The sequence below is a fragment of the Tachyglossus aculeatus genome, chromosome 21 (genome assembly GCF_015852505.1).
Source record: "Tachyglossus aculeatus isolate mTacAcu1 chromosome 21, mTacAcu1.pri, whole genome shotgun sequence".
NCBI lineage: Eukaryota > Metazoa > Chordata > Mammalia > Monotremata > Tachyglossidae > Tachyglossus > Tachyglossus aculeatus.
The window spans coordinates 62,745,145-62,870,204 of NC_052086.1; the positions used below are offsets into that span (position 1 = coordinate 62,745,145).

Sequence of the window (125,060 nt, forward strand, 5' to 3'; positions counted from 1 at the left end):
CATTGCCTCCTCAGATCTTCAGTGAACTGATGTCTTCCATTTGAGTGATGTTGCTGTTGGTTGAGTGGATCAGAAGATGCTCATATCCAACCTGCTCGCCTTGTCATGCAGGAAATGACCATATGGTGTGCGAGGGTGAGTTCTTTGGGCAGGCTGCCTGGCGGGCATCTGGTTTTAGCAGACTTTAAATTCAGCAGGGCAACAGATTTTTTTTTTCTTAACCATTTGTGGGAAAAATTATGAGGTCATTTACCTGTCAACTTGAATGTGTTCACCCCACTTGCTTTTCCATTTCTGGTGTTCTGTGCTGACTACAATAAGAAAAACAATGCCTCCTTCATCCTGTCATTCCTTCCCTTACCTCTTCTTCTAAGATCACAGTCTGTCTCTCCTGCAACCACCCAGCCCCTGCTACCATTCACACACTTTTTGAAATCCCACCTCCTCCAGGAAGATTTCCTTGCCTAATTGGAGGAGTAATGGTGAGCCCTCCCTCTGTACCAACCCTACCGCTCTTTTTTTTTTCAGTTAAGTATTTACTATGTGCCAGGCACTGTACTAAGCACTGAGGTAGATACAAGATAAACAGTTTGGACACAGTCCACGTCCTGCAGTACTAATCCCCATTTTTACAGATGAGGGAACTGAGGCACAGAGAATTTAGATGGCTTTCCCAAGGTCACATAACAGACTCGTGTCCAACTCAATTTGCTTGTATCCACCCCGGCACTTAGTACAGTGCCTGGCACATAGCGCTTAACAAATGCCATTATTATTATTATTATTGTTCTGGCGGAGCTGGGATTAGAACCCAGATAGTCTGACTCCAAGGACCAGACTCTTTCCACTAGGCCATGCTGCTCCTTCCCTTCTCAGCTTCCACAAAATGCACTTACACACCTATCCTTAAACTTCATTGCTTCCCCTTTCTGTAATTTATTTTGAAGGTCTCCCCATGATAGATTGCTTGCTCCTTGAGGGCAAGGATCACATCAACCAACTCTATCATATCCTCTTAAATGCTTAGTGTGGTGCTCTGCACTCAGTAGGGCTCAATAAATATCATTGATCATTGGTACATATTTGTAATATCATTATATATCAATATATATTATATCACATATAATAAGAAATAATAGTGATGGCACTTATTAAGTGCTTACTATGAGCAGAGCACTATTCTAAATGCTGGGGAGGTTACAAGGTGATCAGGTTGTCCCATGGGGGGCTCACAGTCTTAATCCCCATTTTACAGATGAGGGAACTGAGGCACAGAGAAGTTAAGTGACTTGCTCAAAGTAGCACAGCAGACAAGTAGCGGAGCGGGATTAGAACCCGTGACCTCTGACTCCCAAGCCCATGCTTTTTCCACTGAGCCATGAATATACATAATATATCGTTACATATCATAATATCATTAGTACAGTTATTTTGGTTTGGTAAATATGTTGCTTCATTTATATATGGTGTAGTTGTCCAGCTCACATTGCAAAGGGAAGGAGACTTGTCTACTGAATTCATATGGTACAATGCAAAGCACACCTCCACATGCAGGTAAACATACTAAATAGGTCATGGGTTCTAATCCCGGCTCTGCCACTTGTCTGCTGTGTAACTTTGGGCAAGTCACTTAACTTCTCTGGGCCTCAGTTACCTCTGTAAAATGAGGATTAAGACTGTGAGCCCCACGTGAGACAACCTGATGACCTTGTATCTTCCCCAGTGCTTAGAACAATGCTTGACACATAGTAAGCACTTAACAAATACCAACATTGTTATTACTATTATTATTATTATTAATAATAAAAGTTCAAGGATGATGCTACACAGACAGCATGAGATACAGCCTTCCTTTTTGTCTGTCTCGCCTCATGAATTAGAGGCTTTAAAATATCCCCTTCCTTACCCTACTCTTTCCCCTTTCCAGGCCTCACTTCTCTCTTTCACTCCTCCATTATTCCTCCCCAGAATCCTTCCGCACGATCCCTAGACACCTGTCCAGCGTGGTGGGCTGACAAAATAAAATGTTTCAGTGGCCGAGGCCCAGGGAGCAAAGAGACAGCCAAGGGGTCTGATCCTCCCTGGTTAGGGAACAAAGGGAAAGAAAGTGGGGTTTATCCTCCATGTATTACCTTCCAGTGGTAGCACCAAACAACCAGTTTCTGCTTGAACAGGTGATTTAATTCGAGATACCATCTGACAAGGGCAACCTCTAATTTACGTAAATGGTGCCTGCCAAGTTTGGGAATGCTGTTGGAATGCCAACCCACCAGGATGCTTGCTGAAAGTCTTTTATCTTGAAGCAATAGTTCGGAGCCAGTCCTGATACAGAGGGGCCCGCGATCCAGGGGAAGGAAACCTGGGCTTCTCTCCAGAACACTGCAAAGGCTTAGTAAATAATCAGCAAAAATGCCTTCAAGAGGGAAAACTGCACAGCTTGTACATTGAAAAGGAGGACATTTTTGCCTTCTCAAACCTTCCCCACATCAGCTGTGCACTTTCACAGCCAGAAATGAGACCACCCAAGAAGTTGCCCTGCCAGGCATATTGAGGCATAACTACCAAACAGGTCTTTCCAAGCTGTGCACCTGTAAATCCCGGTATTTACAGCTGTGTCCGTATCTTAAGTACACTGTTTCATCCACCTGTCTGTAGCTTATTTAATCATCTTTCTCATCAATGGTATTTATTGCATGCTTACTCTATGCAGAGCACTTATCTAAACACTTGGGAGAGTACAATACAACAGAGTCCGGAGACACTCTCCTGCTCATAATGAGCTTACAGTCTGGAAAAATATTGGAGTATTTACTAAGCACTTACAGTGTGCCAAGCACTGTGGCAGATACAAGATAATCAGGTCTTCATGGGGCTCAAGTCTAGGAGGGATAAAGGTATTGATTCCCCATTTTGCAGATGAAGGGAGCTGACGTGCAGAGAAGTTAAGTGACTTACCCAGGGTCACCGAGCAGTCAAGAAGTGGAGCCCAGGACTAAAACCCAGGTCTTCTGACTTCAAGGTTCATGCCCTTTACTCTAGGCCACAGTGCTTCTCCACTACTATTTTGTAAGCTCCTTGAAGGCCTATAGACTAATGTCTATTGTACTGACCCAGAGGCTGAGTATAGTGCTCTCTTCATAATAGGCACCCAATAAATTCCACTGGTAGATTAAGTAATCCATCGATTCTGCCCTCCAGTTTGTGGCTGCAGTCACTCCTTCCAGCCCCTGATATTCCTTTCATCTGTCTCTGTGACTCAGTGTCCTTAGTCATTGCTCAAGAAAAACCTATCTGTTCCCCATTACTTCACTTCAGGCTCATCTATCTAATGTCCAATCTTTATCACAGTTTTTTAGGATATCTTTTATTAGGTCTTGAAACATTACTTCTCCCCATTTGCCTTACAGTGGCTTGAGGATCTTACCTGTCATTCATTCTCCATACCTGCCCTGTCCTGCAAAGGTGTTTTGCAAAAAGTAGCACTTCCATGTTGAATGAGTTGCTTCATTCCAGGGCTTAGCTTATGGCTAGGGTCAATAGAATGCATAATTACTCTAATAAAGCAACATATTGTAGGTCTTATCTCATTTTGGATGCTTTAAATGACAAAGGAGTTTCTAAATGTTGGGATGGGAGGGCGATTTCCTGGTTAAAATTCCAAGCCCCAGCATTGTGAGAGAAGCAGCATCGCTCAGTGGAAAGAGCCCGGGCTTTGGAGTCAGAGGTCATGGTTTCAAATCCCAGCTCTGCCAATTGTCAGCTGTGTGACTTTGGGCAAGTCAATTAACTTCTCTATGCCTCAGTTCCCTCATCTGTGAAGTGGGGATTAAGACTGTGAGCCCCACGTGGGACAACCTGATCAACTTGTAAGCTCTCCAGTGCTTAGAACAGTGCTTTGCACATAGTAAGCACTTAATAAATGCTATCATTATTATTATTATTATTAATGCCAGCCTGCTACTTATAGGGGCAGCATGATGTGAGACTGGTCTCTTAACTTCTCTGGACCTTATTTTCCTCCCATGTAAAAGTGAACACAGTGATAGTCTGCTCTGAGGGCTTTAAAAAGAACCAAATTTATGTTCAATATTTTGTGATTAGACGGTTAGAAAAACCACAGTGTTTTCTGTTGAAGGCATCCTCCTGGGAGGTTTACGGTTTGGTGTATTTGTCTTGTCTTTTGAATCTGGGTACCAGTAATTTGCACAGTTAAATTTAAAATCATGGAAGACAGAATGAGTTTCTGAACATCCTTTTTAATGGGTAGGCGATAAAAGGGAGCTATTAGTAGCTCCGGAAGTTTGTATTTTTTACTTGAATCACCTAAAATCTTCCCCAGTTTTATTACAGGAATGGCTCAGCAAATCTGTAGCCATGAATCAACCAAATCACATGTCTGCCTGCATTGAAATCAGCCAATTGTTTTGTATTTGTTAATAAAAAATCAAGCCCAGTGCTAGAAGTAACACTTTGTTTGTTCAGCCTGACAAATTACAGCTTCATCTTCCTGCAGTAATTGTCTTCCAGCTGAGTTAATCTGTTGAGTAGCTCTGACTGGGAGACTTTCGTATCCTCAGAGAATGCTGAAGTCAGGGATTTCATGTAAAAAAAAAAATACAAAAGTATTAATTACTTAGAATTGCTTAAAGCTGGAGATCTGCTTTTAATGATGATACTAATTACTAAAACTAAGACATGAGCAGAGGCCCTTTCAGCACTGACGTTCTTTGCTAGATACAGTTGATTTCCTCTCTGCTTTCTCCCCCACACCACCACCTTTCTCTAAGTGTCAGAATTGGTAAAGCACTAAGGAGGTGAAGTATTTCCACCTTTTTGTGGGAACTATGCGTGGCCTAGTGGATAGAGCATAAGCCTGGGAGTCAGAAGGACCTGAGTTCTTATTCCAGCTCTGCACTTGTCTGCTGTGTGACCTTGGGCAAGTCGCTTAATTTCTCTGTGCCTCAGTTCCCTCATATGTTAAGCAGGGATTAGGACTGTAAGCCCCATGTGGGACATGGACTGTATCTGACCTGATTATTTTGTATCTACCCAAGTGCCTAGAACAGTGTCTGGCTCATAGAAAGTGTTTAACAAATACCATGAAAAATAGTAAGTCGGACACTTATATTTCAGGAAAGTTCAGTGGTTGCTGTCCTTTTTCTCTGAAGATATTCCTGTACTAGTGTTTCAGTAGTCCTCCATTAACACTACTCTTCTGAAATTGTTTTCTTAACAGGGAACTTCATCATTACTTTGGGAAAAAAATTAACAAAATATTGCTGCAATATTTATCCAACGTTAAAATGTCCTTGGATTCATATTGAGTGTTCTGGTTTTCTCTTTCTTCTTTCTTCTGTCTTCGGGAACAACTTCTACCTCCTCTTCACTTTCCTCTTCCTGGGTTTCATTGTAAACTAGGTGAAATTGGCACCCCTTTTCCCATTCCTAACGTTTCCTTCACTCTCTACCTACTTGGTGTCAGCTTTTCCCAGGGAATTTTGCCTGATCACTTTTCTACCCTTGGCTCAACCCTCCCCTCAATCAATCAGTGGCATTCATTGAACACTTACTGTGTGCAGAGCCAGTATTAAGCACTGGAGAGAGTACCAAGACAGTAGAATTATCTCTACTTTGCAACAGCCCTGCAGGTCCCCTCTCTTTACAGGAAGAGGTGCCTGTGGAAGGTGCAATCTTGCCATACCCCCTGCTTGCTTTCAGACCTATCAATTCATCATATTTATTGAGCACTTACTATATGCAGAGTGCTGTAATAAGCACTTGGGAGAGTACAATTTAACAGTTAGTACACATGTTCCCTGCCCACAATGAGTTTACAGTCTAGAGGGAAAACTTTTGGTCTTTCCACCCAGCTATGAAACGGTGACCTTGTTTGTGTCAGGCAGACATTGATATCACTTTGTTGCCACTTTCCTTCCCAACAAGAGGGTAGGAGGCTTCCTTGGGTGACCCAGCACTATCCTGGGCCCATTTAGGATTTACGTGGTGGAGGAAGAAAATTTAGATCATAACTCCCAAGAGCTGGCAACCTCGGGGTAACCAAAATGGATCACACAACTTAACCTAAGTACAAGCTTGAGGCTGTCTCCCCCGCTTTCTTCATAGGTAACCTCTTCCTTTCCAACCTACAGTCATCTTGGTAAAATCTAACTACTTCTCCCTTGGTGCATCCCAGTTGGAATGGGATGGATGCCCATTTGGGTTTGCTTGGGAGGCCCAGGCTGGGATGCTTCTCTCTCCTCTTCTTTTGGTGCCTTTCTGAAAGTATACAATATATATACTGAAAAGGATAAACCTGAATATGGAACAACAGTAACCCAAGTACAAGACCTCCTTTCCCTGTACTCCTGCTTTTGCCAGAGTTTAATACTTGAACTGGTCTCTTCATTACCCTGAGTTCATTTCTGTGGGAACTCACTCCCTCTTGTTTTATGATATTTGTTAAGTGCTTATTAAGTGCCAGACACTGTACTAAGCAGTGGTAAATACAAGTTCATCAGGTTGGACACAGTTCCAACCTTCCCAGGCCTTCCCAGACTGAGCCCCTTCCTTCCTCTCCCCTTCGCCCCCCTCTCCATCCCCCCCATCTTACCTCCTTCCCTTCCCCACAGCACCTGTATATATGTTTGTACAAATTTGTTTGTACATATTTATTACTCTATTTTACTTGTACATATCTATTCTATTTATTTTATTTTGTTAGTATGTTTGGTTTGGTTTTCTGTCTCCCCTTTCTAGACTGTGAGCCCACTGTTGGGTAGGGACTGTCTCTATATGTTGCCAACTTGTACTTCCCAAGCTCTTAGTACAGTGCTCTGCACACAGTAAGTGCTCAATAAATACGATTGATTGATTGATTGATTGATTCCTGTCCCACATGGAGCTCACAGTCTTAATCCCCATTTTACAGATGAGGAACTGAGGCATAGAGAAGTTAAGTGATTTGCTCAAGGGCTCACAGCAGACAAGGGACAGAGCTGGGATTAAAGCCCAGATCCTTCTGATTCCCAAACCCATGCTCTTTCCACTAGGCCACACTACTTCTCACACTTCTTTAGAAGAGTAACTGAAAGCAACCGTCATCTCCAGGCTCATTGGTGGAGCAGAGGGAGACGGTGTTTTTGTTTTATAAAGATATTTGTTAAGCACTTACTATATGCCAGTCACTCTATTAAGCGCTGGAGTAGATGTAAGCTAACCAGTTTGGACATGGTCCATGTCCCACATGGGGCTCACAGTCTTAATCCCCTTTTGTGCAGATGAGGTATTGAGGCACAGAGAAGTAAAGTGACTTGCCCAAGGTCACACAGCAGACAAGGGGCAGAGCTGGGATTAGAGCCCAGGTCATTCCGACTCCCGTACCCATGCTCTAACCACTAGACCATGCTACTCCTCATAACTCAAATTTAATCCCTTGAGTTTAAAACCAGGACCGGTGGGGGAGGGCAGAGAGGCAGGTTGGAGGTACAAGAAAATTCTCTGTAGACAGTGATCCAACTGGGTTTGGGGTGGAAGGCCAGCAGCTAAGGGGTTGCCTGTGGGGAAAAAGTAAGGATATGATGAAACCAGAAACTGAGGTCACTTTACAAGAGAAACTTTACATTAAAAAAGAGCTTTCATCTTTTTCCCTAGATTTTTGTCATATGAAAATTGGGGAGGAAAGTGCTTTAGATTTTAACATGCAGGGAGTTCTAGACTTGGGATGTATTCTTGAAGAAACTCAAGTTTTGGGAAAATTGCTTTACAATAACCATTGATTCTATACAAATTAATGGGATAGGGAAGGCAATAAGGTACCACCAGGACTGATATTTTTCAATACATATTTTTCTATTTTCACGTCCACCATCATCAGAAGGCTTGGCACCTTTGTCACTCATTATTATAATAATAATGGTATTTGTTAAGTGCTCACTATGTGCCAAGTACTGTTCTAAACGCTGGGGTAGATACAAGGTAATCAGATTTTCCCACATGGGACTCACAGTCTTAATCCCCGTTTTACAGATGAGGTAACTGAGGCACATAGAAGTTAAGTGGCTTGCCCAAGATCACCCAGCAGACAAGTGGTGGAGCTGGGTTTAGAACCCATGTCTTCTGACTCCCAAACCAGCGCTCTTTCCACTAAGCCAGGCTGCTGCTTTATTTTGCTGTGTTAAATCCTGTAAACTTGCAAGGACACCAAGAACTATAAGGTTGAGTACAAGAGGCAAAGGCAGAGTCTGTGCACTTTTCTCACTTGATGGCATCCTTGGTGATTATTTACTGAGCAAAGACAGGGCTTCATCACTCCCTGACTTACCCCACGTACATTCACCCAACACTTTCTTCCATCCCTGGATCTGCTTGCAGCAACTCAGTGATCATGTGATACCAGAACAGGCTCATACTGGGAAACGAATGTTTCTTAATTCCCTATTCTGCCATCATGCTATATCCAAATTGTAAAATGAAAACAGAGAAGTAGTGTGTCCTAGTGGAAAGATTCGGAGAGTCAGAGGACCTGGGTTCTAATCCTACCACCACCATTTGTTTCCTGTGTGACATTGGGCAGGTCACTTAGCTTCTCTGTGCCTCAGTTTCCTCATCTGTAAAATGGGGATTATGACTGTGAGCCCCATGTGGGACATGGACTGTGTCCAACCTGATTAGCTTGTATCTACCCCAGAGCTTAATACAGTGCCTGGCACATGGTATTTAAGAAATATTATTAAAAAAAACACATAGTATAGCAGGACTGGGTATACTTCCATACCTCCTGGTTATTACTGCCATTTTTAAAGAGTCATATTGTACCTCCAGTTGAAGCTCCGGAACATCTTCATTTTTAAAGGATGTTTCAAAATCCTTTCAACAGCACATACAGTCTTTTCATCATATGATCCTTTTGGGGAGCTTTTTGAGTCTGTTATGGTAGGTACTCTATGCTCTGTGCAGAAGTACATTTTGGTAGAGATCTATGCTCATATCTATGACCTATGTCCAAATACAATTGTTTGGGATAACTCCTCATTTTCGGTTTGAAGAAGAATGTTTTTTAGTAAATTGTCTAATCTAGCCTTGGAGCTGTGTGTAAGACAGTTGTATGTTGTTAGGCCGTTCTGGGAAATTTACTCTTGGTTTAGAGACTGTGTGTGGTTTTGTTTTTGATTTACTTGGGAGAATAATGCAAGGCACATGCAGAGTGTCTGAAAGCCAACATTGAAATCAATTTGCTGCCAATGAGAGAAGACACTCTGTAATTCTGACCTACTCAAGAAAAACATTCCTCATGTATAACTCAGAGAAATTCATTCTTTTCCCCCTTGGCTTTTGGTGGTGTTGGTGGTGGTTGCTTTTTATCAGCAGCCGAGTTTATTGAGTGCCTACTGTGTAAGCAGAGCTCCAGATTAGGCACATGGAAACATGCACTAGTAGTATAATGTCTCTGCCCACAAGGAGCTCCCATTCCCCATAACAAGAAGACAGTGTAACTTAGTGGAAAGAGCTCAGGACTGAGGGTGAAGAGACCCAGGTTCTAGCCCCAGTTCTGCCTCTGGTGTGCTGTGGGACATTGGGCAAGCCATTGAAATTGGGACCTACCTTCCTTCCCTCTTAGACTGTGAACCCCTAGGGGACAGGGATAGTGTCTGATCTGATTGTCCTGTATCTCTCCCAGCACTCAACACAGTGCTTAGCACTGATGAAATGCTGAAAAATTCCATTAAAATTCAGAAGTAAAAAAAAGCAAATAATAATTGTGGCATTATTATTAAGCATATAGTCTAGAGTCCGGGTCTGGGAGCCAGAAGGTCATGGGTTCTCATCTTGGCTCTGCCACTTGCCTGTTGTGTGACCTTGGGACACAAGGTCCCAAGAAGTGAAGTGACTTCCCTGTGCCTCAGTTCCCTCATATGTAAAATGGGGATGGAGACTGATCCCCACATGGGACAGGGACTGTGTCCAACTTGATTTGCTTATATCCACCCCAGTGCTTAGTACAGTGTCTGCTACATAGTAAGCACTTAACAAATACCACAATTATTATTATTATATTTGTTTAACACTATGTGCCAATCAATCAATCGTATTTATTGAGTGCTTACTGTGTGCAGAGCACTGTACTAAGCGCTTGGGAAGTACAAGTTGGCAACATATAGAGACAGTCCCTACCCAACAGTGGGCTCACAGTCTAAAAGGGGGAGACAGAGAACAAAACCAAAAATACTAACAAAATAAAATAAATAGAATAGATATGTACAAGTAAATAGTGCTGGATTAAATAAAAGATAATCAGGTCAGACGTAGTCTCTGTCCCACATGGGGCTGATAGTCCGAGTAGAAGTGAAGAAAGGTATTGGATCCCCATTTTATAGATGATGAACCTGAGACACAGAGAAGATAAGGGACTTGACCAAGGTGAAACAGCAGGCATGTTACATACAGAAGCTAAAGCCCAATTTGAGGTCATCATATCTTATGCCACAGAGGACCCAGGGAATAATGTCCAAGTGACAGCTGCCTGCTAAGCCAAAACATCAGGTTGAAAGTCAGCATTCAGTCACAGAGAAGCCAAATGATTTCCCAAGCACTTGGAATGGTGCTCTGTGGACAGTGATATTTTAGTTCAGCTTTCAGGTAGGCAAAACGCCCTTTGCATCTGTTCCAGTGATATAACGATGAGACATCTGCCCAGGGTTTAATCTAGAGAACAGGAGGCCGGTGGGGGCTAGACAGCTCTCTTTAAATATCGGCAGGATCTTCACCAGGAAGACACTCACCATATGTTCTCCTTATTCCCCCAAGTTGACGCAGATTCAAGCAGGAAAGATTTTGGTCAGAAATGAGGGTGATTCTCCTTGACTATCAGTGTAATAAAACGCTGAAGAGAAAGTCAAGGAAGGTTTTGGAGCTGTCAGTTGGTCTTTCTTGTCTGGAGCAGTTGTTGATCTGAGGTTCAGCTTATCTGCCCTGGATCCTCTCAATTCTTTAGATGTTCAGACCAGTCTGGGAATCCACAGCAGAATCTGAGTCTGGCTTAGTGGATAGAGCACAGCTCTGGGACCCAGAAGGTCATGGGTTTTCTTCCTGGCTCTGTCACTTGTCTGCTGTGTGACCTTTGGTAAAGTCGCTTTACTTTCCTGGACCTCTGTTCCCTCATCTGTAAAATGGGGATTGAGACTCTGAGCCCCATGTAGAACAGGGACTTTGTCCAACCTGATTAACTTGTATCTACCCCAGCGCTTAGAACAGTGTTTTGCACATAGTAAATGCTTAACAAGTACCGTAATTTTTATTATTTGGGGACAACTTACCGTCATCATGATCATCTGCTCCAGGTCTCCCTGTTTCCTGGAACTCGCACCAAGGCAGCTGAGGCTCCTTTTGAAACTTTGCTGCCTGGGCTTATTTCTGTCACAGCACAAGAGGGAACTGATTATTTACAGGGATTCTACACATCCAATGGACTCAAGCCCAGGTGCTGGTTTTTGTTGATGTGGTCACTTGTCTGCAATTCCTTTTGAACTCAGATGGTCTCCCAGATGTCTTCAAACAAGAACTCGGCTGGGGATGATAACCTCTAGGAATATAAACTCTTTATAGACAACAAGCTGTTAGCAAGTACTCCATCAAACCTGGGGTCTCCAGTAGGAGTAGTGGTAGTATCTCTAGACTGTAAGCTTGTTACAGACAAGGACTGCGTCTGCTAATTCTGTTGGATTGTACTCTACCAAGACCTTAGTACAGTGCTCTGCATTTAGCAAGCGTTCAATAAACGCCATTGATTGTTTGACTTTTTTAAATGAATTTTAAAAACAAGACTATTTTGGAGGCTTCTACCATCATCCTCAACATCATTTATTATGCACCTATAAGTAGAGTATTATACTAGTGGGAGTGGTGTTTATTGGTCATGGGTTCAAATCCCGGCTCCCCAGCTGTGTGACTCTGGGCAAGTCACTTAACTTCTCTGTGCTTCAGTTACCTCATCTGTAAAATGGGGATTAAGACTGTGAGCTCCACGTGGAACAACCTGATCACCTTGTATCCTCCCCAGTGCTTAGAACAGTGCTTTGCACATAGTGCTTAACAAATGCCATTGTTATTATTATTATTATTTGTATGCTTTCTGTGTGAAAAGCATCATACTAAGTTCTGGATAAGTATATTGAGATGGGAAATAGACTCGGCTCCTGGCCCTCGAGTGGTTTACAATCTGAAAATATAAGAGAGGAGCGGGAACTGATGACAGATACATCCAGAGCAATTAAACAATAAAAAAGCTAAATAAAATTTAAGACAAAGACAAATATACACTCAAAAAACCCCATATCAGTAGGGTGCTTTAGCTAGAGGAGAATCCCTTGGAGAATAGAAAAAATGCTGCCCCTGCCCTCAAGGAATTTATAACCTAAAGGAAAAGTTGTAGGTGATGAATTAAAATTAAATTCAAGCAGGCACCATGGGAGTGCTTTCACCAGGAGAACTGGAGAGAAGCTTGCAGCCGCAGGGAGATTTCTTGCCACAGAAAAAGGAAAAGTCATCTAGTTGTTCTAGTGGAAAGAGCACGGGCCTCAGAGTCAGGGAACCTGAGTTCTACTTCTGGATTTGCTGCTTGTCTGCTGTATGACCTTGGCCAAGTCACTTAATTTATCTGTGCCTCAGTTTCTTCATCTGTACAATGGGGATTCAATACCTGCTCTCCTTTCTACTAAGATTGTGAGCCCCATGTGAGACAGGGACTGTGTCTTGCCTGATGATCTTGTACCTTCTCCAGGGCTTAACATAGTGCTTGTTACATAGTAAGTGCTTATCCGATTCCATCATCAGTCATCATCAATCATATTTATTGAGCGCTTACTGTGTGCAGAGCACTGTACTAAGCACTTGGGAAGTACAAGTTGGCAACATATAGAGACAATCCCTACCCAACAGTGGGTTCCACAATTATTATATTATTAGTAGTACTACTAGAGAGTCTGTAATGTAACCCAACAGGCTCTCTGAGGGCAGGAAGGCACTGGGGGAAATTAGAGGCTCCCAGGCTGCCGAGGTGCTAGCAGAGGCATACCACCTGTAATCCTGCTCTCGATGGAAGCCAGAACTTCTAAAAATAAACAGCTTTTGGCTGTGTGGAGATGGAAGTCAATGTGGTGTCAGAAAAGACAAAAACAACTGAGCGAGTATTTTGGATTCCTCCCCAAAGCTCCCTTTGAGCAACGTTTAGAAGGCAAACAAGGAGTCAGTAACCAGAGTGGGTTTTCCCTGAGTTGCCCTGGGGCATTGACCAGCTGGCCTTTGAGGGATCTAGGACTATGCCAGGGATGTGAAGGGAAGACAGGGAGAGGGAGGCAATGCAGCAGCCCATCCCCCTCATCTTACCTCCTTCCCTTCCCCACAACACCTGTATATTTGTATATATGTTTGTACATACTTATTACTCTATTTATTTATTTTACTTGTACTTATCTATTCTATTTATTTTATTTTGTTAGTATGGTTGGTTTTGTTCTCTGTCTCCCCCTTTTAGACTGTGAGCCCACTGTTGCGTAGGGACTGTCTCTATATGTTGCCAGCTTGTACTTCCCAAGCGCTTAGTACAGTGCTCTGCACACAGTAAGCTCTAAATAAATACGATTGATTGATTGATTGATTGAGCAGCAGCTAATGGTCAAACGACCTCTTTTCTGCCCTTCACCCTGCTCCCCAGAGAGGCGACCTGGGGGGCAACCCTTGCCCAGAAGCCTTGCCCTTTGAAGCCCCATTAACTGGCCTGGCTCCAGGGCTCAGGTGCACCCTCTTTCAGTTGTTTCCCAACTACTTTCTATCAGTCAATCAACCAATCGTTCAATCGTATTCATTGAGAACTTACTATGTGCAGAACACTGTATCAAGCAGTTGGGAGAGTACGATATAACAGAGTTGATACATTCCTTGTCCACAATGAGCACCCCCAATTATCTCATTCTCCTAGCTCCTTCTCAACGCTCTCACATTCACCCTAAGTGCTTCTAAACTGCTCTGCTCCAGGTAGCATTCTTCATTGGTTCCATAAAAATAGGGTATTAAGCAAAAAGGTGGTAAACAAACTATAAACTAAGCTCCTTGTGGGCAGGGAACATGTCTACCAACTCTGCTGTGTTGTACTCTCCCAAGTACTTAGAACAGTGCTCTGCACACAGTAAGTGCCCAATAAATACCACTGATAGGTGGTTTCTCACAGAAAATAATGTAAAGCACATAAATGCATTTCCAAGATCCAAAAGATTGACCAACATAATATAAATATATTAACCCATTTATAAAACAAGAAATATAGCTATATGGTCAAATAGGAATGTAACTCTGTACCGATAATAGTTGTTTACTTAGATGCTTTATTATGCCTATAGATGTAAATATGTAATCTTCAGAGTTATTTTTCAACATCCCATTCAGCAAAAAGGCATACTGTACTTACATGCTGGAGTACTGCCATTGTCTAATCTATGTAGAAGTGGGTTTTAGTCACTTCAGTCAAGACATTCACAATACTTCAAAGATTGAGAAGGAGTGAAAGAGAAGCTAAGACAAGCTAAATTTTGTGGTATTATCTCAAAGTGAGAATCACAGAAAATACCAGCATTAAAATTCAATGCCACCATATCATCATTTTCATCAACAGTGGTATTTATTCAGTGCTTATTTTGTGCAGAGCACTGTACTAAGCACTTGGGAGAGTATAATACAGCAGAGTAGGCACAAAGAGCCCTCAAACAAGAACATCAAAAAGTGGGACACAGACACCTTCAGCACTTTAAAGCATATTGATATGCATACTTAAATTAGTTATTTATTTACATTTTCCATAATCAACCAGTAGTACTTATTGACTAGTTACTGTGTGCAGAGCACTGTAGTAAGTGTTCGGACAAGTGCAATGTAATAGAATTGGTAGTTTCAAAACCTGCCCTCAAGGAGCTGACAGTTTAGTGTAAGCTTACAATCCCATGACCAGTTATATCTATCTTCCTGCTCCCTCTGTATGTATACAATTTGTATCTTTCTCATTGGATCGTAAGTTCCTTTGAGAGAATGTAAGATGGCTAGATGAAACTTATGACATTCATTAAGCACTTACTGTGTGCTCAGTGCTGAAGTATTTTCAAATTTATCAGTTCCTGTCCCACATGGGGCTCACAATCTATCTTATAATCCTTTTACAGATGAGAGGACTGAAGTCCTGAGAGGCCAAGTCAAAGTCACACAGCATACCAGGGTCAGAGCTGAGACTAGAACCTAAGGCTCCCAATCTCAGACCCATGGTCTAATCAATCAATCAATCAATCAATCAATCAATCATGTTTATTGAGCTCTTACTGTGTGCAGAGCACTGTACTAAGCACTTGGGAAGTACAAGTTGGCAACATACAGAGACAGTCCCTACCCAACAGTGGGCTCACAGTCTAAAAGGGGGAGACAGAGAACAAAACCAAACATACTAACAAAATTAAATAAGTAGAATAGATATGTACAAGTAAAATAAATAGAGTAATAAATATGTACAAACATATATACATATATACAGGTGCTGTGGGGAAGGGAAGGAGGTAAGATGGGGGGATGGAGAGGGGGACTAGGGGGAGAGGAAGGAAGGGGCTCAGTCTGGGAAGGCCTCCTGGAGGAGGTGAGCTCTCAGTAGGGCCTTGAAGGGAGGAAGAGAGCTAGCTTGGCGGATGGGCAGAGGGAGGGCATTCCAGGCCCGGGGGATGACGTGGGCACTATGCACTAAACTGTGCTGCCACTTCACACAGCCCCAATGATGTGCCGTAAAAACCCTCCAGACTGGTTTGGATGAAAATTGGCAAAAAAATCACCAAAGTGCAAAGGGGCTGGTGGTGGTGGTGGTGATGGTATTTGTTAAGCGCTTACTATGTGCCAGGCACTGTACTAAGCCCTGAGGTGGATACAAGCAAATCAAGTTGGACACAGTCCCTGTCCCACAAGGGGCTCACAATCTTAACCCCATTTTGCAGATGAGGGAACTGAAGCCCAGAGAAATGAAGTGACTTGTTCAAGGTTGTACAGCAGGGAAGTGGCAGAGCCCGGATTAGAACTCATGTCCTCTGACTCCCAGGCCTGTCGTGATTTGCCTACAACTTACTGAAGGCAACGGAACATTATGGGAGCCTGTTTCCATGCTGTGTTTGACCTCAGCTGGCTGCACTCTTGCCTCCTAATCCCTGGCCTATCCCTGCCTCAATGGGACCCTATAAGCAGAAGCTTTCCATGAGGCAAGGCTGTTTTCTCTCGGCTTAACTGATAATGGGCAAAGTAATAGAACTAATACTAGTAGCACTTATTAAACACCCATTTGGTGCAGTGCACTACACTGTTTGGGAAATGTGGAATAATGAAGTGTCACATTCCCTGCTTACACAGAATTTTCACTCTAATGAGGGAGACAAACATAAAACACTTACAACACTGTCAGAATGAGTAAATGGAGTGGACAAATGAAGCTGAGCAGCTAAGGCGGGTGTTGATAAATTTGTAAGTGCTAGAGATGGCTGAAGAGATGAAATGGGTGCTGGGAAATGAATCCGGGAAAACTTGTTGGAGGAGGTAGTACTCTAGGAGGGATTTGGATGGTGGGAGAGCTGTGGTCTGTCTGATGTACAGAAAGAGGAAATTCCTGGGAAAATGCCAGGACAAGGGGATGGAGGCAGAAGAGATGAGAGTGACTTAGAAGATTGGTTTGGGAGGAATGGAGACAGTGAGTTGGGGACTAACAGGAAAAAGAGCATGTAGGTAAGATAAGGCTACATAGTGGAAAGCCTTGAAGCTGACTGTGAGGAGTTTTTGTTTGGTGCAAAGAGACAGAGGGAGTCTGTGGAGGGTTTTGAGGAGAGGAATGATGTGAGTTGAACAATGTTTAGGAAGATGATCTGTGCAGCAGAATGTGCTATTTACTGGAGTGTGTTTTAAGGAGAGGAATGATGTGAGCTGAACAATGTTTAGGAAGATGATCTGTGCAGCAGCACGTGCTATTTACTGGAGTATATACTGTACCTCAAACTCTGTACCTTGATCTCGACTATCTTGCAGCTGACCTCTCGCCCCCATCCTACCTCTGTCCTGGAATACCCTCCCTCCTCATTTATTCATTCATTCAATCGTATTTATTGAGCGCTTACTGTGTGCAGAGCACTATACTAAGCGCTTCCTCATATCAGACAGATAATTGTTCTCCCCGACTTCAAAGCCTTATTGAAGGTACATCATCATCATCAATCGTATTTATTGAGTGCTTACTATGTGCAGAGCACTGTACTAAGCGCTTAGGAAGTACAAACTGGCAACATATAGAGACAGTCACTACCCAACAGTGGGCTCACAGTCTAAAAGGGGGAGACAGAGAACAGAACCAAAAGGTACATCTCCTCTAAGAAGCATTTCCTGACTAAACCTTCCTCTCCTCTTCTCCCACTCCCTTCTGTGCCATTCTTACTTGCTCCTTCATTCATCTTCCCTCCCATCCCCATAGCACATAAGTATATATCTGTAATTCATTTATTTATTTATATTATGTTTGTCTCCCCCTCTAGACTCTGAGCTTGTTGTGGGCAGGAATGTGTCTGTTGCTATAATGTACTCTCCCAACTGCTTAGTACAGTGCTTTGCACACAGTAAGCACTCAATAAATACAATTGAATGAATGAATGAGTATGCAGAGACTGGAGACAGGGAAACCAACTAGGAGGCTGGTAAATAAATCGAATGTATTTATTGAGTGCTTACTGTATTCACAGAACTGTACTAAGCACTTGGGAGAGTACAATACAACAAAGTCAGTAGACACACTCAGCGCATGTGGAATACCGAGTCTAGAGGGGAAGACATGCCTACACAGATTAATGCGAAGCTTAGCTGAGGAAAGCCCCAAGCCCCAGCCGGGGTGGTAGCAGTGTGCGTGGAGAGGAAGAGATGGATCCAAGAGATGTTGGGCAAGAAAGCCAGCAGGATTTGGCAGGAAAGGAGCCTAGGGTGATCTAATTTGGGGTATTTCCATTTAAAGCCACGCTGAAAAATTTGGCCTGTTCTGACCAGAGAATCTTTGCCCAGAACCACCCAGGGAGGGAAGGTCTCCCCTATGGGTTAGTGGGAAGGAAGGGAACTGCCCCCAACCCTGGAAGCTTCTATGCCTTCGGGGTAGATTTCCCTCCAGGTTTTATTGCTGCCTCTTCCACCCCTCTCCTACCCACACCCCCCAGACATTCCTCTCCCCTCCTTCCCCCTCTGCTACCCAGGTTTGAAAAGCTGCCAAGCCATGAGGGAAGGAGGCAGGAGCAGGCTGCATTTAGCCACCCCTGATCTTCCTCCTGTACTGCCTGGACCCCGGGGGCTGATTCAGAGAAAACCTTCTGCCCCCTCTTAAATGCCAGCAGAAGTCGGGCAGGGAGGGGGCAGGGGGAATTGGTAGGAATGGTGTTGGTCCTATGTAGCTAATGAAGTGGGGAATGTGGAAGAAAGAGAGAGAACAAGAATTGAACTTTCATCTGTTTTCCTTACTCCTCCTCTTCCATAGCACAAACACTGATGCTGTCACCAACTTGTACTTCCCAAGCACTTAGTACAGTGCTCTGCACACAGTAAGTGCTCAATAAATACAATTGAATGAATGAATGAATGTCACTCAATGCAGCTGCACCTGGGTGTGCCCCACATAGGGGCCTGTGAATAGTGCTTAGGGCACCCAGGCCAGCGATACAAATAGGCCCCACCACACCCTTTGGCTGCCTTCTGTGGCTGCAATCAACCGATGGTCACGGGGACTGGCCCAGTGGCTGAACTAGCCCCCTCCCTCATCCTTAAGCCTCCCTCCATGTCTGCAATCAGTCCTCCTGGCTCCCAGCGCCTGGCATAAGGGCTACTCTCAACTCCTGCTTCTTTGTAGGGAGAAGCAGCATGGTCCAGTGGAGAGAGAATGGGCCTGGGTGTCAGAAGGACCTGGGTTCTAATCCTGGCTCCATCACTTATCTGTTGTGTGAACTTGGGCAAGTCACTTAACTTTTCTGTGCCTCAGTTTCCTCATCTGTGAAACAGGAATAAGAATTTTGAGCCCCATGTGGGACATGGACTGTGTCTAAACTGATTCCTTGTATCTACCCCAGTGCTTGGTAAAGTGCCTGGCATGTAGTAAGTGCTTAACAAATGAGAGAGAGAGAGAGAGAGAGAGAGAGAGAGAGAGGGAGGGAGGGAGGGAAAGGAAAGGAAAGGAAAGGAGGAAGGAAGGAAGGAAGGAAGGAAGGAAGGAAGGAAGGAAGGAAGGAAAAAAACAGTTTCTTTCCCAGGACCACCTCAACACTGTTGCTGCTTGCCATGGAAGGGGATCACCTGGGAAGGGACCAGGAAACACCAGAGCATCTTGAAGTCTCCCTGCCATCTGATGAGGCATCTTGGCTCTTCCTCAACCCCTTTCTCACTTAAATGGGTGGGACAGTCAGTTAATTCCTGACCAGCTTCCTGTGCCATCTTATGCTGTGGAGACAAGCTAATGACTTTACCTTCACAATGCTGAGTCCATGAGGGGACACCCATGCTCCAGAGCCACATTGTCGTCAAGCGGAGCCACAAGTGGCTTGTGAGTCATAACAATAATAACTGTGGTATTTGTTAAGCATTTCCTAGGGGCCAAGCACTGTCCTAAGCACTGGGATAAATACAAGAGCATCAGGTCAGACACAGTCCCTGGCCCACATAGGGTTCACAGTCTAAAGGGAGATCCAGGGGAAAGCATCAGAAGAGTTAAATTCAGAAGTTGGTCTCTGCTTCAGCCTGTCCTGAAAGCGTGTTTGGATTTCAAATCTTTGTGGTATTTAAATCAAAAATTGCAGCAAAAAAATAACCATCTGTGCAACAATTTGGCATGAGGCAGCCCTTCACATTTCATTGTATCATATTACCCGATTTGAAAAAGAGAACAGACAGCTCTCGTGGAATGAAAACTTCACAATTGTTTCCAGAACTGTGCTGAGCTGGGTGAAATATGAATGGTCTTGTGTTGTTTGGGTCTCTAATCCATCCCAATCCATTCTCAGCAGGGAAAAAATGAGGCAAAAATGAAGAGGAGAGGCCAAGGCAGTGGAATCCACCACTGGTCGTGCTGGGGGAGCCCAGGCCTGGCAGCAAGCGAGCTGTGGAACCAAACAAGGGAGAAAGTTCCCCTGGAGTCCTAGGGGCCTGAGCAGAAGGCCGCCATGTCTGAGGGAAGGGGCTGAGCTGCATCGGGGCCACCAGGGATGTGCCTGTGGAACTGAGTGAGGGAGAAGGTTCTCCTGGTGTCCTAGGGGCCTGAGCGGAAGGCTGCCATGTCTGAGGGAGGGGGCTGAGTCCTGCGGCATTGGCGCTACCGGGGGTGTGGCTGGAAGGCAAATGGAAGCAGGGCCTGGATGAGATGGGTGGCTCTGTCCCCGGCTCTGGGCTCGGTGCCTGCCCCTCTGTGGTACATCTGCACTGGAGAGGGCAAGAGGGCTCTGGCATGGGCTGAGCCTTGTTGTGGCCCAGGCGGGGAACCCAGAGGTCTGAGCACAGGATCCCCGCATGGTGTGATCTCGCTTCATGAAGGCTCCATACAGTGGGTTGCTGCTGCCGAAGACAGTGTGGCCAGCTTACGATAGAGAGGAAAGGGGGTAGACGATGGGAGATGTGTGATCATTTTAGAAATACTCCATCTCCAGAATTGTTTTCATCTGCAGGGTTAGTGTAGAGGCTTTTTTCCCTTCTCTCTGTCACTCCCTCTCTCCATCTCTTGCTTTTTCTTTCTCCCTTTCTTCCTCTCTCCCTCTCTCCCCCCTCCACCCCCATAACTCTCTCTTCCTCCCTGTCTCTCACCACACTCTAATGCAGGCAAGAAGTACTATCTCTCAGCCTTTATTGGCCTCATTGCCTTGGCAGTAATCTCATAGAACTCGTAAAATCACTTAATAGGCAAATTAAACTTTTGACCTTCCACGAATCCTGTTGCTTTTCCTGAAGAGGGATGCACTGTGGCTTGTCGGGGTAGGGGAGGAGGGCAGAAAGCCCAGGAGCCTGACCTTCCGGGAGTGCTGAGTAGGGGTCTCTAGGCATAGCTTCAGCTCCCAGCCACCTGCAGAACAGATAGAGTCCTGGTTCTGGTGTGTGGCACCGTCAGGGGCTGGAGATGCCAACTCTGAGCATGGCTGTCTCCATTCTGGAAGGGGCAGGGGGTGGGTGGGAGCACAGGGACATTCCAGCAGTCAGCACCCAGTTGAATTTTTCCCTGAGGCTTTCTGCTTCCAGCCACCGCAGATTGAACTGCCTCCTGCTGATCGTATTTTCCCCATGGAGAACAGGCCTTTCTCCATCTCCCTGCAGGTAAATTACAATCTATTCTCCGGGGCGGCGGGGGAGGGGTAGAACTAGAACAGGTAATTGAGACAACAGATTTCATTCATTCCCTACTCTTGTCGCCTCCTTAGGGAAGTAAAGGCAGACTTTTCACACGTGTGTCAGGGCTGGAAGAGGGCTCTGTGAATTTGCAGAGCTGCAATAGGTCTACAAGGAGAAAATGCAACTTCTAGGTTATTGTTGGAGACTAAACATGCAGGGGAGAGGTGCAACCCATGCAGGGTGTGGTAACAATATGAAGAAGGAGGAGGAGAAGAAGAATTGAGGTACTTTTTAAGCGCCTAATCTTTAACCTGGTTATTTTGTATCTAACTCAGTGCTTAGAAAAGTGCCTGGCTCATAGTAAGTGCTTAAAAATACCATAAAAAAGTGCTTGCTACGTGCCAGGAACTGTACTAAATGCTAGAGTAGATACAAACTCATCGCGGTGGACACAGTCCATGTGCTACATGGGACTCAGAGTCTTAAAACCTCATATAGTAGATGAGGTAACTGAGGCACAGAGAAGTGAAGTGACTTGCTCGTGGTCACATAGCAGACAAGTGGTAGAGCAGGGATTAGAACTCAGGTCCTTCTGACTCTCAGGAATGTGCTCTATCGACTAGGGAACACTGCTCCAAGATCAATAAAAATCTAAAGTTATGGCAATAACACAATACAATACCGCATCAATTTTATTATGTATGTATTTAATAATTATTGGGGTAATTGTTAAGCGCACACTATGTGTCAAGCACTGTACTAAGTGCTGGGGTAGATAGAAGATAATCATATCAAACACAATCCCTGTCCCATATGGAGCTGTCTAAATAAGAAAGAAAACAGGTATTTTACCCCCATTTTAGAAATGAGGAATCTGAGGCAAAGAAAAGTTGTGCCCTGCCTTTAGTCAAAGCAGATGGCAAAGTGGGAATTAGAACCCAATTCCATAGACTCCCCACCCCTTCTCTTTCTATTAGCTTTCACATTGTACCATATTTAAAGATTTCATTATATAGTACACTGCATGCACTCCATTCGTTTTTTATGTATATATGTCTGGTAAAGGCAGTTGTTATTTTATTGAAAGAATCTCCACTTCGTATACTATATCACTTCACCTGCTATGCCCTGCCTTGTATTCCTTATCCCTTCCCAACTCACTTCCAACTGTATCCTGTTCTTGGCTCTCCCGCCTCTGACCCCTTGTTCCTACAGTGTCACCTTCCTGGAGTTCCATCCCCCTTTGCAATTGCCATCTTCAAATCAATCAAATGTATTTATTGAGTGCTTACTGTGTGCAGAGCACTGTACTAAGCTTTTGGAAAGTACAATTTAGCAACAAATAAACAATTCCTACCCAACAACGGGCTCCCATCTCTCAAGGCTGTAGCCTTGGCATTATCCTTGACTCAGTCAAATTGTATTTATTGAGAGCTACTGTGTGCAGAGTACTGTGCTAAGTGGGAGAGTACAATACAACAATAAACAGATCCATTCCCTGCCCACAGACAACCCCCATATTTAGCATCCCTTACCCATGCTGCCAACAGGGAAGCAGCATGGGCCTGGGAATCAGAAGGACCTGAGTTCTAATCCTGGCTCCGCCACTTGTCTGCTGTGTGATCTTGGGTAAGTCACAACTTCTCTGGGCCTCAGAGAAGATAGGTTGGACACAGTTCCTGTCCCACACAGGGTTCCTAGACTCAACCCCCATTTTGCAGATGGTGTAACTGAGGTACAGAGAATCGTGCTGTCTGTTAAGCGCTTACAATGTGCCAGGCACTGTACTAAGCAAATTGGGTTGGACATAGTCCCTGTCCCACATGGGGATCATAGCCTCAATCCTCATTTTACAGGTACAGTAACTGAGGCCCAGATAAGTGAAGTAACTTTCCCAAGGTCACACAGCAGACAAATGGTGGAGCCGGGATTAGAACCCATGTCCTTTTCACTCCAAGGTCCACAGTCTATCCACTAGGCCATGCTGCTTCTCTACTGTTGTTGTCCCATTTTTTTGTTCTTCTCTAAAAGATGTTACAGGAAAGCCAGTAAGATCCCTGAGTAGGCTACATGTTTTTTGGATTTTGGTGGGGTTTTTTGAGATATGTTTCATCCTTATGTTGCTTTCTCCTGTGTGAATGGCAGCTCCTAGACTGTGAACTTGTTGTGGGAAGGAAACGTGTCTACTGATTTTATTGTATTGTATTTTCCCAAGCTCTTAGTACAGAGCTCTGCACACAGTAAGTGCTCAGTAAATATCACTGACGATGACCTACTTTAAGCTGCCCCCACACCAGTGAGTTAAAGGCCAAGTGAGTAGCTCTGTCGAGGGACCTCCTGAGACTGGGGAAGAAAGCAACGTACTTCCAAGATGAGGAAGTTCACATGTGATCCGGGACACTCTTTTGCAACAAATTGAACTTTGTATCTCCTTCATGTCGCAATGTTCTCCCCGCCAAGGAGACGGTCTGCAGATCTAGAGCAAGCCTGGATTTGCGTGTTTGTGAAAATCCTGGCACTGTGACATTGCTCCTTAACATTAACCTTTGCTAAGTACCAAGCTCAGTTCTACAGGACTGCCTCCTGACCCAAACTTTGACTCCCTCCTCAACATGGGGTATTTGTGGGGGGAGGAGTGAGAAGGCCACAAGTTGGAGAATACTCTCTAGACTGTAAGATCATTGTGTGCAGGGAACATGTCTACTACCTCTTTGTACTGTCCTCTCTCGATCACTCAGTACAGTGCTCTGCACAAAGAAAGCGTTCAATAAATACCACCGATTGATTGATTGCTGGGGCTCTGCTACCAGTGGTCAAGGTTTCTCACTAAAGAACCATCTAGGGCATTTCACATGGTAGACCAACTCAGCCAAGTTCCCAAAAATATCAGGCTACCATGGGTGACAAAAATCCCAGTGGCTACACAGTAGACTGTAAGCTCTTTGTTGGTAGGAATCACATCTGCTAATTCTATTATATTGTACTCTCCCAAGCATTTTGTACAGTGCTCTGTACACAATAACCACTCAGTAAAATGTGGATTGAGCCTGTGAGCATCATGTGGGACTGGGACTGTGTTCAACCCTATTTGCTTGTATCCACCCCGGTGCTTAGTACCGTGCCTGGCATATAGTAAGCACTTAGCAAATACCACAATTGTTACTATTAGTGTTGCCCTCAGTCACTTTGGCTGCAAAAGGAATGTCGGGAGCAACAGACCGAGGATGGTAGTTTGCAAACCACTAGCTCTAAAATCAATCCCTTCTTTCAGGTTCTTGGTCCCAAACTCTACATGACTAGGTGAAAGCTCATTCATCATTTATGACAAGGGATTCCATCCCTTTATCTAGAGGACTACCCGATTCCTGGATGGGTACTGCAAATTATATCTCTGAGACTTCGACTCTGCAGTTCAATCCTACTTTCCCTTATTAATCCAACAATTAATGGTATGTATTGAGTGCTTACTACATGCAGAGCACTGTACTAAGCACTTGGGAGAGTAAATACAACCAAATTAGCAGACGTATCCCTTATATTTTCCATATTTGCCAAATTCACTGTACAGTTGGCATCCTCCCATTCTGTTTGGGGCAGCAAGCACCCAGCACCAGTTTCCCCAAGCCTTGTCCACCTGTAGCCCTCGGGGCCCATGGTGACAGGACTTGAATCTTGAAGGAGACTCCGAGAAGTAGGGAGATAGCATTATGCTTGACTTGCAGTCAAGGAAACCGAATGTGGAGCAGAGGAGGGGCTGGAGTGATGTATCACCAGGAGTCAGTAGCCAAACCCTCCATAGAATGGAGGGGGGTCTTGGCTCCCAGATCCCTTCCCAAACCATCAGTTCCTCCCTCTCCTATGCTTCTCCCAGTTGCTTGGGTTGAGACCCTAAGTGGTCCTTCCCCACACATCTGCAATGACCACCAGGTTCCAAGAGATAGCAGTCCCTGCTCCTACCAACTGCCACTGTCCACAGGTAACTGAGGGAAGGCCGGCTCCACATCAGATGTGTAAATGCCAACCAGTGTCACACCCGCAAAATGCATCCATCAGAGCAGATCTGCTGGACTCCAAGCACAGGCAAAGAATTATTCCCGAAGGAAGCAAATGGAGATGTGAGGGAAGGTTCTGGGCTCGAGGGGGTGGGAGAGTGGGTTGGTGCCAGCAGGGATTGTTCCAAGCCTGCAGGGAGATCGCGTCAGAAAACCACAGTTAACTAACAGCCAAACAACGGGCCCATCCTCTCTGCCCTCTTTGTCCTATTATCTGGCATTTTACATGGACACTGGTGGGCAATGGCAAGTTTGGGGATAGACCCAAAATCTTGAGTGAGATTTGGATGGGCAGACCTCTCTCTCCTGCACAAACGTTGACTTTGGTCCACTCCTTTATCAGGGCTCTCATTCCCGATGGGCTCCGCGCCTGAAGGGCTATGAGCTATTTAAGTTACAGCAGCAGGGCCCAGCTCTAAATTTTACAATCTGGGGAAGCTTTGGTTGTGACTGGATCCTCTATATCCTGGAGGCCTGAATCCTGAGGCCTTAACAGGTCTCCTCTTCCACCGGATTTGTTGGACTCTAAACTTTGTCTTTTATGTTGTTTTCAAATTTATGTTCTTTCATCTTTCCTACTGTGTCTGTCGCCAGACTCCTCCTCACCTTATTCTTAGATTGTGAGGGCCAGAGACCATGTTTAATTCACCTCTGCATATTTTTCCTAGTGCTTAGTACAGTGCTCTGCATACACGAAGACCTTAGTAACTACTCTTCTTCTACTACTACTGGTAATAATTGTATTTGTTAAGCACTTACTACATACCAGGCACTGTCCTAAGCACTAGGGTGGATACAAGCAAGTAGAGTTGGACACAGTCCCTGTCCAAGTGGGGCTCACATTCTCAATCCCCATTTTACAAGGTCAAACAACAGACAAGTGGTGGAGCTGGAATTAGAACCCATGACTTTCTAATTCCCAGGCCCATGCTCAATCCACTATGCCATGCTGCTACTACCATTTTTGGGCAGTCTGCACTAGTCTCATTTCAGATAACCAGTCCATTCAGATAAGAGTTTTATAGTGCTTCCCTTTAAAGCATTTCAAGTTCTTCTTAACAATCACACTAGCAGTTATGAATAAATAGCAAACCCTCCTGATACTGTCCTCTGTATCCTTACCCCTAGTAGCCTATGACAAACTGCTCTTCCATGAATGTAGCCAAATCCATGCAGATGATATGTCTGGCCTGCAGAACTTCTTGTGGTAATGAACTCTATGTCAAGTGGTGTTCCCTTTTGTTTGATTTGAACCCAACTCCATTTCTAGTTTCAAATGGGTTGGAATTTGATGAATGACAATCTTGTCCTCACGCTGAATGAGCCCTCCTGTGATTTTGTAAATTCTTTTCTTAATGGTATTTGTAAAGTGCTTACTATATGTCAAACACTGTTCTAAGCACTGGGGTAGATACAAATTAATTAGGTTGGATGCAGTCCAAAATTCAATCACGTTCCCGCTCAGTCTTCATGCTTTTGAACTGGAGAGTTTCCAGTCTTTTGGGTGTCTGCCCATTCAGAAACAACTTCAAGCCTTAGTCAACTTGGTTGCCCTGCTGGGTACCTTTTCCAGCTCTCTTGTGTCTTTTTTATGGTATTTAGTTAAGCACTTACTATATGCCAAACATTGTTCTACATGCTGAAGTAGGTACTAGTTAATTGTTGGATATAGTCCCTGTCCCACATGAGGTTCACAGTCTAAGTAGGAGGGAGAATGGGTATTTAATCTCTATTTTACATTTGAAGGAACCAAAGCACAAAGAAGTGAAGTGACTTGCTCAAGGTCACCCAGCTAGCATTGGCAGAACCAGGATTAGCACCCAGGTCCTCTGACCCCAAGCCCTATGTTTTTTCCAGTAGGCCATGCTGCTTCTCTAAGATGCTCCATGCTCTCCATGCTTTTTCCTAGGATTCAGTGGCCAGGCAGCTCTGAGTCCAGCTTGCATAGTGTGTCAGTGGCACAGCCCACAGCGAGAATCTCGGCCTCCTAACGTGGGGTGGTTCCCAGCAGTCTACCCAGCTCTTGAGTCATTTCTTTCTCCATTCAGTCCAGATTGGGAAATTCTCCCCAGGGGCCCTTCAGAATCTTCTGCAGGACAAATCCTGGCACAATCTGCTGGGCTGTTCTTTTTAAATGAGAAGAAAAACCAGCCCAAGAAGGCAGTTGGCAATTGAGAAGCAGTGTGGCCTAGTGGGAAAAGCACAGGCCTAGGCATCAGGAGACCAGGGTTCTAATTGCAGCTCTGTCACTTGCCTGCTGTGTGACCTTGGGCAAGCTATTTGACTTCTCTGTGCCTTGGTTTCCTCATCCATTAAGTAGGGATGAAATGCCTATTCTTCGTCCTTTATGGACTATGAGTCCCATGTGGGACAGGAACTGTATCCAACCCAATTGTTGTCTATCTACTTAGGTGCTTAGTACAATGCTTGGCTCACTTAATAAACACCACAATTATTACTATTATATAATTATTATTATTATATTTTATTATTTTATATTTTATATATCTTATAATTATAAAAATTAGTTGTGCATGAGGCAAAGTTCTTTTGCAGCTGTAGTGAGGTGGAGCCCCCTGACTCTACCTCCAGGAGGGCAGGCTGTTTTTCCAGTGTCAATAAGGAATCCAATGAGCTGGTGGCTCACTTTTCCAACATAGCAAATTGTCCCTCAAGGAGTCTGTGATCTAGGCCGGGATTATTCCAAACAGTTTCCTGGATTGAAAGGCTTCAAAACTGCCCACCAGAGCATTTTTTAAAACCCACACCCAATTGTTCCTCATCAAAACAAAAAGAATCAACAAGGGCAATCCTGGTTTTCTTGAGAAGCAGCGTGGCTCAGTGGAAAGAGCATGGGCTTGGGAGTCAGAGGTTGTGGGTTCTAATCCTGGCTCTGCCACTTATCAGCTGTGTGACTTCGGGCAAGTCACTTAACCTCTCTGTGCCTCAGTCACCTCATCTGGAAAATGGGGATTAAGACTGTGAGCCCCATGTGGGACTGCCTGTTTACCTTGTTTCTACCCAGTGCTTAGAACAGTGCTTGGCACATAGTAAGCACTTATCAAATACCAAAATTATCATTATTATTATTATTTCCCTCAGCCAATGGTGCCATCAATTCTCATCCTTCACCAGATAATTCTCTATTTCCCCAGACCACCAGCCCAACCCCAATCAAAGCCAGAGTACCCAGAAATGCAGCGCTGCCCTAGAATTACAGGGAAGGGGCCCAAAAAGTCCCACTGACCTCAGGGTGCCAGTGAGACTCTTGCTTGGGTGGAAGAAAACCACTTCTATTTTGACAGCATCGGACCCAGGAGCCTCGATTCCAAAGACCGGATGACAATCACTGCTCGGGACAAGGGCAGACTCGTCCCAAGGGCAACTACCAAACCAAAGTTTACGAGACTCTGTGCCCTAGATGGTATAATTTACAATAATTGACCCCAAGTTTAAAAATAGAGATGAAAAGAGGTCACCCCATATGGGTTTTTTAACTCGACTGCATCAAAACTAAACGCGTTGCAGCCTCCTGGGGTGCTTGTAGAAGTCCTTCTTCTGTCGGCAAATCTTCCCAAAGACAGCACAGGTCCAAGTTACTGGGCTTTTGGACGGCCTCTGAGGGGCCCTTTGGCCTATGACCAAAAGCCATCCACCCAGATTGGATTGTGGGAAAACTAGACAGTAGGGACCTCCTACATTCTATAATCAATCAATCAATCAATCAATCATATTTATTGAGCACTTACTGTGTGCAGAGCACTGTACTAAGCACTTAGGAAGTACAAGTTGGCAACATATAGAGACAGTCCCTACCCAACAGTGGGCTCACAGTCTAAAAAGTGGGCTCACAGTCTAAAAGCATCTATAGCAGCTTGGCCCCAGGCTATTGGAATAGTTGCCTGGTAAGATGAGCCATAAACACTTTTCCCTACTATATGGGATATGGAGGTGGTACAGGCAGCTGTTTGACCCCCACTTACCTGGGCCAATGCCATTCCCAGCCCTCCAGCTTGGTTAGAAGGGAGGGAGAGTCTTTGTTCATTCCCAGAATGAGGGGCTAAGAGTGACAGAGTGACAAAAGCAGCATGGCCTAGTGGATAGAGCATGGGCCTGGGAATCAGAAGTACCTGGGTCCTAGTCCCAGCTCCACCACTTGTCTGCTGTGTGACCTTGGGCAAATCACTTAACTTCTCCTTGCCTCGGTTACCTCAGCTGGAAAATGGGGATTAAGACCATGAGCCCTGTATGTGACAGGGACTGTGACCAACCTGATTAAGTTCTATCTACTCCAGAGCTTAGAAAAGTGCCTGGCACATAGTAAGAGCTTCACAAATACCTTTAAAAAAATCAGCACAGTGTTGTTGGCAGGGAGCATCCCCTCTCCCTGTGGGACTGTCCCAGTTTTGAAATCACTCTGGCAAATATTTTCTCCAAGTTCAAAACAGACCCACATCCAAGGATCCAAATGAAGCCAAAGCCATTTTCAAGAAACTCAATATTGCAAGAAATCAAAAGGAAGCCTAGAACAGAAAAGCATGTTGATGGAAACCCAAAGGTATTTAGTTGCAAATGACATTCAGTCTGTTCTTTTAGCATTCACAGATAGCAATTAGGAAGCCATTGGTCTTTTGGGGAGGTTATGTAGGCTAAACAAACCCTCTCTTGTGGCTGACAAGGAACCCATAATCACCGCAACTAATACCACACACCGTATATAGATTCCTGCTGCCTTTAGGCTTCCCAGGAGGTGGTTTCTTCAGAGTGAGCTCAATAACACAGTACTCTCATAGGAATGAAAAAGGGACTATATCTCCTTCCACCTACCCACAAGCCTCTTAGCCTGGAGTCAGATTGAAGCTCCTATCTTAAAAAAAAAGGATTATGCTTTATTCTCTCCAAATTTGCAATATTTCATTTCATTTTAAAGAAACAACTAAAATGCCTAGCAGTATGGGAGAGTAAGTCAGAAGTGGAAAATTTGGTGACCAAATTGAGAATTAATATTTGAAATCAGTTCAACCCCTAGGAAATTGGGAATAACTGTTTGAATGTCACACTTATGAATCATTCTCTTTGTACTACAACTAAAGGTGACTTTATTTGTAAAGCAACCTACTTGAAAGTTTAGTGCCTATGTCTACTCCATTGAACTTTCTCAAGAGCTTAGTGCAGTGCTCAGCCCACAGAAAGTTCCCAATTATTCATTCATTCATTCAATCGTATTTATTGAGCGCTTACTGTGTTGACTGCAATTTTGATAGGGAAAAAAAGATTTTACAAATGATTGAATATAGAGCTAAAATATACATGTAATCCTAAATGCAGACCTTCTTATGAAAACCAGAGATAAATTCTGAAAGTAGATTTTATGCAGAATTATCCTGAATGAACGTATCTGGGTTACAGTTTTAGAGCCATAAGCTACTTTTGAATAATCCTGTGGAATGACAGGTCGTCACATAGCACTTTCCTTAGCCAAAACATTGACGTCTCAACCAAATCTGAGTAAAGTATGAGAAACTGGAGCTTGTGGTTTGGATCAGACCCTTTAGATTTACAGTGTCTGACCCCTGCTACTGATTTTTTTTTTCTCCTGTGGCTGGGATTTTATAAAAGAAAAAAAAAGAAACCTTATTCTTGAAAAGTCCTTTGAGATTTTTGTTGAAAGGACTAAGTCTAATTCCCCCAAGCAAGGTGTGTGTGTGGTGGGGGGAGGGGGGGGGGAAGAGAGAGAGAGAGAGAGAGAGAAGAGAGAGAGATATATTGTGTGTGACTTGTGGAAAGAGGCTGGGCAGCGGGGGCCACAAATTCCTTTACTTGAGACAGGCCATTCAGGTGCCAGTCAATCTGTGGAATGTGAGTGACACCTAGTGGAACTCATTTTTGAAGTCTAGTTCAGACCTCAAAAAAGAAACAGAGCAAGAGAAAGACAGAGCAGGTCTGACCTTCAGGTCGTGGCCACAGAAGGTAAAGGATGTTTTTCTTGGGCTACGCAGTCCTGGCAAAGTACCTATAATTCATTCGAGCTTGAGGTCAGAGTGCTATACCATGATCTGGATGCCATTTAGCCCTCTGTTACGCAAAGATGGAGGCTTTCCAGATGATTCTCAGCTCCCCCAGTCACCTCTCTCATCCTCAAGTTAGCCCCGACCCCATCTCCATCCAAAGAAGGTGTTCAGACAGCCATCTCTGGTACCACTAAGGGGCAGAATAGATTCACTGAGGACAGCAGTCCGTATGAGGCTTTCAATGCTTGGAACCACAGTGGCCTTGTTGGAGGTGTTACCAACTTTCAGAATGACTTTGGGAAAGTCTCGGCGTTTGTGAAAAGCAATCAGCCTCTTCAAAATCAAAGGAAGTGAAAGATCATGTTTCATTTGCCTCAAGTTTTAGTTATGACTTCCAGTAAGCTGGAAAATAAACTGTCTTCTCCAGGCCTCTTTGGTGTCACCTCATGCACATCTACCCCCACATTGATCAAAGACTGGTTGCCTCAAGCGTTTCTGGCTTGTCTTGAACTAGGTATATAAATGGTGATTGATTTCCCCCGGTGGCCATCATCCCACCTCTAACTAGAGAATTATTCTCTCTGTTTTTCCTTCCTCATTCTCCCACCCTTTCCCCCAGTTTTTCTCCTCTACCTCCCTCAATCCCCTGTACTCCCATCCTGTTGAAATAGAAATTTAGTGTGGTTTAAGGCAGCCAGCAAGACTCTAGAAGCTAGAATCTGAATTAGAGAATGCTAAAGCATTAGCAGGTATAGATTTTTCTCAGCTCCACTTCCTTTTCTCTCTGCAGCTGGGAGATTGGGATGGGAGTGGGAGAGAAGGAAACAGGCACTTTCCCCTAGCTGGCTTCTACGCAACCCATTCCAAGCACTTCCAGACTATCAGAGATAAGGCTTATAGGCAGAGCTGCTCTGATTCTCTCCTAGGAAGAGGAAAGCTGTGGGAGACAGAGCCAGGGCTAAGTGGTCCCAGCAATCCATCAGTAAATCAATCAGTGGTATTTACTGAGCACTTACACTGTACTAAGCACTTGGGAGACTACAGTGCAACAGAATTAACAGTCCTCTCCCAAGCAATGAAGGAAACACTGGGATGTTGGAGCTAAGACTAGGAAGGGAAGAGAGTCCCTTCAGGCCAGATCTGCCTCACCTGGACTCCATCACTTGGACAGGTTTTAAAGCCATGGATCGAGGTGAGCTGTTGGTACATCCCTTCCCTTAAACCTTCTGTCTGGGTCCAATAAAACACAATTTCCTCCTGAAAGTGTATGATTTTAGAGTCTGTATCCTCCTGCTCCTTCATCCCTGTTAGGGTGGGGATTGTAGAATATTGAATGTGTGACCTAATGGAAAAAGCATGGGCCTGGGAATCAGAGAACATGTGTTCTAATTCTGGCTCTTCCACTTGACTGCTGTGTTACCTTGGACAAGTCAATTAACTTCTCTGGGCCTCAGTTACCTTAACTGTAAAATGATGATAAATCCTGCCCCCTCCAATTTAGACTGTGAGTCCATATGAGGCAGGACTGTATCCAACTTGATTATCTTGTGACTATCCCAAAGCTTAGTACAGTGCCTGGCACATAGTGCTTAACAAGTGCCAAAATAAATATATTTTTCTTGGTTTTCACAACACAATAAAGCATGGCAATTAGCAATAGCTTACATGCAAGCTCTCAGCGTTTTTTTAGAAACTAGCCCATAAGTCTTGAAGTTTCATTCAAGCCTGTCTCCCAAGCCTATCACTTTAGCTTTAATCAACCAATCACTCAGTTGCATTTATTGAGTACTCACTGTGTGCAGAGCACTGTACTAAGTGCTTGACTATGCTTATCCATAACCCTTGACTCCTCCTTCTCTTTCAACCTCCATATTTATTCATCACCAAATCCTGTCAGTTATCTCTTTACAAATCTAGAATCCACCCCTTCCTCTTCATCCAGGCACTTGTCATATCAAACCTGACTATAGCATCCATCTCCTCATTGGCCTCCCTGCCTCCAGCCTCTCCCTTCTCCTGTCCATACTTCACTCCACTGCCCAGATCATTCTTCTAAAAAATAAAACAAGAAAACCCACTGTCCGTATCCCTCCACTCCTTAGAAACCTCCATTGGTTGCCCATACCTCACTGCACCAAGCAGAAACTCTTCACCATTGGCTTTAAGACACTCAAACAATTTATGTTTCCCTTACTTACCCTCACTACTTATCCTCTACTCCAACTCACCTGCTTCTCTCCTCTCTGACCAACCTACTCACTGTACCTCATTGTCAACTCTCTCACCGCCAACTTATTGCTCAGGCCCTCTGTTTTGCCAAGACTTTTCTCCCCTTTATATTTGACAAAGCACTGCTCGCCCCCTCTTTAAGTCTCTTCTGAAATCGCATCTTCACCAGGAGGATTTCCCTGATTAATTGGTCATCTCCTCACCCTATATCCCCACTACTGCTACTTCAGCACTTCTGTGCCACCTTAATACACGAATGCTCACCCGAACCCAACCCTGACTACCACTTATGTGCATTCTTCCTACCTGTAATTTATTTTAGTGTCTATCTCCCACTATAGATTGTAAGTTGTAATGCCTACTAACTCTGCTGTGTCCTTCCAGGTGCTTAGCACACTGTTCTGCATAGTGTAAGAGCTCAGCCAATACCATTGCTTGATGTATTTTTTATGGTGCCAGACACTGTACTAAACATTAGGATGGGTACAAGATCCTCAGGTTGGGCACAGTCCCTGTCTTACACAGGGCCCATAGTCTTAATCCCCATTTTACAAATGAAGTAACAGAGGCAAAGAGAAGTTAAGTTACTTTTCCAAGGTCACACAGCAGACAAATGGCAGAATGGGGATTAGAATCCAGTCCTTGGAGTCCCAGGCCCATGCTCTTTCCACTAGTCCACGCTGCTTCTCTATTCAAGGGAAGGGCCCTCCCAGGTACATATTTCAGCTCCCACCTTCCCATCACATACTCCTCCACTCTTACCCACCCAGGGAAGAGCTGCTGGTCTCCTCACTTAGGCTTGGCCTCAGTTATTTTGCTGTTTCATTGCCGATGTTACAGTACTTGCCAGGGCAGAGGCCGGTGAGATTGTCTGTGGGCCTCAGAGATGTTTGGCATAGACTCCCATTGGAGATCCTGAAAGGACTGCCTCAGGGACCTTCAGAGTTTGCTCTTCTGCCAAAGTGATTAGCAACCAATGCTCTTCAGCCCAAAGCCTAATTTTTCCTGAAGAGGTGGCAGGCTCTACAAGCCAGGATTGCTTTCCTTGTCTCCATGGTGGAATGGGGAGGGTGGACTGAGGCTCCCACTTGTGTTCAAAGGCTAAAAGGACCCTGGCTCCAGAGTTCCTGGGCCGAGATGCTCTATGGACTCTCCTGGCAACACTTCTTCCAGTCACAACTTCAGTGCCAGGGCTTCAGGCAAGGTCAGGCACCTGGGTGGCTGAGGATTAAAAGCCTCCGCTAAACCCAACTCCTGTCCCTTAAGATTAATTGCTTATTCATAGTGTGGCCTAGTGGAAAGAAGTGACTTGCCTAAGGTCACACAGCTGACAAGTGGCGGAGTCAAGATTAGAACCCAGGTCCTTCTGACTCTCGGGTCCGTACTCTATCCAGTAGGCCACACTGCTTCTCATTTGACTCCCTCCTGTCCCTTATCCCTCATGTCCCCATGATTTGTGGAATGGAAAATGAGAATGGAATCCAGCCATCAGCCCTCGTGAATACTAGACTTTAGATGCTTTTCTTCCTATTGAATGTGTCTCTGGATTGCTAAGGCTTTGGCCATCTTGGAGGTGGCTTGCAGGATGTGTTTGCTACAGAATGGAAAGTAATGCTTTCCCCCCAAACTTGGACTGTCCACCTGCACTGATGAGGCCTGCTTTCGTGCAATGGTGCGGTCATCTAATATACTTAGGAAGCTGAAGACTCCCCCTGCTTCTTTAATCGGCTACAACAGCCAGCCTGACAACTGTGATATATTGGGAGGGGGTGGAATGGAAAACAACACGAACTCATGTTTTCTGCTTAGGACGTGTAGTTTTATCTGCTGAGACTGATTGTGTTTCCATTTCCACCTTAATTATTTCTGACCTGTTTTGCGCCCGGTGTTTTCCCCACCATGGGCACCGACAGACGTCAGACGATGTGGTTTGAGGAGAAAAGAGTTGGACTACGAGAATCATGAGGCAGCCTGCCTCTGTTGTTAAGTTCTGAGCTTCCTGACAGTCTCAGGGAAATGGGATGAGAACTGAGACCAGTGGAAATTGCATATTTCGCTGCTTCAGTCATTCAGATGTGTCTGCTTTGGTCCTGAAAGCAGTCAGACAGCAGGTGAAACTTTGAATCAGTTCTGATCCTCCTTTAATAATAATAAGGACAATACTAAGGATGCTATTTGTTCAGCATTTTCTATTTGCCAACCATTCTACTAAGTGCTGGAGTTGATACCAGATAATCAGATGGGACTGACCAACATGGGGTTCACAGTCTAAGAAAAATGTAGAACAGATATTTCAATCAATCCATCAGTCAATCAATAGTATTTATTGAATGCTTACTGTGTGCAGAACATTGTACTAAACACTTGGGTGAGTACAACAGAGTTAGTTATTATGCTCCCTGCCCACAAGGAGCCTCCGGTCTCTATTTCACAGTTGAGGAAACTGAGGCACAGAGAAGAGATTTTTCCCAAAGTCACCCAGTGGGCGTGACAAAGCTAGGACTCACCCCCAACCAGCTCTGTTGCTTCCCAGTCCTGTGCTGCCAGTTTGGTAGGGATTTCCTTGGCATTAGAATTCATGAGGGAGCTGAGGGTTTTTGGAGCAGTCAGTCCCTTATGTTCTCTTACCCTAATGCGTTGGAGAGGTGGAGGGGTGATAGTGGTGGTGGGGACAATTCAGGGATGGGCCAGTGAAAATTTGGCTGCTCAGTGAATTGGAGATGGTGTGGGTGTCTCTTGGGCTGCCTCTACCACCCAGGTGCAGTAAGACCAACCCGTCAAGACAAAAAGTCTAAGTGAGCAGTCCCCAAAGGAAGTCCCCAGAGAAGGGAGGCCAGGGGGTGAATCCCTGGAAAACTTTGCCTCATCCCCTGACCACCTGGTCCTGGATCATCCCCCCAGACTCCTCCCCAGTCCTGAGAACCCCACAAAGACCAAGATGGTTAGCTCAGAGGCTGAGGTCAGTTCTAAGCAGACCCGAGGGTCCGAGGCAGGAAGGAGTTCAGGGGACTGCCCCAGGCCCTCCCTCAGGGGAACCCCAAATTCCAGATTGGATTTAGGCCTGGATCTGGACCCGCATCCCTGGAAGGGGCTGAAATTGACCCTGCCTCTAGGGCACTGGGTGAGGGCAAAGACGCCAGGTCAGCTCCTAGGCAGGAGAGGACAGTCCGTTCCCTGACCAGCTTCTGCTCAGACCCGTGGGACAGCTTGTGCTAACTGAGGCTGAGGCCTCTGCGTGAAAGTAGTTTCTGGGGTGATGTCCAAGTCAGAGTGATTGGTGCCAGGTGGAGGCTGGAAGGTGAACCTCTGAAGAAGACTGGTGAAGAACAGGAACAGCTCCATCTTGGCCAAGCTCTCCCCGACACAAACCCGGCGTCCTGCGGGGTGAGACAAGTAAACTGAGCTTGTTCTTGAGCTGATGTATCAGGCTACATTATCAGTAGCTCTGGAAATGATACGTAAATGCATTACACAATAATAATTAGGGTATTTATTAAATGTTTACAGTGTGCCAGGCACTGTACTAAGTGCTGGGATGGATGCAAGGAAATTGGATTGAACACAGTCCCTGTCCCATGTAGGACTCAGTCTCGTTCCCCATTTTACAGATGAGGTGACTGAGGCACAGAGAAGTGAAGTTCATTCATTCAATCACATTTATTGAATACTTACTGGGTGCAAAGTACTGTACTAAGCTCTTGGTAAACTGAAGTGACTTGCTTAAGGTCACACAGCAAACAAGTGGCGAAGCCAGGGTTAGAACCCATGACCTTATGACTCCCAGCCCCATGGTCTATCCACTACACCATGCTGCTTCTAATGCTTACACGTGTTCTAAAGCACACAGCACCTAAGGAGATCAACTAAACATGACCCATTCAGATCTAAAATTCATTGGCTGCTGACAGCCTGCTAACACCCAAAACCAGTTTTCTCTACTTTTGTCTCCTTGTACAAGCTCGCAGCTGAGCAGTATCCTGTGGCCTGGACATGAATCTACCAAGAAGGGCTTATATTAGGGGCTAGGAGTGACCAGTGGATCCCGTGATAAGGTTGCCTGGCTCATTACCTATGGAGAAGGGCAAAAAAGCCGCCTTCTTAACAAAGTTCCCTTCAGCATCCAGGAAGTGGTTCGGGTTAAACTCATTTGGTGTCTCCCACTGGGACTTGTCGAGCAGCACGGAGGTGAGCAGAGGGATGACTGGAGTGCCCTAGAGAGAGGAAAATGTTGTTACTGGACAAGGTCTTGTCTTATGCTGTTGAGTCATCTCTGACCCAAACTGACTCCGTGGGCACACCTCTCCCAAAACACCCAGTCTCCATCTGCAATTGCTCTGGTAGTGTAGCCATAGAGTTTTCTTGGTAAAAATGCAGAATTGGTTTACCACTGCCTTCTTCTGCACAATAAACTTGAGTCTCTGCCCTCGACTCTCTCCCAGGCTGCTGCTGCCCAGTTCAGCTGAGTTTTGACTCATAGCAGATCACCTTCCACTTGGTAGCCACTGGCTATGCTAGGAATGGAATGGGTATGCCTCTGCTTGACTCTCCCTCCCATAGTTGAGACTGGTAGAGTACTGGAAACTCTCCAGGTGCCATCCTGAGAGGAGATCAAACAAGGTGCTGTACCAGATATACACATGGTGAGGGCCTGCCTTCCAGGAGCTCACGTAAAGGCATATTTTGTGGGGAAGACATATCCGTAAGGGGGCTCTGATGGCCTTCTTCTTTTCATCTACTCCTTAACAATAATTACAGTATTCATTAAGTATTTCTTATTAGGTGCTAAACACTGGGCTAAGCCCTGATCCTCCCTCCCTCCCAAGCTGCCCATGCAGACTCCGACACTCCTCCTTAGGTCACAAACAATCCAGGGCCCTTTCTCAGCACCAGCTTCCTGAACAACTGCATGGAAAGCTCATGGGCCTGGGAATCAGAGGACCTGGGCTCTTATCCTAACTCCATCACTTGCCTGCTGAGTGATCCTGGGCAAGTCACTTAACTTCTCTCTGCCTCAGTTCCTTCATGGTTAAATGGGGATTCAATACCTGTTCCCTCTCCTACTTAGGCTGTGAGTCCTATATGAGACAGGAACTGTGTCTGACATGATTAAGCATTTAGTACAGTGCTCTGCACACAGTAAGCGCTCAATAAATACGATTGATTGATTGATGATTGATCTGTGTCTTTGCTAGTGCTTAGGACAGTACTTGACATATAGTAAGTGCTTAACAAGTACCATGAAAAAACACACACAGAAAAGCTCTTCTTGGTCCCCTGCCTGTCATCCACAGTCCTGAGTGTGAAGACCAGATGAGGCATGAACTAGATTGAACTAAAGTGACTTTGAAGGAGTTATTGAAGAAAAAGACATCTACTAGAACGAGCCATGTAGTGAGCATGACCAGACATCCCAGTGTGGATGGGACAGACACACCAGGCTCCTATCTTGATGTCCTAGAAGGTCTCTTTGTCCAGGTCCTGCTTTCAGCTGAGCTGTCAAGATGGGGCACGAGACCGTGGGAGATACCATGACTGGATCAGATCATGGGAAGCAGCATGGCCTAGTGGCAAGAGCACAGGCTTGGGAGTCAGAGGACATGGGTTCTAATCCCAGCTCTACCTCTTGTCTGCTGTGTGACCTTGGGCAAGTCTCTTAACTTCTCTGTGCCTCAGTTACCTCACCTGTAAAATGGGGATTGAGACTGTGAGCCCCAGGTGGGACAGGAACTGTGTCCAACCTGATTACCTTGTATCTACCCCAGTGCTTAGAATAGTGCTTGACACATAGTAAGTGCTTAACAAATACTATTATTATTGTTGTTGTTGTTATTATTATCATTGATCTCTCTAGCCCAGAATTCTCTCTCTGACATTGGCCACAGGTTGCTTGCAGGAGAATATGATAGTTGCCCTCCTAATATGGGGTGGACCACTTAACAGAATGGCATGTTTCCGGTTGCACAAGAACTCCATGGAAAAGCCCGAGAAGCACCAGTTCTATTGTGATGACAGAAGACAGCAGCTTGGTGAGTTACCCCTTTTCTTCCTCTGCTATATCTCCTCTCCTCCTCTCTCTCCTTCTTTCCCCTTCCACCTCTCACCCTCTCTTTTCTCTCCCTCTCTGATGTTTCTGCACTTCACCATTTTCAGCTCCACCTTGGACTGTTACAAATCCAATGTATTGGGGATCAACTCATTTCTTTTGAAAATATGAAGCCCTAAAACCCAAGTCGAGCCTGAGAGGTCACTACTCCTGGCCTATCTGAATCTCCTGGCCAAGCCCCAGACCCACCAGTCCTCTCTGAGAGGGGTTACCTTAGGGAGGAAGAAATCTCGGAAATGGGTATCGACGGACAGGCAGTGTGGGACGTGGGGAAGGAGGGTGACAAATCTCTGGATTTCATGGATCACGGCGTTGGTGAACGGAAGGTCTTTATGATCTTCATACCTGGGCGGGCAGCCCAATGAGAGAACTTGACCAATCTCCTCCTGAACTTTTGCTAAAGGAAAGAAAAGTGAGTGTTTTTTACCCATTTACTCTGCTTGCCTCGTTCTGCCCAATGCTGACAAATGGATTTTATGCAAACTAAAACATGGTGTGTGTGTGTGTGTGTGTGTTGTGTGTATGTGTGTGCGTGCACATGCATATGTTTGTGCATGTGTGTGTGTATGTGTGTGTCCATCCAATCCATCTTCTGCCCCTCCGTATGAGAAATAAACCCTGTTCCTACCCTTGACACAGTTCAGAAGAGTTGGCTAATCTCAAAAGGAAATTCCTTCATACACTGCAAGACCGAGTTAGGTTAGTCCCTGAAATTAGAAAGAGTGGAAACCCCATCCCTGGGAAGATTCTTTCTAATCTGGAATGGGTTAGAGGCTTTCCCACCTGAAAATAGGATCACAGACCTGATGACCTGGAAAGAGCCATTCCGATCATGGAGTCTTAGGCATCTGTGAATGGAAGCTCTAGGAACTGGGTGTACAGCTTCATTTTCCTGACCAAGGAAATGCCACTCAGAGCAAGATTGAGAAGCAGTCATGATCTAGTGTAAACAGCATGGGGCTGGGAGTCAGAGAACCTGGGTTCTAATACTGACCCCACCCATCTGCTGTGTAACCTTGGGCTAGTCACTTAACTTCTCTATGCTTCAATTACCTCATATGTAAATTGGGGATTAAGACTGTGGTCCCCACGTAGGACATGGACTGTGTCCAACCCAATTATCTTGTATTTATTCAATTGTATTTATTGAGCGCTTATATAATAATAATGATGATGATGGCATTTATTAAGCGCTTACTATGTTCAAAGCACTGTTCTAAGCGCTGGGGAGGTTACAAGGTGATCAGGTTCCCCCACGGGGGGCTCACAGTCTTAATCCCCATTTTACAGATGAGGGAACTGAGGCACAGAGAAGTTAAGTGACCTGCCCAAAGTCACACAGCTGACAATTGGCGGAGTGGGGATTTGAACCCATGACCTTTGACTCCAAAGCCTGTGCTCTTTCCACTGAGCCACGCTGCTTCTCTGGTTATATCTACCCCAGCGCTCAGCAAAGGGCCCGGCACTAAGCAAGCACTTAAAAAATATAATTTTAAAAAATGGAGATTTACCCTGAATCTTGGGATATTTCATCATGAGCAGGATGGCCCACTGCAAGGTGGTGGATGTTGTCTCTGTCCCGGCCATCACCAGATCGAGGATGGAGGCCACTATATTTGCATCATGAAATAGAGTCTCTTTGTTCGTCTCCTTCAAATGCACAGAGTGTAGATTAGGGTTATCAGGAGGAAACAGGTAAGATAGACGTCTCCAAACTGTGGCCTGAGGATGGTTGGTGGTCCCCAGGTTCCTGGTGGTCCTCATGCACCTTTCTCTGCATCCCTCTCCCCTCCCTGGCCTATGTTTTGAGTTACTGTGCCCTTCAGGGAAAGCCTAGTGGGAACCCCAGCTGTTCATAGCTCACAAAGGAGAGGGTGTGTACAGTCGTAGACACAAGAAGCCCCTCAAAACTGATTAGGAAATGCTACCCTGACTAGGGACAAAAGAGAATTTTAACACCAAGTTCACAAATCCAGGGTCTAGAAAATGAAAACATATATTTCTTAAATAGATTCCAGATTAGTAAAACTATTCCTGGGACTGAGAGTGAAATGCAGACAAAAATAGATGCACAGCATGTTTTTTTTTAAAAGAAAAATTGAGCTGGGTGCAGTATATTATTTACTTATGAATCATTATCAATTTTAAAGTAATAATTCCCTTGTTCATCTTCTGCAACCATAAAAAAATGCATGTCCCCATTCACAGGTCCCATAAGAAACCAGTCAATGATATTGATTGGGCTTCAGTCTGGTTTTAAAGATGGGGAACCTGGGCTAGCATCGCTCCATTTGGGGTCAGGGAAATGGCTTCCCTAGGGCCTGGAGGCCTGGGACTCTCTGGTATGGTCTTGCCCCCATTCATTCATTCATTCATTCAATTGTATTTATTGAGCACTTACTGTGTGCAGAGTACTGTACTAGGTGCTTGGGAAGTACAAGTTGGCAACATATAGAGACGATCCCTACCTAATAACAGGCTCACAGTCTAGAAGGTCCCAGTGCTGGACTCAGTGCTGAGTGACTGAGGCCGGGCCAGGGCTTCTGCCCAATATAGAATGTAGTAAGTACAGTATTCTGAACACAGTAAGTGCTCAACAAATAAATACGACCCATAGAAGCCATAATGATACTCTCCGGTGGCATGTTGCATGTTTGCTTGGGAAACACAAGGCACATGCTTAAGAGAGCCAGCAGGTAATGGCAGACAAGATGCATGTCTCAACTGTAAGTTCGCTGTGGGCAGGGAATGTCTGTGGGAACCCCAGCAGTTCATAGCTTGCAGAGGAGAGGGTGTGTACAGTCTTAGACACAAGAAGCCCCTCAAAGCTGATTAGGAAATGCCACCCTGACTAGGGACAAAAGATAATTTTAACACCAAGTTCACAAATCCAGGGTCTAGAAAATGAAAACATATATTGCTTAAATAGATTCCAGATCAGTAGAACTGTTCCTGGGACTGAGAGTGAAATGCAGACAAAAATAGATACACAGCATGTTTTTTTAAAAAAAAGAAAAATTGAGCTGGGTGCAGTATATTATTTGCTTATGAATCATTATCAATTTTAAGGTAATAACTCACTAGTTCATCTTCTGCAACCATAAAAAAATTACTACCAACTACCAATGTCTACCAACTCTGTTGTGTTGTACTCTCCCAGGCACTTAGTACACTGCTCCTCACACAGTAAGTAAATGTCACTGATGGACTGATTGAACTGTGAACTGTTACACCCCTTAAATCTGGATCACGTGTGCTTTGGAACTTGCCCTAGTAAATGTAGTAGTAGAAATAGTATTCATTAAGCACTTACTGCGCACAGAGCACTGCATTAAGTGCTGTGAAAGAATACCCAGACAACTCTATTTCCCAAATGTGAAATAAATTCCTGTCCCTCAGGGATGTATTTATTAAATGCTTACTGTGTACGGAGCACTATACTAAGTTTTAGGAAATAATTAACAAGTGGTAATTTAGACATGGACCCTGTTCCCTGGGGCCTGATCAGAGTCCTCTCCCTTGGAGCTGCTGTTGGGCTCTATTGGTCCGTGAAGTCATGGGGATGATCCCACTGGGTCAGTCTGGGGTCAACTGAAGTGATGAGAAGCAGCATGGCATAGTGGATACTGCATGGGTATGAGAGTCAGAAGGTCATGGGTTCTAACCCCGGCTCCTCCACCTGTCTGCTGTGTGAGCTTGGGCAAGTCACTTCACTTCTCGGTACCTCAGTTACCTCGTTTGTAAAATGGAGCGAGATTGTGAGCCCCATGTGGGACAGGGACTGCATACAACCTAATTTGCTTGTATCCACCCCAGTGCTTACTACAGAGCCTGGCACAAAGTAAGCACTTAAACAAAAACCATACTACTACTAATAATAATAACAATTATTATTATTATTATTATTACTAGTTGGGGGCTGATGCTAAGTGACCTGAACCTAGCATACCCCCGCAACTTCAGGAATGCCCACACACTATCTCTGTGAACCAACCTCAGACCTGGGCATTCTGGAAAAATCAAACCTCTCCCATAGGTGTAGAAATTGCAAAGAGATTGAAATACCGCTTCTTGCTTTTGGATGAGTGCATCGATGTAGCTCTTCACATTGCCCTGCTGTGTCTGTTGCCTACTCATCTTCATGTAATCCCTTAAAATAACTCGAACCTCTTCGATTTTAACCAGTATCATCTTGGGCGATTTGAGCAGGAATCCCAGGAAGGGGTAGAAATTAAATAGCTAGATGAAAGTACAAATGTGATGGGTTAAATACACAGGAGAAATGAATGTGTGCGGCCAGATGTCTGCCTGAAGATGATTGAGGTAGTAGAATATTTTAGTTTTATCCCTTTAGGTACACATATTATTTAAGAAAAAATGCTCAAATGCTCAAAAGTGCACAGTGAGAAGGTTAGTACCAGAAAAGCGGAGTGTGCAAGCGGGGATGTAGAAGGTGAGAAGGGAGGTGATGTAGGAGGGGGCAAGGTGATGGAGAGCTTTGAAGCCAATAGTGGGGAGTTTTGCTTGATACAGAGGTTAATAGGCAACCACTGGAGATTTTTGAGGGTGTAGGGGTGACATGCCCAGAGTGTTTCTATAGAAAGATAATCTGGGCAGCAAAGTGAAGTACAGACTGAAGTGGGGAGAGACAGGAGTTTGGGGGATCAGAAAGGAGGCTGATGCAGTAATCCAGTCAGGATATGATGAGTGATTGTACCAACAGGTAGCAGGGCCCGCTATATTATTATATAGTAACCAATAATTAGTGACAGTGAAGTAGATCCTGCTTTCTGTATACTAGAATTGTAAGGGTCAGGGAAGCCCAGGAACAGATGGGAAGGTTGGGAACAGAATGCTGAGAGCAGTTAGCAGTGGACAACCTGATTAATAAATAACCTAAAACAGATCAAATTGAAAAGAGAGGTTGACATGATGAATTTACCAACAAAAGCATTCTGGCCACGTATGTGTCACCAAGGGGCAAGGGAAGCATGCTCAGTCAGCGCCAGGCTTGGAAGTGTTTAGTATAGTGCTCTGTACACAGGAAGCACTCAATAAATCCGATTGAATGAAAGCAGTGCAGCAAACGAGGGAATGTAGCAGACGCAGCCCAAGTCATCGACAGGAGCTCTCCATTGGTGCAACGGGGCTTGGAGTGTCAGCTACAGTACCAGCCCAAAGGGGCACATGTTGCAAGTCTGGGCACTTTCTGAATGCACCCACTATTTACATCATTGATAAATTGGAGCCAAAAGTGCAGGGGTGGTATTTTAGAATTTTGTTGGTAGGGTGGCACCACTGCCCCCTTGACTTGAGAAACTACAATGGCCTGTGGAATTGAGTTCTCTGTCACTGCTAACTTCCTCAGTTCCAGAGTAGCTCACAGTCCCAGTCTGGGATGGGTTTTCCAGCCTGTGACAGAACTGGCAGCAGCATTGTTGCAGAGGGCACATAAAAATGATACTTGAGGGATTTGTTAAGCATTTACTCTGTACCAAGTACTGTTCTAAGCATGGGGGAAGATACAGTAATATCAGATCAGAGACAATCCCTGTTCCATATGAGGCTCACAGTCAAAGATGGAGAGAACAGGTATATAATCCCCATTTTACAGATGGGGAAACTGAGGCACAGAGAAGTTAAGTGATTTACCACAGGTCTCACAGCAGGCAAGTGGCAGAGATGAGACTAATAATAATAATAATGTTGGTATTTGTTAAGCGCTTACTATGAACCAGGCACTGTTCTAAGCACTGGGGTAGTGCACAAGATAATTGAGTTGGACACAGTCCCTGCCCCACAGTGGGCTCATGGCCTTAATTTAATCCCCATTTTACAGATGAGGGAACCAAGGCACAGAGAAGTTAAGTGATTTGCCCAAGGTCACACAGCAGACAAGTGGCGGAGCCAGGATTGAAACCATAGCGTGGCTCAGTGGAAAGAGCATGGGCTTGGAATTCAGAGGATGTGGGTTCTAATACCAGCTCTGCCACTTCTCAGCTGTGTGACTCTGGGCAAGTCACTTAACTTCTCTGTGCCTCGGTTACCTCATCTGGAAAATGGGGATTAAGACTGTGAGCCCCATTTGGGACAACCTGATTACCTCATATCTCCCCCAGTGCTTAGAACAGTGCTTGGCACATAGTGAGCACTTAACAAATACCAAAATTATTATTATTATTGTTATTTTGACTCCCAGGGTAGAACTGGGTCTTTTGACTCTCAGACCTGTGCTCTTACCATGCTGACACATCAATTGCTGTAGCCCTTAAGGCAGAGGTAAGCCAGCCTTAGAACTTCAGTTGAATGTGGCTGGGCATCATGTTTGGTGTTTCCCAGCAAAACAAACTTAATGAAGTGAGTGAAATATATTTTTTCTCTGAGTATAGAAAATGCATAGAAAACATGTTTTGAAGCAGCATTTAAAAGTCCTATATGAGTGCCAAATAATACCTTCCTGGTAGGAAGGATAAAATTGACCTTGAGATCTATTGAAAAACTTAATTGTGTTTTCTAACGTTTTTGCAGTACAAAGTGGACAAGTTAATAAAATGTGGTTGAATGGAAATCCTTACTCACTTGTATGGTAGGAGACCCAAGGAGAACCATAACTTCATCTATTAGTCTGAGCAAAGTGACAAAAGTTGGATCCTGATAATCGAACCGCTCCCCGAACAGCAGTGTGAAGGTGACGTTGGTTGGAGCCTTGTTGAGCAGTTTCAACCTGAAAGGCTCCCCTGCAGAACAAGCAGAAACTTATCTTGGGAACAAATCAGCAAGGCACACCATAGTACGGGCCATGTTGGTTAGCTCTAAGGAATGAAAGATGAATATTAAGATTTGCCATCTTCACCTTTGAATGATTCCAGCAATTCTACCAGGCAGTGAAACTCCTCAAGAATCTTCTCCTCCATTGAATGTTTGCCCATGCCAAGTTTCTGCATGCTGGAAATAGTAAATCTTCTTGTGGTTTTCCATAACTCCCCCGAAGAGAAAAAGACACCTAAGGAGTGAAGTTGTAAATGTGGATTTAGGCCTTGAATGTCCTGAAGATTCTCTACCTAATCTGGCCATTGGAGATAATGGTGGCTTAGAATTCTTGGGAGCTGGTCTATTTAGGAAACTGAGTCCTGATTACACATCTCATTATGTGTACTGGCAGGCCTAACCAAGGAACTAGTACCAGGGTGTATTACTTCAAAGTGATCTTCACTGAAGTAGAGTCAGAATGAAACCTGATAGACCGACCCCACTCTCAGGCTGACAAGCCTTCAATAACAGCAATATCATCATCATCATCAACAAACACTAATTGTGTCACTGCATGTACAACACTGTACTAACCCTTTAGAGAAGATCTAGAAGCTAACCTCAAGGACCTAAAATTCTTATGGAATTCTGCTTTCCGGGGCTTTTTGGGTAATACTGAGGAGAGAGGGAAGCTGAAGAAAGAGAGACAGGTGAGTGGCACCCAGTTTATGGGGGTTAGGGGAGCCAGGCAAAGTCTGGGGAAGGAAACACTGAAGTAGGACCAGTTGAGAGACTATGATTAACTGGTTTGGGGAAGAGGAGGAGGAGAAGAAAAAGGCAGGACCCAAGCTCTTCTGTTGGTTTTAATGGAAATTCCATCATCATCATCACCATCACTCATCATTATCACCATAACCACCACTGCACCCCACATACAGATCTCACTAAAGCCAACACCAGTTATGTACATATCCGTAATTGTATTTATTTATATTAATATCTGTCTCCTCCTCTACTCTGTAAGGTTGTTGTGGGCAGGGAATTTAAGTCAGTCTAAAATAATTCCTTCCTGGAACCAAAGTATGCCAGAGAGCAGGGAATGTATCTGTTTATTGATGTATTGTAATAATTGTATTGTATTGTAATGTATTGTATGGTTGTACATATTTATTACTCTATTTATTTATTTATTTATTTATTTTACTTGTACATTTCTATCCTATTTATTTTATTTTGTTGGTATGTTTGGTTCTGTTCTCTGTCTCCCCCTTTTAAACTGTGAGCCCACTGTTGGGTAGGGACTGTCTCTATGTGTTGCCAATTTGTACTTCCCAAGCGCTTAGTACAGTGCTCTGCACATAGTAAGCGCTCAATAAATGTGATTGATTGATTGATTGATTAATAATAATAACATTAATGGTATTTGTTAAGGACTTACTATGTGTCAAGTACTGTCCTAAGTTCTGGGGTAGGTACAGGGTAATCAGGTTAGACATAGTCCCTGTCCCACATGGGGCTCACAGTCTTAATCCCCATTTTGCAGATGAGGTAACTGAGGCACAAAGAGGTTAAATGACTTGCCCAAGGTCACATAGCAAAGAAGTGCCTCTCTTGAGAGACTCTGAAGTGGCTCTCCCAAGCTCTGCACATGGTAAGGGCTCAATAAATGCAATCAACTGACCAAATGAGTAGAGAGAACTCCAGTCATGTTCAACTATCTCGCCCCTCTTTTACGTTGGTGCCCCAGGGGTGGTCATGTTTTCGCTTCCTCCTGCCTCCCTCTTGCTTCTCCTTCCTTTTCCACTGCTTCCCCTCCTCACCATTTGAAAAGTGTTAAGGAAAGCTTATCATTCAAAGAACATCTTGTCTTGTCCTATGCTGTTGAGTCTTCTATGACCCCTAGCTACTCCATGGACACATCTCTCCCAGGATGCCCCACTCTCCACCTTCAATCATTCTGGTAGTGTAACCCTAGAGTTTTCTTTGTAAAAATATGGAAATGGCTTAGCACTACCTTCTTCCATGCAGTAAACTTGAGTTTCCACCTATGACTCTCTCCCATGCCATTAAAGAACATCAGGTCCACCAAAATTGGCATTGTCCTCTCCCACATTTCTGCCTGATGCAGAAATGCTTAGAATTTCCCAAGAAATTCCCCCGGCCCAGCATAATTACTTCAGGTCCCTGGAAAGTAAATACATTTTAATGTGCATGACTGAACAAACCCAGAATTCTACCTGAGATGTCAGACTGGCCTGACTTAAAGTCACGTCATGGAAACTAAGTGCCCCCACATGCATGATGACAAAATTTCTGGCCAAATGATCAAATATTGATAACTTTTCCCCAGTGCCGGTACCGTGTCCATGCTGGATCTGGTAGAATATTGGAATTGGTGGTCGGTCTGCAAACTCATCGGCCAAGTTTACCAACGCTTCCTTCACAGCCTCATAGCCAGTTAGCACTACCATCTTCTTTAGTCCAAACTGGACAGTGAACACTGGGCCATACTTTTCTGAAATCTGGAAAAGAGGTAGAGTTGGGATATCGAAAGTGGAAGGAAAAATTTACTGGACTGGAATTACATTGTATAAATAAAATAACATATATATATAATAATAACAATAATAATTGTTTTATTTGTTAAGTGTTGACTATGTGCTAGGCACTGTTCTGTGTGCTGGGGTAGATACAAGCTAATCAGGTTGGACACAGTCCAGGAGGACCCTGATTAGGATCTTGTCAGCAGAGGTGAGATCCCACCAAAACCTCTGCAAACTCAGCTTTCTTTTTGAAGATGGTGATAATTGTGGCATCCTTGAAGTCCTGTAGCTTTTTTTTATGTTATTAAGCCCTCATTCTTTGCCATACACAGTACTAAGCACTACGGTACATAAGAACTAGTCAGATTTGACTCAGTCCATGTCCCACATGGGGCTCACAGTCTTGATCCTCATTTTAAAGATGAGATAACTGAGGCACAGAGAAGAGAAGTGACTTGTTCAAGGTCACAGCATTGATTCAATTGTATTTATTGAGCACTTACTATGTGCAGAGCACTGGTGGAATGGGATTAGACCCCAGGTCCTTTTGACTCCCAGGCCATGCTGTTCTCATTCCTCCGAGTTCCATGTATGGAGGAAAAGTCTGTGAAGGCCACTAAGTTGAAAGTCCACTTCTCAGGTAATAATAATAATAATACTTGTTATGCACTTACTATGTGCCAAGCACTCTTCTAAGCACTAGGTAGATACAAGTTGATCAGGTTGGACACAGTCCCTGTCCCACATAGGGCTCATTCTCTTAACCCCATTTTACAGATGAGGTAACTGAGGCACGGAGAAGTTAAGTGACATATCCAAGGTCACACAGCAGACATGTGGCAGCGCAGGATTAGAACCCAAGTCCTTCTGACTCCCAGAGCCCATGCTCTATCCACTAAGCTGTGCTGCTTGAAATCTGGGAATTTTTTTTATGGGTCTAACTGCAGTGAAAATGCACCATTAAGTACTGGGAAAAGAACTACATCTTTGTCTGTGGGCAGACAAACTATTCTTTGCAGAGTATCAGCCTCGATGGTGGTAGAAGTTTTTTAGCTATCTCAGTCAGATCCATTTTATGTCTTTGATGAGAGGCTGGAGCCATCTTTCATTTTCAGTAGTGCTGTATGCCAGCCGATATATACACTTATCAGAGATGTTGTATCAACCTGTTGTCTCAGCCAAATGGTACACACAACCCAGAATCTACATCAGCAACATGAGAACTGAATGCTGTCAATGAATTCTGTTATGCGGGTAGAACATTATTCAAAGACGCAAGGATAGACTAGAAGGCAGAAAAACAAATCAAGAAGGCTATGGTGTCCTTCAAGCAAATCAAAGATAGTGTAGGATGCCAGTATAGTGCCAAGACTCAGACTGAACTGCAGATCTATCCAGCAATTGTGATAGTCAAACTTCTTTCTGGCAAGGACACCTACTATAGGTGCCAACGCTATCTGAGGGTGCCATTTAATATCAACTCTATTGTATTTTACTTTTCCAAGCACCTAATACAGGGCTCTGCACACAGTAAGTATTTAACAAACACCACAGATTGATAGATTGATCAAATGGCTAACAAGAGCACATGAGGTCCTGGAGTCATCACGGCACCCTTTTGCCAGTTGGGTATGTGAAGAAAATGGATGAGGGACAACTGGATACCTGAACAATTTGTTCTAGGATGAACTGAAATGGGATAAAGGTGGATAAATGAAACAATTTACAGACATGATGAAGCAAGATGTTAAATGGTAATAATAATAATAATGCTACTTGTTAAACACTTACTACATGCCAAGCAATGTTCTAAGCACTGGGGTATATAAAAGATAATTGGGTTGGACACAGTCCCTGTCCCACAGGGTGCCGACAGTCTTAATCCCCATTTTACAGATGATGGAACTGAAGCACTGAGAAGTTAACTGGCTCGCCCAAGGTCACACAGCAGACATGTGACAGAGCTGGGATTAGAATCCAGGACTTCTGACTCCCAAGCCTGTGCACTTTCCACTAGGCCACGCTGTTTCTGTGCTGCGGCAAAGCACTGGGCAGTTAGAAGTCAGTTTCAGAATACTGGTCAACCTGGAAGAGAGCAGTCAGAAATGGAGATACTGTCTTGGAGCAGGGAATTCATGAAGACTATGACTCCAAGAGGAGAAACAGAGCCAGCCACTATGGGTAACCAATGCAAAAATGCAATAGGAATTATCTTTACAAGCATCTCAGCAATATATTTATTTTATCACTCACACTTGCACGTACACACACATGCACAGGTACAATCTTGCTTTCTGCAGTGTCATCTTGGAACTCAAAGAACAGCTATGTACGTGTACTGTGCCGTGGCTCAATGGAAAGAACACGGGCTTGGGAATCAGAGTTCATGGGTTCAAATCCCGGCTCCACCAACTGTCAGCTGTATGACTTTGGGCAAGTCACTTCACTTCCCTGTGCCTCAGTTCCCTCATCTGTAAAATGGGGAGTAAGACTGTGAGCCCCCCGTGGGACAACCTCATCACCTTGTAATCTCCCCAGCACTTAAAACAGTGCTTTGCACATAGTAAGCACTTAACAAATGCCATCATTCATTCATTCATTCGATCGTATTTATTGAGCGCTTACTGTGTGCAGAGCACTGTACTAAGCACTTGGGAAGTACAAGTTGGCAACATATAGAGACGGGCCCTTCCCAACAGTGGGCTCACAGTCTAGAAGGGGGAGACAGACAACAAAACAAAACATATTAACAAAATAAAATAAATAGAATAAATATGTACAAATAAAATAAATGGAGTAATAAATACATACAAACATATATACACATTTACAGGTGCTGTGGGGAGGGGAAGGAAGTAAAGCGGGGGGAATGGGGACGGGGAGGAGGGGGAGAAGAAGGAGGGGGCTCAGTCTGGGAAGGCCTCCTAGGGGAAGTGAGCTCTCAGTAGGGCTATTGAAGGGAGGAAGAGAGCTAGCTTGGTGGATGTGCAGAGGGAAGGCATTCCAGGCCAGGGGGAGGACGTGGACCGGGGGTCGACGGCGGGACAGGCGAGAATGAGGCATGGTGAGGAGGTTAGGGGCAGAGGAGTGGAGGGTGCGGGCTGGGCTGTAGAAGGAGGGAAGGGAGGTGAGGTAGGAGGGGGCGAGGTGATGGACAGCCTTGAAGCCCAGGGTGAGGAGTTTTTGCCTAATGGTGCAGCTTGATTGGTAGCCACTGGAGATTTTTGATGACGGGAGTAACATACATCATTATTATTATTATTAAGGTGGTATCACACAGTCATGTGGTATGCATAGTAAAATCAGATGCAGAGAAAGAGCGTAACCTAGTGGAAAGAATATGGGCCCGGAAGTCAGAGGACCTGCGTTCTAATCCCAGTTCTGCCAATCACTTGCCATATGACCTTGGGCACGTCACTTAACTTGGTGTGCAAATGTAAAATGGGGATTAAATACCTGTTCTCCCTCCTACTTAGACTGTGAGCCCCATGTGGGACAGAGACTGTGTCCAACTTGATGGATTTGTATCTATCCTAGCATTTAGAGCAGCGCTTGGCACATAGTAAGCCCCCCAAAATACCATGAAAAAAACCAGCTGTATGACCAGTTTTTGCTGAGTGACATTAGCAAGTTTGTTCTGAAAATGGAGAAACAGAAGCAAAGGGGGCCTAAGAATCCCATTCTAGGATCTGTAAGCCAGTCAAAACCAGAAGCCCTCTCTGCACTGTCCTCCTTGGTCCCCTCTCCCAGCAGGTCCCTTAAGGTTTTGGTTTCAGTGAAAACTGTCCCCCAGCCTTGGGGGACTCCGTGATGTGAGTGGGCTCAGAGGGCCTAGGGGCATAGTCCCCAAGCCTAGGGGAAGTGTGCTGCTGGGAGCAACCTCAGTAGGTACAGGGACAGTGTCCCCCAGACTAAGGAGACTGTAAGCGGCTGCAACAGGCACAAGGAAACATCCCACAGCCTAGGGAGACTCTGCTGGTTTGAGTGGTCGCAGCAAGCCAAGATCATTGTCCCTCATCCGAGAGGGAGTCTCCCGCCGTGTGCAGCCTCAGTGGGCCTAGGGACACCCTCCTGCAGCCTCAGTGGGTTTAGGGACACTCCCCACTCTGTACACTTCGCCTGCAGTCACCTCTGCAAGGTTGTGATGGAAGTTGGAGAGCTTAAAATCATGCCAAATCCCCAAGCACGAATTAGAAATTCTTGCCAATTGGTGGGAACCCTCCTGCAAGGATTTCTGTCCTACCTTCATCAGAGACTTGTCCTGCCTCCTCCAATCCAGCAAATGCAGGTTTCCGATGAGGGGGAGAGGCGGGGGCCCAGGCGGGAGTTTAAAAATTGACCGTCCAGATTGGGTTGAAAAGTGCCTCAACATGCAAAATGCCAGGACCCCAAGCAGGAAAACCACAACAGGATCAGAGAGGAGCCGGATGAACGGATTCATGTTCTGCACAGACGGGTGTGAGCCGAGAAGCCAGGGTGGTTGTCATTCAAGCTGCCCTTGTGAGCAGGTTTTTATTTGTTCTTCGAGAATGCCAAAAGCACTCCACCCTCTTTGCTCACCTATGAGAATGTGGAATAAGCAGTTTGCAAAATACAACCAGGAGCAAAATGGTTTAAAGTTTCAAAGGTGGTATGTAGGTGAGTAAATGGCTGAATGGAGGAAACATTCGTTAGAGCTGAGACAGAGTGTGGATACTGGATGCCTGAGAAGAAAAGATAATTGGTACTTGAGTGAAAACAGTTCTGTTGCAATTTCCCATTAGGGCCTCCAGGAAAGGGATGAATTAAGTATTCCTGTTTTGCATTTATGATCATAGATTCATTTAGCAGATTAATCGCATCTTGTCAAATTATAAAAATGAAATCTGGTCATTAACCAAGTACCTTATAAACTTTTTAGATCAATCAATAGCATTTACTGAACACTTATCCTTTGCAGGTACTAAGTACGTGGGGGAATATACTACAAGTTTACAGACAAAAATATATTGATTTTATGAATTATCCAGAAGTCCATCTTCTGAATTTATTCCAGTATATAATAGGGCCCCTAAGATGCTTACTTGAATGCCAAACCAGTCTGGTTACCCCCAAAGATTTATTTTGCTGTTTTACAATCTCCACAATTATTCCAGGACCTCTTAATGGCCTAGGTAAGCTCTGTTTTGTGTAATAGCAATATCATCAAGAGAAACTGTTTCATTAACTGCATCAAACAAGAGAAAAGCTGGTCAGGAGGCCAAAATATTTTAAAATGTTATCTCAACTTTTTCCCCATGAATTTTGAGGCGGTTGTTATCCAACAGGTTCTTGTGTTCAATGTTACCATTTAGTAGGGATACTTTCATTTCTCCATTTTACCAGTTATTTTTAAAGCAAGTATCCTACTGGAGAAAACATTACTCTGCCTTCTTCATCTTCCCAGGTCCCCGTTATAATTTTTTCCGTTTCTGATTTTTGAGACCTTGATGTCTTTTTGTCTGTTTAATAATAATAATAGTATTTTTAAGTGCTTGCTATTTGCTAAGAGTTGGGGTAGATACAAGTTAATCAGGTCAGACACACTCCCTGCCCCACATGAGGCTTACAGTTAAAGCACAAGAGAGCATGGGTGTTTAGTCACCATTTTACCAAAGAGGAACCAAGGCGCAGAGAGGTCAAGTGTTTTGCCCAGAGTTGTCACACAACAGACAAGTAGCAGAGCCACGATTAGAATCCAGGTCCTTGGACTCCCAGGCTCTTTCCACCGGACAACACTGCTTGTTCACATTCATGTCCATTTGTTCACTCATACTGCATCCTCTATCTGTTGTGTTTTCCTGGAGCCCTGCAAGCTCTCTCTGAGGTTATGCGCTGTTGTGTCAATGCTGGTTATCCATCAATCAATCAATCAATCAAGTGTATTTACTGAGTGCTTACTGTGTGCAGAGAACTGTACTGAGTGCTTGGGAGAGTAACAGTATAACCTTTTTACTTGTTTTGATGTCTGCCTCCCCCCTTCTAGACTGTGAGCCCGTGGTTAGGTAGGGATTGTCTCTGTTGCTGAATTGTACTTTCCAAGTGCTTAGTACAGTACTCCGCATGCAGTAAGCTCTCAATAAATACAATTGAATGTAACAGAGTTGGTCGGCATGTTCCCTTCCCCAATTACTGTTCTTCACTTTGTGCATTTGTGCTTTAAATGGTCTGTTCACCTTACTGGAAGATTACAAATTTAAGGCATTCATAGATTTGAGGACTCAAATATTTAATGTTTCAGAATGGAAAAATAACGCATTCCTCAATTTATCTTCCTCTAAACCTCTGGGTATCTCTGTTATTTGTTTCCTACCTCGGTAAGTCACACCCAATGAAGCAGAGGCAAAAAGAAAGAAGCAAAGACATAGTGATATGAAAGCAGAAAGACTTGCCCACTTCTGAGGATTTTTCTGAGGATTTTCCCAAGATAATTTCTTTGATACTTTTATCTCTTTACATTTCAACCAGATTGTCATCTACTTGGAATTTATATCTGCTTCAACAGAGATGTATCTCAGAGGTGTGTTTCAGAAGCTGTATTTTTTTTTTTTTTTTTGCTCTGAGCATTGTTTACTGTGAGCAGGAGGAGTTAAACTCAGTGAGTTATCGCAGCCTAGATCCTAGTTATTGCATCTCAGGAAAAGAACAGAGAGATCCTCAGGTGCCAAGGAGAGAAGATGTTGGTGAAACTCAGGATCCAGAGCAAAGGGAAGGTAGGGCCAGCCCATTCCTCATCTGGGATCAGAACAGGCTGATATGGTCAGCTGGGCAGTGGTACCGGAAAATTGCAGCCAGGTAAAAGAAAATAGGGACATCCACAGCCAGGTAGCAGAACAGGAGACAGCCCACAAACACAAGGCAGAACTAGCAGTGGGCAAACAGGTATTAGCAGAAGGCCTCAACTGCTTGAGGACCCCATTTATCTGGCAGGAAAGCAGGGTCTGAGAACAGTTCCCGGGCCTCTAATTAAGGAGGACAGGATGTGCAAACACTGCAGGTACTTGGGTTCCTGAAAGAATCTCAGTGAAAACGATGAAGTAAGACCCTATAAAAAGCAGTCACAGGAGAAGAAACCCCAGAGGTACTTTACGAGCAGGAGAGAGATAGAAAAATGAAGGAAATCTGAAAGAAGCTACAAGAGGGAGCCTTCATTGTTTAATGCAAAGTATTTATTGAGCTCCTTATTGTGTGCCTACCACTATAATAATAATAATAGTGGTATTTGTAAAGTGCTTATCATGTGCCAAACAATGTACTAAGTGCTGGGGTAGATACAAGATAATTAGGTCCCACATGGGGCTCACATTCTAAGTAGGAGGGAACACAGGAACTGAATCCCCATTTCGCAGATGAGGGAACTTAGGCACAGAGAAGTGAAGTGACTTGCCCACTGTCACACAACTGATAAGGGCAGAGCCAGGATTAGAACACAGGTCCTCTGACTCCCAAGCCCATGCTCTTTCCACTAGGCTACACTGCTTCTCTACTACTCTAAGTGATACTATACTACTCTACTCAACTAAGCACTTGGGAGCATTCAATAGAAGGAAAGTTAATACAATGCTCTGCACCCAGTAAGCTCAATATGTACCATAGATCGATTGATATAAAGGACATGGTCTCTAGTTTCAAGGACCTTATCACACTGTTTCCCTTGAGTTTTTTAAATTAATTACTCTGTTCTCTCTTTCTCTGTTTTCCCGCCTTCCCTTTCTCCTCCTGTTCTCCAAAGATCCTGGTGTAAAAAGGATGATAGAAACCTCACACCATATGGATTGAGCTCACTTTCTGAGATTTGAACCTGAGGATGAAGACAGGTCCAGGTGTGTGTGGAACTGGTTGTGCCAGAAGGCGGCTTTGTCTTATCACCTTAAACCATGATTCACTCATTCATTCATTCATCATATATATTGAGTGCTTACTGTGTGCAGAGTACTGTACTAAGCGCTTGGGAAAGTACAATACCCAATAAATAGAGACAATCCCTGCCCATAACAAGCTCACAGTCCTGGGGTTGGGGGAGAGACAGACATCATTATAAGTAAACAGGTATCAATATAAACAGAATTATAGATATATACATAAGTGTTTTGGGGTGGGAGGGGGGAAGAGCAAAGGGGGTGAAACAGGGTGATACGGAAGGAATGATTGTAAGCAGTAGTAGTAGTAATGATATTTATTGAATGCCCAATCAGTGTAATGCACTGTACTAAGGGAGCTTGGGAAAGTACAATAGAAGTGCACACCATTTGTTGTTGCTAAAAATAAACACAGCAAACACATCAGTCAAGTTTCAGAGAAATACAGTAATCTATATTTTTAGTCCACTGAGCACAGAGTATTTACCTACCTATATTGCTCAATGTTTAACATAGAAGAGCTAATCTCTGCCTTGTCCTTTTTTCATGAACTACACCTTCAGTCAATAAGAATATGAGCAAAGAAGTGAGCATTTTTCATCTCATTCAATGCTGAGGGTTGAAAATTGTTTCTAGGACTGGATGGGCTGAGTCACTGATAAGATTCACACTCGATAGCACTCTATAGAAATTCCTCGTGGTGTGTGTTAGATTTGAAGTTTCAAAGTTTCTTTATTCCGATGGGTGCCAGGGAGAGAGGGTGCAGGTAGACTTGCTAATATATGACCCAACTTCCCAGGGTCATTATATGATTAAACCCAGGGTAGATAAACTTAATTTTCACCTTCTTTCAATATGAGCCACTGAAAGCTAATAATTAGTAAGAGATTAGCCATAATTGCTTCTTGGATGGCATTTTTCAAGGATCCAGATTAAATTATATTTTTTTTCTTCAGTTAATCATGGCAATTTCTGAAGAGTAAAAGAGACTAATTAGTGACAAAGACAGTGGATCTTGGGTGCCTGCTCTCTCTTACCTGCAAATGCAACCATCTTAGGCAAGGATTTGCTTTTTCACCATGTGAACTTCCAGTCTTTCCTCTGAAGTCATCAAGTCTCCAGATCACCCAGCCATCTGTCTCCACTGCAGGCTGACCCCTGCATCAAATCAATCAATCAATGGCATGTATTGAGCACTTATCTTGAGTAGAGCACTGTAATAATAATGTTGGTATTTGTTAAGTGCTTACTATGTGCTAAGCACTGTTCTAAGCGCTGGGGAGGATACAAGGTAATCAGTGTTGTCCCACATGGTGCTCACAGTCTTAATCTCCATTTTACAGATGTGGAAACTGAGGCACGGAGAAGTTAAGTGACTTGCCCAAAGCCACACAGCTGACAAGTGGCTGTGTGACTTTGGGCAAGTCACTTAACTTCTCTGTGCAGTGTGATGCAATCCCTGTCCTCAGGGAGTATATGATCTAATCAGGAAGGCAGCTGTTAAAATAAATTACATGTAGGGGAAGCAACTGCACATAAGGATATGTAAATAAATGCTGTAGGGGTGGGGTGAGTACCAAAACGATTAAGGGATACAGATTTATGTGAAAAGGTGAAGCAAAAGGGAGGGAGAATAGGGCGGGGAGATGAGAGACTAGATTGGGAAGTCTTCCTGGAGGAGGTATGATTTTAGGAGGGCTTTGAAGAGGGATAATAATAATAATAATGGCATTTATTAAGCACTTACTTTGTGTAAAGCACTGTTCTAAGCGCTGGGGAGGTTACAATGTGATCAGGTTGTCGCCCGGGTGGCTTACAGTCTTAATCCCCATTTTACAGATGAGGCAACTGAGGTCCAGAGAAGTGAAGTGACTTGCCCAAAGTCACACAGCTGACAATTGGCGGAGCCGGTATATGAACCCGTGACCTCTGACTCCAAAGCCCATGCTCTTTCCATTGAGCCACACTGCTTCGGGGAGAAAGTTCCAGGCAGGAGGGAAGGTGTGAGCAAGAGGTCACACAGCAAGAGAGATAAAATTGAGGCATGGTGAGAAGGTTGGGGTTAGAAGAGTAAAATATATGCGCTGGGTTGTTGTGGGAGAAGAGTGAGGTTAGGTAGCCAGAGGCAAGCTGATTGAGTGCCTTCAGGCTAAAAGTGAGAAGTTTCTGCTTGATGTGGAGATGGATGGGCAGTCATTGAACATTTCCAGGGAATGGGGAGACGTGTGTAGAATGGTGCTTTAGAAAAATCCATCCTGTGGGGACTTGAGGTGAATGTTCCCAGGTGAGATACACATCAGCACAACTCAGATTTTGCCAACCTGAAGAAGCTCAAGCCAAACAGCCTTTACTGTCAGCAATCCAAGAAACTCTGAAAAATCCACCTGAGTTTCTCCTCCATCAAACCCTGCTGTCATTTCTCTAAACCTGTAACAATTACTGCAGAAACAAACCCTTTATTCTTCCAGGTAGATAGTAAAACCCAATAACTTTTCCTCTGATTACAGTAATCATTCAAAAAATAGTATTTGTGATGTGTTGGGAGTACTGTTGATGTAACTCTTGTTAAGGCTTGGAGACAGAAGATAATCCTCTTGAGATTTGGGATAACATCTAAATCCACGGAAGGAAAATTTTGGTGATATGATCATGTCACTGAACAGGTGTGGTTATTCATGATGTTTTAACTATTGTTTCTTATTTCTATTTTGAGGGCAAAAGGAGGTTAAACAACCCCCATCCCAACCCTTATTTGAAACCAGGAGGCCTGAGAGTTTCCAATAACAATTTTCCAATTATTAGTTACTTGATTTGGTTTAGCTACTAGCTTCTCCCACTGTGTCCTGCCTGGGGTTAGTGAGTCCTGAAAACAGGAATGATCACTGATGGTCAAGAAGGCTAACCCCTGATGCTTGGTGGGTTAGAAGTCACTAATGTGTCCATGGTGACAAGCAGCTTCCTGACTGTTTCAGCAGCCAACCTGAGTGCTATGGTTCGGTCATGGGGGTGTCTCTGGCTTTGTCCCGCCCCTGCAGCTGGGGGTGAAGGAAAGCAGCCAGAGGTCACAGTGGACACAGTGTCCTGTATTCATTCTTCCATCCTCATGGCCTTTGTCCTCTCTGTAGGTGCAAATAAGCCTGTGTGGCATGGTATGCAGTTCCAGTGAAACAATAAGGGCCGTAATGGGCATATTGATAGGGATGGTTTAGAAGCCCCAAGTCTCCCTGCAATTCAGACCCTGCCACCAAAGTTTGTTTCTGTGCTAGGCCTCTCAGTCAGTCAATCAATCTTATTTATTGAGCACTTAACTATGTGCAGAGCAGTCTACTGAGTGCTTGGGAGAAAACTTGGGAGTTTATAACAATTAACAGACACATTCCCTGCCCACAGTGAGCTTGCAGTCTAGAGGGGGAGACAGACATTAATATAAATAAATTACAGATATGTACATAAGTGCTGTGGGGCTTGTAGGGGGGATGAATAAAGGCAGCAAGTCAAGATGATTCAGAAGGGAGGGGGAGAAAAGGAAAGGAGGATTTTGTAGGGAAGAAGATGTGCCTTCAATAAGGCTTTTAAGTGGGGGAAAGTCATTGTCTGTCAGATATGAGGAGAGCTGGCGTTCCAGGTCAGAGGCAGGACAAAGGCAAGAGATCTGTGGCAAGATAGATGGGATTAAGGTACAAAGAGAAGGATGACATTGGAGGAGTGATGTTTGTGGGCTGGGCTGTAGGAGACGCATAGCAAGGAGAGATGAAGGGGCAAGGTGATTGGGGGCTTTAAAGCCACTGATGAGAAGTTTCTGTTTCATAAATATGTGGAGGGGCAACCACTGGAGTTTCTTGAATGGGGAAACATAGCCTGAACACTTTTGTAGAAAAAATGATCTGGGCCTTAGAGTGAAGTACGGACTGGAGTGGGGAGAGACAGGAGGCTGGGAGGTCAGCAAGGAGACTGATTCAGTAATATCAGGGCAGGATAGAATAAGTGACTTGGATTAACATGGTAGCAGTTTGGATGGAGAGGAGAGGATGGATTTTAATGATGTTGTGAAGGTGGAACAGAAAGGATTTAGTAAGGGACTGAGGAAATACAAAATGTCTGGAGTCACTGGGGGCACCAGAGCAGAAGTTGGTGCCTGGGCAGCCCCAGTCTATCTGGAGGAGCAGGAAGGCTGTGGGACTGGGGCCGAGGCTGCACCATCTGCTCCTGCAGGGAGTTTGATGTGGCTCTGGGTGAGGGTAAGAAGGGGTATGGTGCAGGGGTAGGGGAAGTGGGAAAAGCCAGGCCACCTCCCCTGATGCTCTACACCTTTAATTGGCTGGCAGGTAACTGGGTGAGGTACAGGGGGCCCAAGCGCTTAGTACAGTGCTCTGCACACAGTAAGCGCTCAATAAATACGATTGATTGATTGATTGAAACAGTCCAGGCTGCTTCAAAAGAGTAGCATAAATGGTGGCATTTATAATGGCATTTATAATGGCATTTATGATGGCATTTATTAAGCACTTACTATGTGCAAAGCACTGTTCTAAGTGCTGGAGAAGTTACAAGGTGATCAGGTTGTCCCACGGGGGGCTCACAGTCTTCATCCCCATTTTACAGATGAGGTAACTGTGGCCCAGAGAAGTGAAGTGACTTGCCCAAATTCACAGAGCTGACAATTGACGGAGCCGGAATTTGAACCCATGACCTCTGACTCCAAAGCCCGCACTCTTTCCACTGAGCCACGCTGCTTCTCTTTATGTTCATAGAAGCCATGAAAATCCATCAGCAAAGAAGTAGCATTTCTTGGCCCTGAGATCAACCAAGGCACGGGAGGATTTAAGGCCTTGAGAAGTGGGCAAATGTCATCTTCATCAAAAGCTTGGCTCAAGAATTCATGTCCATGTAATGCTGTGCCTCTATGATGCCGATTGAAAAGAGTCCCATTCCTAAGTTCTAGTTCCATCTCTTCCAGTAACCCCTTAGATGACTTTGGGTAAATCACTTAACCTCTACGGACTTCATTTACCCCTTCAGTAAAATGGAATAATAATAATAATAACAATAATGATGGTATTCGTTAAGCACTTACCATGTGCCAGGCACTGTTCTAAGCATTGGGGTAGTTTCAACATAATCACGTTGGACACAGTCCCAGCCCTGCCTGGGGCTCACAGTCTTCATCCCCATTTTACAGATAAGGTAACTGAGGCCCAGAGAAGTAAAGTGACATGCCAAGGTCACACAGCAGACAAGTGGCGGAGCCAGGATTAAACCCATGACCTTCTGATCTCAGACCCATGCTCTACCCACTAGGCCATAGCAATTCCCATCCCACCTTAACCTCTTAGAGATGTTGTGTGGGGAAGAATGAGATCGATTGCTCCATCAATCAATGGCTTATTTTGTTCAGACCACTCTATGACGTGCTTGGGAGAGTACAATACAACAGAGTTGGTGGACGCGTTCCCCGCCCACAAGGACCTTACACTCTACAGCAGGGGACAGACAATGAGATTAGGAACATGCTTTGGAAAATAAAAATGATTAGAAGTTCAAGATACTTGTGGTACTGATCACACTGTTACAGACAAATCTGAAAAGGACTTTGAGACAGCTAAACATTGAATAAATACTTACATAGAATAGGAAGGAAGAGGGAGTTTGCAGAGTTGCATAATCAAATGCTATCAGGGCAAAAGACTTGGCCACTTTCGATCACCTCCAGTCTCATTCTCAAATCCCAAAGACCTCTAGTATTAGGGCTCTATTAGCCTACAAGTCTTTCAAGACTGTCTTTCAAGAGCTCTCCTCAACCAAAGGAAGGGGACCAGAGTGCATTTTCCTTCAATTTTCCATTGTTGTTCAACCCCTCCTGCTTTTCTCTTTCCTCCAAACTCTGTTCTACTGTCTCATCTTTCTGCACAGCAGTAGGTCTCACTTTTTTATGGTATTTGTTAATGCTTACTATATGCCAGGTATCATAGTAAAATGCAAGCTAATCGGACTGGTCCATGTCCCACATGGGGCTCCCAGTCTTAATCCCCATTTTATATATGAGGCAACTGAGGCACAAAGCAGTTAAGTGACTTGGCCAAGGTCACCCAGCAGACAAGTGTGGCAGAGGCAGGATTAGAACTCAGGACATCTCCTCTGATTCCCAGGCTTATGCTCTTTCCACTAGGCTACACTGCTGTGCTCTCACCCTTCCAGGAAGGAATCGTTTGGAGAGGAGATCCTAGAGATGAAAGCCCCCTGCCTGAAGAGACAGAGAATAATAATAATACTATTTTTTAAGCACTTACTCTGGGCCAGGCACTGTCCTAAGTGCTGGGATTTGAGGGGCCGGGGGAAGGTGGGGAGGAAGGGAAACAAGCAAATCAGGTTGGACACAGTCCCTGCCCCAGAAGCAGCATGGTTCAGTGGAAAGAGCATGGGCTTTGGAGTCAGTGGTCATGGGTTCAAATCCCAGCTCCGCCAATTGTCAGCTGTGTGACCTTGGGCAAGTCACTTAGCTTTTCTGTGCCTCAGTTACCTCATCTGTAAAATGGGGATTGACTGTGAGCCCCCCGTGGGACAACCTGATCACCTTGTAACCTCCCCAGAGCTTAGAACAGTGCTTTGCACGTAGTAAGTGCTTAATAAATGCCATTATTATCATCATCATTATTATTATTGGGCTCACAATCTTAATCCCCATTTTAAAGATGAGGTAACTGAGGCACAGAGAAGTTAAGTGCCTTGCTCAAGGTCACAGAGCAGACAAGTGGCGGAGCTGGGATTAGAACCCATGACCTTCTGACTCCCAGGCCAGTGGTCTATCCATTAGGCCAGGCCATGAGTAGTAAATCATTTATATTAATATCTGACTCCCCCCCTAGAATGTAAGCTCATCGTGGGCAGGAAACCTGTCTGCTAACTCTGTTGTACTGTATTCTCCCAAGTGCATAGTACAGTGTTCGGCACATTGTAAGTGCTCGATAAATACCACTGCTGATGAGGAGGAGCAGAGCAGAGGTTTCCTTCCATCGGTGGTTTCGGTGAGCAAAAGGTTATGCGGAAGTTTTTCGATTCTAGTAGATTCTGGAAGGGCATTGTTTTTATTAGCAAGTAGTTTGCTGCCATCTCAGATTCCAGTCTTGAAAAGTGTTATTATTCAGGGGGAGGCATTACAGACTTTGAAACAGTAGAGAAGCATGTAAAACATCAGGGTAAAATAATGCTTAAATTAAGGGATTATATTTTTGGCATTAAAAGCTGTTTATCTTGCTTTTTAAACCTGCTTTCTCCTGTTATAACATGTGATGTGGAGGCAGCTGAAATGATGTGGCAAGAACTTGGGACTCAGCAGACTAATAAAATTAAAATGTCATCACCATGCTGAAGGTTTAAGAGCCCGTGAGGCTCTGTAATGAGTTTAAGCCTCGGTGATCATTTCCTTGTTCATGCAAGTTGTCATGTTCACTAACTCAGACCTACACTCCACCTACATAGAAAGTCAACCAATCAATCAATCAATGGTATCTATTGAACACTTACTATGTGTAGAGTACCGTACTAAGCTCTTGGGAGAGTACAATATGACAGAATTAGCAGACACATTTCCTGCCCATAACAAGTTCAATCAGGTCAGACATAGTCCTTGTCCCTCATGGGGCACAAAGTTTAAGAGGGAGAATAGAATTGAAACCCCATTTTGCAGTTGAGGAAACTGAGACACAGAGAAATGACTTGCCCAAGGTTATAAAGCAGGCATGTAGTGGAGCCAGGATTAGAATCCAGGTCCCCTAGCTCTCAGGCCCACAATATTGCTTTTTAAATCATTTAAATTCCACAGGTATCTGAAATTAGATTTCTAATAAAAAGAAACAACTTTCAAATCCAAGTACTCAATTTCTGTGGAAAGTTTTCTGGTACCTGCGTCTGTCATCCTAAGTAGGGAAAGGCAGCACACCTGCCAACCTGTTACACTTTCCACGGTGTTGACTGCAATTGCTTCAAGGTGTGGCGTCAGTGATCATAGTGGCCAAAGGGGTAAAATTTTAAAGAAATTTTAAAGGGAAGTGAACCTTGACTCTGAAGTATTCTAAATGTCCTTTGTATAAGGCTCTGACTATAATGCAGGGAGTAGTTTGGGCATTGGACAGGGAGTAGAGAAGCAGGGTGGTCCAGTGGAAAAAGCATGGGCTTTGGAGTCAGAGGTCATGGGTTCAAATCCTGGCTCCGCTAATTGTCAGCTGTGTGACTTTGGTCAAGTCACTTAACTTCTCTGGGCCTCAGTTACCTCATCTGTAAAATGGGGATGAAGACTGTGAGCCCCCCGTGGGACAACCTGATCACCTTGTAATCTCCCCAGTGCTTAGAATAGTGCTTTGCACATAGTAAGCACTTAATAAATGCCATTATCATTATTATTATTATTATTTATGGTTTAACAGCAGGGATTTCTGTGGATTCATGAAAAACCACTGTCATTGAGGAAGGAATCATAATGAAGGGAAACGGAGCAATGGAGAAAGAATCTTACCATAGGGACATCAAGCAAATGAACAATCCTGGCATGGCAGAGAGAGTGTGGACCTCGTTTTTTGTTTTTTTTAATAAGATATTGGTCAAGCACTTCCTATGTGCCAGGCACTGTACTAAGCAATGTACTCAATACAATTGATTGACTGGTTGATTAATGTAAATCCTGCTTATTTTCACTTCATCTTCATCATGAATGATATTACTGAGCGCTTACTATGTGCAGAGCGCTGTACTAAGTGCTTAGGAGAGTACAACAGAGTTGGTACAGAGTTGGTTGTTGTTTGGTACAAAAGGGACACATTTCCTGGTGTCTTTCTCCTCGTCCTCCTCATAAACAGAACTTAATAAGTGCCTGGGATAGGCATCCCAAACCTGGGGTGGTGGCGGGGGGGAGAGAGAGAGAGAAATGAGAGAGAACACATGTCAAATCACTGCTTAATCAAGGTTGCCCTTCCTCTTCTTTCCCTGACCTCAGCTGGCAGCACAACTCCTGCTCCAGCCCACAAGTGTCATGGCTGAGCCCAGCCAGGATTTGGGACATTTCTGGTGGGCGGGTTCCCTCCACAGTGCAGCCCAGGGCCACAGCGATAATGGCCCCTTCAGTCAAGTGTGGCAGTGGGGTCTGAGCAGGAGGGGTTTCAGGAGTGCAGGGGGGACCTTTCGCTTTCTGACTCTCTTCTCCTGCTCTCTGTGGCTGACAGGCTTCTCTGCAAACCATCATCTGAGTTAGTGGGTCTCTATGTGGGTGTGTTAGTGAGACTGTGTGTGAGACAAGGAAGAGGGGTGTATGTGTGTGAGAGTGGGGGGGGGAAGAGAAAGAGATGGGGGTATATGTATGTTATACAAAGTGAGATGTGTGTGTGTATGTTTGGCAGTTATGTATAAGATGGATTTGTGTGCAGGTGTGAGGTGCATGAGCCAGTCTACCTCTATTTCTATTTGTCCCTGTCTGAATCTCTCTCTCTCCCTCTCCCTTCCTCCCTCTCTGTATATATCTATTTATCTTTCTATCTCTCTCTGCAGCTCTGAATCTCTATTTTCTGCCTCCCTCTGTGTCTTTTTCTTGGTTTCCTGTCTTTTCCTCGCCCCAACCCCCCAGTGTTGGATAACAATCTACACTTCCATGAAAACCCCAGTCATTAGCTATCTAGAAGAAATGAATATAGATAATTCTGGGCTCCGATTTAATTTCCTTTAGTTCTATTTAAAAGTCTTCATTCATCAATGATTTTACTAGGAATGATATTTGTAATTGGCAGCTTTTGAAAGCATGGCTTAAGTTCGAAGAGCTAACCTTTCCAGTGGACCAAACATAGGAAGGAGTTGATTTGCCTAGTTGGTGGGGGGCAGAGTACCTGGCTAGGCACTTAGGAATACACAAAAGAGTCCTACTTTCAAGAAGCTTTCAGTCTAATAGGAGACCAGCAGACAAAGAATTTGCTATTTATACAACAGGCTAAATAGGGAGGGAATACAGGTGATGAACTCTGGTGAATAAAGAAGTTTATAATAAATAAACAGATAAATACATGGGTATTGGGGGCTGATTGGACAACCTGATGGGCAGATGAGGGGATTCATCAGATAAAGCCTCCTGGAGGAAGTATCCATTTAGAAGGGCTTTGGAGAAATAAATAGAGTTAAGAGTGAAAACATTCCAGGTAGGGGGAATGGTGTGAACAATGGGTCCTGTGAACAATGGGTCGGAGGCAGGAGTTTGCTAGAGAGGACCCAAGAGCACGAAGTGGGGGTGACAAAGAGAGAAGAAAGCAGATAATAAATAGGTAAGAAGCAGTGGCTGATGGAGAAGTTGAAACCTACAGTTAGGAGTTCTTGTTTTTTCAAAGGAGAAGCAATGGGTAATCATTAGGGTTTTTTTTTTGAGAGAGAGAGAGAGAGAGAAAGAGAGAGAGTGATGTGCTCGATTTTCTTTTTAAAAGAAGATATGAGCAACTGTGTGTAAGGCCAGAGAAAAGGAAGAGAATGAAGGCAGGTAGAAAAGGAAAGTGGCTATTATAATAGATCAGCCTGGAGGTGATGAGGGTTTGGACCAGGTTGGTGGGGAGCCATGAAATAATAATCATAATATTAATAATAGTAGTGTTTGTTTAGCTTTAAAACACTCATTCAACTCACCCCACCTTACCTCACCTCACTAATCTCCTACTACAGCCCAGCCTGTACACTCCACTCCTCTAGTGCCAGCTACTCACTGTGCCCCCATCTCGTCTATCTCACCACTGGCCCCTTTCCCACATCATTCCCCAGGCCAGGAACTCCCTCCTCCTCCGTATGTGACAGACCACCACTCTCTCCACCTTCTAGACTGTGAGCCCACTGTTGGGTAGGGACTGTCTCTATATGTAGCCAACTTGTACTTCCCAAGTGCTTAGTACAGTGCTCTGCACACAGTAAGCGCTCAATAAATATGATTGATTGATTGATTGATTGATTGATTCAAAGCATTACCAAGATCACATCTCCTCCAAGAGGTCTTCCCAAATTAAGCCCTCTTTCCCCCGCTCACTCTCTCTTCTGCATCGTCTATGCACTTCAATTTGTGACCTTTGGATACTTGATATTTGCTCCACCCTCAATCCCACAGCACTTATGTACATAGCTTTAAATTATATAATGTAAATTATTTATTCATATTAATGTCTGTCTCCCCCTCTAGACTGTAAACTCTGTACGGGTAGGGAATATGCTTGCTAATCCTGTTGTATTGTACTCTCCCAAGCAGTTAGTACAGTGCTCTGCACATAGTAAGCACTCAATAAATAGTGATGTTATTTGTTAAACACTTACTATGTTCCAGGCATTGTACTAAGTGCTGGGGTTTTCCAGATGGAGATGTCCTGTAGGTATGAGGAGATGTGAACTTGTAGAGCAGGTAAGAAATCAGCGCTGGAGATGTAGATCTTCAATCTAGAGGATGCATCTGAAGCCATGGGAAGCAGTGTAGCCAAATGGAAAGAGCTAGGGCCTGGGAGTTAGAGGACTTGGGTTCTAATTCAGGCTCCTCTGCTTGTCTGCTCTGTTGATCTTGGGAACGTCACCTAACATCTCTGGGCCTCAGTTACTTCATCTGTAAAATGAAGATTAACTTCTATTTCCTCACACTTAGACTGTGAGCCCCATATGGGACAGGGACTGTGTCCAACATGAATATCTTGCCTCTACTCCAGCACTTAGAACAGTGCTTGGCACATAGTATGCATTTAGCAAATATTATTATTGTTGTTGTTGTTGTCATTATTATTATTATCAAGGTTATTATTATTACTGATACACTCCCCGAGGGAATAAGCAAAGACTGAGAAGCAGAGAGGACTCAATGGCTTGGAGTTCCTAAATTTCCAGAATGAAAAACTCCTTTTAAAGGAGAGGGACTTTTAAAAAAATTCCAACAAAACCGAGGTTCTGTACATCCACAGAATTTTTCCCATGTAGGAATAGCACTAAAAAACATGAGTCTTTCAGAAGTGGAGCCAGAACCTCTGGGGAAGGATATTGATGACAAGTAAATCAGTTCTTTTTGTGACTTCAGGTCCTGAGGACCAGATCCCCACTTGTTTTCCCATAGGCAAATTGAAAATCGGAGTGACCTCAGCCCCCGATGGAGGCTCCGTCTGCCTGATCCTTCCTCCTAAACTGGTCTGATTTGGTCCAAGAGAAATGTGAGTCTGGAATGGCAAGTTGTTGTTCGCAGTCCAGGCAGAAAAAGCTAGGTGATCCGACACAGCTGATTCCTTTCAAGATCTGTTAAACTCAATAGAAAAGAGAGCACTTCAATTATCTCTGGCCCAGAGAGCAAGAACAGGGATAATTGGAATTGGCTTTAGCCCAGCATTTCAATTTTCTACTCTACAGTGTGGCCTATGGAAAGGGCACGGCCTTGAAGTTGGGGACCTGTATTCTAAACCTGACTCTGCCACTTGTCTGCTGTATGGCCTTGGGCAAGTCACTTCATCTGTCATATGGGGATTTAATACCTAGTCTCTCTCCCCCTCAGCCTGGAAAACACATGGGGGACAGGGACTGTGTCTGACCTGAATATCTTGCATTTCCCCCATGGTTAGTACAATGCTTGGCACATAGTAAGCACTTAACAATTATTATTATTATTATTATTATTAGTAGTAGTAGTAGATGCTACTACTACTACTACTAATAATAATAATAAAGTTGCTGGGAAGGAGTAAAATTGACTAGTTTGTATTTCATGACTCTTCATTTTCCCTGGTGAACAGGTAATTAAAAAAACCAAAAACCTAGCACAAAGGGAGAGAAAGGAGGAGGCAAAAGGGCCTGGAATAAGTAAGAATTGATTATAACTGGGAGTCCCAAGAAGAGGAAATTTCTAACTCCCAAGGTTGCTCTAGAACAGTGCTTGGCACATAGTAAATACTTAACAAAAACCGCAATTATTCTGTTTTAGCTGATCCTCTGAGGGAAAGAGAGACTGCTGAGGTAGAAGTCTTGCTGGGCTTTCCTCTCCCTTTGCAAGTATCAGCATGTAGATGACTGGTAGAATCTTTTATGGAAGAAATTCAGTGATGACATTACAGTTTGAGAGACTATTTTCATCACTCAACTGCTGCTCCATGCTCTGAAAATTTACAGCAAACTTAAATCACCACAAAAGAAAAGAGAATTAGCTTCTGCCCATCATTTCATTAAGAGGGTAAAGGTGAAAGGTGACTGAACTTTTAAGGGCTAACCGTGTCTCTGACCCTTTAAGGAAGGGTGGTGTTCTATTTGAGTATGGAGTAATTTCAGTCCACACAATTAATCCATCAATCAACAGAGCACTGTACTAAGTGCTTGGGAGAATACAACTGAGTTGGTAGACATATTCCCTGTTCACATGAGCTTACAGTATAGAGGAGGAGACAGACATTAATATAAATAAATAAACAATGTCTATGTACATAAGTACAGTGGGGCTGTGGGTGGAGTGAATAGCAAGTGCCCAACAGGCACATAGGAGTTACAAAGTCTAATCATATACCACTTTTAGTGATTTTAATAGCAAAAACAGTACATTTAACATGGAAAATTGCTAATGAGAGACCTGGACCTAAAACCCCTATCCAACTTATCCTGCAAGTTCAACTTGAGGTTTTTTTCTTTCTTTTAGTTATATTGTTCATGCTATCGACATAGATTCGGCTTTGCTTTTGTTGAATTCCATGTCATTTCCCACTGACTTCTCACTGTTCTAACACTACATTCCATCTTATTGAAAAAGCTGTGTCTATCTGGTTGGCTGTCTCTTTCTCTGAGCCAAGGAAGTTATTTGTTATCATAAAGAGGATTAATGTGGGCTTTCTTTCAAACTTTCAGCTCAGAATGCAACAGAGCTTACCTTTCAACTGTGTACTAACAATGCACCGCACCCCTATCAACACAACCCCACTGAGGCTTTGTCTGTCTTCCTTGGGGGAATTCATGTTAAATAGGGACATCATTTGGAGAGCAGACCACAACCACAATGGCCCAGGCGGTAGCAATGGCTATTTAGCCTGAACTCTGGGTGCTGAAGATGCTGACTGACTATTGTCAAGGAAGGAAACTCAAGAAACTTCTTCCCATCTCCTGCAAACAATTTCAGAAGTATTTTTCAGTTGAATCCACTCTTGAGTCTTGGTTGCTAAGGAATGTGTCATGGTACCCACTGCATTCCCCGCAAAAGAGGCCCAGGTTACTTTGTTGGTATAGTTGGTGAGGAGGAGAAGGTGACCTCCTGGCTTGGGAGGCAGAAGGACCTGGGTTCTAATCCTGCCATGCCACTTGTCTGCTGTGTGACCTTGGTTTGGTTGATTAACTTCTCTGAGCCTCAGTCATCTCATCTATATAGTGGAGATTAAGACTGTGAGTCCCATGTGGGACATGGACTGTGTCCAGCCTGAATAACTTGTATCTACTCCAGCGCTTAGTACAGTGCTTGGCACACAGTAAGTGCTTAACAAATACCTTAAAAAAGAAGAGCATGGATTCTGCAGACAGTAAGTGTTCAATAAATATGATTGAATGAATGAATAAGTTGGGGGAGAGCCAATTTGGTGCCCTGAAGCAAAAGATCGAGGGTTTCCATCTGATGCAGAGATGAATGGACAACTATTGGAGGTTACTGAGGATTGACTACATGGGTACAGAACAATGTTTTAGAAAAATGACCCTGGCAGTGGAGTGAAATGTCGACTGGAGAGGGGAAAGAGAAAGGCTCCCCTTTCCCTGGTCTCTCTGAATCTCTCTTAAGCTAACCCTTACACAGTTCTTCTGCCTTTCCCCAGGGGAGTAGTAGAAGTATCACTGTTGGGTAGGAACTGTCTCTATATGTTGCCAGCTTGTACTTCCCAAGCGCTTAGTACAGTGCTGTGCACACAGTAAGAGCTCAATAAATACGATTGATTGATTGATTATTAATAATGAAAATAATTATGGTATTTGTTAAGTGCTATGTGCCAAGCACTGTTCTAAGTGCTGGGGTAGTTACAAGGTAATCAGGTTGTCCCACGTGGGGCTCACAGTCTTAATCTCTATTTTACAGATGAGGTAACTGAGGCACAGAGAAGTTAAGTGACCTGCCCAAGGTCACACAGCTGATAAGTGGCAGAGCTGGGATTAGAACCCATGTCCTCTGACTACCGAGTCTGTGCTCTTTCCACTTAGCCAAACTTGGTGCAGGGCACTGCACTGGGCACTTGGGAAATGTAAAATAAAGAAGTAACGTGTTCCCTTCCCACAAGGAGAATGCACTGTAATAGGGGAGGCAAACATAAGAATATTTACAACTAAAATGGTCAGAATTAATAACTGAGTATATACCTGAATAGGGAGGATGGATATAAATATGTTCATAAGAGCTGGAGTTGGTCAATAGAATTATATAGCTAGAGATCCTGGGAGATTAATTAGGGAAGTCTGTTGGAGAAGGTGGAATTTAGGGCTTTGAACATAGGTAGAACTGGAGTTTGTCTGATGTCGGAGGAAGGAAGTTCCAAGCCAGGGGAACAGCGAGAACAAGAGGATGAGGGCTAGAGAGACGAGAGAGAGGTACAACTAGAAGGTTGGCTGTACAGTGCTCAAGCACTTAGTACAGTGCTCTGCACACAGTCAGCACTCAATAAATACGATTGAATGAATGAATGAAAAGGAACAAAGGCAGCAAGTCAGAGAACAGCAGATGAGGAGAGCAGACAGGTGAAATGAGGCCAGATGGTGAAAACCCTTGAAGCTGATTGTGAGGAATTTCCGTTTGATGTGAAGAGATACAGAAAGTCTGTGGAGGGTGTTGAGAAAAGGAACAATGCTTAGGAAGATGATCTGTGCTGCACCATGTAGTATGGATTGGAATGGGGAGAGGCTGGAGGCTGGGAGACCAGTGAGGAGGCTGAGGCAACAGTCTAGCCTCAGTAAGTACAGTGCCTGGCACATAGAAAGTGCTTAACAAATACCGCAATTATTATTATTAATTATTAGTAAGACAAGAGGTTATACTAAGGCAGATATTGATTAGCCAGAAACTCCTGACTCATTGTAGGCATCATAGTGCCAGAGTGCCTGTGGGCAGAGTCCTACCACCATTGGGAAGAGCCTTGGTATTTTTTCATGCAGAGCCAGGGTGGGCAGCAGCGGAAGGGCTGACTGGATCTTTGGAGGCATAAGATGGCAGCAGTGGCATGAGTCTCATCTTATGCCGTCAAGGTGTTTCCGACCCATAGCGATACCACAGACACATCTCTCCCGAAACGCCCTGCTCTCTATCTGCAATCATTCTGGTAATGGTAAAAATCCAGAAGTGGTTTACCATTGCCGCCTTCCATGCAGTAAACTCGAGTCTCGTCCCTTGATTCTCTCCCATGCCACTGCTGCCCAGCACGAGTGAGTTTTGACTTATAGCAGATTGCCTTCCACTTGCTAGCCACTGCCCAAGCTAGGAATGGAATGGGTAGGCCTCTGCTGACTCTCCTTCCCATAGCTGAGACTGGCTGTGTACTGGAAACTCTCCAGCTGCAACCCTGAGAGGGAAAGTGGCATAAGACTGGGGTACATTTTTGTAGGGGGGAGGGGATGGAGGGCAAGGGGGAAATACCCAAAATAGAGAAGTTTCTGCTCTTCAAACCCATTTCCCCACATATTCTCTAGCACTCCAGCCACTGCTACTTTAGCAGTTAATGTGGCCACAGTTGTGACTGTAGATTCTGAGCTGTGAGGAGCCTGAAATTTCTTCTCCTGTAGCCACAGTATGCTGTTGATCTTTGTGTCTATGTTGTTTAACATTTTATTTCATATGGCTAGTCCCCTCTCCCCATTTTTAGTTTTAGATTGTGAGTCCCCTGAGGGACAGGAACTGTATCTCCTTCCCACCTGTGTAGTCATTCCTGGCACTTAGTACAGTGCTCTACACACAGTAAGCATTTAACAAATACTATTACTACTATTACTAGACTGTCTCAGCACCTCAACATTTCTCCCAGGGCAAACTGAGTATTGCTACAAGAGATTTCAGTCACCAGCCAAGCACTTCACTGCACAATTGTAGGAGGTCAGTTTACTCTTCCGAAATGTGCCATTCCTTAGCATTCTTTTTTTTGTTCATGGTAATTGCTAAGAACAATGTGCCAGGCATTGTACTAAGAACTGAGATAGATACAAGTTAATCAGTTTGGACATAGGCTATGTACCACATGGGGCTCACAATCTTAATCCCAATTTTTCAGATGAGGTAACTAAGGCCCGGTGAAGTTAAACGACCTGTCCAAGGTCACACAGCAGACTAGTAGTGGAGCCTGGATTAGAAAACATGTCCTTCTGACTTCCCAGGCCCCATTCCAAATCCTCCAACTTTCGTTCTCACCACTTCATCTTTCCTGGTGTAGCTGAGTACTTGGGCATTACTTAGCAAAAGATTGAGAGTCTCAATATCAGAAGCCTAAAAGCCACCCAGTAATGCAAGGATCATTACTGTCCAGTGTTGAATTTTGCCCACCTACTGGTGCACTGTAAGCAACACCCTGGTCTTTGTTAGAGGTGATATCTGTGATTTCTCCACTCTCTTGACACCTAAGTGGACCACGGTGATTATTCAAGTGGTTGCTTTTTCACCTAGGATGAGAAATTTTGCAAGACTCTGTGATAGAGCTTTGCCGGACGTGTTCTGCTTCTTTTCCAAGGATTCTTACGAGTTAATAGACCATTCTCCAGCAAGCTCTTAGTCCCAGAAATTCAGGATTTGAACCAGCCCATAATGAGCAGCTCCTTGGGCACAGCACAGTATTTCAGTTACTCATTCAGCAGACTCAGCTCTTCAGCAGTTCTCTTGATAGAGCAAGAATGAAGACACTCTGCTCCTTTTATAAGCTTTCTGCTCAAGTCATAAACACAAGTGGCTGTAGAGTAGCCTTTTCCCAGCTTTCAAGACACAAGCTGATTATCTGTCAAAGACAGATATTGAGAGCCATTTGGAGAACAAGTGTCCTTCCTTATCTCTAAACAGGTCCCTGAAGCACAGTCAGTTACTGGATAGGGATGGCCCATTCAGGAGATCTCAAATAGCTTCTCTAGAAGCAGAGTTTAACCGCCTCAAAACAAGAAACTCTGTTGTCTCATTCCTTCTTTCCCGCCTCAACCCCGCTCCACATGGCATCTCCCTTGCAGCCCCACAGCACATCTGTAATTTATTTCATTTACATTAGTGTCTGTCTCCCCCTCTAGGCTGTAAGCTTGTTGTGGTCAGGGAATGTGTCTATTGTTATATTGTACTCTCCCAAGCACTTAGTACATTGCTCTGCACAAAGTGCTCAATATATTAGATTGACTGACTGACTGACCTCATCGCGTTACAGTGTGTGAACATGCAGAACAACAACCTAATAATGTCAAGGAGGAGTCCGTTAGAATCCCTGAACCTGGAATATTTCTCTGGGACGATCCCTGACTCCCTAATTTGCTCCACAGTCATTGGGTTCCTTCCTAATCCCCTGTGTGGACAGTGCTGGGTCTGACTTGAGAAGGGCCTTTCCGATTTATAATAGTTGCCTACAGAGCCGGCCCTGTCAATCTTGTGCTCTGAGGCCTCTTTCTCACTTGCTTCCCTTCCAAACCCAGCCCTGAGCAGAACCTAGGGATAAGAGCTGGCATCTGCTCAATGCTTTGATTTTTTTTCCCCAGGGCTTTCACATCACATCTCATTTAACTCTCACTATATCCCTGTAAGGTAGGGAGTAAGCATGATTTTCCTCATTTTACAGCGGCCCAGAGAAGTTTTTTTTAAATGGCATTTATTAAGTGCTTACTATGTGCAAAGCACTGTTCTAAGTGCTGGGGAGGTTACAAGGTGACCAGGTTGTCCCACGTGGGGCTCACAGTCTTAAACCCCATTTTACAAATGAGGTAACTGAGGCACAGAGAAGTTAAGTGACTTGCCCAAAGTCACACAGCTGACAAGTGGTGGAGCTGGGATTTGAACCCATGACCTCTGACTCCAAAGCCCATGCTCTTTCCATGGAGCCATGCTGCTTCTCGATGGGAAGTTATGGGACAGGCCAGTAGCATCATTGGAACAGAACCCCAGTCTCCATCCCCATGACCTGTGTTCATTCCACTGGATCAAGGATCCCCTTTTTTGTGGTAACATGACAATATATGTTCATATATGTTCATATATCCATATAACAATATAACTCATTCTTCAAATGAGCCAGGAAAACCACCCTCTCCTCTCTTTTCCAACCTCCCTTAGGTCAAAAATAGCAATTTTAATGACTTGACTAGAGCCATATCCAAGCAGTTACTTTTTTAAAAAAATGGTATTTGTTAAGCACTTTCTATGTACTAGGTACTCTTCAAAGCACTGGGATAGATACAAGTTAATCAGGTTGGACTCAGTCCCTGTCCCACATGGGGTTCCCAGTCTTAATCCTCATTTTACAGATGAGGTAATTGAAGCACAGAGAAGTTAAGTGATTTGCCCAAGGTCACACAGGAGACCAGTGGCGAAGCTGGGATTAGAAGCCCACTGTTGGGTAGGGACCGTCTCTATATGTTGCCAACTTGTACTTCCCCAGTGCTTAGTACAGTGCTCTGCACACAGTAAGCGCTCAATAAATAAGATTGAATGAATGAATTAGAACCCAAATGCTTCTGATTTCCAGTCCCGTGCTCTTTCAACTAGGCCATGCTACTTCTCAGATTGGCATATTATGTAACATATCAAATGCTAATTCTGACTGATGTACACAGATGTACTGTGATGTATAATTCCTCCTCTTCATGAGATAAAATCTACATTCCTGAAATTGGGCCACTCTGCACCTCGTGCAGGGATACAGTTATTTGGGTGCCAGCTCCTGGAGCCTAATTAATCAATAGTAATTCCTGAGAGCCTACTCTCTGTAGAGCATTGAACTGAATATTCCAGAGAGTACAATAGAATTAGTAGAAATGATTCCTTGCCCTTAAGGAGCTTCCAATACTGCGATGGGAGACACTACCTCCATGGCTTTCCACCCATGGAGTTAAGCATAGTGTTCTCCAGACTCTTGCTCCTCTCAGGTCTCCCAGCTTGGTCCAGAGTAACCCCAGGCCTGATTCTGGGGTTTTTTTGTGACTTGTTTTGGCAATCTTTGGATTCTCCCCTCCCTTCCCAAGCTCGGCTCCACTCATCTCCTTCCTCCACTCTCCATCAATAAATCAATCAGTGGTATTTTCTGAGCACTTACAGTGTGCAGAGCACAATACTATGCTCTTGGAAAAGCACAATACAATAGAGTTGGTAGGTGCGATCCCTGCCCACAACGAACTTACCATCTACAGGGGGAGAGAGATATTAAAATAGATTATGAAGAGTGTAAAAGAGCTGGAGCCAGGCCAGAATGGGAGATTCTGGCTTTCACTCAGTCATTAAACCTTGTGGGGGGATAAGGAATAGAACATTAGCCACAAGGACTGGAGTTAGTTGCCTTTTTGCTGTCCCTTCCTCAGCTGCCACTGACACCACTACTCTTCAGGTTCTCTGTTTTCACTGTGGCTTTCTCTAATCCCAGAGCAGACTGCGGAGAGGTTATGAATCCCATATGCTCTTCACTCACTGAGCGAAGAACTGTTTCCTTTTGTTTGTCTTGCACGTACCCCTGTCAAGCTTCAGTGAAACCCCTTCATCCTAGAATGGTGGAATTTGCTGAGCAACGATTCTGGATTTGCCTGGGCCACACCCTTTATGATTTGGTAGGCTGCAACCTTGTCTTCTGCCTGCTTGAGTCTTTCCAGATTGAAGAGTCCTCGTCTCTCTTGCTTAGCCTCCCACAAAAGCTTCTCTAGCTCCCTTCTCTGTTCTTTAAGATGCCGTGGGCCCACCCAGTGATTAGTGGGAAAAGCTCCTGAGGTGGCCCACATTAGATTAGGCCTCCAAGGTAGTTGTTGGCCTGGGCTGGGTCCCACAGGATGGGCTATTAGGCCTGGACTCTGCCATTGCCTGCTATGTGATCTTGGGCAAGTCACTTAACATCCCTGTACCTCAGTTTCCTCATCTGAAAAATAGGGATTCAATACCTTTTTTATGGTCCTTGTTAAGCACTTACTATATGCCAGGCACTGTACTAAGCCCTGGGATAATAATGGCATTTATTAAGTGCTTACTATGTGCAAAGCACTGTTCTAAACTCTGGGGAGGTTACAAGGTGGTCAGGTTGTCCCACAGGGGGCTCACAGTCTTAATCCCCATTTTACAGATGAGGGAACTGAGGCACAGAGAAGTTAAATGATTGCCCAAAGTCACACAGCTGACAATTGGCAGTGCCGGGATTTGAATCCATGACCTCTGACTCCAAAGCCCGTGCTCTTTCCACTGAGCCACACTGCTTCTAGCTTGGGATAGATACAAGCTAATCAGATTAGACATAGTCATAGCCCCCATTTTACAGATTAGGTAACTGAAGCACAGAGAAGTTAAGTGACTTGTCCATGGTCACAGTGCAGACTAGTGGCAGAGCTGGAATTAGAACTAAGGTACTCTGACTCCCAAGCTTGTTCTTTTTCCACTAGGCCACATTGCTTCATATACAGGACAGGAGTCCTGTATGATTCAACCCTGATTATCCTGTATCTACCCTAGTGCTTTGTATGGTGCTTGGCACATAATAAGTGTTTAACGGATATTATTATTACTGTCATTATTATTATAGGTAGAGGAGCTGGTTAGATAGCCCAATTAGATAGGAGAAGTGGGGTCAGATCAGGTCAGGTGTGGTAAGCGGGGAAAGTTGTGGACTTGACTGGAGACTTGTCTGGTCAAATTCTGACTTACTAGCATCCTTAGAGTCTATTACTAGAATTCTTATCCTCCTTTTATGATCATATAATTTGCCCAGAGCCACATATTAATCCTCAAAGAATAGTAGCTTTGGGGTGTTATGACTGGAAGCTCAGCTCCATAGATCCCCAGGCCCCAAAAGTCTACCCCCTCATTCCAAATGAAAAGTTGGCCCCCTCATTGAGCAGAAGTTTGGAAAATTGATTCCAAAATAAATTCCATTTGGTACAACTGATGACAAGGAAGGAGCAAAAGAGGTGCAATTCCCACCCACACAATGGAAGGAACCTTAAAACTAGTTCAAAGGATGCTTTTGCTCTGAGGGTGGAATCTGAGAGAGCTCCTCAGTAAAACCAAATGAAGGAACTGCTTGATTTGAAGGCCAAATATTGCATTTTAAAACATTCACCACCATCTGTTTCGTGAGGCAGGAGCTAAGTGGTTTATACATTCATTATGGCAACTTCCATAATATAGGCACTTTTGAAGTGTTCAATAATAGCAACCTCAATGCCAGCGTTCCCTGGCTTACCATAGATGTTCTTGTGGAATAATCTGGTCTTCAACTGGGATAGCTGATATTCTATGCCTCTCTCGCTGCCATCAAGTTACTGTGCTTTTAAAAATAAAATTTCTCTTCTTCTTTCTCTGCATGCTCACCCACACACTCCGAGATTTGCTCCAATGTACACTCTCCACATATACACATGCACGTGCACACGGGCTCACATATTCCTGAAGAAGCTCATTCACAAACGCACACACACCAAAGACAGTCTCCCCACAAATGCATGCAAACACACACACCTGGGCACACCCGCACACACTCACTAAAGTCTCAAATTCTCTGAGGTGAAACAGGATGCATATCAAACCTCTGTTGGTGCATAAGGACCATCCTGCACTCTCTTCTCCCTCCCATCCTCCTGACCCTTCAGAGCTGCAGCAGGAATCTCTTGCCCCGCGATGGCTCTGGAGAAGCGCCAGTTGGGCTGAATTCTCGAGCGCTACGGATACACATAGGCTGTGATGCCTGTATACCACACAGTCACCCAACCCGACACATTGAGTCGCCAAGTGACACTGACATCCTGCTTCTTTGGGCTGCAGTGATCCTGAGATGTTGGGAAGAGAGGGGGTCTAGGAGCAAGAGGGATGGAAAGAGGGAACCATATGGGAGGTTAATGGAAAAGGGTCTGCTAAGCTAGAGGGCACCTGTGGGGAGAGAGCACCTGGGAAAGGAAGAAACACGATGTGGGGATATGAAGTGAGAGAGATTCCTATAGTAATAATAATAATAGTATTAGTTAAGTGCTTTCTATGTGCCAAGCACTGTTCTAAGTACTGGGGTAGATACAAGTTAATCAGGTAAGACACAGACCATGTCCCACATAGGCTCTCCCTATTATCCCCATAATAATAATAATAATAATAATAATAATAATAATAATAATAATGTTGGTACTTGTTAAGCGCTTACTATGTGCCAAGCACTGTTCTAAGCACTGGGGTAGATACAAGCTCATCAGGTTGTCCCATGTGAGGCTCACAGTCTCAATCCCCATTTTATAGATGCAGTAACTGAGGCACAGAGAAGTTAAGTGAGTTGCCCAAAGTTACACAGGTGACAAGTGGCGGAGCCGGGATTAGAACCCATGACCTCTGACTCTCAAGCCCGTGCTCTTTCCACTAAGCCACGCTGCTTCCCCTGCTTCCCCCATATTACAGATGAGGTAACTGAGGCACAGAGAAGTGAAGTGACTTGCCTAAGGTCACACAGTAGATACTTTTCAGTCAGTCATTCAATCGTATTTATTGAGTGCTTACTGTGTGCAGAGCACTGTACCAAGTGCTTGGAAAGTACAATTCAGCAACAAATAGAGACAATCCCTGCCCAACAACGGGCTCACAGTCTAGGTACAGGGCAGAGCCGGGAATAGAGCACAGGTCCTTCTGACTTCGAGGCCAGTATTCTATTCACTAAGCCATGCTGCTTCTCCAATGCACATAGGGCATCCTCACTCACCCATGCAGCTACCATTTTTATTTCTGCAAAGACATCAGTCATGAACAACAATGACAATGGGAACATGCAAATGTCCTCTATTGGGAAAGCTCTTTCCCCCAGGAACCTAGGTCTCCTCTCCAACCTGTAGTCAGGGATGGCGGAGGAGAATTGGGCAGGCCCGCCCTGCCTGGTCTCCCTTATCTTCCTCTGCCATGTGGCCTTTGGCGGCTTTGCCCCGTGACTCTCCATTGGTGCATGCTGGCAGTGCACTGTGCCACCTCTAATCAATGGTCCAGTTTTATACTGGACAGTCCAGGTCCTCTCCTGTTTGGACATATTTGCCCTTTATGCCCGGAAATTTTATTTTAGGTGCTCAGCCTCCCTCGGCCCCCACTCCTGCTGCCCAGTCCTGTGGCCCGGAAGCCGTACTTGTCTTCAGAGGAACTCGGGAGGGGACCCCAACATTTCTGGAGCAGGAGGTGACCCACTAGTGACCCACTCCTGGTTCCGTAGATTTCCATAAAGTATTTCAAGTGACGTCATCACATTCCATTCCATAACCTGCATCACACATGTAATGGACACATATGCCTGTAACTGCTGGGTTGGCAATGGGGCACCCAGTTTTTGAGAGTGCCAACGGTGGCCACCTAGTTACCGCCCACTAGCTGCCCTCCCACTGTGCCAGACAGCTTTATGCTACTATTGAGAGATTGGGACAGGGAACAGAGACCACGACTCCAATCAAAGCGCTTGGAATCTTAGAGACTTGCTAGCGAGATTTATTTGCTTAAAAGCTTTCTTTCTGCTTCTTCTACCATGCTCAGTGGATGTGGTCCAAGCTCTGCTCAGGTGGCATTGACCTTTTCATCCTTGTCATTTGGCTTCTTCGCGCGGAAGGGCGCACACCAAGTGAGGCTTTGGAGTTAAGGTAAAGCCAACACTTGCGGTGAGGTCTAGATCTGCCTTGTCCACCTCCGGGGCAGCTTGGAAAGTGAATTTCTGGAGCAAACCTGTGAAGACCAGAAAGAGCTCCATTCTGGCAAGGCTTTCTCCAGCACAGGCCCGGCGCCCTGGGAAATTATAACAATAATAATTAGTAACAGAAATAATAATTGTGATATTCATTAAGTGCTTACTTATAGGCCAAGCATTGTGCTAAGTGTCTGGGTAGATATCATACAATCAGATCAGACACGGCCCCTGTCCCACATGGGGCTGAAAGGCTAACAGGGAGGGAGAACAGGTCCCCATCTTACAGACGAGGAAACTGAGGCCCAGAGAGTTAAGTGATCTGTCCAGTCTCAAACAGTGGGCAAATGGCAGAACTGGGATTAGAACTCAAGTCTCCTGACTCCCAGCCCTTTGCTCTTTCCACTAGGCCTCACTGATTCATGGGAGAAGAACCAATAGACAGTAGTAATGATGGTATTAGTCAAGTGCTTACTATGTGCCAGGCACTGTGCTAAGCACTGGGGTGGATACAAGCAAATTGAGTTGGACACAGTCCCTGTCCTGCATAGGGCTAACCATCTTAATCCCCATTTTATAGATGAGGTAACAGAGGCACAGAGAAGTGAAATGACTTGTCCAAGGCCACGTAGCGGACAGGTGGCAGAGTCGGAATTAGAACCCATGACCTTCTCACTCCCAGGCCCATGCTCTAATCCCTACACCGTGCTGCTTCCCAAGTGAACATTTTGCCAGAGTTCACTTCCTTGTTCGATTCCTACAGGTGCTTAGGACGTAAAGCTAAGAGCTAAGGGCTCTTTCTCTGTCCACACGTGCCTTGCCCATCATGAGGGAGTGGCTCAGGGGAAGTGGAAATCTCCCCTTCACCCAACCTCTGCCCAAATCCTGAAGGCGGGGAGTGGGATCCCTGTATTACAGTTCTAAGTCTGAGCCTTTTTGAGGGGCCATCTTTCCTGCAGGTTGGTTTCGGTGGGGGAGACACCAAACCTGGGCTCTCAGGAATTGAGAGGGACAGAGTCTACTTAGGTCCGGGAGTACTCACATCTTAGGCTGCTTGGCAGTCTGGGTAACTTCCAGGAGAGATTTCACCTTGCAGAGCTGGACAAAATATCCAGATTCCCAGTTACCTGGCTGTTGGATGTGTGGGACACTATTAGTTATTATGTTTTGCCTCTCTGTGGGCAGAGGCTGGGAATAATACCTCAGGAGTTCTGGAAGAGGGAAGAGCAATGTGGACGATGGCTTAGATTGGAAGGGGATTTCGTGGATTCTGAATTGTCTCTTGCTTCCTTCCTATAATACATCACAGGATTCGGTCAGGGTCCATATGAGGGTTTGATCTTGCCCTCTCCCTTTCATTCGTGTGAAACTAGTTGACTGTGATACTCTGATTGTGTTGAAGACAATAAGGGGGTTTGTCCGAGAAAATGTGTTTGGAGATCTGAGAAGTGAAAACCTTCCAAACCAGAGTCTGTGCCTATTTTCTCTGGAGGAATTAGGAAGATAAAAGTCCTTTCTACTTCCTGAATAACACAGGCCTGGGACACAAGTACTGGGGCTCCTTTGTATGCCCAGCTGATAATGGTTGATAATTTAACTTTGAGCAGTTCTAGGTATATTTGATATACATGTAAAACTACCAAGGTGGGAAATTCCCATTTATCACCATTTCCAGCCTGGAAACAAAAGGCCCAAGTGAACATGTGCTTACAGACAAAGGAACGCCAGCCATCCATTAGGGAGCTGAATCAGTTTCCCCACATTCCTGAATCCTGGAGTTTTTATTTTTTATTTTTTGCAGCTCTGGGCATTCCTGTCCCTTCTCACCTTCCAGGATATTCTCCTGCCTGGATCATCTCTCTAAAGAGGCAGGGGGTCCTGGAGATGTAAGCTTTCCAGATGCCTCCTAAGTCTTCTGGGACTTCACACAGCACATGATACAGCAGATGTCCCAGTTTGGGTGGGAGAGTCCTGCTTTATGCGGGGTCTGGAGGAACCCATTGAGGTACTGCTTTTGACCAGGATGTCAGGAGGGAACCCACAGCTCCAGGAGCTGTGACGGGGCAGTAGTGAGGAGGAAGAACAGTGGTGAGACTGCCCAAATTCATCCTCATCTTTCCCCTCAGTGGAGGGGGCAAGATCAGCTGCCGCTGCCTCGGCAGGCCTGATCTTATTTATTTGGAGTTTCTAGCATGGCTCCAATGGCATGTTTTCAGTCACGCGGGAGACTCTAATGCACAGCTCAAGAAGAGCCGGTCAGCTGGTTCCTGCTGACCACTGCTGCCTTTGCTGCATCTTCTATCACCATTTGTGCTGGAGCATCCATCCCTCTTAGTGGTGGGAATAGCAGTAAGGAGAAGCAGTGTGGCTTAGTGGAAAGAACATAGGCTTGGGAGTCAGAGATCATGGGTTCTAATCCCGGCTTCACCACTTGTCAGCTGTGTGATTTGGGACAAGTTGCTTAACTTTTCTGTGCCTCAGTTACCTCATCTGTAAAATGGGGATTAAGACTAGAGCCCCACATGGGATAATCTGATTATCTTCTATGTATCCCAGCACTTAGAACAGTGCTTGGCACATAGTAAGTGCTTAACAAACACCATCATTATTATTATGGCCTAGTGGAAAGAGCCTGAGAATCAGAGGATCTGGGTTCTAATAGTGGCCCCACCTCTCGCCTGCTATGTGACCTTGGGCAAATAATTTTTCTCCGCCTCAGTTTCTTCATCTGTAAAATTGGGATTCCTACTTAGACTGTGAGCCCCATTTATGACATGGATTGTGTCCAACTTTAATATCATGTATCCAGCCAGGCACTTGGCACATAGTAAGTGCTTAACAAATACCATTATTTTTATTATCGTTAGAGGAGGTTGGCTGAGTCTCCCCTGTTTCTTTCCCCTCTGTCCATCCCCTCTCCTCTCTCCATGATTATCTCCTTTTTATCTCCCCTGCTTGTCCTTCCCTCTCTTTTAATTTTTTTCTGTCCCCACTTTCTGTCGCTTTTTCTCTCTGTCTCTCTGTCTCTCTCTCTCTGTTCCTCACTCTATTTCTGTCTCAGCCTCTCCAACCCTTTCTCCCCTTGGCATACCTCATATTCTGGAAATCCAGGTGAGGCCACCAACCTGGAAGTAAACCAAAAGTGGTTCCAAGGAAACTCTGGACACCCTCCCCAACTTCTCCCAGGGCCCCTGTCCATACCCTTGCTACTCCTGGAGGTAACCTGAGCAGAAGAGAGCCCTGGGTCAGTGGCACAGTTCCCTAGAGTTTCCTTAGTACCACTTCCAGTGGACTTCAAAGCCCAGAAACCTCCACCCAGAAGACAGATGGATGTCAAGAAGGGTGACTGTCACTCTCTGTCTCTAGGCCTCCTAATGTCACTGAGTCAGACAGAATCCCAGGCTGTGTCTGGCCCAGAAATGGCATTGCTTATGTTTGCATATGATCAGGGTCCCAGGAAGCCACTCCACTTTGCTCCCCTATTCTGGGGACACTTCCAGCATTCTTCTCAACACTTCTCCTGAGGCCCACTTGCCCACTTGAGGTGCTGGCCTTGGCCAGGGAGAGGCTGGCAGGGCCAATTTCCCAAACCCTTGGATTGGGATGACACCTAGCCCCAGCCCAAGTCAAATGTTTTGGCTTCCCCAACCTTTAATCTAAAGAAAACAATGGCTGTTGGACTCTAGCCAATCTGGCACATCTCTTTCCATTTTGATTCAGTTTATCTCTAGAATGAGCCACTTCCTGAGTCCAGTCCACATGCTGGATAGACTAAGTGTGGAGTCAGAGTGGTGAGGAAGGGTTAGCCCACTCTGTCTGGTTCATTGTTTTCTTTAAAGGCTCCCCTCCAAACCTTTGCCATCAGTACAAGCACATGAGGAATCTCCTCTTCATTTACCTAGGCCGAAAGGAATAAAGGCATCTTTTTTGACAAAATTTCCAGCAGCATCCAGGAAATGAGAAGGGTTAAACTGATATGGTGTCTCCCAGTGAGATGGATCACAAAACACTGAGCTCAGCAAGGGGATCACCTCCATCCCCTGGAAGGAGAAGAAAGAGAATGACAGGTGAGACAGTTATGGGATGATGGAGTGGTGTATGGCCTAGAATTCCTCTAAGAAAACAAGCCAAGGGAAGTGGCACTCAGCCAAACAATTACCCGGAGAGCAAATCACACATCAGAGCCCATTGTGCAGATTAATACCAACCCGTGGTTGGTATTACCAAGGGAAGTGACACCAGTACATTACAGCCTTTCTGCCACTTAGCTTCTCTGCTCTATCGTCAGTCAGTCAAGCAGTGGTATTTATTAACCACTTTCTATTTATAGAACAATGTAATAAGCATTTGAGAGAGTGTAATAGACTGGGTCGACACTATCCCTGCTCTCAAGGAGCCTACAATCTAAAATCCTTATATATTACAGATAAGGGGAACCAACCAAGTATAAGGATATGTATATAAGATTAGAAATTATTTGCCATTTTATTTGAAGAAACCTTGATTTAGGGAAGCTTTCACATGCATGAATATTTGTCTTCCTCACTTTCTGTCCCAGCACAATCCCTTGGCCAAGTCTGCTGATCCTGAGGAAGTAACCCCCCGCACTCCCGCACGGCCTGCCCCACCTCCCCCCTATCACTTGGAAGCCATGTTTCCCATCCAGATGGAGCAGCCAAAAAACCCATGAGCTCCAGAAGCTATGTTCTCGGACGCCTACAACCAGGTTTCAGTTGCACACCTGTCAGAACAAGTTCATATAATGGCAACCATGACTTCACTGCATCCTCCTCCACAAAAAAGAGGAAGTGAAAGGGTAAATTTGGGTTCTGCTATTGGGAATTGCCTGAAAAGTGAGGTCAGAGCCTAAGTTATTCCTTCACAGGTGCTTTCAAACAAAACCCACCCTAACTCCCCATGAATAATCCTATTAGGCTAGTGCGCCTCATTCATTCATTCAATCATATTTATTGAATGCTAACTGCATGCAGAGCACTGTACTAAGCGCTTGGGAGAGTACAATCTAGAAATAAATAGTCACATTCCCTGCCCACAATGGGCTTGTGATCTAGATTGGGGGAGGGAGACATCGATACAAATAAAAATATTACAAATATGTACATAAGTGCTGTGGGCCTGGGGGGGAGGGAAGAGCAAAGGGAGCAAGTCAAAAGTGATGCAGAAGGGAATGGGAGATGAGGAAAAGTGAAGCTTAGTCTGGGAAGACCTCTTGGAGGAGATATGTCTTCAATAAGGCTTTGAAGCGAGGGAGAGTGGTTGTTTTCAGATTTGAGGAGGGAGAGCATTCCAGGCCAGAGACAGGACATGAACTAGGGGTCGACATCAAGACAGGTGAGATCGAGGCACAGTGAGAAGGCTAACACTAGAGGAGCAAAGTGTGTGGGCTGGGTCGTAGAAGGACAGAAGTGAAGTGAGGTAGGAGGGGCCAAAGTGGTAGAGTGCTTTAAAGCCAATGGTGAGGAATTTTGTCTCACATGTAAGACCCAGGTTGAGCCAGGTGGCAGTACAGGGCTGAAAGTCTGTTTTCTGTGGGCTGAGTTCCCATGTTTCCAACATCAATTATCAAGGAATTCTTGATTTAAGACACATACCTTAGGGATGACATAGCCTCTGAAATGGATATCCTTAATGGGGCTGCGGGACACACCCATCGGAACAATATCGGCAAACCTCTGCAACTCGTGAATCACCGCATCTGTAAATGGCATTTTTTTCCGATCCTCCACACGGGGGACTTGTCCCAGTGCAACGACTTTATCTATTTCTTCATGGACTTTTCCTTGAAAAAGTCACCCAAGATTTCGTTTCAAGGTGCTATACAAACTATGAATCTTATTAACTGTCTTCTACAGCATTGGAAAAATGGGATGTAAAGTTAATCACCAAAACAGTATGTGGAAAAATTTACTTAAAAAATGGTTTATGTTCATATTTTCAGGTCCAGAGTATAGCTCCCATAAATTTCCATTTCTCTCTGAAAAATTTTCCTATTAAGACAGTTTTAATAATTTAGTGCCCAGAAAAACATCTTGAGGCTTCTATTGTAGATAGACATTGGGAACAAAAGTTTTGTCTTGAAATCATCGTCATCATCATCATCAATCATATTTATTGAGCGCTTACTGTGTGCAGAGTACTGTACTAAGTGCTTGGGAAGTACAAGTTGGCAACGTAATAGAGACAGTCCCTACCCAACAGTGGGCTCACAGTCTAAAAGGGGGCTCACATCAAATGCAGCTCTAACTAGGAGCTACTAGCTCTGATCTAGTAAATTAGAAACTTTAGATGGTGCGTCTCTAACCCGAAGGCCCTGGTTCAAGAAGGGCAATAAGGCATCCTGTCCTTTCAAGCGTCCTGTTGCTGATGCAGGGTACATGATACAGCTGGTTCTTCAATAACATGTGTTTTCACTAGTCATTTTGGGTAGGATGGTGTAAGAGCAGTAAGGAATTCTCTTACAATAATTAGGGCAAGATGTGGTATCAGAAGAAATGGCTGTGCACATGTGGATGAGGTACGTTAGAGCATGTGTTCTATAACATGAGTTTTCCTTAATGTGGGTTTCATCAAGATCACGATCCCGTGTTTTAGAAGAGTTCATGTACCAAACTGAACAGACCATCCATCGGTAAGGCCCAAGTTACACCATTTCTTATGATCTTATGATCACCCAGTGTTCTTACTGAAGGTGTGTGTCAACTTCTGCCCGTAAGTGGTGAACAGGAGTTAAATAAAAAAGAAATTATTCTTACTCTGAATCTCTGGATATTTCATCATCAGAAGAAGACCCCAGCGAAGGGTGGTTGAGGTTGTCTCGGTTCCAGCACCAAAGAGGTCCAGGGTGGAGAAGAGCAGGTTTTTGTTGTGGAATTCTGTCTGGGGATTTTTTGATTCCTACCATATCACAAAATGAGATTCCCATTCATCAGATTTTTCTGGAAATTGTTCCACCAAATTACATTCAGTGTGGCTGCCCCATGTGGGAATCTCTGATGGGTGTGGTTGTGGGAAAACAAAATGGGCCAGAAATTTCTGTGGCAATTATGTCCAGTTTGTGTCACTGCAGTGTAAAATGGGGGTGAAGAAACCAAAGTGGGGCTAGAAAGAGCAAATGAACATGCTTAAAGGGATAGAAAATAGTGTCTTCTAAGAAAATACTACAGGAATTAGAGTTTTTAATCTGAGTAAGGGAAGGATAAAGACAGGCAGTAAGTGTGGCCTAGTGGAAAGAGCACAAGCCTTTGAGTCAGGTGACCTGGATTTAAGTCCCACTTCTAACCCTTGGCTTGTTGTGTGACCACGGACAAGCTACTTAACATCCCTGGGTCTCAATGTCTTCAACTGTAAAATGGAGATAAAATAGATGGCGAGCTACACGTGGGACAGGGCTTGCATCTGATCTCGTAACCTTGAATCTAATCCAGCTATTGGCACATGAAAAGCCCTTAATAAATGTTTTATTATTATTATTATTACACATTTTAGTGAAATATTCATGAATTGTTTTCCATTTCCCAGCCAAAAATTAGAAAGATTTGTTTGTACCTGCTGCTGCTTCAGCAAAAAAGCATCCACAAAACCAGTTAGGTGATTTGGACTAAAATTCAGAATATGCTCTTTAAACAGCTTTTGGATAAAGCTGATGATCTCCTGAACATTTCGTACCACAGTCTTGTGAGCTCCAATCAGAAATCCGAAAAATGGGTAGAAATTATATAACTAGGAAAATCAAATAAAAAGAGCTGTTGGAATTAGAAGTACACCACTGAACATAGACTAAATGATTAGAATACACAAATTGCCACATGGAATAACGGAGTGCGACCTGATTATTGAATTTGTGCTTGGGTAACATTTTATGTTCTCCGAAGTGTGGGGTGGGCATGAGGGGGAATTCATCTCTAGGCATTCTCTTCAAGGTGGGACTCCAGGGTTAGGTAAGCATATGATGTGGCATATGAAATAGAATTTCAGTTTAGTTCAAAATGGGAGAGGCTACAGTCACACTAATCCCATGCTAAGTGAACCAAATTGAAAGGAAAGAATGTTCCAGAAAGTTACCTGCACCATAGAGGAACCCATCAGTTTTGTATTGTCGCTTAGCAGTTGTAACAAATGTAGAAATTCAGGGTCATCGTATTCAAACCTTTCTCCAAAAAGGATGGAGCAGATGATGTTGGACACAGCATTATTCAGTATAATCTTTGTGTCAAAGGGTTTACCTGTATTCCAAGCAATTAAAAGAAATAAAGAGCATCATTATTTCTGGAAGAAAAAAAGAGCAACAACTCACAAAAGACATGGACGACATGGATCCTTGATTGGTTCAGGTGAAGGTGATTAAATGAGCCTGGTATAAAAAAGAGGGGTAGAGTGAGTTATTCTCACTGAGGTGTTTCTCTACTCTGCCCCTTGTTCAGGGCCTGGAAATTTTAGATCTTGATTGTTTCAACCCCAAAACAGATGAACTCTGGGGCCAGGTCCAGGATGTTCCAAAAGGACCATAGAAAGTGGTTAGAAGATGACCCTAGGCTGAAGGCCAGCCTAAAAGAAGAGAATCTAAAGGATTCTCTTTGGAACCGTGGTCATTTACCTTTAGTTTGGTTGTTTCTTCTGAAGTTGAGAAGCATCATGGCCTAGTGGAAAGGGCATGGGCCTGGGAATCATAGGACCTGGGTTCTAATCCTGACTCTGCCAAATACTTGCTGTGTGACCTTGGGCAAGTCACTTAACTTCTCCATCCCTCACTTCTCCAGCTGTCCCTCCTGCTTAGACTATGAGCCAATCCTGGCTCTTCCAAATGCTTGCTGTGTGACCTTGGTCAAATCTTTTATCCTCTCTGTTTCTTATTTCTCCTGTTCTCCTTCCTACTTAGACTGTGAAGCCCATGTGGGACAGGGACTGTGTCCAGCCTGTCTACCTTGTATCTACCCCAGCACTTAGTACAGTGCTTGGCACATGTTAAGCGCTTAACAAATACCTTAATTAATCCGAGCCCCTTCCCTGGAGCACCCATGCCCAGCACTTTGCAAACCTTTCCCTCGCCAACATTATCTGGGTTCTTTTCAGTTGGAACATGGGATGCATGGTGGTATTGATCAAAGGAGGGTTCCCTTGGCTGGTGGGCCTTGGGCAGATAATAATAAAATAATTATAATGGTGGTATTGGTGAAGCACTTAACATATGCCAAGCTCTATACTAAGTGCTAGGGTAGATACAAAATGATCAGGCCAGTCTGTCACCGACCCTTACCGGACTCAAAGTTTATGTACATATTCAGTCCATGTATGGCCTAGTGGAAAGAGCACAGTCTGTAGTCAGAGGACCTGAGTTCTAATTCTAGCTCTGCCAATTGCCTGTTCATTCATTCAATCGTATTTATTGAACACTTACTGTGTGCAGAGCACTGTACTAAGCACTTGGGGAATACAAGTTGTCAACATATAGAGATGGTCCCTAATAATAATAATAATGGCATTAATTAAGCGCTTACTATATGCAAAGCACTGTTCTAAGGGCTGAGGAGGTTACGAGGTGATCAGGTTGTCCCACATGGGGCTCACAGTCTTAATCCCCATTTTACCGATGAGGTAACTGAGGCACAGAGAAGCTAAGTGACTTGCCCAAAGTCACACAGCTGACAAGTGGTGGAGTTGGGATTTGAACCCATGACCTCTGACTCCAAAGCCCGGGCTCTTTCCACTGAGCCATGCTCCCTGGCTAACCAACAGCAGGCTCATAGTCTAGAAGGGGGAGACAGACAACAAAACAAAACATGTGGACAAGTGTCAAATTGTCAGAACAAATAGAATTAAAGCTAGATGCACATCATTAACAAAATAAATAGAATAGTAAATATGTACAAGGAATAGTACATATGTAGCCTTGGGCAAGTCACTTAACTTGCCCATGCCTCAGTTTCCTCATTTCCTCAACTGTAGAATGGGGATTGAATGCCTGTTCCCCCCTTACTAAGATTGTGAGGCCCATGTGGAAGCAGGACTTTGTCCAATCTGATTCTCATGTCTACCCTAGAACTTAAAAACAGTGCTTGACACATAGTACACATTTAACAAATGACATAAGAATCATAACAGTAGTAGTACTGATATTAATAATAATAATAATAATACATTGAATGCCTTGAGCATTTGGTACCCTGAAGAAGTACATTTCTTTCCATTTTTATTAATACTTTTATTGACATCCAGCGATTTCTTTTAGACTGTAACACATTTCTTTTGAGCCCTGAGCTGGTAGATCCATGCTGATGGACAAGTTTAACTCTCCGTGTAAAATGCTTCATTAATACTTCATCATAAAATGCCCCAGCTACATACCTTGATGTGATTGAAAATACTTGACAAGGAAATTTAGCTCCTCCTGAATCTTGGCTTCTATGGATTTCTTTCCCATTCCGAAATCTCGTAGTGTGCTCAAGGCAAATCTTCGCATCACTTTCCACGTGTCTCCGTTGCTAAAACCAATACCTAGCCAAAAGTACAACCAAGCAAAGATGAGAATGAAAGATCGACAGGAGAAGATTAGGAGGAGAAGATTAGGACTGAGCAGTAAGTGGAGTTTAGAGTTTTGTGTTGAAGTGTTTGGAGCACCTAATTCAAGTTCTGAATGTTGTTTGTTTGTAATATGTATAAATAACAGCAGAAAGACCAGAGCTTCATGTAGCCATGATAAAGGAAGAGACAAAAGACAGAGGCAGACCACCTATCCTCTCTCCTGTGAATTCCCATTAATTAATGGTTACTCTGTGGTTTTCCCATTGCATAATGTTGTTGAACTCCCTAAATGTAGATTTTTATTCTTGTGGATTTTTGATCTTCTACCTTCTGCCTTTATGGCCCAAACATTTTAAAATAAATTTGTAATAAGGTAAGTCTGTTACTTACATTCAGAGTTTTGCAACGTCAGCCTGTTCCCAATCAGCAGGTGAGAATGAAAAATCAGAATGCAAATCAATTAAATGCTAATTCCAAAGTAAATAACTTCCACCTTATCCACTGGTCAGAGTATAAGGAATTTTCTTGGTGGGGGGAAGAGGAGGCTATTATGACAAGTGAAATTCCTTGCAGTTTCCAAAAATGGCATCAAATGGCTCAAAGAAAACTAGCCCACTCTTATTCTGGTAGGCACAAATGAGACTGACAGACAGGTCCAGGGAGGGACAAACCCACCACCATATGGCTTGTCAGTGACTGAGTGGGAAATATCAAATGAAAATTCATGTAGAGCACTTAGCACACTTAAGAACGTAAACTCCTCCATTAGAGGGTAAGCAAGCATTTGGCAGAGACAGGATTAGAATCCAGATCCTCTGATTCCCAGGCCCATGCTCTTTCCACTAGGCCAAGCTATTTCTCAATTACACCAGAAACAACCAAACAAATGTGAGCTCCTTGGGGGCAGATAACATGCCTCATGTTGCAATTCCCTGACACTTTATACAGTGCATTATGCTCAGTAGATGCCAAATAAATACCATTACTAACTCGCATAACAGAAAGCGCTTTGTGCTTCTAAAGAGGCTCTAATAGGAAAGAGAATAGAAACTCAAATTACCATGTCCACCTGAAATCTTCTGAAATATTGGGACTTCTGGTCTGTCTCCAAATGCTTCACTGTTGTTAAAAAGAGCATCCTTGATTGCGTCATAGCCTGCAAGGACCACAACCTTCCTGGGTCCAAGATGAAGAGTGAACATGCTGCCGTAGTCCTCTGACAGCTGGAACGTGGAGAGCAGAAAGGGCTTAGTAAAAAGGAGCTATAATGACTCAAAACTATATGTCCTTCCCTTCTCCTTACATTCATCTCCCCCAAAAATCAGCTCTGAGATCTTGAACAAAACAGACTGAATAATTCAGAGCGCCGCCATTGACGCCCGGGACTCTGTTCCCGAGAGGCCCGGCCGCCCACCCTCCCACCATCTCAGCGCCCCCACGGACACCCCCCCTGCTTCCACCCCCCCACTTAGGAGGCCTTCCGTAAAGTGCCCCTCATCCCCCCCCCACCTTCCTGGTCCGGTCCTGACTGACTCTCCTCCCGCCCCCAGGTAAAAAGCCCTTGTTAGCACCTTGTTAGCACCATGTTAGCACCATGTTACATGTTACATTAACGACAACCTCATTCACACCTCCTCAGCCCTCCCATGCTAGTTGACTGTTCGCTCCCCTCCCCAGGTATCTCTGCTCCCTGACCCCCCTTAACTGGCCCACCCTACTCCAGCTCTTAATAGTTTGTATCTGCTCTCTGTGGCATCATTGTCTGCCAATTCTATTATTGCCATAGCATATTGATTGCTCAACTACACCCTGTGATGCCATCGCCTACTTTTATCATTGTTACTGTTTTATTGCTTCTGCATCTCAATTGTTAACCCCCCGCGGTACTGTCACTCGCCCTGCTGACCTCACCATGAACTATCAGTTCCCTTGCTCCCAACTGCCATTCCCATTCCTCACCTTCCCCTTCCCCTCTCCCACCCAGCTGTTTCCCTCCCTCTCACCCACCAAGACCGCTCCCCCTCAACCCCTACCAAGGATTCCTCTGTACCAGCGCAGGTCCTCCGCTTCTCCCTCCCGGCCCCCCTCCTCCCCTTCTCCCCGTCCCCACCCCATCCCAGTTCTCCTTTCCCATCACCACCCCCCTTCCCACTCTCCCCGCCCAGGCCCCCGCCAACTCATCCCAATCCAAACCCTCCCCACCCCTCGCACCCTTCCCCCTCCCTCCCCACCCTCGACAGCTGATGCCAAGTGTGGCCTCTGGAACCCCCGCTCCGTTTTAAGTAAGATTCCTTTCATCCTGGACCTTTTCCTTTCCAGTTCTCTACTCCTCCTCGCCCTAACTGAAACATGGCTGTCGTCGGACGACACGGTCTCTTCTGCTGCTCTCTGCAGTGCAGGCCTCTTCTTCTCCCACTCCCCCAGACTCACCGGAAAAGGAGGAGGTGTCGGTTTCCTTCTCGCCCCCCAATGTCGCTTTCGCACTATCCCTCCTCCCCCTTCCCTTTCCTTCCCTTCCTTTGAAGCCCACATTATTCGCCTCTACCACCCCCTCCAGATTCTTGTAGCCGTCATCTACCGCCCTCCCGGCCCCACTTCCAACTTCTTTAATGACTTTGACCCCTTCCTCACATTCCTTCTCTCCTTCTCCATGCCCACTCTGATCCTCGGAGACTTCAATATCCACATGGATATCCCTAACGACTCCTCTGCCGCCCGCCTTCTATCTCTCCTTGACGCTGCCAACCTCTTCCTCCACCCCACCTCACCCACTCACCAACTTGGTCATACCCTCGACCTCATCATCTCCTACCGCTGCACTGTGTCCACCCTCACCAACTCTGTGATCCCTCTCTCTGATCATAATCTTCTCACCTGCCTCCTCACTCACACTCCTTTCCCCTGTAAATCAGTTTTACTCCCTCACAGAGATCTCCGCTCTCTGGACCCCACCCATCTTTCGGAGCGCCTCACACCCCACCTCGCCGCCCTCTCCTCTCTACCCAGTCTTGATGATCAGATTACTGCTCTCAACTCTACCCTTTCTACTCAGCTAGACTCGCTCGCTCCCCTTTCCCTTCGCCGCTCTCGCACCACTAACCCACAGCCCTGGATCACTGCCACTGTCCGCCTCCTTCGCTCTTATGCTCGAGCTGCTGAACGCTGCTGGCGAAAGTCTAAACACCATGCCAACCTCGTTCACTTCAAGTTTATCCTTTCCTGCCTTAACTCAGCCCTCTCTTCTGCCAGACAAAACTATTTCTCCTCCCTTATTGACACCCATGCCCATCACCCCCGCCAGCTCTTCCGTACATTCAACTCCCTTCTCAGGCCCCCGGTTCCTCCCCCTCCTCCTTCCCTCACCCCCAACGATCTGGCCTCCTACTTCATTAACAAAATTCAATCCATCAGGTCCGACCTCCCCAAAGTCTCTTCCCCCCTTTCTCCAACCCCCCGGCTCTCAACACTCTCTGCTACTCTCCCATCCTTCCCAGCAGTATCCTCAGAGGAACTCTCCTCCCTCCTCTCAAGTGCTACTCCGGCCACCTGTGCTTCTGACCCCATTCCCTCTCATCTTATGAAATCTCTCGCTCCATCCCTTCTCCCCTCCTTAACTTCCATCTTCAACCGCTCACTCTCCACTGGTTCCTTCCCCTCTGCCTTCAAACATGCCCATGTCTCTCCCATCCTAAAAAAACCCTCTCTTGACCCCACCTCACCTTCTAGTTATCGTCCCATATCCCTCCTACCATTCCTTTCCAAACTCCTTGAACGAGTTGTCTACACGCGCTGCCTAGAATTCCTCAACAACAACTCTCTCCTCGACCCCCTCCAGTCTGGCTTCCGTCCCCTTCATTCCACGGAAACTGCGCTCTCAAAGGTCACCAATGACCTCCTGCTTGCCAAATCCAACGGCTCATACTCTGTCCTAATCCTCCTCGACCTCTCAGCTGCCTTTGACACTGTGGACCACCCCCTTCTCCTCAACACGTTATCTGACCTTGGCTTCACTGACTCCGTCCTCTCCTGGTTCTCCTCTTATCTCTCCGGTCGTTCTTTCTCAGTCTCTTTTGCAGGCTCCTCCTCCCCCTCCCATCCTCTTACTGTGGGGGTTCCCCAAGGTTCAGTGCTTGGTCCCCTTCTGTTCTCAATCTACACTCACTCCCTTGGTGACCTCATTCGCTCCCACGGCTTCAACTATCATCTCTACGCTGATGACACCCAGATCTACATCTCTGCCCCTGCTCTCTCCCCCTCCCTCCAGGCTCGCATCTCCTCCTGCCTTCAGGACATCTCCATCTGGATGTCCGCCCGCCACCTAAAGCTCAACATGTCGAAGACTGAGCTCCTTGTCTTCCCTCCCAAACCTTGTCCTCTCCCTAACTTTCCCATCTCTGTTGACGGCACTACCATCCTTCCCGTCTCACAAGCCCGCAACCTCGGTGTCATCCTCGACTCCGCTCTCTCATTCACCCCTCACATCCAAGCCGTCACCAAAACCTGCCGGTCTCAGCTCCGCAACATTGCCAAGATCCGCCCTTTCCTCTCCATCCAAACTGCTACCCTGCTCATTCAAGCTCTCATCCTATCCCGTCTGGACTACTGCACTAGCCTTCTCTCTGATCTCCCATCCTCGTGTCTCTCTCCACTTCAATCCATACTTCATGCTGCTGCCCGGATTATCTTTATCCAGAAACGCTCTGGACATATTACTCCCCTCCTCAAAAACCTCCAATGGCTACCGATCAATCTGCGCATCAAGCAGAAACTCCTCACCCTGGGCTTCAAGGCTCTCCATCACCTCGCCCCCTCCTACCTCACCTTCCTTCTCTCCTTCTACTGCCCAGCCCTCACCCTCCGCTCCTCCACCACTAATCTCCTCACTGTACCTCGCTCTCGCCTGTCCCGCCATCGACCCCCGGCCCACGTCATCCCCCGGGCCTGGAATGCCCTCCCTCTGCCCATCCGCCAAGCTAGCTCTCTTCCTCCCTTCAAGGCCCTGCTGAGAGCTCACCTCCTCCAGGAGGCCTTCCCAGACTGAGCCCCTTCTTTCCTCTCCCCTCGTCCCCCTCTCCATCCCCCCGTCTTACCTCCTTCCCTTCCCCACAGCACCTGTATATATGTATATATGGTTGTACATATTTATTACTCTATTTATTTATTTATTTATTTATTTTACTTGTACATTTCTATCCTACTTATTTTATTTTGTTGGTATGTTTGGTTCTGTTCTCTGTCTCCCCCTTTTAGACTGTGAGCCCACTGTTGGGTAGGGACTGTCTCTATGTGATGCCAATTTGTACTTCCCAAGCACTTAGTACAGTGCTCTGCACATAGTAAGCGCTCAATAAATACGATTGATTGATTGATTGATTGATTGATAATAGTAATATTTATAAAGCACTTACTATTTACCAAGTCCTGCAGTAGATAGAAGGCAATCAGAATGGACGCAGTCCCTGTTTTATGTGTAGCTCATAGTCTATGATGTAGGGAGAGTAAATAATGAAACTCCATTTTACAGATGAGGAAACTGAGGCAAAGAGAAGCTAAGTGACTTACCCAAGGTCACCTAGCAGGCAAGTGGCAGAGCGAGGATTAGAACATAGCGTCCTTGACTTCCAGGCTCATTCTCTTTCCATTAGGACAGGCTGCTCGAAAAGCCTTCGGATATAGTGGGTTCTGACAGCAGAGTTATCATAACATGTTTTATCTCCTGTTTATAATAGCAATTATTATGGTCTTTGTTAAGCACTTACTATGTGCTAGGTACTGTACTAAGCACTGGGATGGATACAAGCAGATTGGGTTGGACACAGTCCCTTGTCCCTCGTGGGGCTCACAATCTCAATCCCCATTTTACAGAAGAGGTGACTGAGACACAGAGAAGTTAAGTGATTTGTCCAAGGTCACATAGACAAGTGGTGGGGCCGGAGTTAGAACTCATGACCTTCTGACTCCTAGAGCTGTGCTCTATCTACTATGCCATGGTGCTTCCCAACTGAATTGTCCTGTAATTGCTACAACATAACTAGTTCTTTCTGTGGGCTATTCATCATTTCCAACTGGGCAATTCTTGTTTCCCTTTGCCCAGGGCCCTGAAAAGGTGCCATTAGGTGGAACTCTGGGCTAATATTCAGTATGCAAAACACTTTGCTGTGTCCAAGCCATCTGCTTTGCTCACTAAATCCCCAAGGTTCTACAAGGTTCAAAGAAGAGTGAGTGGGGAAGGGGCAGGGAAAATCATCTTTTGTCTATTCAAATGATTTTAACTGAGAGATGTTCAGCATCCAAGGCAAGGTCAGAAACTGAATACGGGCACCTGTCAGATCCTCTTCCCCTTCAAATGCCTCCATTTAGCTGGGGGCCACTACTGAGATGAGGAACAGCACAATGAACGGCAGACTTTTCAGGTTCACAGGTGCATGAATCCACCATTTCACCAGTGCCCACTCAAAGGGTGAAAATCTCACTGGCAGTAATGTCCTTGCCAAACCTGAGAACTACTAAGATTGAGACAGGCTGGAAAGAAAGGTTGGAAAGCTTGTCATGGCCCCACAGTCCTTGAGATCTTAAAAGCACTCATAACTGGCTACAATCCTCAGAGAATAACTACATTTTCTCATTATATGAAAACTGTACTCTGGGCTAGTGATTTTAAAAACATGTGCTCATTGGGTAATTGTGGCTCAAATGAATTGCCCATGTTTTCTATTGTCTGTCCCTTCCAAGAAGATGGTTGGTGGCAAAGTATTTAATGACCAAAATCCACAGACATCTGGAAACCCTCAGAATAAAATGGCTTTCACCTTCATTTTCACTCACTGCAACCAGATGGGGCTACTGAAGTATTCTTTGGGATTTTCAGGGAGTGACACCTAAAGAAATGTAAACTCACTGTGGGCAGGGAACATGTCTGCTAACTCTGTTGTATTCTCCCAGGGCCTTAGTACAGTGCTTTGCACTTTGTAAGTACTCAATAAATACCATTGATGATGAGGATGATGAAGAAATGTGGATGAACTCAGCTGCCCTGGGTTTGGACAGCAAATTTGGGACACCAGCAGTGAATTGCTCAGCCATTCAAGGAAACTGCACTCACACACTAAAAGGTAAGTGAGCCATCCCCTCCAAACAACCCTAGTAAGGTCTTACATTGTACTGAAAAATTGCACTTCTGATCAGAAGGGAATACGAACATTGTCATCCAGGAAAATTGGCCAAGTTTGTTGATCAATGGTAGAATGTCTAGTTGGGAGGGGTTTCTCTCAGGCAGAATTTTAAACTCTTCAATTCAAGCTGCAAAGGCAATTTGCATTCATTCCTTCTCCATACCACCATGCCTTGGATTTCTTGGCTTTGCATTGACTCAGGGTTGGTATGGGCAAAAGCACCTTAAGATCCAAACTGCATTTGAGATCACAGATGAGATTGCAAATCTGGCATGTGCTACAGGTTGAAAAAACTAGTGAGCGGTCAAGTCATTTCAACCAATGCAGAACAAGTCCAGCAGCTTTGCACTGTCTCTCTTGCAAAATCTTGAAGTCAGCCATGATTTAATATATCTGGAAATCATGCCAATGACACTTATTACTCATTTTTTTTAGTCTAAAATAATCATGTGAGGGGAGGATTCAGATTGTGGTTTGGAATTAAAACATTCAGTCGAATCAGTAGAAATAGAAATTCATTACCACCAAGGAAAAAAGCATATAAATAAATACCAGCTGGTGTTTCACTAGCACTCGCTCTGGGAAAATGGAAGAGCCATCTTTCTCACCCAGACCAAAGACTTACCCTAGAAGTGAGAAGATTAACCTCTGCCGCAGGGTCCGCACTTTCTTCAAGCCTGGTGATGAGTCGAGGCCGAGTTTACATTATCAAGTTAATATTGTCATTCCCTCCACTGGCCCAGTTCTTTAGGACACCTGGGAAACCCACAACTCATCTTGTTTATTTCCCTATTTCATCCTGGCTTTTATGGGAGAAATGTGTTGGCTTGTCTATGCAGAATACCAGGTGACCCTTACCTAGGGCAGAGCTTTTCAGACCTGGGAATCCTGACTCAGAAGAGCCTCAGGTAGACCAGATTTTCAGAACCCCTACCTATCACAGATCAGGTTGAACCTATTCCAGGTCAATGGTTATTGTATGAGTCCTGACTGTAAAAATGGATTTCTTTCCAATAGTCTCCAGGAGTAATTTAGTCAGGAGACCAGGAGGTTGAGAGGGTTAGTGTACAAAAAGGATGTGGTAAGCAGATGTTCTTCATTTCCAGTAGTGCAGAACAAGAGAAAAAGGACCTGCATTGCCGCAGGAGGAATTTCAACTGGAGAGAAGGAAGATATCCTGATAATAAGGGCTGGAAAACATAAGATCACATTCCTGGGAACAATTGGGGATTCTCCAAAATGTTTTAGAATACTCTAGACTCCCTTCTGTTCCTGGGGATGGTTAGGTTTAGGCTGCCTGGAAACAGGGAGAGACACTGAAGAACCATTCAGTACCATGATTCCGTTTCACCGGTTTTAACTTAGACCTCCTTTCTGGCCGTTGAAATCCATGATTTTTAGGGTTGTGATCCCTCCCCCACAAGCTGCCACTTTAAAACAGTACTGAAAAGAGTAACCTACCTCCATCAGAGACTGATACATCTTGTTCAGATCCACCAGATTCAGGTTACCGATGATTGGCAGAGGAGGGGGCCCAGGGGGCAGCTTGCCCCTTTGCCTTTTGGATGAAGTTAAAATGTAAATGATGACCAGCCCCACTATTACCCCATAAAACAGAAAAGAGGCATTGAGGCTGTGCAGCAAAACCTTTACCACTGCCATCTTCTCCAGATCTAGCTTCTAGCGGTCATTCACTCAATCGTATTTATTGAGCGCTTACTGTATGCAGAGCACTGTACTAAGCGCCTAAGGGCTTATACCTGGGCATCTGGAATGCCCCAGTGTTGCCTTTATACGAGCATCCTCAAACATCCTCATCTTGGTTGGAAGCGCACTTAACTCGTTCAGAGCCACTGGGATTTAGTTAGCTGTTTGCTTATGCTGGTTTGGAATCTGGCCCATTGTGCCTTTTCCAGTTCACAAATAAGGATTGTGTTGGCATGATCAAACTGGAGCTCCTCTTACATTTGTTTGTTTCTTTAGCTGTCCGGGAAAGTGCCACCCAGAAATGAAATCCAATCTTTGCAGAATTCAGAATTTGAGTCAGATTGAAACTTAATGCAAGAGGATTTAAAAAAAGAGTCTCAAAGATGGAAGTTTCCAACCTGTCAAAAGGTAGAAGGGTTGATTCAGTCTGAAAGATACCAAGAGAAGGCTTTGGATGGGATTGCCAGGCAGATTGCTAGGGATCACAACCCTAAAAATCATGGATTTCAATGGCCAGAAAGGAGGTTTAAGTTGAAACCGGTGAAACAGAATCACGGTACTGATTCTAAGAGAAACTTTGTATACTCTCTTAGAAACATAGAGAATAACCGGAGGGGGATATGTTTTACATTTCTGACTTAGTCAAAGTATTTCTTGACTAGAAAATGCTCTGCAGAGATAAAGTGCCCAGGTAGGTGCAAGCATCAGGCTGCTGGAAAAGGCCCTTCTTGAGCAAGGGTTGGTGACAGACTGGGTGCTAAAGTGACAGCTTCCTCCACCCAATTGGATGGTCATTCATTTATTCATTCATTCAATCATATTTATTGAGTGCTTACTGTGTGCAGAGCACTGTACTAAACGCTTGGGAAGTACAAGTTGGCAACATATAGAGACGGTCCCTACCCAACAACGGGCTCACAGTCTAGAAGGGGGAGACAGACAACAAAACAAAGCATGTGGACAGGTGTCAAGTCATCAGAATAAATAGAAATAAAGCTAGATGCACATCATTAACAGAATAGTAAATTTGTACAAGCAAAATAGAGTAATAAATCTGAACAAACATATGTACAGGTGCTGTGGGGAGGGGAAGGAGGTAGGGCAGGGGGGATGGGGAGGATGAGAAGAAAAAGGGGGCTCAGTCTGGGAAGGCCTTCTGGAGGAGGTGGCAGCCACGATCGATTAACATCAATCCTTTTAGTCACATTCACATACAAGAAGAACTACTTCATCGGCGGTGTGAAGGCTTATCAGGCACTGACCTGGCAGAGAGACAGACAATCTGGAGCAGTGGTTCATTCATTCATTCAATCTTATTTATTGAGCGCTTACTGTGTGCAGAGCACTGTACTAAGCACTTGGGAAGTACAAGTTGGCAACATATAGAGATGGTCCCTACCCAACACGGGCTCACAATCTAGAAGGGGGAGACAGACAACAAAACAAAACATATTAACAAAATAAAATAAATAGAATAGTAAATATGTACAAGTAAAATAGAGTAATAAATCTGTAAAAACATATATACAGGTGCTGTGGGGAGGGGAAGGAGGTATGGCAGGGGGATGGGGAGGGGGAGAGGAAGGAGGGAGCTCAGTCTGGGAAGGCCCCATGGAGGAGGTGAGCTCTCAGTAGGGCTTTGAAGGGAGGAAGAGAGCTAGCTTGGTGGATGTGTGGAGGGAGGGCATTCCAGGCCAGGGGGAGGATGTGGGCCAGGGGTTGATGGCGGGACAGGTGAGAACAAGGCACAGTGAGGAGATTAGTGGCAGAGGAGTGGATGGTGCAGGCTGGGCTGTAGAAGGAGAGAAGGAAGGTGAGGTAGGAGGGGGCGAGGTGATGGAGAGCCTTGAAGCCGAGAGTGAGGAGTTTTTGCTTGATGCATAGGTTGACTGGTAGCCACTGGAGATTTTTGAGGAGGGGAGTAACATGCCCAGAGCGTTTCTGCACAAAGATGATCCAGGTAGCAGCATGGAGTATAGACTGAAGTGGGGAGAGACAGGAGGATGGGAGATCAGAGAGGAGGATGATGCAGTAGTCTAGTCGGGATAGGATGAATGGTTGCCAAATAGGTTGATGAGTCTATTTTTTTTGTCATGGCCCAGAGGCCAATTTCAGGCTCTGGTGGGCCCTGGACAGAGAGAACGTGGAAACACCACCCCCCCACCCCCCCACATCCTGCCCCAGCCAAAGCTTGCCTCCTCCTCCCCCTTCAGCCAGTCAATCTGTTAATCGTCTTTATTGATCATTTAATGTGTGCAGAGCACTGTACTAAGCACTTGTGAGAGTACAGTACAACAATCTAACACACATTTCCTGTCCACAATGAGCTTAAAGTCTAGAGGGGCAGAGAGACATTAATATAAATACAATTACAGCTATGTCCATAAGTGCTATGGAGCTGGGAGGGGGATAAATAAAGGGAGCAAGTCTCCTAGAATGTACAGTCTCTCCCTTCGTTGGCATAGCCAGGGCTAATTTTAGCTGGAAGCTTTGAGGTGGAGGTGGCTATTTGATAACCACAGTGGACAATAGTGAGGGCCTCCTGATGGTAGTGAGCCCTGGACAATTGTCCAGTTTACCCAGTGGATAAAAGAAGCTGCTTGCTGTGTGATTTTAGAAAAGTCACTTAACTTTCCTGGGCTTTAGTTTCCTCACCTATGAAACAGGTGCCTATTCTCCCTCCCACTTAGACTGTGAGCCCCATGTGTTCTATTGGATTATCAGTATTTAGCCCAGTGTAAACACTTAATAAGTATCATTATTATTATTACCAAATTTTTTCCTCTGGGACTCAAGCAGAATGCAATTTGCATTCCATGGGCCTAGAAGGAAGAGCCCATGAAAAGGAATCAAGAGACTTCGGTTTGGGTTTGGATTTTTCCATGCACTTAAGCAAGTTGATTCTCTCTACCTCTAGCTCAAGATAGTGGAGTAATTGATCAATCTAGTCAAGGCCTCACTGTCCTCAAGGTAGTCTGACTCAGCCCCTCAGAAGGCTGCTGATTTGTAGTCTTGCTCCCAAGGCTATATTGTCAGATTGCCCTGTGACCTGCAGAGGATCAGAACCAAAACAAAAGTCAAGAAACAGGAAACGTGAGAAAGTAAATTATTTCACAGGTTTGTCACAAAATGCTCCATATCCTAACAGGAGCTTATTCCCCTCGGTGGACTTCCTTAATAGCCAATATTCCCTCTGCCAGGATTAACTCAGGACAAGACAAATCTTCCTTGTAATTCAGTAACAACAGGGTGCCAAGCACCTTGCCATGGTCACACAACAGACGAGTGGTAGAGCTGAATTAGAACCGTCTGACTGCCAGTCTCGAGCTGTAACCACTAGATCATGCTGCTTCCCCGCTATGTCAGTCATTTGTATTTATTGAGTGCTTACTGTGTGCAGAGCACTATACTAAGCTCTTGGGAGAGTACAATCCCACAATAAACCAACACATTCCCTGCCCACAGTGAACTTACAATCTAGAGGTGGAGACAGACATTAATATAAATAAATAAATTACAGATATGTTCATGAGTGCTGTGGGGCTGGGAAGCGGGATAATAAAGGGAGCTAGTCAGGGCAACGCAGAAGGGAGTGGAAGAAGTGAAAAGGAGGGCTTAGTCAGGGAAGGCTTCTTGGAGGAGATGTGCCTTTGATAAGGCTGTGAAGGAGGGAGTGTCATTTAACTTCTCTGTGCCTCAGTTCCCTCATCGGTAAAATAGGGATGAATGCCCATTTTCCCTCTTAGTCTGTGAGCCCTACTTGGAACAGGGACTGTGTCCAACAAGATTAACTTTTATCCACCCGAACACTTAAAACAGTGCTTGCTTAACACATAGTAAGTGCCTAACAAATATAATGATAATTATAACTAATAATAATAATGGTCCACATCAAAACTAGTTTTTAGGCTCTTGATGGTCAGCCCCCATTGTTAATTCACAGTTATCCCCAACAAACTGTGGAAATTGCGTTCAATGAGCAGAAAAATTTACCAGAAATGGTCTAGAAGCATAGGTGCCCAATCTTCAGGGGTGATGGACACTATCATCCTCACAGCTGTCTGAGCTGGAGTCCAACACTTGCTCATCCCACGTTTCTGACTGGATCTATGGATTTCCAGTCAAGGTTGAAAAGACCCCAAAGTGTTGGCTTTCTGGTGGGGTAGCTCTTTGAAGCCTGCTCCTTCCCAACCTCCTTAAAAATTCCTGCCTCTTTTCACCACCACACCCACAGTGAAAATTTTGTACCCTTAGCTGCACAGCTGAGCTAATGAACATTTCTTCACCAGTCAGGTCACACACACTGATGAAGTCCAAAGGACAATACAGTCACAGGTCCAACCCGAAGTATATCAATTCCTGTGTGAAATGGCTTGGTGGCCTTAGCACAAGCAGATAGTTGGAATTACATGCCCAACAGTGCTTTGGTAATAATAATAATAATAATAATTATGGTACTCTCTGCCAAGCACTGTTCTAAGCACTGGTGTCTTGGGAAGACATCTCTGCCTCTGTTTCTCTACAGTTCCTTCATTTTCTACTCAGCCATACCCTATCCCCAGGCAAAGACCCTGAGCCACAGTTAACAACATTGTGCATAGATTCAGCTGCTGCAGAAAAGCAAAGAGTCTATTGGCTTCTGAAGACTGAAATCCCCTCCATGGGAAATATCTTTTCGATACTCAAGTGTATTAATGGTGTTCTCAATCAGTGGCATTTATTGGGCACTTACTGAGAGCACTGTTCTAAGGACTTGGGAGAGTATGATAAAGTAAATTGACATGATCCCTCAGTAGTTGACAATCCAGTTGGAGAGACAGAATTAAAATAAATTATAGGCAGGGTGTAGCATTCGACTCTGAGGATATGCACGAGTGCTGGGGGCATGGGGATGGGAGGAGTACTTAAGTGCTAAGAGGGTAAAGACTCAAGTGTGCGTGGCTCAGTGGAAAGAGCCCAGGCTTAGGAGTCAGAGGTCGTGGATTCGAATCCCAGCTCCGCCACTTGTCAGCTGTGTGACCTTGGGCAAGTCACTTACCTTCTCTGTGCCTCAGTTACCTCATCTGGAAAATGGGGATTAAGACTGGGAGCCCCACATGGGACAACCCAATCACCTTGTATTCCCCCCCCCCCCATTGCTTAGCAGTGCTTCGCACATAGTAAGCGCTTAACAAACACCATCATTAAATGTGTTGGTGATGGAGTAAGGAGGGAAAATAGGGTGGTGTGATGAGATATTTCTCAGGAAGGCTTCCTGTAGGAGGTATGGATTTAGTAGGGCTTTGAAAAGGGTCAGAATATTAATCCTACTGAAAGAAAGGTGTTTCTCTGAAGGTCACATTGACAGACATTTGAGAGAGATCCCACAGTGACAGTCTGGTGTGACCATCCCCTTCAGGATGTCCAGGTCCCCCCTGTTGTCCAAACATGGGTAAACACTGTGTCAAATTGCTCAGTATCCCTAGGTCCTGTCCCTGGGTGATGTCAAATCGGAGGTCTGGGAACCAGGGGCCATTAATCCCCCAAAGTTCAGAAGCATTAAGTTTACCAGATTTAAAAAAAAAATCCCAAATAGGTTACCTAGTAAATATGTTTTTCTTTAAATGTTGAAACTATCCAGTTAAGCTCTCCTTTGTTCCTTCTTTGAGAGGTGTGAAATATTCCACCTCTGTTATTTTGGTTCTAATTATTTTGGTTATCGCACCTCCCCTAAACGGCCCCAGCTCAGAACAAGGTGAAGCTGAAGTTGAAACTTGGTAAAAAATATCCGAGTGTCCCTGCATGTGACCCAAGAGGAAAGCCCAATCCTCTCTCTAAGCCGAATTCATAAAAAATGGTATTAATAATAGGATATCATAGGGGAAGGAGAGCTAATAGAAGAAGGTAATTTAATCAGAGGATCTTGATAACCTAATAAGCTCTGAGAGTAAACGTAGGTGATTAGGATTTCTTCCTTCCCAATTCCCTCCTGGGGCCCAGTATTACATGGCTAAAGTAAGCAACGTGATCTAGTGGAAAGAGCATAGGTCCGAGAGTCAGAAGACCTGGGTTCTAATCCCGGCTCTGCTATGTGTCTGCTGTGTGACTTTGGGCAAATCACTTCACTTCTCTGTGCCTCAGTTACCTCATCTTTAAAATGGGGATTGAGACTGTGAGCCCTGCGTGGGACAGGCTCTGTCCAACCCAATTACTTTGTATCTTCCGCAGCGTTTAGTACAGTGTCTAGAATATAGTAAGCTCTTAACAAATACCTTTAAAAAAAAAAGGAAGGAAAGGATTCCAGGCCAAAGGCAGGACTTGGACAAGATGTCAGTGGCGAGGCAGATGAGATTGAGGTAGAGTGAGAAAGTTGGCATTAGAGGAGCAAAGTGTTCAGGCTGGATTGTAGTAGGAGAGTAGTAAGGTGAGGTAGGAGGGGGCAAGGTGATTGAGTGTGTTAAACACTTCCTGTGTGTCAAGCACTGGTCTAAGCGCTGGGGTAGATAGAAGTTAATCAGATCAGTCACAGTCCCTGTTCTACATGGGGTTCACAGTTCGGTTATTATTATTATTAATATTATTATTGTTCAGTGCTTTCTATGTGTCAAGAGCTGTTCTAAGTTCTGGGGTAGATACAAGTTATTCAGGTCAGACACTTCATTTTCACTTCATCCTTTTTTTGGGCATAGTTTGGGGGAACTTGGAAGTTTTCATTCAATCATATTTATTGAGCTCTTACTGAGCTCGCACTCTACTAAGCGTTTAACTTGCATCCCTCTGTTCTTCTGTCCTCATTTCCATTTCTAAAGAGCTTGGGCGATGAATAAACAAAGGATCTGGTGCTCATATGTTTTCTAGCTGTCCAACCTTCTCTGTGCCTGTCATTCAACCCGAATTTGAAAGCAAGCCTACGCAATAAGGCTGATTCCTTCCCTAACGAGATTTTCTAGATGTATTTTTTTCTTTAGTTGTGGAAATAAAAGTAAAAAATCAGACGTTTTACCATGGAGCTCGAGCCAGCAGCCAGGCACTCTGGATGGTGGCTCTACCTGATGGGTCATGGATGTGATCATAAGGAAAACAAATGGGAATGGAAACAAGCTGTCTGTCATCACCTCCTAGCCTGTGGGATGCTGTGAGATCATTATGGGCCTGATGCAACTGAAAATCCTTTCAGCCTCTAGGGATAGGTAAAGCTGTGAAGCCCATAAATGGTGGTCTCCATGGAAGGTAGATCTATTTAGCAGAAATCCCAGCATCATTCAACAGCCCCTGCTTTTCCACCTCACTGTTGCCACCTGAGGTTCCCAGAGAAATGGAAGATTTGGAACCCGTCTACTCTAGGAAACAGTTCAGGGCACCACATTTAATAATAATTATTGTGATATTTGTTAAACACTTACTAGGTGCCATCACTGTGCTAAGCACTGGGATAGATATATTACGATCGGATTAGACACAGCCCCTGTCCCGCAAGGGGCTCACATTCTAAAGGGCAAGGAGAATGGGACATTAATCCCTATTTTACAGATGAAGAAACTGAGACCCAGAGCAGTTAATTGATTTGGCCAAGGTCACACAGCAGGCAAGTGGTGAATCTGAGATTAGAACCCTGATCTCCTAACTCCCACCTCTGTGCTCTTTCCACTAGGCTGTGATGTTTCTCACAGGGACGAGCAAGTGATTCTGAAAAGAAACACTTTCAACCACTGCACTTGGGATGGCAACAAAATTGGCTTCCTCAGACAAGAAAACCAGGCCTCAGAGTGGAGGCTGGGGGAAACCAATAGTCGCTTAGCACAGTGCTCTGCACACAGTAAGTGCTCAATAAATACAATTGAATGAATGAGGCTAGGAAACACCACTGGCTGCACAGGGAGTTCTATAGTCACTCCTGGGCCAAGGAAGAACACAGGCCTGGGAATCAGAAGGTCATTAGTTCTAATCTTAACTCTGCCACTTGTCTGCCTTGGATAAGTCACTTCACTTCTCTGTGCCTCAGTTACCTCATCTGTAAAATGGGGATTGAGATTGTGAGCCCCACATGGGACAAGGACTGTGTCCAACCCAATTTGCTTGTATCCACCCCAGTGCTAACTACAATGCCTGGCACAAAGTAAATGCTTAACAAATACCACAATTCTTATTATTATTCATAATAATAGTAATAATAAAAAATGAGAGCTAAGTTCCTGAGTTAGAGGAAATTCCGTTTGAGATACATGAATACTGGGCACTTGCCAGGGGAATCAATTAAAATCACTGTACATTTTATTTTGAGCCATATGCGCTGAATTCACAAATTAATTTTCTAGTCAAACTAGGGACATATAAAGAGGGAAACAGGAATCTCTGCTCACAGCCTACTTGTGCAATGTGAAGTTGAGAACTGGACAATGAATCAAAAAAAATCTGAGGGGTTTAGAGAAAAGTTTGAGTGGTTGAGAAGAAGAAAGAGCACAGGCCTGAAAGTCAGAAGACCTGGGTTGCGGTCCCGGCTCTGCCATTTACCTGCTATGTAACGTTGGGCAAGTCACTTAATTGATCTGTGCCTCAGTTACTTCATCAGCAAAATGGGGATTCATTGCCTGTTCGCCCTCTGTGGGACCTGATTATCTTGTATCTACCTCAGTGCTTTGTTCACTGTTTTACACACGAGTGATTAACAAATATTATCATTTTTTAAATTATAATTATTATTATTGTTATTATGATCATTAACTGAAGTTAAATAATGGGTGGAGAAAATGGTTCCACCCTCCATTTTACAAAGCTTCCCCAACATCCATGTTAGAACACAACATAACAATGCATTTAGGAGTGAGGAAAATGGTTTATTTGAGGCTGGATAACCCAGATACTATTTATATAAATAGTAAATAATACCTTAAGTCTAAAAGGATCACAAGTGCTATTTTACAGGCTTAATTAATCCCTATAACTATGGCTTTAGCCACCTCATTGTCCCAGAGTTGTAGGGTGTAGAAGAATCCAGTTTTATGGTAGATAACAAGGATAGCTATTCAGTGAGTCTCCTGCTACTTTTAGTCATGAGATTTTGATGATACCCCTGAAGTAATGATTTGACGATTAATTTAGCAGGATGATGTTCTTTGTTTTTGAACTGATTACTTATATTGATTGCATCTTGTGTATTTGGGAACAAATTTGTGCTGGCTAAACTGCTTAAAAATCCGGCATGTATTATCCGCCTGTAACTAGAGAAGGAAATTAATGCAGTGTACTTGCAGAAAAACACCATTTCTTTAAATAGAGCTCAGTTCTCCATAAAGAGTAAAGGACTTTTCATGCTGTATTATGTAAAACGCAATTAGATTCCACCAAAAGACATTCTGTTCTCATATTCAGGCTTCTGCTTAAAAAAATAAAAGTCCTCCAAGCCTCAGGCAGAGATCCCATGATTTATTCTTGGTCTCCAAGTGACCAAGAATGCCAAGAAAGGAAAAAGCATGAGGCAAGGAATAGCCGACCCTGAGACCTAGGATGGACTTGGCTGAAAAGGCAGTGTGGCCCAATGAAAAAGGACGCAGGACTGAGAATCAGGTCCTGGTCTCGGCTCTACCACTACCTTGCTGAGAGACCTAGGACCTAAGTCACTTAACCTCCCTGAGCCTCAATTTCCTCATCTGTAAAATGGGGATAAGATCCTTGCTCTCCCTACTTCTTGGACTGTGACTTCATTTTTTTTATGGTATTTGTTAAGCGCTTAATACGTGCCAGGCACTCTCCTAAGTGATGGGTGAGCTACAAGTTACATAGTCCCTGTCCCACAAAGGGTTCAGCATTTTGATTTCCATTTAACAGATGAGGTAACTGAAAACAGAGAAGTTAAGTGACTTGCCTAAGGTCACAGAGTAGACAAGTGGAAGAGCTGGGATTAGAACCCAGGTTCTTCCGACTTCCAGATCTTCATTCTTTCCTCTAGGCCATGCTGCTTCATGTGGAAAAGAGACTTTGTCTCATTTGATTATCTTGTATTTACCCCAATGCTTCCCCTCTCAGGGTCGTACCTGGAGAGTTTCCAGTCCTCTACCAGTCTCAGCTATGGGAGGGAGAGTCAAGCAGAGGCCTACCCATTCCATTCCTACCTTGGCCAGTGGCTAGTGAGTGGAAGGCGATCTTCCAGAAGTCAAAACTCACCCATGCTGGGCAGCAGTGGCATGCGAAGAGAGTCGAGGGCCGATACTTGAGTTTACTGCAAGGAAGGCGGCAATCGTAAACCAATTCCGGATTTTTACCCAGAAAACTCTATGGATACACTACCAGAACGCTTGCAGGTGGAGAGTGGGGCGTTCTGGGAGAGATGTGTCCGTGGGGTCGCTATGGGTTGGAAACGACTCAACGGCATAAGACAAGACAAGACCCCAGTGCATTGTGATTAATAACTATAGTAAATACAATAATACTAGTCACAATAACAATAGCAAGAACAACAGCAATAATAATGAGGAGGAGGAGGAGGATGGAAATGGCCCAAACGTGGACCACATTTCACATGGACCTCTTCCACCATCCAGTCTCCTGTCTTTATCATCCTTACAAAATGCAAAGTCACAGACCATTAGATTGCTACTAAGGAAGGTTGTGGCTTCCCCTTCTCCTCCTTAAGGCATTTCAGAAAAGGTGAAGCAGTTTCCATCTAGGAGACATGGTCCTGCTGAGAGATGGGCAGATGACTATAACTAGATGACCTCTAAAAGTTCCCAATATTCTATGGTACCTGAAGGAAGTCTTTGTTGAGTAGGAGGCAGCTCTCATGCTAGGGAAAAGACACGGACTCTTCCTTCTCCATACCCTCCCCACTGCATTCACCACAAAAAAAAGTATCAAATGTGAGGCCCTGAGAGATATCTATATTGTTTATGGCATTTGTTAAGTGCTTACTATGTTCCAGGCACTATACTAAGCACAGGCATAGGTACAAGTTAATCAGGTTGGACATAGTCCATGACCCATGTGGGGCTCACAGTCTTAATCCCACATCTACAGAGGAGGGAACTGAGGCACAGAGAAGTAAAGTGACTTGCTCAAGGTCACCCAGTAGACAAATTAGAGGAGCTGGGATTAGAACCCAAGTCCTTATGTCTTCCAGGCCCGGGTTCTATTCACTAGGCCACTCTTAGGTTTAAGCCCTGCCAGGAAGCCTCTGTTGATTGAACAGTGGCTATTCTAGTTGTTTTCATTGGCAACTAGAATAGATTCATCATAGTTCAATAATTCAGGCCTCTACCCTTTTCGTGACCTCTCATTCCCTCCAACATACTTGGACTGTTTCCTCTGGTGATTCGTAGCCCATCACGGGAGCGGCCCCGCTGGAGACAGGAAATGCAGGAGGGGCAGGAGAGCTAGGGGCCACCAGACCACTGTGGACTCTGTATGAGACACGGGGGACTTTGAACCTGAAATAGACTCCTTCCGCCCCCCAGGCACTGTGGGAGCTGAGACTGGAAACCATGGAGACTTGTCAACTGGCAGCCCAAGGGAGTGTTCAAACACTGGGGAGGCTATGCTGAATGAGGTTTCATGTCTGACCTAGACCCGAATACGGGGATTAAGACTGTGAGCCCTCCGTAGGACAACCTGATCACCTTGTAGCCTCCCAGTGCTTAGAACAGTGCTTGGTACAAAGTAAGCCGTTATTATTTTTATTCTCTGGGCCTCAGTTCCCCCATCTGGAAAATGGGGATGAAGACTGTGAGCCCCACGTGGGACAACCTTGATTACCTTGTATCCCCCCGCCCTCCCAGCGCTTAGAATAGTGCTTGGCACATAGTAAGCGCTCAGCAAATACCAACATTATTATTATTATCCATTCAGTCGTACTTACTGAGCGCTTTGTGTGCACAAAGCACTGGACTAAGCGCTTGGGAGAGGACAGCAGAACAACAAACAGGCACATTCCCTGCCCACAACGGGGCAAGCACTGCTGTAAGCGCTGGGGTAGACACAAGATACTTAAGAGAAGCAGCGTGGCTCAGTGGAAAAAGCCCGGGCTTTGGAGTCAGAGGTCATGGGTTCGAATCCTGGCTCCACCACAAGTCTGCTGTGTGACCTGGGCAAGTCACTTAACTTCTCTGAGCCTCAGTTCCCTCATCTGTAAAAATGGGGATTAAGACCGTGAGCCCTACGTGGGACAACTTGATCACATTGTATCCCCCCCCCAGCGCTTAGAACAGTGCTTTGCACGTAGTAAGTGCTTAACAAGTGCCATTATAATAATAATAATAATACAGTGTTCAGCACAGAGCATGCGCGCACACACACATACACACACACACACACACCTCTCAGGGGGGCAGTGTGGTCTAGTGGAAAGAGATGGGGACTGTGAGTCAGGAGTCCAGCTTCACCGCCCATCTGATGGGTGACCTTGGGCTAGTCACTTAAACCTTTCTCTACTTCAGTCTCCTCATCAGTAAAAAGGGGGATAAAATATCTGTTCTGTCTCCGTCTAAGGCGGTGAGTCCTGTGTTGAGGGGCAGGGATTTACCCCAGCGCTTGGCACAATGTAAGTGCTTAATAAATGCCACCAAAATTACCCAAAAATGCCACTGCTACTATTTTAGTCCAGTTTAGGTAGCTCATGGACAAGGATTTATGTATTTATAATAATAATAATAATAATGGCATTTATTAAGCACTTACTATGTGCAAAGCACTGTTCCAAGCACTGGGGAGGTTACAAGGTGATGAGGTTGTCCCTTAGGGGGCTCACAGTCTTAACCCCCATTTTATAGATGAGGTAACTGAGGCCCAGAGAAGTTAAGTGACTTGCCCCAAGTCACAGCTGACAATTGGCAGAGCTGGGATTTGAACCCAGCTCTTTCCACTGAGCCACGCTGCTTCTCTAGTGCTTTATATTTATCACTGACTCAACCCCTAGACTGGAAACTCACTCTGGGCAAGGCATGTGACTACCAGCTGTGTTATATTGTACTCTCCCAAGTGCTAGACTGTAGGCTTGTTGTGGGCAGGGAATGTGTCTGTTTATTGTTGTATTTTATTCTCCCAAGCGCTCAGTAAATACGATTGAATGAATGAATGCTCTGCACACAGCAAGCACGCTTGATTGCTTGATTGAAGGAGCTGCCTGGTAAACTTGGCCATGACTGCGGAGCTGGCTGGCTGAACCCCCGCACTGCCTTCCCCTGGCACCTCACCAGTAGCCCTGGCTCCCACTCAACTGGCCTTTCCTGGCCCAGGTGCCAGATATGCCATGAGGTGGCTTGTGGTGGGTGGCAGCAAGGGATCAGAAGAGCGTGATTACCCTTTCTTCTTCCCCTGCTTTTCCCAATCAATCAATCAATCAGTAGTATTGATTCCTACTGAGAGCTCACCTCCTCCAAGAGGCCTTCCCAGACTGAGCCCCCTTTTTCCTCTCCTCCTCCCCATTCCCCCAGCCCTACCTCCTGCCCCTCCCCACAGTACCTATATATATGTTTGTACAGATCTATTACTCTATTTTACTTGTACATATTTGCTATTCTATTTATTTTGTTAATGATGTGCATCTAGCTTTAATTCTATTTGTTCTGACGACTTGACACCTGTCCACATGTTTTGTTTTGTTGTCTGTCTCCCCCTTCTAGACTGTGAGCCCGTTGTTGGGTAGGGACTGTCTCTATATGTTGCAGACTTATACTTCCCAAGCACTTAGTAATAATAATAATAATAATAATAATAATAATAATAATAATGTTGGTATTTGTTAAGCGCTTACTATGTGCCAAGCACTGTTCTAAGCGCTGGGGTAGATACAAGGTAATCATGTTGTCCCACATGGGGCTCACAGTCTTCATCCCCATTTTACAGATGAGGGAACTGAGGCCCAGAGAAGTTAAGTAACTTGCCCAAGGTCACACAGCTGACAAGTGGTGGAGCCGGGATTTGAACCCATGACCTCTGACTTCAAAGCCCGTGCTCTTTCCACTGAGCCATGCTGTTCTGCACACAGTAAGTGCTTAATAAATACGATTGAATAAATGAATTAATTAATTTACAGAGTAAGACTGTGAGCCCCAAGCGGGACAGGCTCTGTGTCCCACCCTGCTTGTTTGTATCCACCCCAGCACTTAATACAGTGCTTGGCACATAATAAGCGCGTAACAAATGCCAAAATTATTATTACCCAATCAGAGCAGAGCACTGTACTAAGTGATTGGGAGAACTCGTTAGGGGTGATAGACATGATCCCTATCCTCATACTGCTTGCAATCTAATGAGGGAGACATACAATTACTGGTAATAATAATAATTGTGGTGTTTGTTAAGCACTTACTATGTGCCAGGCACTGTACTAAGCACTGAGGTGGATACCAGCAAATCAGGTTGGACACAGTCCCTGTCCTGACTGGGGTTCAGAGTCTTAATTCTCATTTAACAGATGAGGGAACTGAAGCACATAGAAGTGAAGTGACCTGCCCAAGGGTCAAACAGCAGGCAAGTGGTGGTGGCAGGATTAGAACCTGACTCCCAGACCTGTGCTCTGTAGCAATGGTATTTACAGGTGTAAACTCCAGAAAGATAGGTATATTAGTGCAACACTGGGGGCGAGGGGAGGAGGGTGTAAGAATCTAAGTGCATGGGTGAAGGGGAAATGCTGGAGAGTCATGTGGGGAGATGAGAGATTAATCAGGGAAGGCCTCCTGGAAGGGGTAGGATTTCAGAAGGGGTTTAAAGATGCGGAGAGCAGCGATTTGCTAGATGAGAACTGGGACGGAATCCCAGAAGGGAAAGTGTTTTGAAGAGGTCAGTGGTGGTGGGGACTAGAATGAGGCCCACGGAATAGGAGGACTTAGAGGAGCAAAGTGTTTGAACAAAAGGGAGAGTAGAGGATAAGTAGAAAGGAGAAAGCACCCTCCCCTCTTTCCTTTTAGCCCTTTCTCCCAGTTACTCTTTGAGCCCACTGTTGGGTAGGGACCGTCTCTATATGTTGCCAACTTGTACTTTCCAAGCGCTTAGTACAGTGCTCCGCACACAGTAAGCGCTCAACAAATACGATTGATTGATTGATTCCCTATAACACCTGTCCTTGATGATGATGGTATCTGTTAAGTGCCTACTATGTTCCAAACACTGTTCTAAGCACTGGGGTAGATACAAGCTAATTATGTTAGTCACAGCCCCTGTCCCACATGGGGCTCACAGTCTTAATCCCCGTTTTACAGATGAGGGAACTAGGCCACGCTTCTTCTCTCTCCTTCACCCCCGCCTTCCCTCACAAGGGTTCCTCCATATATTACATTTTTTGAATGGTCTTTGTAAGGTGCTTATTATGTGCCAGGCACTGTACTAAGTGCTGGGGTAGATACAGGTTAATCAGGTTGGACACAGTCCCTGCCCCACCTGGGGCTCACGGTCTTAATCCCCACTTTACAGATGAGAGAACTGACACACAGAGAAATAAAGCTACGTGCTCAAGGTCACACAGCCGACATGTGGAAAAGGTGGGATTAGAACTCACATCCTTTGATTCCCAGGCCTCTTGTTCTTTCCGCTAGACCATACTGCATCTCAGTTCTAATTTTAATTTTTCTAACACACTGAGGAGCCCCACTATAGGCCCGTGCACCCTTCCATAAACCAGAGCTTCTTGGCTGAAACCAGGGACTTTGATTCTTCTGTTCAAGTTGTGCTAATTAAAGTAGAACCTCTGGAACCGTTTGCTCATCTCCCTAAGACCAGAAACATAAGTGTTTTCTCTTATTACTAAGTATAATAAAGTCAAGTGGGAAAGTGCTATTTGCTTTATAATAAAAACAGCTATTATTCAAGGTCTTGGAGACATATTAAAGAATAAAATAGAGTATGCTCAAGATTACATTTCAAGCCGTGTAAAACAGTTGTTGGTATAATCAGAAGGGGTGTAACTTTCCTTCTGCGGTTTTAAGTGAATTCTAAAGAGAGAACAATCAAAGCGCAAACCAATAGCAACACCTGGATCGGACCAGTTCAGCAAGCAGGCTACAAAAATATATAAACATCTATCTATCTATCATCTATCTATTTATATCTATCTATCTATCGATCGATCTATATCTATCTATCTATCTCTATCATCTATCTATCTATCATCTATCTATTGATCAATAGATAGATATATAATGGGGGAGGGCTATGAGAAGCAGCAGGGTGCAGTGGATAGAGCACAGGCCTAAAAGTCAGAATGTCATGGGTTCTAATCCCGGCTCCTCCACATGTCTGCTGTGTGACTCTGGGCAAGTCATTTCACTTCTCTGGGCCCCAGTTCCCTCCTCTGGAAAATGGGAATTAAGACTGTGAGCCCCACAAAGGACAGGGACTATGTCCAACCTGATTTGCTTGTATAATAATGATGGCATTTATTAAGCACTTACTATGTGCAAAGCATCGTTCTAAGTGCTGGGGAGGCTACAAAGTGATCAGATTGTCCCACAGGGGGCTCACAGTCTTAATCCCCATTTTGCAGATGAGGTAACTGAGGCCCAGAGAAGTTAAGTGACTTGCCCAAATTCACAGAGCTGACAATTAACAGAGCTGGGATTTGAACCCATGACCTCTGACTCCAAAGCTCGTGCTCTTTCCACTGAACCATGCTGTTTCCCTATAATGATGGCATTTGTTAAGCGCTTACTATATGCAAAGCACTGGTCTAAGCACTGGGGGGGGGGATACAAAGTGATCAGGTTGTCCCACATGGGGCTCACAGTCTTCATCCCCATTTTACAGATGAGGTAACTGAGGCTCCAGGAAGTTAAGTGACTTGCACAAGGTCACACAGCAGACATGTGGCGGAGCCGAGATTCTAACCCACAACCTCTGACTCCAAATCCCATGCTCTTTCCACTGAGCCACGCTGCTTCACCACCCTAGTGCTTAGTACAGTGCCTGGCACATAGTAAGTGCTTAACAAATACCATCATTTAGCAGAGCTGTGGAGGAAAGAAGAGACATGGGCCACAATATTCCAAGTTTTAGCTTATCAATCAATCCTATTTATTGAGCATTTACTGTGTGCGAGACACTGTACTTGCTAAACTAAGCTGTACTAAGCCACCCCTTGACTGATTTATGCCCAATAAACCAGACTTCTTAGAAGCTATACTGACTGGGAATTAGTCATGCCAGTAGCAGCAGCACTGCACAACGGGGTCGCAGCAAGAAGTCTTCCCTGAGTAAGCCCTCCTCTCCTCTCCTCTCACTCCCTTCTGCATTGCTGTGACTTGCTTTCATCATTCATCCTCCCTTCCAGCCCCACAGGACACATGTATATATATATACCAGTCATTTATTTATTTATTTATATTAATGTCTGTCTCCCCTACTAGACTGTGAACTCGTTGTGGGCAGGGAATGTGTCTGTTTGCTGTTTGTTCAATGAATGAATGAAGCAAACAAGTTGAGAGCCATGAGTTGGATGCTAATAATGGGCTGTGTGTTAAGAAGCAGATCATTTCAGTTCTACTCTCTAGAGCTCATCCTACTTTTCTCCTTCCCGTAGGACCGGGAAATTTCAAGATTTAATGAGTCAGAGTTGGAGAAGCACTCTGAGTTTCTTGGAAGGCAGTTTTGTTTAGCTGGTGTCCTGGGGTTGCACCCCGAGTGCAGAGGATTTAGAGGGGCCCGTGAAGAGCTTGTCATTTACACCGTGTCTTCACAGGTGTGATTCAGTAAACTGTGGCATTCCTCAAAACGTTGACCTCCAGCTGCTCTGTCCATTCCGTGTGATCACCCTCAGTCACATGATTATTATAGGAATGAGCTCCCTGGCCGCAAATTACCAACCAAAGCTGGGTCACAATCTAGACGCATGAAGATTTGGCCAGAGAATTCTGGCAGTTTCACATAATAGTTTTCTCTAAAACGTGCAGGCTAAAATTCACCTTTATCCTCGTCAGTGTCGGTTCATTCGTTTTTAACATGAATGCACGGGGTTGATTGGTGTGTGGCTTCTAGGAGCCCCAGTGAACCACCCTTTGTGGGGAAGGGAGGGAACTTGGTCTACAGGGATGTTTGCCGGCCAAGTTGGCAGTCCCAAAGAGAAGCAGTGTGGTCTACTGGACAGAGCACGAGCCTGGGAGCCAGAAAGACTTGGGTTCTAATCCTAGCTCCGCAATTTGTCTGCTGGGTGACCTCGGACAAGTCATTTCACTTTTCTGGTGTCTCACTTCCCTCCTCTGTAAAATGGGGATTAAGACTGTGAGCCCCATTTGGGACAGGGACTGCGTCTAATCTGATTAGCTCTATCCACCCTAACACTTGGGGTGGCATATAGTAAGTGCTTAATGAATACCATAAAAAAGTCTCTGTACTGTAAGCTTATTGTGGACAGACACTGTATCTATCAAGTCGGTTGTGTTGTATCCTCCCAAGCGTATATTAGTGTTGTAACATCCCAGGTGCCTATTAGAGTGCTCTGCATACAGTGAATGCTCAAAAAATACCATTGATGGATTGCTTTTTCTTCCATAGGAGAATAAACAAGGTAACCAAGGTAAGCAGGCAAACCCCGCTCATTGCTGATTTACTGCAGCGAAGTTCATTAGTTCAGCTTCTTCTGCATTCTTGTCAGGCCATCTTTGATCGATCAATCAGTGGTATTTATTGAGCTTGTGCTGCGTGCAGAGCACTCTTCTAAGCCCTTGGGAAAGTACAACAGGAGCAGTGTACCTGCCCCCAAGGAGCTTACCTTCTAGAGGGGGAGACAAACATTAGAGAAGCAGCGTGACTCAGTGGAAAGGGCACGGGCTTTGGAGTCAGAGGTCATGGGTTCAAATCCCTGCTCCGCCAATTGTCAGCTGTGTGACTTTGGGCAAGTCACTTCCCTTCTCTGTGCCTCAGTTACCTCATCTGTAAAATGGGGATTAAAACTGTGAGCCCCCAGTGGGACACCCTGATCACCTTGTAACCTCCCCAGCGCTTAGAACAGTGCTCTGCACATAGTATGTGCTTAATAAATGCTATTATTATTATTATTATTATTAGAGCAAATTACAGATGGATGAAATGGCTGAGTGTAAAGACCCCCCTCCTGCCTCACCTCATTGCTCTCCTCCTGGAACCCAGCCTGCACACTTGTCTTCTCTAATGCCATCCTACTAACTCTACCTTCATCTTGTCTATCTCGCTGCCAACTTCTCACCCACATCCTCCCTCTGGCCTGGAAGCACCCTCTCTCTTCACCTATCCGACAGAAAATCCCTCTCCCTACCTTCAAAGCATTACTGAAGGCACATCTTCACCAAGAGGCCTTCCCTAAGCCTCCCTTTCCTCTTTTCCCTTTTGCATCGCCCTGATTTGCTCTCTTTAATCGCCATCCCCAGCTCCACAGCCCTTATGTACTGATCCGTACTTTATTTATTCATATTAGTGTCTGCCTCCCCTCTAGACTGTGAGCTCCTGTGGACAGGAATGTGTCTACCAACTCTGTTTAATCATACCCTCCCAAGTGCTTAGTGCAGTTCTCTGCACATACTAAGTGCTCAATAAATACAATTGATGGACTGATTGATTCTTTGAAGGTGGCAGAAAGAGGGGTCAAGAAGGGCAGGGGCATCTGGGTCCTGAGCCCACAGCAGAGCTTGTTTGTTGTTGTACTCATTCATTCACTTATTTAATTGTATTTACTGAGTAAACTGAGTATTTATTGAGTAAATCATATTTACTGTGTGCAAAGCACTGTACTAAGCGCTTGGGAGAGTACAGTGTAACAACAAACAGACACATTCCTGCTCACGACGAACTCACAGTCTTGAGAAGCAGCATGGCATAGTGAATAGAGCCCGGGCCTGGGAGTTAGAAGTTAAGGGTTCTAATCCCAGCTCCTCCACTTGTCTGCTGAATGGCCTTGGGCAAGTCACTTCACTTCTCTGGGCCTCAGTGCCCTCATCTGTAAAATGGGGATTAAGATTCTGAGCCCTATGGAGGACAGGGACTAAGTCCAACCCAATTTGCTTGTGTCCACCCCAGTGCTTAGTACAGTGCCTGGCACATAGGAAGCGCTTCACAAATACTATAACAACAATAATAATAATGATAAAGGGAGAGACGGACATTAATATAAATAAATTACAGATGTACACAGATTCATTCATTCAATCGTATTTATTAAGTGCTTACTGTGTGCAGAGCACTGTACTAACCGCTTGGGAAGTACAAGTCGGTAACATATAGAGACGGTCCCTGCCCAACAACGGGCTCGCAGACTAGAAAGGGGAGACAGACAACAAAACAAAACATGTAGACAGGTGTAAAAACTGTCAGAATAAATAGGATTATAGCTATATGCACATCATTAATAAAATAGAGTATTAAATATGTACAAGTAAAATAAATAGAGTCATAAATATGTACAAATATATACAATTGCTGTGCGGAGGGGAAGGAGGTAAGGCTGGGGGGTGATGGGGAGGAAGCGAGGAAAAAGGGGGCTCAGTCTGGGAAGGCCTCCTGGAGGAGGTGAGCTCTAAGAAGGGCTTTGAAGGGAGGAAGAGAGCTGGCTTGGTGGATGTGCAGAGGGAGGGCATTCCAGGCCAGGGGGAGGACGTGGGCCGGGGGTCGACGGCAGGACAGGCGAGAACGAGGCACAGTGAGGAGGTTAGCGGCGGCAGAGGAGCGGAGGGAGCAGGCTGGGCTGTAGAAGGAGAGAAGGAAATCAATCAATCGTATTTATTGAGCGCTTACTGTGTGCAGTGCACTGTACTAAGCGCTTGGGAAGTACAAGTTGGCAACATATAGAGACAGTCCCTACCCAACAGTGGGCTCACAGTCTAAAAGGGGGAGACAGAGAACAAAACCAAACATACCAACAAAATAAAATAAATAGAATAGATATGTACAAGTAAAATAGAGTAACAAATATGTACAAACATATATACATATATACAGGTGCTGTGGGGAAGGGAAGGAGGTAAGATGGGGGAGAGGAAGGAAGGGGCTCAGTCTGGGAAGGCCTCCTGGAGGAGGTGAGCTCTCAGTAGGGCCTTGAAGGGAAGAAGAGAGCTAAATCCATCAATCAATCATATTTATTGAGCACTTACTGTGTGCAGAGCACTCTACTAAGCGCTTGGGAAGTACAAGTTGGCGACATATAGAGACAATCAATCAATCAATCGTATTTATTGAGAGCTTACTGTGTGCAGAGCACTGTACTAAGCACTTGGGAAGTACAAGTTGGAAACATAAAGAGACAGTCCCCACCCAACAGTGGGCTCACAGTCTAAAAGGGGGAGACAGAGAACAAAACCAAACACGCTAACAAAATAAAATAAATAGAATAGATATGTACAAGTAAAATAAATGAGATGGGATTGAAGCCCAGGAAGTCCAGATAAGGGCAGGAATTCCAAGAAAACCAATGGCCGCATTCTGGAATTTCTCCAATCCATTATTTCAAGGGGTGAGGAGAGCCTGCCACTGAATTCAAGGTTGCCGGCCACGGCTGAGAGGGTGGGTTGGTCTGGATCCACCGCCCTCATTAGAATCTAGGTGCTTGCATTCACCCCAGCGCTTAGTACAATGCCTGGCACATAGTACGCGCTTAATAAAAACCATCATTATTATTATTAGGTGACCACAGTGACTGTGGTTCTCAAGTCAGCTAGAAAGGACACTTAAGAGAGCTCCTCCGTCTGTTCAACTTAACTTATGGGGAAGTTGGCCAATGTTTAATGTCACAAAACGCTTCTACTAAGGGGCCTGCAGAGGTTGCTTGGAATTAAACTCCTGTTTGCTGGAACACTTAACAACCAACCTGCAATTAGAGGCGAAGAAAGTTTCCTTACAGAAATCACCCATGTACATATTGGGCAAGTCACTTAACTTCTCTGGGCCTCAGTTACCTCATCTGTAAAATGGGGATGAAGACTGTGAGCCCCCTGTGGGACAACCTGATCACCTTGTATACCCCCAGCGCTTAAAGCAGTGCCTTGCACGTAGTGAGCGCTTAATAAATGCCATTATTGTCATTATTATTATTATTATTATATGTGCTGTGGGGATGGGGAATGAAGGAGTAAGTAGAAGCGGCGCAGAGGTAAGAGCAGCGTGGCTCAATGGAAAGTGCTCGGGCTTTGGAGTCAGAGTTCATGGGTTCAAATCCCGGCTCCGCCAATTGTCAGCTGTGTGACTTTGGGCAAGTCACTTCACTTCTCTGGGCCTCAGTTCCCTCATCTGTAAAATGGGGATTAAGACTGGGAGCCCCCCGTGGGACAACCTGATCACCCTGTAGACTCCCCAGCGCTTAGAACAGTGCTTTGCACATAGTAAGCGCTTAATAAATGTCATCATCATCAGAACAGGGCTCAGTCAGGGAGTTTTACTCTTCCAAGCGCTTAGTACAGTGCTTTACACACGGTAAGCACAGGCCTGGGAGTCAGAGGTCATGGGTTCTAATCCCCACTTCACCACTTGTCTGCTGTGTGACCGTGGCAAATCACTTAACCTTCCTGGGCCTCAGTTCCCTCATCTGTAAAATGGGGATTGAGACTGTGAGCCCCACGTGGGACAAGCTGATCACCTTGTATCTCCCCCAGCGCTTAGAACAGTGCTTGGCACATAGTGAGCGCTTAGCAAATAACGTCATTATTATTATTACTATTTGCCACTTGTCGGCTGTGTGACCTTGGGCAAGTAACTCAACTTCTCTGTGCCTCAGTTCCCTCAGCCATAAAATGGGGATGAAGGCTGTGAGCCCCAAGTGGGACAACCCTGATGACCTCGTATCTCCCCCAGTGCCTAGAAAAGTGCTTGGCACATAGTAAGTGCTTAACTTACTAGTGTGTATATGTATATATGTTTGTACATATTTATTACTCTATTTATTTATTTATTTATTTTACTTGTACATATCTATTCTATTTATTTTATTTTGTTAGTATGTTTGTTTTTTTTTTTCCTCTGTCTCCCCCTTTTAGACTGTGAGCCCAATGTTGGGTAGGAACTGTCTCTATATGTTGCCAATTTGTACTTCCCAAGCGCTTAGTACAGTGCTCTGCACATAGTAAGCGCTCAATAAATATGATTGATTGATTGATTGATTAACAAGTACTTTATTATTATTAATACACCTGAATGAATGCAGGTCAGAGCAGAAGAGAAGGCTGGCTGGCTTCTGCCTGATCGTATATTTGTGTATATTTGTACATATTAATTACTCGATTTTATTAGTGATGTGTATATAGCTATAATTCTGTTTATTTATTCTGATCTTATCTATTTTATCTTTATCTATCTTATCTATTTATCTGTTCTATAGATTCACGGTCTATTTCTAGACTGTGAGCCTGTTGTCGGGTAGAGATTGTCTTTATCTGTTGCCGACTTGTACTTCCCAAGCGCTTAGTCTAGTGTTCTGCACACTGTAAGCGCTCAATCAATACAACTGAATGATTGATTGACGGTATTGACACCTGTCTACTTGTTTTGTTCTGTTGTCTGTCTCCCCCTTCTAGACTGGGAGCCCATTGTTGGGTAGAGATTGTCTTTACCGAATTGTACTTTCCCAGCGCTTAGTCCAGTGCTCCGCACATATAAGCAGCGTGGCTCAGTGGGAAGAGCCCGGGCTTTGGAGTCAGAGGTCATGGGTTCAAATCCCGACTCCGCCACGTGTCTGCTGTGTGACCTTGGGCAAGCCACTTAACTTCTCAGTTCCCTCATCTGTAAAATGGGGATTAAGATTGTGAGCCCCACGTGGGACAACTTGATCACCTTGAATCCCCCCCAGTGCTTAGAACAGTGCTCTGCACATAGTAAGCGCTTAACAAATGCCATCATTACTTGTACTTCCCAAGCGCTTAGTACAGTGCTCTGCACACAGTAAGCGCTCAATAAATACGATTGAATGAATGAATGATTATTATAAGCGCTCAGTAAGTACGAATGAATGAATGAAATAATTCAT

At 44.8% G+C, this 125,060-nt stretch overlaps 1 protein-coding gene across 1 annotated transcript; it reads right to left on the bottom strand.

Moving 5' to 3' along the window:
- Nucleotides 1-35,209: 35,209 nt before the first annotated feature.
- LOC119942143 lies at nucleotides 35,210-101,137 on the bottom strand. Its single transcript, XM_038762797.1, has 32 exons — nucleotides 100,937-101,137; nucleotides 93,364-93,526; nucleotides 92,127-92,276; nucleotides 89,847-90,007; nucleotides 89,331-89,504; nucleotides 88,538-88,679; nucleotides 87,377-87,564; nucleotides 85,663-85,804; nucleotides 81,678-81,865; nucleotides 81,281-81,392; nucleotides 80,811-80,833; nucleotides 79,592-79,924; nucleotides 77,565-77,635; nucleotides 74,469-74,538; nucleotides 74,333-74,407; nucleotides 70,036-70,096; nucleotides 66,822-66,832; nucleotides 65,937-66,088; nucleotides 59,504-59,568; nucleotides 56,098-56,141; nucleotides 55,875-55,960; nucleotides 53,775-53,781; nucleotides 53,322-53,522; nucleotides 48,895-49,057; nucleotides 46,639-46,788; nucleotides 46,365-46,522; nucleotides 43,851-44,024; nucleotides 41,297-41,432; nucleotides 39,998-40,182; nucleotides 37,752-37,893; nucleotides 36,878-37,059; nucleotides 35,210-35,410 (listed from the first exon to the last, which is right to left on the bottom strand). Exons 1-32 carry the CDS (start codon nucleotides 101,135-101,137, stop codon nucleotides 35,210-35,212), a joined length of 4,311 nt encoding a protein of 1,436 aa, XP_038618725.1.
- Nucleotides 101,138-125,060: the final 23,923 nt, after the last annotated feature.

Excerpts from the sequence above, each read along its gene's own strand:
- LOC119942143 (XM_038762797.1), bottom strand. The coding sequence starts at position 101,137 with ATGGCAGTGGTAAAGGTTTTGCTGCACAGCCTCAATGCCTCTTTTCTG. Across the intron at positions 88,680-89,330 it reads TTTTGCTGAAGCAGCAGCAG|GAATCAAAAAATCCCCAGAC; the intron begins GTACAAACAAAT and ends GTGATATGGTAG. Across the intron at positions 56,142-59,503 it reads TAACAAGAGTTACATCAACA|GGTCTTACTTCATCGTTTTC; the intron begins GTACTCCCAACA and ends TGCTTTTTATAG.